General features: G+C 33.5%; 4 protein-coding genes across 7 annotated transcripts; 1 reads left to right on the plus strand and 3 right to left on the minus strand.

The window, feature by feature from the left end:
- Positions 1-4912: 4912 nt before the first annotated feature.
- LOC138317433 (palmitoyltransferase ZDHHC23-like) lies at positions 4913-30568 on the plus strand. 4 transcript variants are annotated; one of them, XM_069259101.1, is made up of 7 exons: positions 4913-5044; positions 6108-6172; positions 18431-18576; positions 20016-20671; positions 23691-23802; positions 26653-26829; positions 27405-30568. In XM_069259101.1, the coding sequence occupies exons 3-7, from the start codon at positions 18446-18448 to the stop codon at positions 27655-27657; spliced, it is 1329 nt and encodes a 442-aa protein (XP_069115202.1). In that variant the 5' UTR covers positions 4913-5044; positions 6108-6172; positions 18431-18445; the 3' UTR covers positions 27658-30568. The 4 variants fall into 4 exon arrangements, with proteins under 4 accessions (XP_069115202.1, XP_069115201.1, XP_069115200.1 ...); XM_069259100.1 differs by having other exon boundaries at positions 4914-5044; positions 6108-6287; XM_069259099.1 differs by lacking the exons at positions 4913-5044; positions 6108-6172 and adding an exon at positions 12853-13325.
- Positions 30569-37042: 6474 nt separating this feature from the next.
- On the minus strand, positions 37043-70605 carry LOC138317434 (uncharacterized). The gene is made up of 30 exons (XM_069259103.1): positions 70526-70605; positions 67862-67978; positions 67017-67116; positions 65520-65612; positions 64951-64997; positions 64291-64417; positions 63660-63752; positions 63339-63376; positions 61801-61927; positions 61015-61107; positions 60666-60703; positions 59493-59619; positions 58046-58138; positions 57703-57740; positions 54003-54129; positions 52897-52989; positions 52288-52325; positions 51114-51133; positions 50358-50379; positions 49279-49378; positions 47984-48076; positions 45131-45183; positions 43121-43250; positions 42573-42665; positions 41280-41317; positions 40982-41001; positions 40281-40302; positions 39786-39850; positions 38124-38276; positions 37043-37442 (listed from the first exon to the last, which is right to left on the minus strand). The coding sequence occupies exons 1-30, from the start codon at positions 70597-70599 to the stop codon at positions 37180-37182; spliced, it is 2535 nt and encodes an 844-aa protein (XP_069115204.1). The 5' UTR covers positions 70600-70605; the 3' UTR covers positions 37043-37179.
- Positions 70606-74053: 3448 nt separating this feature from the next.
- Positions 74054-104697, minus strand: LOC138317182 (uncharacterized). Its single transcript, XM_069258735.1, has 24 exons — positions 103549-104697; positions 91696-91729; positions 91214-91351; positions 89750-89836; positions 89341-89495; positions 88496-88574; positions 87596-87688; positions 87193-87294; positions 86795-86934; positions 86467-86578; positions 85137-85252; positions 84401-84437; positions 83960-84043; positions 83724-83863; positions 83288-83405; positions 82907-83022; positions 82182-82218; positions 81830-81913; positions 81594-81733; positions 81158-81275; positions 80777-80892; positions 80507-80543; positions 76498-77522; positions 74054-76002 (listed from the first exon to the last, which is right to left on the minus strand). The coding sequence occupies exons 1-24, from the start codon at positions 103628-103630 to the stop codon at positions 75065-75067; spliced, it is 4128 nt and encodes a 1375-aa protein (XP_069114836.1). The 5' UTR covers positions 103631-104697; the 3' UTR covers positions 74054-75064.
- A 2131-nt stretch (positions 104698-106828) lies between these two features.
- Positions 106829-116000, minus strand: LOC138317435 (heme peroxidase 2-like). The gene is made up of 12 exons (XM_069259104.1): positions 115878-116000; positions 115004-115362; positions 114319-114442; positions 113641-113861; positions 112783-112956; positions 111947-111989; positions 111596-111702; positions 110119-110214; positions 109672-109758; positions 108708-109404; positions 108169-108438; positions 106829-107826 (listed from the first exon to the last, which is right to left on the minus strand). Exons 1-12 carry the CDS (start codon positions 115898-115900, stop codon positions 107418-107420), a joined length of 2610 nt encoding a protein of 869 aa, XP_069115205.1. The 5' UTR covers positions 115901-116000; the 3' UTR covers positions 106829-107417.
- Between the last annotated feature and the right edge of the window lie 3648 nt (positions 116001-119648).

Below are 119648 nucleotides of genomic sequence, written 5' to 3' on the forward strand. Positions count from 1 at the left end.
GAATCCTGGCGGCGTTGCAAAGCATTGGAAAATAGGAAGCAAAATCAGTCCCATAGATGTTAAAAGTCTGCATTCAGAAAGTTAACATTTTTTTATTGTTGTCAACCGAGTGAGGAACCTGTAAGCAGGCAAAAATTTAGTATCGGCATAAATATATCATGTTGCTGCTCGTGAGCATCAACACTGTTCCAAAGGAACCAATCGCTAAAAAATGTAGGTCCCACTTATGCATATGCCTGATAATATATCCAATACGTCCTACCCCATGTAGACTTCATAATTGTTGATTAGATTCTGAAATTTGTCACAATTATTTTAATTCTAGAAACTCGGCATAATTTGACAATATCCTATTCTGACACTTCTTTTACAAACCTGCCGTGAATTACGGTGATAACAATAATGTATGATCCCATTTATGCCTGCGCGAAAGGTAGTCCCCGAGGCTAGGACTGCAGTTTTTGCACATGGTTCTACGTGGACTTACATACTGTGTTTCCGTCAACCCACACGGGGAATGATAATCTAAAATTACCTTAAACATTGTTCAGAGTGGGGGCCAAGGGGGGGGGGGCCACTGGGGCCTTCTTTTTGCATCCCCTTTCAAAAGATTATGTTTTCCCCAGCCCAAATGTATCCACAGCTAACAACACCTGTATACATTTAGTACGTGGTTCATTCCCACTCTAGCCAACATGTTATGTTTGCTACATAAACTGTACCTGAGAAGTTATACCTGTGTAAAAGTTGGCTGATAGTCTGTATCAAATCGTATAAACCTTGGCCCTACCCCAGGAGGTCCCATTTATAGCAGGCATGTACGCAGGTGGCAGCCGTCTCTAACAAACATTTACATTGGTACGTCATCACACAAATGACGTACAGTTATACAAACAATGCTAGTCAATAGGGATATGTATTTTAACTGGTAGTGGCATTTAATTAATTTTGAATAATGAATCTTTTTATATTAAAATTAAAAATAAGCCATAATACCAAATGTAATAAGTATCTAAAACATTTATATTATGATTATAGGAATATCATATTTCATCCAATATCTTTTCATGGATTTGATTTATTTTCGTACACCTGGCTTTTTACATATATCAAGAAACTTGATTAACATGACTCTGTAATATAAACTACCGTAATACACAGATGTTGAATCAGTACCCTAATCTAAATTAATTTTGATTATGAAGATATACGATGTATTATTGGTATATTCAAGGTTGTTGAACAGACATGCTTGATTTACGCCCGGGAAACTGTGTACATCATTTTACCCCAGCTCTGCAACATGCATGAACATGCAATTTAATAAGAATGGTATATATGTGTCTTAACAAGATTTCCCATTGAAAACAGTTCTAAACATCACAATGGCAATACGAAGATTTTTTTTATTTATTTAAATGTCACAACAATTTTTTTTACAACAAGGTAAAAAAACATCCATGATAAATAATGATTTACCAATTGTAGAGTAAAAATGCCCCAGACCAGATCTACTTAACGAAGTCCTTAATAAATATATTTCTATATATTTAAAAAAGTAACAAATTATCCAGTTAAAAAACGGAACATTTTCGTGACGGGTTTAAGAGCACAAGCTTTCACATAATCTAAAAATCGTAAAATTTGGGATCCAGTTCTCTATCGTATGTCGGTAAGGAGATACAAAATTTTAATAGCATGATAGTATATTATCTAGGTGGGATTCTTAAAAGCATGTACTAGTAAATATTATTTATTAAAGCAAAATCAAAACATAATCTTCGTACGGTACATGTTTATATAATGTGGACGCTGCTAACGCGTGAAATTGTAGGTTCGTATTCCTGCATCAGGAAATTGTGATTTTAAGAAGAAGAATCAAGGTTTATTGAAGTCTTTGGTAAATAGAAAAGATTGCTTCGTTGTATAGAGAAAGTTCTCAAATCTGAATAAAAGTCCACACTCTATCAGAACAATGAGTCGCAATCTTCGATAGAGCTCTGAATGGCTCAAAGTACATTTTCCTCTCCTGTAATAGGTATAACAGGATGAGAATACCGTCCCATCTCTACCGTTAATTTATCAAGTTCCCACAACGGAAATTTGGGCTAGAGGTTTGGGCGATGTTTAACAGTTCATTATTAACGTCTATCATATGTTCCCAGAGCAAGGACTATCTTTATACGTTCGGTAGGGCCTAAGTTTAATTATCACATATACAAAGATACTGCCCCCATTCTCATAAAGCCGTGCAAACACAAAAGCATACGATTCTCGCCCTCCTGGCCATCTATCGAATGGGTCGAACTTCATGAGGGTACCTTGTGCTAGCTGGATTAATACTGTGGCTTAACCTTAAATGTTTTGACAATTTATAATTTCTTGGACCATGACGCAATATACGGTCAAGATAACGTTGCGGGGTTTGAGATCAATAAACATATTGTGTATACCGGTAATAAAGAAATAGAAAACAAAATGGAATTGAGAACATGTAGGTAGATTTAGCCAACAATAAGTGTCCGTTTTGAAGACGATTTAATTCAAATTTTCTGCATAATCTTTAAAGGACATTCAGTTTTTAATTAAGAGGATTTGTTAATTGAGAGCTATTTGTTTAACGTACAATACTATGTTTAGAAACGTAAAATAGCAAAGAAACGTATTATAAAAGTGTATGTATTTTAATTCAAGACGATCTACACAGGTATGCGCTAGACAACGGATGTGATAGGCACCAAATCTTTTATTTAAAAAGCGGTGGAATTACCAATAATATGATCGAATTTACTGATAGCTTATTATAAACGGAAAAGTGTCCCACAAAAGCACAATAGGACAGGTGTTTAGCTGCAACTCAAAGTTGTTTTTACCTTGGCTTGTGAAAATGCCTTGTATTGTACTAGTTCATGTAAATGCAATATATATATATAGGTATAGTGGGTAATTTAATGCATAGTCTTACCCGCGACAACATTGACTTTTGAAAACGTAATATAGACTATTTTAAGATAAGAAATGGAAACTACTGATAATAAAAAATTAATAGATAACAACTAAACCTTTTGCTGAGTCGAAAATGTTTTATTCATGGTATACTAAAAACCATATCGTATTATATAGTTATATGACCATACTGTAATATTAAATTGTAGAAGATGTCATTAAAAAATAAAATTGAAAGAACGTGATTCTTCCCCCACAGCTTTTAAACGAATTTTCAACCCACGGTTATATATATTAATAAATGATTATGGCCAAAAGGATGGAAATTCGTTGTACAAAGCAGAGTCCTTTTGCACTCTAACTTCCTCAGCTCGGACTAACAGCTACAATGTGTACAATGTACGTACACGCAGGCTACAGCTGCATGGCCGGGATATGCAGGATCACAATTTTTAATTTTGTAATCAAAGATATAAAAACTTTTCTGAATTAACAAAATCAACGTCGAACTCTGCTGTATGGCGCCTTGCTGCATATACACAGTGCCCTATGAAAGGATGGCCTTTGAATTCCACTTTCATGACCAGATGTCGACATCTTTTAGTTTAGATGTCGACATCAATAACTGACAAGTCGGTGTCACACCCGAGCATAAACACGATTAATCGCCGAGTTACCGACTTTCTACATAATTATCTTGGAATCATTATGTGGGCAGGTTCATGTGGTAAGTCGACATATTCTTCTGTTTATGTCGACATCTTCCGATATGATGTCGACTTAATGCCTTAATTATGTCGACATCATTAAGTCGTAAGTCGGCAACTCGATGGCAGAAATATGCCACCAATATGGTCTATGGTACAAGCACTGACTTCAGTTTTCTATATTCAAAGATAGTGGCTATTTCATATGATTTGCGCATGAGTAACAGGAAGGCGACAAGTCGACAACTCGACAACACGACAAGTCGACAACACGACAACTCGACAACACGACAAGTCGACATTTTACCGCGACAACACGATATTCTGTACGCGCTAATTAGCGTGTTTGAAATGTCGACTTGTCGTGTTGTCGACTTGTCGTGTTGTCGTGTTGTCGACATGTCGCGGTTCGAAAACGCGACAAGTCGACATTTTAACTGTTAAATCTCGGGTTGTCGCAGTTTGAGACCGCGACAACTCGACAAGGCGACAACACGACAAGGCGACAACACAACAACACGAGATGGCCGTAATCAGCCACCATAATGTATACGAGTTTGCATATTGTAACTGTATGCGTACATATACAAGTATGTATGTATGTGCATTATCTTGCTTATTATATAATGAAGTTAATTTAGGTCGACTTAGGGTAACTCAACTTTGACTAGATAGTTATGTCGACAAGTCGAGTTATAACATGACTTGTTGAGATATTTATGTCGGTAAGAGGAGTTTTAACACGACAAGTCCACATATTCATATTGGAAAGTCGAGTTACACTATCGCGACTGACTATCGTGGATCTCGTCGTAATAAGGTAAGTCAATTTTCCAGGATGTAAGTCGACTTTCCGTGATAATTAAGTCGACTTGCCGACATAATATCTCAACAACTCATGATATAACTCGACAGGTCGACTTAATTATCTCGGCAAAGTTACGTTACATAACTCGACCTAAAATAACACGATGGCAGAAATATGCCACCATATATGTGCATTATCTTGCTTATTATATAATGAACTAAATTGTTTATAGTAAGAACTATAAACAACTTGGATTTGATATCGAGAGGAATGATTGTGGTTGATTTCAATGTGTTTTCCTTCCCATCATTCCTAACATGACTCTATTGTAGTAGGAATCCGGTCAATGAAAATTGGGGGAAAAAACACATTTAAATACCAGACACAAATAGATAAGATCAAGTATTGTGTATACAGTCAACTGTCGTACAGTAGCTACAGCATGTGTGTATATAGAATATCCGGTGCATATTTAAGTGCACACATACAAGATTTCAATAGATGGCACGAATAGCTATCGACTGTCACATGATTATTTGGACATTCAAATAACTCTGTTTACATGCAACGTTCGAGGTTGTTGGTACGTATATATTGCATTTCGTGAACATTAACATACCTTACATGTATAATTCAATTAATACAATGTTTGTCTGTAATATGTAAACAATGATCTAGTGTGTTTTGAAATTAGTACCTTGTTGGCTTTGAATGCTGTGATGAAAGAAGATATGCACGAATCTGTTAGTCCGCTATAATTGTCAGTATGTGAAAATCATAAGTAGAAATATCTCTAGGAGAGGATGCGCGTTTGTGTACGAAGAAAATACTTTGGCATTCCTCGAAAGATTCACCATTAGTTACTGATTTGTCATATTTTGATAAAAAAAATATTAATTCATATACATTTTCTTCAAACATTGTTGTTTTAAAACAAATTGGATTATAGATTTGACTACAGTGTAGCTATATGTGTTCGAATAAGTAGATCAGAAAAAGGGAAGGTGGACTGTGCGTGAATGGTCAAGCGCGCGCATGTAACTTATAATTATTTAACATTACATTAAACAGATCTTAAAAACAGCAACAACAACTCAAGTTTATAATATAGGTGTGTCATTATACTATGATGTGTCTTAAGGAAACGTTATACTAGTAATCGTTTTTGAATGTTGAAAAAGGGTGAGAAAAGGGTAACTTATATTTGTTTTATCAGAAACATATGGTTTCACAGAGTTTTGTTTTGGTAGTGGGTGCTCCAACGTTAACCCCACCTAGTACCGTCATGTATGGCCCATTTTTGTAATTTTAAGCTGTTTTTAAGCGGATTATCATAACCAGAGAACTACAAATGTACATGTACATTAGGTCTCTGACATATTTTGTATTATATAGTAGTATTGAGTTCGAGTTTAACTCCCCTCCCTCCAAAAATATGTTACATTTTTTTCGGTTTTAAAGCTCTGTTATAGAAGATATACGATGCAATTTAAATTAATTGCTACATTGTATGTCCAATCATTTTCTGTGTATATGTTGTACAAGTTGTAATTAAAACGTACATCTTTGCATATGATTGTCAGTGTTTGGAAAGTAAAACATATCAAAAATTTATATGAATTAAGTATATTTTATATTTATTTCAGCAGTGACATTAATCCGAGTGCATACTGTACATCTATATATAAATCGAAAGGCGTGGATAATCAATGTAAGTTGTCGTTCGTATATTGGAACTCTTCAATAGATTAGCTCGTGGTGACGCACACCTGTTTGCAATTTACCTGTGATCGTGACAGTTTAGCCATATCCGCTCAGTTTGTCAGGTAAGGTACATTATATACTGTATTACTAAAGGTTCTTCTTTGTTTCACAGTCGATTATCTCATTTATAAGCGGGGAAATAGGCAGATAAGTTAATTAAGGTATGGACAGGTAAATGTTTACTCTACGTGACACGTACCATGTTGACGTACATCATGTACATGACATTGAGTCCACTGTATATAAGGCTCCACTTTCACTTGCTCCTGTGCATGACATATGCATGCGACAGTTTATGAAACAAACGATCATATTAAAGCAATATTAAGATTCAAATAGATACAATTTATAACAACTTTAAAGATTAATTAATTCAATTTTCCATGGATACACGAGTGCATCATCATGTACATGTATTTTTACATTATATAACATTGTTTTACAACTATTTCGCCAAGATTGACCTTAAATACGCATTTTTCAAACACTAGTTTTTTAAATGAAGATATGCATGTGATGTTTTCATTACAAAAAATATTTATCGTGCATATTTATGACACTTATGAATAAATTGACCATTATATATGCATGCATATCTCGTTCTCGAACACCAGATACACATTATTTGTATTATATTTAGGTATTGTTTCTCATTGCTTAATTGTAAGCACACAAACTCTGAAAATGCAAGCTGGTCTGACGAAATTAACATACAATATATTGAATGATATTACTTTTTACAAGCCTGTTTAGTTATCAGTAAGAGTTATCTTTCTTAGCATATCCATTAATTGTAAGCACACAAACTCTGAAATACAATATATTGAATGATATTACTTTTTACAAGCCTGTTTAGTTATCAGTAAGAGTTATCTTTCTTAGCATATCCAATCTGCTTCTTACTAACCCTCCCATATCTGCATTTTAGCTTGTTAGTTATAGCCTTAAAATATCAGGAATTACTTGCCAAAGTTATAACTATTAATTGCAGTTGGGTGTAGTTGCATAAAGTATATCTCTGTCTAAAGAGGCTTAGTTATAATTATATGTTTGTAAAAATGTTCTTCCACGCCCTGCATATACCTATTTTCTCTTGCGAACTTTTTGTGTTTTGAATTTTGCGGCATATCTATCTTTATCGCACCTCGGACAGAAACGTCCCCAAATGATTCGCGGAGAGCCGTCACGTGGTGACCACCTATCACTTTATAGGGGGTCAGTAAATTTTATTATGGTGCAATATTGCGGCTCTCGCCCTCGCTTCAAAATTTAAACACATTATCTTCCACTAAATATACCACTTCATTACTGTAAAACTATATATTAATGGTTAATTTTTGTGTAAAAATAACTTTAATCGTTTTAATACTACAAAGTACATGAAATACATTTTTTAAATACGAGTTGCTTCCCCTACGCCAGTTTGAAAGTTGATGACGCGGCGAAAGCCAAACGTAACAATTCGAGGATTTTCTAGACTGTGATTATAAACAAATGAAGGTGTTCGTACTTACAGATCAATCTTCACTCTACAATCAATTTATCGGCATAACTTTTAAGTGATTATCTCAGCGAAAATGTACAGATGATCAAGGAGATTGTGCTTAAAATGTTAGATGGATGTTTGTGTCACTCTTGTTTGTGATACTTTCAATATACAGACAGTCTGGTGTCGTATTGAGGTAGGCCTACTGTAGGAATGTCGAAATTATTGTTGATTTATGAATTATTCATTATTCTTCTGCAGGTTCCTTATACAGTATATTTGAAAATTCTTGAAAGAAATACACAGATAAATATGTAGCCTAGGCCAAATATTTTAAAAGCGGCGATTGTTTGTTATCATTCGCACCAGTATGATTTAAGTTTGATTTCAGATTCATGACCAAACAGATATAGGAAACAAAGAATTAATGAATCAAATAAATGGTCCTCAATGCGATAAATTCGTTATATAGTCAGTTACTGACCCCCTATAAAGGCATAGAGGGTCAGTAGGGAGGCTCGGGCTACGCCCCCGCCCCCTATAAATCTTACTGACCCTCTATGCCTTTATAGGGGTCAGTAACTGACTACATATATGTATATAACTAATAATTGTATACTTTTTATTTACAAATGTCAATGGGCAGATAAAGTGCCAGAAAAAAAAGGTTGACCTTCAGCCTTGACCTAGCCTTATTCAATATACATTAAAAAATAATGTATTAAATTCATAAAGCGTCAAAGCCTCATAATATTTTTCAAAGCCTCTCTAACCACTTGAGAGTCTGAGCTTTTATCATTCTAGTGTGAATGAATAACTAGTTTTAAAGCTCATATTGATCAGGTAATATGTCTTACAATGATGTGACAGCAAAAAAAGTGAGTCTATTGAGATCGGCAGATACACGTAATGAAATGATGTGTGCAAGACTTCAATATTGGGTACAATTAATCGTGGCTCACTGCAGTAAAAAAACTTCTTGATCTGCCTTCGTAACAGACAATGAGTTACAATTGAATTCAATCTAATAAGCAGACAATGCCATATGCGGAAAAGAACAAGTTTTATAAAAAATAAATAATATCTAACAAAAAGAAAAGTCTAAACAGAGACCTAGCTAATTCAAATATAAGGGTATGAGGGAGATTTCAATGATTGAGCATGTGTAAATTATGTAACCTGTCAACACATGGATTACATAATTCACACATGCCTATCAATTTACCCTTTCATAACCTTAACAAAATTAAAAGTTATTCTTTACATATTGATCCATTAAAAGGGAGTTTTAGCTCGCCTGGCCCAAAGGGCCTGTAAGCTTGTGTCATGGCGCGGCTTTCGCCGTCCTTCGATCCGTCTGCGTCAACATTTCCTTTAACTCGCTACTTATATACACTATATAGTCATAGAGCTCTACATGAATTGTAACCAAATTTGGCCAGAAACATTTTATCCTTGAGGGAAGGGAAACAGAGTATGTATAAATTTTGACTCTGAAACCCACCCCCCCCCCCCCCCCCCCAGGGTGCAGGAGGGGTGGGGCCAAATTGATGAAACAGAAGTAAATCCTTTAAATAGCTATTAGTCATAGAGTTTTGCATGGATTGCAACCAAATTTGGCCAGAAACATCCTCTTGGGTAGGGTAACAGAGTTTGTCTCTGGTGGCCATGACTGATAAGCATTATTTTTTGTTTACATATACCGGGGTTTAGGACATCATGATATAGCATATGATTAGGTCAAGTCGGAGTCCCTTGTGAGTTATATGGGGTGTTGAACAGGAGGGGCAATTTTCAGTTTTGTTGGAACCAAATGATATTTTTGAATGATTTTTTATGAATCATAATGCATTTATATGCTGAGAGCAAAACATTTTGGAAAATATAACTTAGTGTAAAAAATAGGTCACAGTGACCTAATTTTGTTAAATGTCTATTATTAAGAAATAAAGTTCATCTGCTGTTTAAATATTCCCCATATACCACAGCTTGTCTGCTATCTTGACTCTTTGTGAAAGCGCAACATTATAATGTAATTGGCACTAAACCATGGTACTGTTTATTACAGTTTGAATTTTTTTTAAACCAATCTAATTACAACATGGTTTACAATAAGCCCCTTTAATGTGAATTAATTAATTGAATCCTTTTTTTGCTATTCCATATGAAGTACTAATTGCTTGACCAGAACGTTATAGATCTATAGCCTGGGAGGTACTAATGTAGAACAATCGTCCAATCTGAACCAGTAATTAGCAGGACCGCCGAGTCAAGCTGCAATGTCTCCAGTATACATGTTGTATTGTACTATTACAACCAGGAAGTGGCTCCGTCCTGTCACATATGTGTACCGGTATATTGGAAAAATGACGATACAATGTACAATCAGATAACTATACTTCACAGAGAGGCCATTAGTTGTACTTGTGTATTTTGTGCATGGTGATCTGTGTTGACATTTTGTGGTTTGTGTTTTATATTACAAACAATTAACCCCATGTATCATTCCATGTTATCAGAACAGTGACAAATTTTACAATGAATTAAACAAAATTGAGCAATATATGGGGTGATGTAGACGATTTGAAAATAAATTCTAGGTACAGTGTAATTTATTTGAACCTATATAATCTAACCCTTTTGAAGGGTGATATTGTGGTCGAACATGGATTTATGATATAGTATAATCTGAGAGTCTAGATCCTTAACTCTAATACAACAGTTTGTATTTCAATAGCAGTTAACTTTATAGATTATAAATGCTTTGAAATTAAATACCACAACCCTGTCCTGCCTCGTCCTGCTATGATATATATTATACAAGGTGGGGGCATTTGTCTTACTGCATGATGTTTACAACAAGTAGTTTATTTAATTCAGCATGCACACATACATGGTAAGTACAATTAAATACTATGAAATATATTAAAAAGAAATAATATACTGTAATTCCTTATAGAACTATGAAGAAATGTATAAGTTGCATAGTAACCATATAGATAAGTCTTAAATATAAAAAAAAAAATGGTTAATATTCATTTTGTTGTCAAATAATACATAAAGAAAACAAGCTATTACGGGACTAAACAGAGTAACAGCTTTCAGAAAAAGAAGATAAAAAGATCACATTTATGCCATCGAAATATGCAAATAACTTAATAGGGATAAAAAGTGTATAATTATTATTTACATATAACATAATTACAAGATAATAACATAAAAATTAAATATTGTTAGATATTATGAGTGCATTCATTCAGACTTAATTCGCTGAAATACAGTCAGGTACAGTATGTGAAGCTGAACTTTGTTACACATTATACCTTTTAACTCCATCAGTAAAAGTTAATCAAGAATAATCAGATAGACCAAATTACTGTATTTTATCAGTGATGTTGTGATGAAAAGCTATAATTTATAATCTGCTGTCATTTCTGTGTTATATATTGTATAACATGCATGAGGTCATCGACTCCTCTAAATATATATATTATACTATTTCATTGGTTAATACACGGTGTCATGGTGACGTTCTTAGAACAGTGTTTTCTTGTAATTAACAAACTCATTTGAGATTATTTTTGACATTTGTTAAAGACACGACATACTTAGTATCTAATATGAAAATTAAGGACTTTTGTTTTGGCCATTATTTATTCTACGCGGGCGATATAGCACCATATGGACCTTGGTAACAAAGGTCCATAATTGATATAATTTCTGGCTTGCAATACTTTAACTTGGAAAACAGATGTCAATAATTATTCTAAGTCCACAGACTAAGAGAGTTTTTCATCAAAGTTCAGTTTTCTTCGGAAATCCGCAAAAAATTTCTACTGAATTTCAACTACTTTGGAAAATTTCTGCAAACTCTGAAAAATGATGTCCAGAATTTTTCCAATCATTGCACAACTTTTTTTCCAGCATAATCCAGATTTCCACATAATTCTACAGAATTCTGTGGAAAAGAGTGGAAAATTAATTACTGGTAAGCGATAACATTTCTGCAGAAATTCTATAGCTGGGATATAGGAACATACATATGTACTGTATATAAATCATGTCTGTGATAATATTTACGACTGTTACTATAAAATATTGAGGTTTTTTTAGATGGTCTAGATATAAGTGTGAGGTTCTAATATCAATTTGTTTTTAATTGTGACCAAGAATGTAAACTTTGATCAATGAATATATTTATCTATTATGGACTGGTAGAGAGGGCATGATTGCCTCATAGTATTGTTGAGGGATAGTGCCATATAGCTAAATGAAATCTGCCAAAGTCACTATTTTAAAAAATGTATTTTATTTTAACTCTTTTCCATTTCATTAAGGTGGTGCCAAGATAAACAGATGACTGCTAATTATAAGGTCCTTGGCAGCCTCTTAAATATATGTATTAATTCCTATTATAGATCAATCTTTTAACATTAAAAACATTTCTGGATATATATATATAGGATCTTAGGCTTGCAAAAATAAAAACTTCTTAGACCTGTTTCATAAAATCTCAAGAAAATTATCACATAAATATATAATTACAAGAAACCTAAATTTCAAAGAAGTCGACGGAGGCCGCCATTTGTCCTGCTTGCCTCGAAATCCTGATGTCAAGTAATTTTTTCTGACATCATTTTATTGCTTCTGAATTTTCAGCCTATGAAAATTGCTCCAGGTCATTCCGTCTTTGCATATTATAGAGTTAGCTCCCTTGCGGGTAGATATTGATTGTTACGTCATTATTTTGTGAGCGCAATTTACGTCATTTTCTCCGAAAAGCTCGAAAACTCTTGACATCACAATCAATACCTACCCACAAGGGCAGATAACTCTGTATTATGCAAATCCGGAAATACACTAGTAACATATGCAAAAATATTACATGGGGGAAATCACTAGAAATCAGACAGTTAGATTATGTGATAAACTAATATAAGCCACAAAAACCTTGATTAGCAATAAATGTATAGTGCACAACAAAAATTAAGGTCACTCAGATAATAAATTTACTTCCATTTCCTTATATAATATGGAGTAATATTACATAGATATATAATTCAATATAATGCATGTGTTAAGATATATGAGATAGATTTTAAAGATAGCTTTACATTCTAACAACAATAATGTATTGTAGACTGTTTCATGTAATGTAGACAAAGGATAACTAATTCTTTAATTAAAAAATAGATAACTATGAATAGCTCCTTCGATTCTTTTGTCTACGTTTAGAATGCAACCACACTTTTAAAGGCTTTGGTCATACAGATCAAAGAGTTGAATGTGCATACATACACAATTGTGCATTAACATGTCACTTTGATAAATGTTTTAAATGTGTAAATGTGAACGGTTACTATTACAAAAAAAAAAAAAGACCAGAGATCTCGGTTGATATCCATAGTTTGTGCACGTATGTTAAAATTTTGTTTATTCAAATTCGGTCGTACATAAAGATTGCCTATAGTCTGCAAAAGGATACTCAATAATTATTCCCATTCGGGCATGTGTATTCCTGCATAAGCGTTTATGTTAATTTTCCTGAAACAACTCCAATTAAGAGTTATAATTGATTATGTACAGATTTCACAGAAACTTGTCTGCATATTTGGTAAGTACATGTTTAATGATATGGATGAGGTGTTTTTGTTGGACAATTTTTAGGTATAATTCTAATTTAGTGGTTGAAGTCTAATTATGTAACTGAATATAGCTACAGTGTAGAAATTTTGTTTTATTAAAAACACCTGAAATATGCAAATGATTTAAATTTGTTAGGTCATTAACACGTACGACACTTCATGTACACGTTTCAGACTGTGACGTTGCCAATAAATGACAACAAATACGGTTCATTTCAAAAATGATTGTTTCTTCATATGACACAGACCTTATAGAATCATTTGTTATTTGTAAATAAATCTTCTCTTTTGGGACTTCATGGACATATTTTCCTTCCAAATATTTGATACATAAATTACACTGATAGAAGTATTTTTCAGCATTTTCAGCTCCAAAAAGAATTTGCAAAAACTACACTGGTGCGTACTTTATATATACAAGTTTTTACTGTACGTGTAGATTGAAGTATCAGTATTCACTCATTTGAAGAGATTAATAAGTAATATAAATATATGTATGCCTAAAATATCATTATTTTTAAAATTTCAGTATCATTGCCATATCACCTTTTTTTGTCACATCTTCATCGTCATATAGGACAAATTATTTTAACTAATTAGCAGGAGATATTGATTGTAAAATGTCCCTTGATATATCAGTATTGTGCAAGATAATAAGATGGTTTAGATGATTTTATGGCATATATTTCGTAACAGTGAAGTTTACTGTGATTTTTTTTATATAAAGCACACATTTTGTTAACCTTACGATTGAAAATCATCCTTATAGATAATTTAAATGCTGGAAAACAACTATTAAAACATTAATGACAGGTTTGTCACAGATTGTAGCCAGTACATATATTATTTAAACTATCATTTCTTAGTCTTGATGACAAACCTCGGACGAGTCGAATACCCTGTATTCCTCGAACCATTTACCTGGTCTCTTGCAGTTTGATAACTTGTTGTGTCATAACCAGATTTATTTGTATAGTATGGTTGCAAGAAACTACCACACTGGGTTATATGCCACCTACATGCGCATTCTGTCGATTTCCAGGAAAAAGTTGCGGCATATAATATAGAATATACAGCATATGTATATGACAGAGGTAGCATTCACTTTTAGGTCATCTGAGATAAAGTCTCAAGTGACCTTTACCTTTTTAATGGACGACGGTCGTCGTCTGTCGCGTCGTCTGTCGACGGGACCGTCGTCCGTCGTATGTCCGTAAACCATTAACATTTTTGACTTCTTCTCCAAAACTGCTGAAGCAATTTCAGTGACATTTTGCACAAACCTTCGAAGGCATAAGGCCAAGAAAAAGTGTGAATTTGTGAATTATATGATCCCCACCCCCCAGGGGGCTGTGGGAGGGGCCAAAATTGAGTAAAATTTCAATAATCTTCTTCTCTATTCATAGATGTGGTGGAATCAAATACTTTTCATATACAAATTAAGGTCTTAAGGTCCTTTACAAAATTGTGAATTATATGACCTTGGGGTCTCTCTTTTCCCTGTGGAGAGGGGGTTAAGTTTACTATATAGTTTATATATGGAAAACACATTTTTGAGCATTGTTTGGTCATTTGTAATAGGAAATGAGTCAAGTGTCAGAATTATCAGTATGAGATTGTCATTGAATCATATGAACACATTTTCCATGACTGACCCCCACGGGCATTAAGGGCGGGGTCAAAAGGGGTCAAGTAGGCTCAAACTTCAACAATCTTCTGAAATCCTGGAAATGGTAGAATCATTTTCATAGATTGAAAGGTCTTAAGGTCCTTTACAAAAATTGTGAATAAAATGACCCTGGGTCCTTTACAAAGATTGTGAAATATATGACCCCAGGGGAGGGGTCAAGTTTACTATAGTTTTTATATGGAAAACACATTTATGAGCATTTTTTTATAAAATTATTAGTCTGAAATATAGCATTTTAATATCATATACATATCGGTCCTGGCCGACACCCTGGGGCCAAAGGGGGTCAAATAGGCTAAAATTTCAGAAATCTTCTTCTAAAATTCTGGAAATGGTAGAATCAAATACCCTTTATAGATGGAAAGGTCTTCAGGTGTTTTATAAAAATTGTGAATATATGACCCTGGGGTTTCACGTTTCCCCCTGGGGATCAGTGGTCAAGTTTACTTTAGTTTATATATGAAAAACACATTATTTAAGAACATTATTTGCTCCATTTTCATAGGAAATGAGTTAAACCTGATTAGAATATTATAAGTCTGAGATATAGCATTTTAACATCCATATTGGTCCTTGGTGACCCCATGGGTCAAAATGACTTAAAATTTCAAAAACTATTCTTCTGAGACCCACAGATCCTTCTGAGTTTACAGGTTGGATGGAAGCATATATACTCTTCATAGATTAAAAGTCAAATTGATAAAATCACTTACCTAATTCAAGGGCCAGTATATTAGTGTTTATATGTCTTTGTTTCATTCTAAATGAACTCAGGTGACAGTTAAGGCCATTATGTCAAAATCACAGTCATATATTAACAGAGTTATATCTATGATTAAAATCTGTTTATCTTATTTTTCGTAACATTACCTGTATGTACATGTCGTAAGTCTTCCCCAATTATATGCTTAAGTTTAAATGCCAGTATACTTGAATATGGCACTTACATGGGTAATGCATTCCCATTGTTTTCTACCTACGTTTTGATAGGTGTATATATTTTTCTACAGTGTCTGCCTGATCGATTCACTGGTTTGAGATCATTTTTGAATAAATTAGTACCTGCAGTACGTCAGTGTGTGTATGTGTGTGTGTATTGAACCTTGTCTGTCTATGCCTCGGTTACCAGCTGGGTAGACATGTAATATTCTATAAGCCGACCAGAGTTATATTTTAGTTGCTGTGATCGTCGGATGTTCTGAGTGGATGTTTCACAATGTTGAGGTCTATTGTAGCCTCCAAGCAATATGGGGAAGTGGCAGAGAATAATAATACACAGGTTTGATATATATATATATATATATATGTAATGTTTTTTTGTGATGGACTTTGTTTCACTACTATGTGTGTAGGTCTAGATCACATGGGTGAAAAATGATCCAGTTGACATGTGGAGTGAGATATGATAAAATTTTCAGAAACTCCACTTTTAGTCTTAATTTAATTGACACATAGACTTGACATGGTATGTTTTCACAAAATGTATTTATAAGGTTTGTGAAACCATTGATATCTTTAAACCTTATATTAATGCTATATGATGACTATGGTACGACCTCATATATATATACATGTTCAAGGCTTAGAGTATAGAAACATGAATTGGTAGGAGCGTTATTGTTGTGGGTTTTTTTCTGAACTTAGTCATTATTCTATATAATTCACATATCAGAGACATACAATTTATATGTGAATATATATCTACCCAGAAAGAAAGACGAACAAGATTTATACCGGTATGTCACTTGTGTAAAACATCAGTACAAAAATTTAAAGCAAATATTTTGATTTTATACAAAGTGGTTCTTTTGACAGCTAGAGTGAATGTTTACAGATATGTATTAAATGTACTCAGACTTCGTTTCCAAGCACCATGTTACCTGTATACAATCACAGAGGATATGCACATATGATTATATCTGAATTAAAGTGTGTAATTTATAAGCTTTAATTATACATATACTCTCATACATTGTACATAAAATACTGTATTTATGGTCATTATGAGAGATGGGGGGGGGGGGTATTTTTCCTTCTTATAAATTTCAATGAAGTTTAATTATAATGATAAAAATATTTATTTTAGCCTTAACATTGGACAACAGTTTTATTATCATATAATGTACAATTTCATCATGAACATGTGTACATTTTTTATGATTATATTGGGCTCTGTATAGATTTTGACAAGTTAGGACCTACCCAGGTATCTATTATTTACAGTATTTTTCATGGTCCCTCAAGTGTGTACATTGACTCTATTCATACCACGGTTCGAGACATTTAAACTTCGATCAGTGAACATGTGTGTCACCTTGAGGTTATTGTGACAAAGTGTAACCAGTCAGGTTATTTCTCATGTAAATAAAGTAATTAGCACAATGAAAGGTTTCATCATCAGAAATATGACACATGTAATTTTAACTGAAAAATCACTGGTGATTTGAACATAAATTTGTTTTAGATATTGATAAATGTATGTCTTATCAGGTTTTTTTCTGTTGACTGGCCAATGAAATTCTGTCAGATAATTAATATAATTTGTGCTTGCAGTTTTATACACATAATTTAGTATATAATGTTTGGTGGTAACTATATATATAGCGCTCGATCTTCCAACGATCAATGTCCCCTTTCTCCGTTTGATGTCATAGGCCTTGAAATGATATAAATGGGCCTTCTGATTGTGACAGCCTTTAAGATTACTCTATACAAACATGTCTTGGTAATTTTACAATGTTTATATCCTAAGATTATAGAAATTGTTAAATGATCTATAATCACAATAGCATACATCAGCTTCTATCTGAATTTACATTACTGACACATTAATATCAACAAGAACGTATAATATTTTTCATTATACAATGTACCTGAAATTTGACAGGCTGTAACATTAAGCTGGTTATAAATTCCCATTTATTTCAAATTATTTCAAACACAAAGCAAGAAAATATTCATAAACTTGATCCTTAGCTAGGTTAGTGAAAATGTCCTCCTAAATTATACTGTCATTTGTAACAATTAATTATAAGTTACTCCCCTAGAAATGTGAACAGTCACTATCTAAATCAATTTTCTTTTGAGAGTGATTTATTTTCGCGAAGTTTTGGATCAAGGTAAAATCACGAATTTATAACTATTTAAGGCAATTCTTGCACAATTTAATTAAAAGATATCTTCATTTAATTTTAATCCACGAAACTGAATTTCAGCAAAAATGTTAAAAACGGTAATCATGAAATTTAATTAGTAGCCGTGTAAGAAAGTTGATTTACAATATCCATCTCCCAGAAATGAGACAGATCTAAAACTATCCAACTTAGCATGTAAATTTTCCTGATTGCATGATTCTAATTTCTTTTTGGTTTTGTATTGTTTTAGAGATATGGAAGAGTTATGCGCCCTTCTTCAAAAGTGACCAGCACAGAGCCTCTTTGCTGCTGTGAGTACGAGAATATTAAAGGAGAGAAAAGTCATATTCTCGCCTGCTGCTGTGACTGTGAGGCTCTCGACGAAGCTTTTGACAGGTTTGTCTTTATTTCTATCTATCCCTTACGTTATAAGCCCTAAGGCAAATAATGAGTAGACAATGTATTTCTATATGTTTTTTTTACATGAATTATGATCTAAGAACAGCTAATGAACTGCTAATTATGTAGTAAACTGTGAAGGCTTTAAAAGACTGCGATAAAACTGTTTTCTACTTCGACATATTTTGTGTTCAAATGTTTTGGTTGAATTTATAAGGATGAATTCTGAAATTTTGAAAATTGAACAATAATATTTGATACAGACAATAAATTTCTAGCTTGCAGCTATTAATATAATATGCCTTTAATTTGCAGTGAGATGGTTTTACAAAGTCAGTATCAATTTCAAACAATATTCATATAAAGGGCATAAGACTCCTCTTATTCCAACTGAATTATCCTGAGTGCAATAATACATCCAATTTGTCTGTGAAGCTGTACCTCTTGCAATTCAAATGCCAGGGTATACATGAATATAAATATTTATAACCAGTTTTAGTGTGATAAATACAAGCAATGGGATTTTTATGTATCATGTGATATTCAGGTATGTATAGGTTTCAAGATCATTCCATGTCTTAAGTTTTATTCAAATATATAATATTAAATTTTACTATTTGAGAAATGTTCAAATGTCAATCTGCACAAATGAAACAGCGTGGGAATGAGATTCTAATATGAAGTATGTATTATATACAGGATATCTTCCTCCACCAGGGTTTACAGTGTGATAAAAATGTTCTACCAGCTCAGGTAGAACCCTTAATTCTCACCTAGATATATAATGCATTGTACTCACTATTATTAACCGAGTCATGGGATTCACATGATATGACTTAAACACTTACTGTACCACGGGTAATATGTTACATGCTGTCATTTTACATCCCTTTAACAGCGTTTGATTTGTCACCCGAACAACATTCCACAATGCAAATAATGTTACATGTAATCATTCCCCAAGAAACGCCTTTGCAGGGGATATTTAATTGGGCTCCGGTCCGTCCGTCTTTTCCGATTCTTTTCCGGGCTATAACTCAAAAACTGTTCAACACAGGTCCATTGCACTTCCTGAATACGTCAGATACTCAATGCCCTAGTTTTGCCTTTGCTGTTGCGGACGTTCAATTTTTGGAATTTTTTCTGTTACCATGGAAACTCAAAAATACCAAATAACAGCTTTCGTTTTATTACCTGCTGTTATTATTTTATTTGCCGTTTTACAATACTCGCATACATTTTAAATTATACTTGAATAATTCATACTTTGACCTTGATGTATTTGGGTTTTTATACCAACTGCGAGGTGCGGGGGATAATGCCACGTTTTGCGACTCCTTGTTTTTTAACAGCTTTGATCACTTTGAGTTGAATTAAAACATCTCTTTACTACAAGTATAGTTGTAGATTAAGAACATAGTATGCTTATTTTACAGGTGCATAACATGTCAGAGAATCCCTCCAAGGATGCAAGCTAGAATTCTCAACACAATCGGAGATCGGTGTCGAATTCCAGGAATTTTCGGACATGGGGCCACAAAGATTCGTTGTGATATACTTGTACCCTTAGTGACTGTACCAATATGTATCCTCTTAGCAACAGCTGGACCAGTTATGACTGTGATGTCATTGATATTTATGCCATTTTTCATGCTATTTTTTTACCGATCATGGCGTAGAAATACGGAGAAGACTCGAACACCGTTCTTCTTCGTCTGGGGTTTAGTCTCTGTGATATTAATGTTTGTAACGTTTCAAGCTTTCATCGTTGCCTTTCGTGAAATTTTATTGTGGGAAAATATCATATTAACGTCGTGTTTCTTTTGTATGTTGTATCATATGATGAAAGCGAAGCTAAATTCTAATTCATTACGTCGCTCATATACTACATACAAACCGCGTCGAAGGGAAGATATTTATAACTCAAATAAAACACACATCAATAATTCTATGGAAAGGAAAGAAGATTCTAAGGATTATACACAAGATGATATAGAAAAAAACATCAGAGGAGGGATGTCTTTGGAACAAATGACAGCCACTTCATTACCTGAAAGTGAAGTCACTTGGATTGACTCTAGGCCAATCAGAGGTAAGAATTTTTTATTTGCTGAAAAATTTCACAACTTTTGTTTTATGTTCAACTTTTTAAAGCTGCATGACACAAAAAGCATGTCAGCTCTGCCGTCAAGATTTATAAAGACAAATCACAGATCACTGGTGTGTAGCTGTAATGGCCTTCATCACCTTATACAAGTTTGACTATTCATGATAGTTGGTCTGCTGTCTTGGACTATGGCTAATTGCACTGTTAATATCGTTATATAATCTAGGTCACTGTTTTTGAGACACCGCATCCAAAGTGATACCAGATATTGTTGTTTGCGCTTCATTAGAAAGAAAATGTTTGTATTATCTTATCTAATTTATATGAATGGCACTTGTATTCACTCATTAGATCATTTGACTTGAATGGTTAGGATTATCAATTCAATCTAGTCATCATATGCTTCTCCCATCGTTGTGTACAAGCATGCATAAACAAATAATTGAAGCAACTTCGCATTAAGCAAAAACCTGTGTGTGTATGATACATTTGACCAGTAGGTACGATGTAATTTTGAGATGGGCTAACAGGTTTGTTCAAATGAATAACCATAACTTTGATTCAAGGTCACTGTGATTAAGTCTTAAAACAACTTCTTCTCGTTAGTAAAAAGCTTAAGGATCTGGATATCGGTCTGTTAAGCATTAATCCAGTGTAACGCCGTTAACTTCAGTCACAATTGCAGTGGTCAAACGAGAAACTTTTTTCAAACTTGTGATTCCTGATCAAGTAAGATTTTAGTCCAGAGACTTGATGTTGGGTCTGTATCAAGCATGGAGGAAAGACAATTAAGTGTAAGATGACTCAAACAGATTACCGTGACCTTCTGAACTTGACCTTCTGATGGATTTGGTAGTATAGCATGGTAGGATGTAGGACAACAAAGTTCATAATTGAATAAACTTTAGGACTATAGGATAAAATCATTAAGCAACTTATTTTCATTTTCATTAAGTTGAAACCCGAAATCTAAATTGTGAGCCAGAGGTGGAGGGCTTGTGGTAGTATGTCAGGATAAATCAGATGACACAACGACACAAATAATTGACCTTGACCTTCTGCTTGATTTGAATCAGATGATTATAACTTCTTGTTCTTCAACATGACTTCATTAAGTCACCGATTTTATTTTAGTTAATATTATTATTACCTTGTTTCATATGGATGTTTGATCTCTAGTTTACATGTCTACAAATATGTATATATCCAGGATAAGACAAATAGTAATTTGATATATCTAAGAAATTTTATTTTTGAAAGAAATAGCTCATCATAACAATTAATTAAAAAAAGAACAACGAGGAACACTTTGAGGATTGTTGATATTCCACAGATCATGGATCTTATCTAAAACTGTTACAGACATCTTTACTATAAGACTCTTTCTTATGTGGATATGAAGGATAGGGATATTCTACCCGAGTGTCACAAGATGTTATAAATCCCGAGGCTTGCCGAGGGTTTAGCAACATATTGTGATCCCGAGGGTAGAATATCCCTATCCTTCATATCCACGTATGGAAGAGTATTTTTCTCTTATACTTCCTCATTAATTGTCATTTAACTACTACGACTTTCCGCCATTTTGAAATGAATTCGAAAAAAAATCTGAATGCAATTATTGCGTAGTATTTTCAACGCAAATTCTATTGATTGTATCTTTTAAAGTAAATACTGCATATAGTTTATGCAAAAAAATGTTAAAATTGCACCAAGGAAGTAGAAATTTTGTTGATACTGTAACCTCACGAGGATTTATCGCATGGGTAGCCATGCAATACCGCCTCGGGTGGCATGAGTATATTACAGTGGACCAGCCAGTATTAAACGTATGGGTATGAGAGAAATATCTATGTCTATCTATACTTTTAGTAATTTTAGCATGCATGTATGTGCTGTGATAAGTACTAACAGTAGGTTACAATTGGTCATTATGAGTTTAGCCAGTTTCCTTAATCGGCTAGCTATATTGTTACTTTAAGATTAGACACCGCTCACATTCCATAGATGCATTAATTACAATATAATCACTTTGTTAAGAAAGGTGATATTAATAGTGTTGGTGACTTCGTATTAGACCCAGTCAGGTTTAGATATAACTTATTCATTACCTAACAGATCAAGGAACTGGTGGAGTGGGAGTCCATTTCCTGGTGAACGTTTTGATTGGTCATATTTAGGAACTAATTTACATGTTCCAAGATACATGAACTTTGAATGTTCAACCTTAAAGATGCTCCACTGCTGACAAATGGTATTTTTTCTCTATCAAAAACAGGAGCAGACGATTTAGTATTTTTCTTCAGTTGCAAAACTTACTTACTTTACACCACTGCCACCATTGAAAAGTTTGAGCTTCTAATTTTACTTCAAGATATGATATTAAAAATAATTAATTGCATCCCCAAAAAAAATTGTGTCACAATGTCCTATATGGAATGAAGTACAGTGATTGCACATACACCAAAGGCAAAATAAAGTATTTTTATTATATTATTTATTTTGTTTTAATATTAGACATATATATACACGATCATTTATGCTCTGTTGGTGGTGGAGCTTTTTAAAGTTACCAGACTTCTCTCCTGATGGAATTAAGTACGTAACGTGACTCCTCTCGCGATGACATTAACAAATTACCTGCTTAAGTTTTTCTTCATTTGGGAAAATACAGCAAAATTTCTATAGGGGAAGTGGTCTTAATTCTGCCCCAAATGTACCTAAAAATCACTGATATATTTTATCTGAAAGTGAAGCACAGACATCAGAACATGACCCTTGAGTTAGGTAACAGGATGTTACAATATTCTCAATAATGTAGAGGAATGACTGAGAGTACGGATATAAATATTTTCATCAAATTATCTTAGATTCACAGGTATTTTTTTAATAAAGGTTGGGGTATGCTGTTATGATGTTGCATATTACCTGGACCAAACTAAAATATCTTCTTCTATGGGTAAGAGTGACTTTGTTATCATGCATGCCTTTTGTATTTAATCAGACGGGAAATTGATAACCTGGTGTGAAGACTGTGGAATTAAAAAGCCGCCGCGTTCTGGCCATTGTACAGTGTGTAAAGCCTGCTTTGATGTGCGTGATCATCACTGTGTATGGTGAGTTATCTGCCCTTAATGTATAGAATTAGACATCACTGTGTAAAGTGAGTTATCTGCCCTTGTTATCTAGAACTAGACATCACTGTGTATGGTGAGTTATCTGCCCTTGTTATCTAGAACTAGACATCACTGTGTTTGGTGAGTTATCTGCCCTTGATGTGTAGAATTAGACATCACTGTGTATGGTGAGTTGTTTGCCCTTAATGTTTAGAATTAGACATCACTGTGTATGGTGAGTTATCTGCCCTTGTTATCTAGAACTAGACATCACTGTGTATGGTGAGTTATCTGCACTTGTTATCTAGAACTAGACATCACTGTGTTTGGTGAGTTATCTGCCCTTGATGACTAGAATTAGACATCACTGTGTATGGTGAGTTATCTGCCCTTAATGTATAGAATTAGACATCACTGTGTATGGTGAGTTATCTGCCCTTGATGACTAGAATTAGACATCACTGTGTATGGTGAGTTATCTGCCCTTGTTATCTAGAATTAGACATCACTGTGTTTGGTGAGTTATCTGGCATTGTTATCTAGAATTAGACATCACTGTGTATGGTGAGTTATCTGCTCTTGTTATCTTGAATTAGACATCACTGTGTATAGTGAGTTATCTGCCCTTGATGACTAGAACTAGACATCACAGTGTATGGTGAGTTATCTGCCCTTGATGTATAGAATTAGACATCACTGTGTATGGTGAGTTATTTGCCCTTGTTATCTAGAACTAGACATCACTGTGTATGGTGAGTTATCTGCACTTGTTATCTAGAACTAGACATCACTGTGTTTGGTGAGTTATCTGCCCTTGATGACTAGAATAAGACATCACTGTGTATGGTGAGTTATCTGCCCTTAATGTATAGAATTAGACATCACTGTGTATGGTGAGTTATCTGCCCTTGATGACTAGAATTAGACATCACTGTGTATGGTGAGTTATCTGCCCTTGTTATCTAGAATTAGACATCACTGTGTTTGGTGAGTTATCTGACATTGTTATCTAGAATTAGACATCACTGTGTATGGTGAGTTATCTGCTCTTGTTATCTAGAATTAGACATCACTGTGTATAGTGAGTTATCTGCCCTTGATGACTAGAACTAGACATCACTGTATGGTGAGTTATCTGCCCTTGATATATAGAATTAGACATCACTGTGTATGGCGAGTTATCTGCCCTTGATGTATAGAATTAGACATCACTGTGTTTGGTGAGATATCTGCCCTTGTTATCTAGAATTAGACATCACTGTGTATGGTGAGTTATCTGCCCTTGTTATCTAGAATTAGACATCACTGTGTATGGTGAGTTATCTGTCCTTGTTATCTAGAATTAGACTTCACTGTGTATGGTGAGTTATCTGTCCTTAATGTATAGAATTAGACATCACAGTGTATGGTGAGTTATCTGCCCTTGATGACTAGAAATAGACATCACTGTGTATGGTGAGTTATCTGCCCTTGACGTATAGAATTAGACATCACTGTGTATTGCGAGTTATCTGCCCTTGATGTGTAGAATTAGACATCACTGTGTATGGCGAGTTATCTGCCCTTGATGTATATAATTAGACATCACTGTTTATGGCGAGTTATCTGCCCTTGATGACTAGAATTAGACATCACTATGTTTGGTGACTAATCTGCCCTTAATATCTATATATAGAACTAGACATCACTGTGTATGGTGATTTATCTGTCCTTAATGTATAGAATTAGACATCACAGTATATGGTGAGTTATCTGCCCTTGATGACTAGAACTAGACATCACTGTGTTTGGTGAGTTATCTGCCCTTGATGAATAGAATTAGTCATCACTGTGTATGGTGAGTTATTCACCCTTGTTGTCTAGATTCACAAGTGATTGTGCATGGTGAGTTAACTGTAGGCTTCAGTATCGTAATCACGCAGCTCTGTGTGTAAATATAGCTATGAAATATATACACGATGCTTTATTCACAATTATTTGATTTTATTTTTAATTGATCCCTTAATATTATGGTGCAGCATCTGTCATCTGGTGTCCGTCGTACGTCAACTTTTCACCAAAATCCCTACTTACAGTCATGAATGGCTTCCTTTGTATAAACAATTGGTCTGGTCCCCCAGGGTCCTCAGGGGCGGGGCCCATTTAGGGGAAATATAGCAAATTCTTTAAAATTCTTCTTCTTCTGTAGGAATGAAAGAATTTGGTTCTAATTTAGTGCGAAGCTTCTTTGGAGTAAACGGGAACTAATTTTTTTTAAAACTATATATGGGTCTGTTATTTTAGCTTGACCAAAGCCTGCAGGACCTGCAAAGATTTTATTAAAGTAAAATAAATTTTTCAATAAAAATTCCAGGATATTATCTTAAAGAATTTCACCTCCATATAATGTGAAGAGCATCAGTGTAAAGTTTTTTATAGTGGTACCTGTATATTGACCTTGAAAACAAATGTTTCGCTGCATTAGTTCTAAGAGATAACTTTCAAATTGTATGCAGTAAAACACATTTATAACAAACAAAACTTACAAGGAATTCATGTTCAGAACATAGGCATTTTCTTTCTCTGTTAGCATCACTATAATATATTTGTTTTATGTTTATAACAAACTATGCTTATAATGAAGTGATTTTGTTTGCCCCTAGAATTCGGTATAACCATGTTTTACTGTAATTTGAGTCTGAATTTAACTTTATATATGATTTACTCACACATTAGAATTGAAACTTTACAATTTCATATCCTCAGCTGTTAGCTCATCGATTCTGCTTATAAGATCTAAATGTGTATAGAAATTGTTGTCTGAATTCACAATATATGATCTATAACCGCCATTTTGTTTTGTACATACAGGATAGATTGTTGTATAACTGCAAATAACCACAGACATTTTATGACGGCCATGACGTTATTTGTGTTTTGTGGTTTCTATGGCGTCCACCTCACCTTGACGACGGTCTGTACACCACAGTTGTACTACGGCTGGTTCCTGTTGCCAAATGACTGCCGATTTTTATATGTTGATTTCCAGTGAGTTTTCAAGCATCCATACATATATATATAGCTGTTGTAATCTTTATTCAATATAACTTTAATTACGATTATTTTTTACCTTATTATTCTGTATTCAACCCAATAAGGGCCCAGCTGGGCACTTAAAAAATTGAAGCAAATAAGGGACTTCAAATTTGGACTAGCCATTTATGAAATTTACTTTTAAGTAAGGCATAAATTAATTTTCAAAAGATATCAGTAAGGAAACCAACACAGTTTTAATACTTTCAGTTTGCATTTATTTCAAAGTAAGTGGTATTGATAAGCCTAAAGAGGGGAATGGTCGCGAAATATAGGGGTGGGGCGCTTATTGGGTCAAATATGATATAATAATAAATGCTCTGTGAAATGCAATAAACTTTCATTGGTGACTAAATTGATTAAAAATTAATGAAGGAAAAATAAGCAACGAAAATAATTTATGATATAGCTTAAATTGAGATTAGATGATCTGTTTGAATCGTTTCATTAATTGCAGCACTCATCTCGTCGCAGAACCATGTAAAGTAAGTTTTGATTACCAATTATCTCTCCATATTTTGTCCTTCCAGGACGGCGGTGAGCTTTGTCAGTGGTTTGTACTGTCTGATGGCGGCTTGTGTAATGTCCTGTAACCTGCTGTACCAGATCATTCTCATCTCACAGAATATCACCTCTCAGGAAATGAGCATGGCCAACAAACGTAAACTGACACGATGTTACGGACTCAGGGCTTGTGCAAATATTCACAACCGAGGTTTCTTCAGGAACATTATACTGTTTCTCACCACAAAGAGAAATCAAGATGGTATGATTAAAGTCTAGAAAGTTAAAAATGTTAATGTATGGTTATATAGATTTGTACTGATAGGAGTTTTTAAATTAAGAGTTCAAATGTTGTGTGAATGCTATGTACAGTGACGACAGGAAAGTTTACCGTGTAAATATCCGTTGTTCTTTAAACTTTTATATAGTAATTTGTAGATGTTACTCACAATTACTCTACTTTAGGTGGATGAATGTTCATTATACTTTATTCATTTTATATAGATTCCAAGAAAAATATCCGCTCATCAATATTTTACACTATCTGTTTATCGTCAGTGTATGTCCCTGTATAGGGACATGAATATCAAGTGAATCTGCTTGGTCACACACCTGGGTCGCGAGTTTGAATCCCATATAGGGCAGCAATGCAAAGTACTGTCTGTTGGTCGGTGTTTTTTCTTTGGGTACTCCGGATTTTCTCCAACATCAAATTTAGTATGTACACAAATGACCCTGGCTGTCAATAGGACCTAAAACTAAACAAACCGAACAGACCAAGTTTTGGTATATCCGACTGATTTACATTTGTCTCTAAGATCAAATGTCACATTATACATTAGTGTAGATGGAGGTTTTCCTAATGAAGTAGACATTAAGACCAAAATCTTATATAGATTGTTTTTTATGTTTTTTATCCCCCTGGTGGGGGTAGGGGAGGGACTTTGATTCTATGTATATATGTACTAGATCGTGTTTTGAATTGTCTTGATTGGGACAGTTGATTATATAATTACCTGTCTGTATGTTGTGTATACCCATACACCTATGTTGTCTGCTCATTTGATATGCCCTGTCCCAGGATTCTATGTAAATAATCTTGACTTTATGATAACCAAGATGAATAATATATTTTCTACTATATCTATTGACTAAAATTGTTAACTTTATTGTTTACAAATCAGGTAAGGATGTGAAATCCTGTCTATATTTATATGATTTATACATATCACAACTCATTCCAGATTATAGACTATTTTAGTTATAATATGTTATAATAAATGCCTTTGATAATTGCACTAGTTGAGACCATATGAATACAGTTTGAGGTACAGTTGGACCATTGTATCTTAAGATGATAAGGGCCTGGCACGCATGATAGTATCCATGTCAAGTGAGTTTGGATTACCAGGTAATTGTTTTAAAGTTTTAAGGCTGGTAATTCACAGAAATACTTAAATATACCTGAGGATCGTTGCACTGAACATGTCATTATTTTATGTGCAAAACTTTATAATTTTCACTTAAAATATGACGTTAGACTCTAAAACACTTGATTTCACAGTCAATAATTATCCACAAGGGGGACAACTCTGTAATATGCAATTACAGAATGATTATTTGCCAATTTTTGCCTGGGAGTAATTTACATTATCCATGTAGCTGCAGGTGCTGATGAAGGACAAAGTTTGCTTCTGTTCTAACAGAATTAAAGTAAATTCGAAAGCTTTACTTTGAGAGTAAAACTTTGGACCTTGAGTTTATACTAGTCTAATAGCGAGTCTATCAAACATTGACAAAATATTCCCTGGCATATATGGTATGTAATATTTATAACGTAGTGTACATGTGGTGCTTTAAATTATTTGTAAGTACTACATGTTTTTCGATCTCTGTAATGTATAATTTATGTAACTTGCCTTTTTCTGAAATCTTATATCGATTCATAATTAATATTTTATATAAATTTTCAAATTTAACGTATTAAATTATAACTGAAATCTAGGAACGTTATATCTTGCCATATCAAAGGACTAAATTAAAAAAGAGATAGACAATCTTAAATTAACTCTTTCATTATCTTACATATTAAATATTCTTATCCCACCATTATGATTTTTATTGACACACACTTATGATCAGAAAATCTTTGATGATGTAGTGTTTAATTATTGTACTGTCTGATGGCGGCTTGTGTTAATAATTGATCAGCATTTGATTTTCTGTCTCATTATGGTGAAAAATTAATCGGCAATAAAAAAACTTAAATATGTACCTACCCAGTGATCAATTTTAATAGACCACAATGACACCATTTGTATGTTCAGTATCGTCATTTATTAATTAAAAAAATTTAAATGAATACATTTTAGACATACTAAATTATCATAAGGACATTTCGATGGCTTCCTATATACCCTAAAAATGCTTGGCACCTCACATTTTATATTTTCTTGTCTGAATTACTAAATTCAACACAATAAGTGCACTTAATATTTTAGATATTGAGTAAGTGCTTTTAAAAATAGCACAAAATTTAGACTACACCTTCATGAAATTACTATTCAAAGTAATATAAGTCTGGATTTATTAGTTATTGATACACCGGCCTTGAAAAAGAGGGAGCTGTACTCTCCCATTTATTTATATTTTCTCTTATTATGGGGAAGAGAGAACGATTGGCAAATTTTCTATTATATTTGATATACATTTATCTGAAGTAAGATATTTAAATACATATGTATAACAATTGTTTTTTCCCTTAACTTTGCATTTCTATATTTTCTACATTTCAATAGGATTACTTTAGTAATCATTGATTTCTTTAAAGGCATATTGGTACATACATATATCTTTAAAATTTTTGATGATGTTTTGTTACCATTTTGTTATAATTTTAAAATTACATCTGGTACATAACTTCAGATGTCTTGAAGACTCTTTTCTTAGAATTATATTGATTGTACATGTATTACATAATATTGAAATGAATAGTCATTAGATGTTTCTATTTGTATTTTCTATATATCATTCATATATCATACACTGTTTTGTGATTGAATTTTGTGTTGTGGTACATGTAGTGTATTTGTATTATGAACATTATTTTGTACACATTGTTTTGTTAAAAATATGTTCAGTATGCAACTGTCAATTTTGAATCTAGCAACAAGAAAAATGCATTTTTTTTTTATATTTCTTTGGTTGTGAACACTGTACCTATAAATGTGATTCTTAATATCCCAGGAGTAAATTTATCTTGGGGTTTTGTCTGTATTTTAACTGCTGTTTCACTATTACCATGTTGATTGAATTATTTAATCAAGAATGCATTGTAATTGAAATGCAGTTGAAGAAAAAATAAAGAAATGCCCGTAAGAACTACATGTATAAATACATGTACAATGTATCTCCATCAGTATGTTTGTTAAATTAAGGCAGCACATTACAAGACAGATATAATTATCACTAAATCCCTAGATGTTCTTTTTTTGAGCACAAACACGAAATTTATCTTCTATTTATTGGCTTCTTTAAAGATGCTCCACTGCCGACAGAGCATAAATGGTATTCATCATTTGAACAATGATTGGTGTTTAATCATGTATATATGCAAATGTCTAATAAACACAAACAATAATATAATAAACACAAACAATAATATAAAATAATTTATTTTGCCTTTGGTGCATGCACAATCAATACTTCATTCCATATAGGATACAGTGCCACAGAATTTTTTCAGGATACAAATAATTATTTTTGATATTTTTAACTTGAAGTAAAATCAGATTTTCAAACCTTTCAATGGTGGCAATGGTGTAAAGAAAGTAACTTTTGAAGAAAAATACCAAATCGTCTGCTCTTGTTTTTAATAGTGAAAAAATACCATTTGTCAGCGGTGGAGCATCTTTAATGGGTACAGTGAAATTAAATTGTGGTGAAATCATAAGTAATAGAAAGATACCCAAAGTCAGAACAAAAAAAAAAAAAAATAATCTAGTGGAGAAAATTGGCAGCAGGGAATTTATATCCAATATAGGCTTTTATATTTTGAAATATTTTTGTTATAATATTGTTACATGTATAATATACATAAAGTTGTATTGTTCAAAACAGTACATTCTTGATAACTATTTTGAAATAACTTTATTTGGAAACATGCAAATTTATTTATGTTGTAGGAATTGCATTAGACAGACCAGCAGCAAGATATGCTGTAGTACAATAGCAAAAATAACCAAAACATCAGATTTTGATTAAAATGGCGGTTTTAAAATGACATGAATTTTTTTTAAAGATGATTCAAATCAAAATTTACCATCGATTATACAAAGAAACCGACTTTACATTGCCCATGACAGTCTACTGTACAAATAGTTATCATAGATTATCATACCGTATTCGACCCAATAAGTGCCACTCCCCTTTTTAGTCTTCAATTTTTACTTATTTTGAATTAAATGCAGACTGAAAATGTGAAAACATGGTTGGTTAACTTACTGATTTCTTTTGAAAATTGATTTATGGCTTACTTTGTAGAATAGTTTCATGAAAAGCAAGTCCAAATTTGTTTCTATTAAGTGCCCCTGATATGGTCCAATTTTTTAAGCGCTTATTGGGTGGAATACGATATTTCACACTAAGTGTGAACAACAACATGAAAACCTATGAGTAAAATAAGAATCAAGAAACAGTTGTAAATAATAATGCTTTTTTGTAATTAAACATTTAATCATTGTATTTACATGTGAAATAACCTACTTTTTCAGAAATGTTAATGGTTTTTTTAAATTTTAATATTGTGAAATGAAACCACTGCAAAAATTTTTTGGCATAAGAACAATTAAAATCCAACTGCCTTGAGGAAATTTTTTTATTTTATACAAGATACAACTACATGTATACATGCATGTTTTTTGTAACTTAACAGTTTTTTTAAACTAAAATTTCCTGTCAAAAGAGAACTATAAATCTTCATGCATTAAAAATGTTTTTAATTAATTTTATGTATTTTGTCAACAGTGATTTATTCCATTGTCTGTGTAGTTTTGTTTATATATATACAATGAGTCCCTATTTTTACAATGTTTATATTATAATATATGACTACTGTACATGTGCTGTTACATTCCACAAAATATTACATTATCCATCTGATTACAATCATTTGCTCATGTCCGTTTTTTCAGTCGATTGCTAACTTCCAAGCAATTAATTAATGACTAATTAGGTTTTCATATTATTTTTTTTATCAAATACATGTTAAATTTACAAACTAAAACACACTGTGTGATACTTTCCATTCAGAGTTCCCTGCATTGTATGGGACAGCTATAATTCAGCACATTACTAGGTGTAATTTTAACTTTTATCAATGTAAAAAAGTAAACAACTAGTTAGTTAATGTCTTGCTACATTATGGGGAATAATTTCATTTACCATTTATGTAAAATACTTTACCATTCCGCTGATTATTTTCGCCGACCAAAATGTTTGCAATTTGATCCAAAATCGAGAAGATCATATGTTAGTGCTGGGCCTCGAAATCGCGAAAATATCAAGCTATACGGTTCTTATTTGTATCTGTGCCTTTGAACATTTTAACAGCACTTAGTTTTACACTGTAATCATGTTTCACTGATTTCGATTTAAATTACCGGTAATCTAAAATAAGCTCATTACTTTATTAATAACTGAATTATAAAATGTACAGCAAAAACGACCTCAAAAATTGTATATTTATGCTAAATGAGCTTTTCGCTTAATTTGAAATTTCAGTATGAATTTTTAAAGCTCTTTCCCCATATTTGAAATTAACAACACAAATAAGCCCTACAAGAAAGTCTTATGCTCATTTTAAATAAATCAGTTAGATTAAAAGTGTAAATCTAGTGAATTTCAATAAGCCTTATTCTACCTATCAATTTCGTTTTAAGTTGAGCGAGAACAACTAAAAATATCAGCTGAGAACAATTAAAGTTATAGCCCTCCGATTCAGTTCGGTATGAATAAGTTGTTCTCACATTGTTTGCAGTGCAAATGAGTTGTCTTCCTTAGATTGAACAATTTATAGTCCCCTCCCCCCCTCTTAGTTTGTTATTAAGTACAAATAACTGTTTTCTTCAAGTGAAGATTTCTAGACAGTGAATTACAGTCGAACTTGGTTGATACGAACTCGGATAATACGACAACCCGGCTTAATACGAAGTACTTGGCCGGTCCCGGCCAAATTCCCTCTTTATCTATGTTAAAAAAACTCGGAAAATTCGAATTCGGAAAACTCGAAAAACTCGCTTGATACGAAGTATATGTTTGGTCCGAATGACAAAAATCCTACATAAAATGTTCGTATAATACGAAGTGAGATTTTTTTGTGAGTAAAAGATTGCCGAAAATGCCGATTTAAAAAAACGACAATTAAAAAAGCCGTTTTCAACTACGTAAACACGGAGATAACTGTTAAATGTTTAGCAATATCGTTAATTCTTTGTATCAACAATAATCAGTGATCATCAAATTTAAAATTGGGCCACATGTACGCTGCACTTACGTAAACATTATCCCGACTGGTACAGCGATATGATACAAAACATGTGGTCCCGGCCGCCTGTCACTAGTGTGATCACTCAAGCAGAACTAAGCTCTACCACCTGGCACCGTGTTAAAATCACAACCTGGAGCCGGTACACGCTTACTGTTTTTACAGGTGTATACGTTAGTTAATTATCGTGTCAGAGTCGGAAAATATGAAAGATTGGTTTATATTGAAATCTCAATAATTTTGAAAATATTCCCCATTCCCCAAGGACTTCAATATAAGCGGTTTCCACTGTACATATAAGATTTTGACACCGTCCTTGCTTACGACGTGAGACTAGTACATGTGTGTATACTTAGTGAAGAGATTGACAGTTTGACTTGAGAACTCGCTTAATTCGAACACTCGGATAACTCGAAGTTTTTCCGTGGTCCCTTCGAGTTCGTATTAACCGAGTTTGACTGTATTATCTCTCAAATAAGTCCCGCCATTTAATGTATACATAGTAAAGGTAAATATAAACCCTAATTCGTAAAATATTTTTCAATTCAAATAAGTTCTGTATCAGGTTGCACAAAACAGATCAGTCTTCATTTTGAAATTACGATGAGAAATCCTGTTTGCACTGTAGTTGTGTTTGTTAAACTGTGAATTATTCATTCCAGAATGTGATAGTGTTTCAATGATCAAATGACATGATCTTAAAACGTGCAATTATGGTTAATTTATTCCAATTATGTTGTCTTTTTATTTTTTTTAATAACCAATTTTCTGTAATTAATCTAACAAATTTCTATATGTAATGTAAAAGGTCATTGCATGTACCATTATCAATTTTTTGAGAATTTTAACTTAATTAATCTATAATTATTATTGCCAATTATTTTCTTTAATCAGTTATCTCCCTTGAGACTTATAATGTAAGGTACTGGAGCATCTATGTGGTAATGAAATAAGATTCCAATTACCCAAATTCACTTACAATTTAGATTATAAGGTGGTGAGAGACCTTAGAACAACTGTTAATGTAGCCTTCATTTATACAATTGATCAAGAGTTTATTTATTTGTGCACATATTGTTATAAAACATCTGCATCCGTTATTACTTAACATCTAGATATCCGGTGGTGATGGAAAGTTAGGTCTGCATTTTCTAGTTATGTGTTAACAATGTGCCTTTACAATTACCATTAGGTATTGATTAAAGAATAACAGAAATTTCCACAGTACTGTTTTCTAATCCGTTACAAAATAGTTTTCATCTGCTCACCATTACAAAAAATATACCCAGTACTCCATCTAGGTTTATCCACAATAAAATTTATCATTTTTGTGGGTCTTCACGAAAGTGGTCACTACCGTTGGAAAGGTTGATAACTTTCATCTGTGCTTCAACTCCTGCAATTGGTATGTAATTATATATGATTTTCATTTGTATTTACCTGACACTTGAAATCTTATCCATCATTTCTCTCTTTACTTCTGTGCTGATTAATTTATTTAATTTTCAATGTTATAGCAATAACATTAGAGGTGCCTTGTGAAGACTTTCGTCCAATTTTATATTTTCTAGTTATAGTTATGACAGTAGATATCTATATACATGTTAATTAGTGATAATGCTTTGATGTGTTCACAGTTCTAGATCAATGAAGCTCACATGATTTGCAAATAATATCAATAATATCATATAACTGTTGAAAATTAAAGTATCTCTATATATTCTTGTTTGTTCTGTCATATATTAAAGTTTACCATCAGCCGGCTGGCTCCAGGATCAGGAAAAAAAATACAGTGGCATATGATAGACAAAATGAAACATTTCAGACAAGATTGATAATCTTTCGTTTGAAGCCATCGATATGTTAATATGTTTCTCCATCTAAAGTACCTGTTGACACGACAAGTCCTAAAGTGAATATTTGGGCAAAGGAAGGCTAAAGTCGGTAAAAATGGTTTGGATATATCCATTGTAATTTCTTATACAAAAACACTCTCTATGCCAAGATATTAATTTATATTACAGGAATCCTAAAACGTCCTTCTGGCTGGCTTGGCTATATCCCTGATTACATTTCTACGCAGCCTCACTTTCACAGAGTTTGGTGAATTTATTCTTAGATCTGCTAAATTTATACAGGATTTTTCAAATTGTTTCAATGGTCAAAACTGGACGACGTAATCAGAACTTGACTGTCAGTTTGATATGTAAGGACTTTTGGAAAGTCAAATTGCAATGAATGCTTTTAAACTGGTTTTCTTTGCCTGACTATTTATTCACTTTTAGCTGAAATTCCTTAATCTTGGAAAAACAATACCTATACAATTTAAGGTACATACATATTTCTGTGAGAAAGTGGTATTAAAAGTTTGTGAGGTTCTTGAGCAGTAGGAATGAATTTGTTTCAAAGAACAACACTTACTATATATCACAAAACTATCATATTCTTTATTACATAGAAATATGATAAACAGAATATACATTTGCTACATCAGCCTCATCCACATGCACTCAAGACCTTTAATGTGAAGAGAAAAAAAAATCAAAGATAATTGTTGCAGTATTGAGATCTGTGCCACATTGTCACACATTTTCTATGTCAATCTTACTATCACATAACATTTCCACAAACACATACACTCCTGATATAAAAGCATAGCCGTCTTTTATCCAACATTTCCTCTGGTTATAATTCAACAAATATAAATGTTTGTGAGTAAATTTCCTTTCACAGAGTTAAAAAATATTTAGGAAGGCAAAATCAAAAGAAATTCCACTTGATTTTTGCCTCAAGGAATTTATTGATCATGCAAGGGAGATAACTTTTGGTCTTGAAAAAAAGTATCTAAATGTACATTTGGTAACCTTGATCCATTTTGTATAGGTAGGCAAAGACCTCTTAGGGAGCAATTTCAACAGAATGAGGGAAACTTTTGATAAGATTATCGGGGATATTATAGATATTTTTACCCCTCTCTTGTACCATTCATGAATAGTGAATCTAAATGTTATTGAGAGAAGTCATAAATTTTGTTGTTCAGGTGTTAATTGCCGACAATATTTTTCATCAAAAAAAAAAAAAAAAAAAAACGAAAATAGAAATCTAACATTTGAATTTTGAAAATTTAACAGAGTTTTGCCTACAGATAAAACTTATGATGAAATCAGACAGCTTTTACTGAACAGTATTTGATATACATTCAGGTATGACATACATCAACATAGAGATTTATTTTAGGGATTGAATTTGGATATAGATCAGACATCCTGAGATGGTCGTGGGGCCATCTTACTAAGGTCTCCCAACTCTTCTTCCATCAAATGTTGGTTTTGAGTAAAGTAGTTACGATACCATTCTATATGCTCATGTTTCTCTTTGACACTCATGTGAGGATTTTTCGACAGCCCCGCTACCACAAGTTCCATGAAATGTCTAATTGGCCCCTTCTTTGGGAAGTCTTCAATGAGGGGTTCAAGAAACACATGTTCATCAAAGGTAACATTCTCTTCTTCTGTACGATCTAAATAAAAGATGAAAATGAAAACATCACTGTCTGAGCAGTAACTTCCCAGTAACCTATTTACCATCCTCCATACTCCATGGGTTACTATCACTTATACTATATCCACCCCTGAACTATCTCATGGGTTACTATCACTTATACTATATCCACCCCTGAACTATCTCATAGTAAAACTGGAGGCAACAGAACAGGAAACTTAGTCCTTTGATGTACATCAAACAAACTGTATAACGGTACTTCCTGGTTGACTGTGTGGCTCTGAAGTTGGGCGTCGCTAGATCTCTCTGTAGTCCTCAAAGGAATTTTTTGCAGATCTGTGTTTGGTTCAGATTTTTTCTATTAAGTTGCCTTCATTTTTACTATGAAATAGTCCAGGGGTGGATATAATGTTAGAGATAATATACCCCTGGTGTGTTGAGGACGCCTATTTACTTATCAAGATTTGCTCTTACACTTAGCTATATATAAGTTGGATACCGCTAAGAACAAAACGGTACGATACCATACCAGTACTGATGAAACGATACCAGTATTTTAATGATACTGATACTATTAGAGAAATATACTTGTTGCCAAACATACTACATATTGATTTCATTTGATTTAACATTGTTAATGTACAAGATATTGTGCAGACTTTATCATGCGTTTCAGCCTGAGAATAATGTCTAGAAATACCTTGGTCATTATCAATGGGAAACTTCCACATTTTGCCTTCTTCTGTGAGTCCAATCATCCTGTCAAATTCATTAACAAAGTAGGCTCTTTTTCTTTCCATTTTGTCTGCCGCTGCTAGTCTGTCCCACACTGGACAATCAATTCGTTCAGACTCTGAAAAACAAAGATTTTACTTCAAACTACAAGTCAATGAATTTTCCATTTATAAGATTTATTTTTATTTATACAGTGTGGGTTTCTGAAAGGTCATTGATAAGTGGATTGCACCTATTACCGCCAGTAAACACACACATCTTTTAGGTCTAATCACTATGCAAGCCATTATCTCACAGAATCCTTGGTGTTTCTGATTACTCTAATAAAGACTTGTTTGTTATTCACTAGTAAGTGGCTACAGACTCCAGTTGAATACTTTTTGTATCCATTTTAGATTCCTTCACTAAACCTTCACAGACCAGCACCTTTAGAATGCCACACCTTTCTGCCTCTCCCCATTTTTATAACACAGTAAAACACGTTTATATTGAACACACTTACAGCAAATTAATGATCATAATATAGTAATTTGCATTCTGCGTCAAGATTCCAATAAGATGGGGGCCGTGGTGGTGGAGTGGTTAAGATGTAAATGTTTATAACAAATTATGCTTATAACAAAGTGAGTTTGTTGGTCCTCAGAAATTTTTTATAATTTTGTTTTCCAGTGCATCTGTTGGTATTAATACAGTCTGCCACTTAAAGCACTAGTCTGATGCCCATGACTAGTAATTTTACAGCCGGACCAGTGCCAATTGTAATGTACTAGTCTGATTGGACTAGTGGCTCCCTACACAATTAAAATCCGTAAATACTATATATTTACAAGAGCAGTGGTCAATTGCATTTTCAACATATTTTGTGTGCAATCTGTAACCGATTATTTCAGTCCAGATGCATCATTTTGTGAGAATTTGCCAGACTGTAATTTGGGTCCAAAATTCAAACTGCATATTTAATTTGGACTAGTGATTAAAAGGTCGGATTATTAAAATTTGGGGTTTTACTAGTTCACATGACAAGCAGCAAAAGAAATTAACGTCATATACTGTTAATACTAGTGGTGTTCCGATTGACCGAGTTCATCGAGTATCGTTGGTTTGGGGTGTTTGACCAATTAATCGAGTAAGATATGTGTAATCGAGGTACGTAGGATCATCCAACATCATGATAAACGAAAGTGTGTAATTAGCCAATCAGTAAAACATGCAAGATATGTCATAGAACACTTGTCGTAATCAATCGCTTGTCTGTGTTGTCACTCATTTCAAATATTAATCGTCTAAATAAATTGAAGAGCACATACGCATACGCAGTAATATAAACATTCAGAGGAGTATGCTTATATTTGTGCAAACATATTATAAACCACCTGAGAACATGGCAACATGTGTAGAAGAAAGTTTGTATGATTTTCCTGGAAAACGTACACGGTCTTCAGTGCGACCAAAGACAAATATAATTGATTTTAATCGATCATCGATTGGTTACACAAAACTGATGATCGATCATGAAATTGCGACTGATTCCCATCACTAGTTAATACCCAATCGTCTGTATATGTGTTGACATGGGGTACCCTACCAATTAACTGTACAACCAAAGTCCAATGAGATAAAGACCTACCTTTCTGTAAGTCAGACTCCTCAAATATCCCCAGTCTCTCTGTCTCACCAGAAAATACCTTCTGCCTGAACAATACAAACAAAATCAAAAATTATTGAAATATAGTATCTGTTGGAAGTGGATATGTGGAATTCATTGTATTGAAGAAATTTAATTATTTTGATACGTTAATTGATTTTGCTAACTTGAGCTTGCAGAACTAAATTTTGGTAATATGTCAAGGAGGTGAGACCAAATTTACTGATCAGAAGATACTATTACACATCACTTGCAGATTTATGTCAATATTATATGTGCCATATTTCAGTAGAGTTACCATTACATATACTGTAACATTGCCTACATTATTTGACAAGATTGAAAGAATTTGCCAGATATTTCTTAAAAGGCTTTTCCATCAACAAAATCTTTGGAAAAGATTGACTTTAACATATAACCATTACTTTAAAACTTTAGAAATCTATATTTGTTCGAAAAGAAAACGTGAAGTCTTACAATTCAGCGCCTGAGGGTTTATCTGTGGAGAAAACAGAGGATACATATCAAGTATTACAAAATGTAAAATCTTTAACTTAGCATATCATATACACACAATTTGTTTTTCACTTTTTATTGAGCTCTTACCTTACTTCATTAAGTATTACTACTAACCAAGACATTCAGATGTTTTCTTTGTTGATTGAACAACATTTTGCATGGCTTATACAGAAAAAAACATTTCTTTGATGAATCCCTTGGGTTTAATGAAATTACTTTGTTATAAACATATTTTCTTTGTTGATTGAACAACATTTTGCATGGCATATACAGAAAAAAAAAACCCAACATGTCTTTGATGATGAATCCCTTGGGTCTAATGAAATTTCTTTGTTATAAACATAGTTTGGTATACACACGGAATAAACAATTTGTATACAGAACCTTGATGTGGCATGAAAAATATTAATACCAGGAAGAACAATACTGTAAAATTATAACCTGTCAAAACCAACCATTGTCTAATGTGGACACCTGTGGATTCTGACAAAATTGTATGGCATTTTCCTTCTTAATTTATAGTTATTACTACTTGTTTATACAAGTTACACTGTATTTCAACATGTTTTCTGTATCTACAGAACGTTTTTGTGCCTCGATCATTATTGAAAAAAGAGATCCACATCAGCTATATACCAGTCTTGCCTAAAAATACTTACAAACAGGCTTGTCCCATTTACTGTAAAAAAATATAATATTTTATTATCATTTTTTTCCGTTGATGTTCAGAAATTAAGTATTGAGGAATTTTTAATTAATATAGAATAACTGGACATCTATTCTGATCGTTAAGATCATGGCTTGCATTAATATATGCAAAGTAACCAGCTGGTTGTTTTGACTACATTTTGATTCCTGAACAATTTCTGAATAATAAAACTATAGTTACTGTATAAAATTAAAGCTTATTGCTAATTGGAACATTTTTCTGTTTCACACTAATATAACTGTACTTACTTTGAGTCCTGCTGAATATTCTGAATATCTTTCTTTACCTTAAAAAAGCAAACAAAAAACAATGAAATGAAGTACAATATGTACAAAATTTGACATAAAAATCTTGGTATGTAGCAAGGATTTATAAGTGAGAAGGATTCGTCACTGTCTCTTTACACTACTAAACACCACACGAGACGCCTATGAACTGGGAAATAAAAACCGTTTTTCTCAACAAAAGCTTGTCTTATCGAGTCAAACGAAACACCAATGTAAAAATTATTAAATTTCATAACGTTTACTACTTGCTTTAAGGACGAAAAATTTAGAATATGTCTTAAATTTTCTTTAAAAAAATATGACATCTCATGAAATGACGGCCCCGCTACAGAAAGCAAGACGGTAACCCTCACACCCACAAGCTACATCAAAGACTGTGCCAGCGGATATCAGAAGAAAATCAGTCACTGCCCAACGTCACAGTTAGTGCACAAACACAAAAGCTTCTGCCTTGTACTACCCCAAAACCCAGTGTGACTTATCCTTCTCATATACGTCCTTGAATGTAGTTAGCGACTCACTTGCTCTTAAGAAACATGGTTAATCAATCAAGGATGTGACAAGTGTTGCATAATCAAATTTAGGGGTTTCATTTGGGAAAAATATTAGAAAACATTTTAAAGACATTATAATCAATTTTTATTTGTTTTCATACTAATTCCGATTTTCTGATTCTTTTTCTTCATATACAATGAAGAAAAAATTCGTGAATGGCGCGAAAACCTGACTGTATCATACATTGCGTATTGATTTATAAAAAATAATGGAATCATTAATAAGCACCCTGTTTGTTAAAATTATTTAAAGATGCTCCACCGCTGACAGAGCATAAATGATATTTATCGTTTGAACAATAATTGGTGTTTAATCGTGTATATATATGCCTAATTAACACAAAAAATAATATGAAATAATTTATTTTGCCTTTGGGGCATGCACAATCAGTACTTCATTTCATATAGGAATTTTTTCGGGATACAATAAATTATTTTTCATATTTTTAACTTGATGTAAAATTAGAAGCTCAAACTTTTCAATGGTGGTAATGGTGTAAAGTAAGTAGCATTTGTAACTGAAGAAAAATACTAAATCGTCTGCTCCTGTTTTTGATAGTGAAAAAATACGATTTGTCAGCGGTGGAGAATCTTTAATCTCCTTGGGTGTTATGGTAATTATGGCGAAAATGGTTGCTGTCTAACTGTGTAGCCATTAACAACATGCAACCCTCAGAAACTCCCTCATCCTTGTACCCACCACTTCTATGGCTTTTTCTAACACACTTTCCTCATCAGCTGTGATCTCCAATGTGTAATCATCAACTATCGATGCAGTAAAATAAGCTCCAACCTGCAATAATCCAAGAACACAGTCATTAACTATAAATTTAAATTCAAAGAATGATGTCTTATGATTCAACTCATTAATAACAAAGACTTATTATATTTCCAAATTTCATTAAAACACCACGGGCAGTTATTAGGATACAATAGCTACATAAAACAAAATAATAAGACGATTTGTGACACTGTATAGGTATTAGATTTTCTGGGAATTTTTTTTTTTTAAATCAATACTTATTTGTGGAAAGAAAATTTTCTAGCATTTGCCAATTTCAAGCAGGAATAGATACATGCAATACTGAAGATATAATTTCACATATCATTTATTCCATTTTATTTGCAGGTATCTGATTTTGCAGAAATAAACTTGACCACAAATATAGTAATTTAATCCCTTAAGAAGAAAGACAATGGCATTGTATATACTATAGTGTATCCTCAGACATGTTAACTGTTGTTTACCTTTTCTCTAAGGCCAACAATATTTTTTCCTTTACTCCCGATCAATTGTCCAAAAAATGTGTCTGTTCTACTGCTCACTGTAATATTTCTTTTGTAGGCTTTATTTAGCTCCTCTTTCTCTTTTGGTATGCTGAAGAGAAAATTGAAAAAAAAACCCTGATATAACACCAAGCTGTCAAAAGTGTGGAAATCACTGGTTATTACACTCTCCCCTAAATTAAGCCACTGGGGGTGGGGGTGGGGGGGGGGGGGTGGGGGGTGGGGGCTGGTGTCAGAGCCAAAATTCATACAACAGAAATTACTCTAGTCTCTATGATTAGTAAGGATTTACAATTTGCTTAAAACTTTTTTTTTTCTCCTGACAATATAATTAATCTATACAACAAAACCCAATAGAAGACACTTGATATGAGGGTATGAAGGATTATAAGGCTCTTTCATATGTTGATATGAAGGATAGGGATACTCTACCCGAGGGTCACAAATGTAGTAGTAAACCCGAGGCTTGCCAAGGGTTTTGCAACATTTTGTGATCCGGAGGGTAGAATATCGCTATCCTTCATATCCAGTTATGAAAGAGTATTTTTTCTTTCAAACTTCGACGTTTTATTGCAATTTTACAACTATAATATCCTGCAATTTTGAAATAAATGCGAAGAAATCCATGACTAAAATCAATTTTCCATACATGAAAAATTATGTGATATTTTCAACACAAATTCTGTTGTTTGCATCGTTTATAGTAAAACCAGTCAAGTTTGTGAAAAAAATGTTAAAATTTTACTGGGGGAATAGAAATTTTGTTGACGCTGTGACGTCACGAGGCTTTATTGCATGGGTAGCCATGCAATACAGCCTCAGGCGACATGGGTGTATTGCCCTAGACTAGCAAGTATTACACCCATAGGTATGAAAGAAAAGGGACATTCCTCTGGAGGTGATACTAAAATTTAAGCTAAAACCGGAGGCTCTGACAAGGTTTTTACCTCATTTTATGATTTAGTGACTCACAGAAGAAACATCCCTATCCTTCATACCCATCATCTGAAGAATTATTCTTCTATTATCACTTTTAAAATTACATTATTTTTTCTTTCCCAAGGTTTTAGTCATTGAGGATGCCATTATGAAAGACATCACAATGCATCAAATGTCATGCAAATGTTGTGATCTTCTTGTCCAACGTGTTCAAAGGGCGATTAGCTTAATGGTTTGATTAGTGAAACTTTCATTTTTTCATATGCTCAAAGATTGCATCATCACTAAAACAAGTAAGTAGACAAGAAATAGAGTTCCTGAGAAACCTTTTTTAAAGTTAGTATTACAAGAAATTATTTTATCTTGATTTGAAAATTGTCAATAAACAATTATTGAGCTAATCAGCCTTTGAACAACTTGACCCAGGTATTAATGTGTAATAGGCACTTATAATTATGCATATATTGATTACAGCTGACATGCCTATATATATGCCACAGGAAGATATACAAGAAAATAAAGAGAGTATGGTGGACAATAAATCATATGGACAATATCAAATGGCAAATGACTCAGCTTTGCCATTTATAATCTTTTTAACCCAGTTTATAATCCTTTCCAATCATCATCCCTTAAAGATGCTCCATCGTTGACAAACGGTATTTTTTCACTATCTAAAACAGCAGCAGACGATTTAGTATTTTTTTTCCAGTTACAAAAGTTACTTACTTTACACCATTACCGCTGTTGAAAAGTTTGAGCTTCTAATTTTACTTCAAGATAAAAATATAAAAAAAATAACTAATTGCATCCCGCAAAAATTATGTGGCACTATATCCTATATGGAATGAAGTACTGATTGCGCATGACCCAAAGGCAAAATAAATTATTTTATATTATTTTTTGTGTTAATTAGACTTATGTATATAAGATTAAACACTGATTATTGTTCAAATGATGAATATCATTTATGCCCTGTCAGCGGTGGAGCATCTTTAATGAAAAAGATTGAATATATCTGATTTTACTTACAATGATCTCTCTGGTTTTACTCCTTGAATTACCATTTGAATGTCTGATTTAACCTAAAATACACAATTGACAAATCCTTTGATCAACATTAAAATCTCATGCAAAACATGGCTTTGGAAAGATTAAAAAGACAACAAATGGTAATCTAAAAAGACAACAAATGGTAATCTCTAATAAATCTAGAAAAAGAAGGGCTGGGAAACTCCTAAACACTCAGTCATAGTACCGTCCCTAGTAATGTACTAACTCCCCAGCTAGTACCACACTGCTCTGTTTTCTCCCAAAATCATAGCCAGTTGTTATTTATGTACTACAATGTAACATGTATTCCAAATTTCATATAATTTAGTTACTATCCAATATTTCCCCAAAGTCACCCCTAGTTTAAGCAGTCTGTCCTGATTCCATAGCTTCCTACCAAATCTCCCCCCAAACATACACCCAGAATTGTTTTACAATGTACTCTACCAATTCTACAGCGATATACACAATATCTCCCCCAAAGCTCTTCCTCTATAATACTGTACCAATTTTTACAGCTACCTATCCTATCACTCCCCAAGGTACTTCTTATTATGATAATGTATCAATTCCACAGATATATACCCAATCTCTCCCAAACATATACCTGTAATAATATATCCATTCCACAGATACATACCCAATCTCTCCCCAAATAATACCTGTAATAATGTATCAATTCTACATATATATACCCAATCTCTCCAATTCTACATATATATACCCAATCTCTCCAAATAATACCTGTAATAATGTATCAATTCCACAGATATATACCCAATCTCTCCCAAAACATATACCTGTAATAATGTATCAATTCCACAGATATATACCCAATCTCTCCCCAAACATATACCTGTAATAATATATCAATTCCACAGATAAATACTAAATCTCTCCCCAAATAATACATGTAATAATGTATCAATTCCACAGATATATACCCAATCTCTCCCCAAACATATACCTGTAATAATGTATCAATTCCACAGATATATACCCAATCTCTCCCCAAACATATACATGTAATAATGTATCAATTCCACAGCTATATACCCAATCTCTCCCCAAACATATACCTGTAATAATGTATCAATTCCACAGATACACACCCAATATCTCCCAAAACATATACCTGTAATAATGTATCAATTCCACAGCTATATACCCAATCTCTCCCCAAACATACACCTGTAATAATGTATCAATTCTACAGATATATACACAATCTCTCCCCAAACATATACCTGTAATAATGTATCAATTCCACAGATAAATACTCAATCTCTCCCCAAATAATACCTGTAATAATGTACTAATTCCACAGATATATACCCAATATCTCCCCAAACATATACCTGTAATAATGTATCAATTCAACAGATATATACCCAATCTCTCCCCAAACATATATCTGTAATAATGTATCAATTCCACAGATATATACCCAATCTCTCCCCAAACATATATCTGTAATAATATATCAATCCCGCGGATATATACCCAATCTCTCCCCAAACATATACCTGTAATAATGTATCGATTCCACAGATATATACCCAATCTCTCCCCAAACATATACCTGTAATAATGTATCAATTCCACAGCTATATACCCAATCTCTCCCCAAACATATATCTGTAATAATGTATCAATCCCACAGATATATACCCAATCTCTCCCCAAACATATATCTGTAATAATGTATCAATCCCACAGATATATACCCAATCTCTCCCCAAACATATACCTGTAATAATGTATCAATTCCACAGATATATACCCAATCTCTCCCCAAACATATACCTGTAATAATGTATCAATTCCACAGATATATACCCAATCTCTCCCCAAACATATATCTGTAATAATGTATCAATTCCACAGATATATACCCAATATCTCCCCAAACATATACCTGTAATAATGTATCAATTCCACAGATATATACCCAATCTCTCCCCAAACATATATCTGTAATAATGTATCAATTCCACAGATATATACCCAATCTCTCCCCAAACATATACCTGTAATAATGTATCAATTCCACAGATACATAACCAGTCACTCTCCAAGCATATATCTGTAATAATGTATCAATTCCACAGATATATACCCAATCTCTCCCCAAACATATATCTGTAATAATGTATCAATTCCACAGATATATACCCAATCTCTCCCCAAACATATACCTGTAATAATGTATCAATTCCACAGATATATACCCAATCTCTCCCCAAACATATACCTGTAATAATGTATCAATTCCACAGATACATACCCAGTCACTCTCCAAGCATATATCTGTAATAATGTATCAATTCCACAGATATATACCCAATCTCTCCCCAAACATATACCTGTAATAATGTATCAATTCCACAGATACATACCCAGTCACTCTCCAAGCATATATCTGTAATAATGTATCAATCCCACAGATATATACCCAATATCTCCCCAAACATATACCTGTAATAATGTATCAATTCCACAGATATATACCCAATCTCTCCCCAAACATATATCTGTAATAATGTATCAATTCCACAGATATATACCCAATCTCTCCCCAAACATATACCTGTAATAATGTATCAATCCCACAGATATATACCCAATCTCTCCCCAAACATATACCTGTAATAATGTATCAATTCCACAGATACATACCCAGTCACTCTCCAAGCATATATCTGTAATAATGTATCAATTCCACAGATACATACCCAATCTCTCCCCAAACATATATCTGTAATAATGTATCAATTCCACAGAAATATACCCAACCACTCCCCAAAGCTATCCCTAGTTGTAATACTGTACCAATTCAACAGCTGATGCTAATTTATCCTCGTCTGTTACTAAAACATTTATGAAGCCAGGATTCTTGTTTTCTACTACTGTTGGACATCCAATCTGCAACACAGACATTTTCTTGTGGAATAAATTAATACAAACAAATAATAGCTATCTTGGTGCATGTATTTAACAATAATAGACTTCAGTCTGCGACTTTAAGCACTAATCCGATGCCCACGACTAGTAATTTTACGGCTGGATTAGTGCCAATTGTAATGAACTAGTCCGATTGGACTAATGGCTCGATCCACACCCAATTAAAATCGGTAAATACTATATTTACGATGGTTAATTGCATTTTTCAACACATTTTGAGTGCATTCTGTATGCGATTATTTCAGTCCGGATGCATCATTTTGCAAGAATTTGCGTTCAAAAATCGTAAACTGATCATGACTGAAGGGCTGCAGCAAAACGGCAGTATATTTGATTTGATTTTAATAGTCGGACTAGTAAAATTTTGAGGTTTGCTAGTCCAAATGACTAGCAGCAAAAAAAAATTAAAGTCACAGACTGAGATTTAACATTCTTTATAGTTTTTAACAGGTGAGCTAAAAAAATTGTCTAAGTATGTTTCAGTAACAGGTAGCCACCAGCACAAAAGCTATTAATTATTGCTGTAAAAACCTCAGAATCATCCATGGCTGGTTGATAGGTTTATTATATTAAAGATGCTCCACCGTCGACAGAGCAAAAATGGCATTCATCATTAGAACAATAGTTGGTGTTTAATCTTGTATATGTATGTCTAATTAACAAAAAAAATAATACAAGATAATTTATTTTGCCTTTGATGCATGAGCAATCAGTACTTCATTTCATATAGGATATAGTGCCACAGATTTTTTCCGGGATGCAATTAATTATTTTCATATTTTTAACTTTAAGTAAAATTAGAAGCTCAAACTTTTCAATGGTGGTAGTGGTGTAAAGTAAGTAACTTTTGTAACTGAAGAAAAATATGAAATTGTCTGCTCCTGTTTTTGATAGTGAAAAAATACCATTTGTCAGCGGTGGAGCATCTTTAAGGTCCTTATTAATAGTCAGGGTCATGTAAGGATGGCCTCCCATGTATGTGGTGTGTAGCGTGTATGATATGCGTGGTGAGGGTTTTGGAAAGCTGTGGTATACTTCTGTTGTGTCTTCTTGTATAGTGGAACTCTTGGCCTTTTTATAGTGCTGTATAACTGAAGTCAGCCGTTGAACACACCAAGCAGCACACCCCATCCGGTCATCCATGGTATGCAGGACACACTTACCAGTTCTTCTAGTTGACGAATTCTTTCTCCTCCTTTACCGATGATAAAGGGAACAATCATCTTTGGATCTATATCTCCTATGGGCACACTTTCGGCAGACCTAAAAATTTCAACTTATCGATTAGGTTAACTTTTCTTTGTGGATTCATTTAAAGCTTTCATTATGAAATTTTGTATGCAACCCTATACAGTAAAACCCCTATAACCTGAAAAGCAGGGGACCAGATCGAAAGTTCGAGGAATACAGGGTAGTCGACTCATCCAAGGTTGGTCACAATTGATTATCGATTGTCTCGTATGAAACTATGACTTAATATCAGGCCTGTAGTTATATGCTGACATAAATAGCTACCAAGTTCATTAATATGAATGACCTTGACCTTCATTCAAGATTACATGGGCCAAAATACCTAAAATCTTCAAGTGACTTCTTCTGAAGTTCTGGAAGGCCTACAGAACTAATATCAGACCAGGTAGCACACTGATACACTTGACTACTAAGTTTGATAATATGATTGACTTTGATTTATATTCAAAGTCACAGGGCCCAAAAAACCCAAAATCTTCAAATGACTTCTTGTGAAGATCTGGAGGGCCTAAAAACATAATATTACGCTTGTTACGATGCTGACATAAATGGCTACCAAGTTTCTTAATATGAATGACCTTGACCTTCATTCAAGGGCCAAAAATCCTTAAATCTTTAAACTACTTTTATCAAGTTCTGAAAGGCCTATAGATCTGAAATTGGACCAGTAACATAATGTGATGTACGAAAATTAGATGTTTTGACAGTTACTTACTGAGTTATTTCCCTATATAAAGATTTCAAGAAAACAAAATTGCAATTTTGGTCGTAACATGTCAACATGATAGTTTCATTCAGTAGCATAAGCTTGTGCATCCACAAAGAAAAGTTAGGGATGACAGAGGATGACACAATAGGTCAATGATGCAAAAAGGACAATTTTGTGGCCAAATTTTCACATCTGATAATGGGTGAAGAAAGAAAAGGAAAATTGGGTATTTTATTATATGTATTATGTAGTTCATAATTCATCTAATAAGCAACAACTTACCATTGCATAGTCTTGGTAGTAACTGTAAAGGAATACCAGTTCAAAATTAGAAAATAATACCGTCTGAAATATGACATTACATCCAAATTATGTAATTTTAAATTTCTTTAATGTTCTGATTATAGCATCAATTAAGTTAGTGTACCACTGCCAGAGTTATGCAGTTACACTTCAGGGCAACGAGATTTCTAATCTCATGGCTACTTTTAATGTTTAGAGTGACCTCCCTTGAAATAAAAACATATAATATTCTAGCAAGTTTTTATTTTAAATAGTGATAGGATTGCCTTCTGCCTTCGTGTTCCGCTTCGTGTTTGCTAATGCTAATTGCTAATTGTAAAATGCTCTTTGTTTCGTTATAATTATTTTCTTGCATAGATATTTTAGAAATCCTACTATTTTTCACAATTTTTTTTTCAAACTTCAGTTTTTCAGTTTTTGAAAAATTCATAACTTTCAAATAGCATGGTTAGCTTGTTTTTTTACTACTTGTATGCATGCTCAGGGGCAAATATCTATACCAAATTTATTGGTACACTTAACCTTAACTTCAGATTCAGAATTTATCAACAAGAGACATAATTAAATCATACAATATTAAAAACCTCAGTCGTCTTGATACTGATCTCCTCTTATAGAATGTATTTTTTTTTTTTTTGAAAAACGAATAAATCTAATACTTTATATGGATCTGACTCCAACAAATGAAGATCAACGACAGAAGTTATGTAATGAATATTTCTTTAGAATACTTACAAGCTTTCCTTTCCAAATTTCTGTTAAAGAAAAAAAAACCCAGAACAATTACAGCTGTATTAAATTACACAAATTTAACATGATAACAAATACGAAAGGTGAATAGTTGAGCACTAACTACGTTTGTTGGCCTTCCAAAAGTCCTTACATATCAAAACGATGGTCAAGTTCTTCTTACGTTGTTCAGTTTTGACCATTGAAATTATGGAAAAACCCCATGTAAATTTAGCACAGTTCAAAAAATAAATTCTGAAAGAGATCGAGGCTGTGTGGGAATGTCAACATGCACGGACATAGCCAGCCAGGAGGACGTTTAAGGATTTCTATGATACAAATTAATTTCTAAGCATGCAAAGCAATTTTAATGGGAAGTCTTATTTTTCTATTTCATAAGAAATTATACTGGATATATCAACACCATTTTTACCGACTAAGCCTTCCTTTGTCCGACTATTCACTTTAAGTCAAAATCAAGTGGCGGGCTAGGTCTAAACTTAAGACTGTTTCTAGGTAATTTTCTGAATAAAGGATCAGAGGTTAGAGCCAAAATTTATACAAACTCTGTACCCCTTTTTCCAAGGATGTTTCTGGCCAAATTTGGTTACATTCCATGCAGAACTCTATGACAAGCAGCGATTTAAAGGCAATGTTGACGGAAGGACGAAGGACGCCACGCCATGACACAAGATCACTGGCCCTTCCGGCCAGGTGAGATAACTTTATTTCATTAATGTGTTTTTCCTTTATAAACTAAAGAAAACTTTACCCCCTCCACAGGCAGAAGCCACAGGCAGAAGATTTTTGAAATCTTAGTCAACTTTAGCACTTTTGGCCCCTCCCACAGCCCCCTGGGGGATGGGGACCATATATATCACACTTTTGATTGGCCTTATGCTTAAAAAAGTTTTCGCAAAATTTCATTGAAATTGCTTCAGCAGTTTTGGAGAAGAAGTTGAAAATTTAAATGCTTTAATTATCATCACACAACAAACGACGTCAGACAAAAGGCGATTAGACTTCGTCTCAGGTGACCTATAAAATTAAAGTTTTATTTCTGAAAAAAAAACCCATCAATCTCCTGCATCAAGAGATAGAACTATTACAATATCACACATTTAAATATAATTAATGACTACCATTTAAGCTAATGAAGTTTCAACTTAATAATACTTACAGCAAACTGTCTTGTATGTCTCTGATTTCATTGTTAACCTAAAATTAAGAAAATTTCTATAATAATAGTATATACTATACATATGTAAATGTTTCAAGATACCAAATGTTGCATACATATCTAAATGAAAACAGGAGGCCCACAGGGCCTGTATCACTCAAATACTTGGTTATGCCAAGTAATGTTCAGAGTGCAGTTCTTTTCTCCAGGATTTTAAAGATAATTTCCCTATTGCTAGAGGAGTCAGAGTTAATATTTCTGGAAATTCTGTTTCTCTTTGCCAAAAGATGTTTCTGGCCAAATGTGGTTTCAATCCACGCAAAAACATTATGGCTAGTAGTGACTTGAAGGATTTACCTCTGCCTATTGAGTGCAACCCTTCCTATCCCGGGTAGGTCAAAGAGTTTACAAAAGATTTCTATAAACTTTGTTCCTGTTCCCCAAATATGGTTTAAACCTTGGTTACAATCCATGCAGAACTCTATGACTTTTTTTACTGCATTTACTCTGTATTGGAACAGACTAGTGAATGACGATAACATCATTCTCTAAAATGTTATCAACACACTATTTTTCACTATTTTCTCTTAACATTGTCTAAATACTTACCACTTCCACTGCTTTCTGTAAAACACTTTCATCATCGGCTGATATCTCTAACGTGTTCTCATCAATTGTTGTGACGGTGAAATTAGCTTCAACCTGAAACAAATAAAGAAACATTATAAATTTTACCGAGTAAACTCAAAAATGTTATCTTTAAAGATGCTCCCACCGCTGACAAATGAATTTTTTCACTATCAAAAACAGAAGGAGACGATTTAGTATTTTTCTTCAGTTACAAAAGTTACTTTTTACACAATTACCACCGTTAAAATGTTTGAGCTTCTACATGTAATTTAGATTAAAGTTAAAAGTATGAAAAAATAATTAATTGCATCCAAAAAAATTCTGTGGCAACTATTCCTATATAGAATAGCATGTCCGATTCTTTTTGTCTCCCATACATTAGTAATGATCCAAAAAGATGAAATTCCAGTTTGTTTCAATGCTTTTCATTTTGTTAACATATATGCACCATTATGAAGGAACGTTTGTTATGGCAACAAATTGATGACAGTCATCTATCAATGCACGCCGCGTCAATTACACAGCATGTGTATTGATGAGTCACGTAATTGTCTAGTGCGTGTGAGCTTATCTTTACACGCCTCTCTGTGTAAGAAAGAGTTATCTTTTCCAATAGCAAAACCACCCACTGGATAATTCCCTGTTGAAGGATATGGAAGGATAATAGAATATTTCACCATCTTGAGGTGAGACAAGCAGGGGATATCTCAACTCCAAAGGATTTTTTATAATGATTTAACAAAGCACGATCGGCTTTACCAAGTGTTTGACAGCTTAAGTAAAATAATCCCGAGCCGGTTGAGATCTCATCCCCAAGATGAGTGAACTTATTTTTTTCTTTTGCACTTATGTATCACATGACATCATTGTCAAGCGAGATAGAAAAATCTAACACCGGTGAAATGTGGGAGATCCTCCTCCGGGGTAAGAAGAAGAGTTATCTTTTCCCTAGCAACCAAGTTATACCAATGCCAAGTATGGGAGAATATAAGACTGCTCAAATTGTGGAATGGGATGAAAAAGAGCAATACAAACAGACTATTCACTCCTCTCACAGTAAATAGCAGGGCAGATTTAAATCTTACCTTTTCTCTAAGCTGTGCAATGTTTTTTCCTTGTGCTCCAATTAAACGTCCAAACACCTTATCTTTTCCTGAGACCACAGATATTCTTGCACTGTTTGACCCCGATTTCACACCCTGTTCTTCTTTGCTATTAAAACAGAAGTTTTTTTTAAATCTAGATTTGTTTACAATTTTGTGATAGTCAAATAAGATATTTACTGTAAACCGACTTTTTTTCTTGACTTCTAAATTTTACAATTAATGTTTCAAAGAAATTTTGCAGAGGTTAAATTAAGTTTGCAAAATTCTTTTTTTTTTTTTTCAAAATTCAAAAAACCAACTAGAATTGTGTCAGTATGACATAAAAAGCCGCTGCAACAACAAATTTTGGTTTTGGTGGCTTCATCTTAAACACAATCTATCCTACAGATCTGATGTTACCTACAAACCATGTGTGTTGGATACCCTGCTAAAGCATGTGCCTTATTTTCAGAAAGTGTACTATACAACAAATCTACTGCCAGCGACCAAAACAAGGTCATCGACTGAAGCCATATACCGACCAGGAGACACGCTAATAATACAGAAAAAATGTATTACCAAAACCTCATTTATATTTGTGAACTATAAAAATATCAAGTAATTATTATAATAATATGAACAGGTTGGCCACATGCTATCGCATGTCACCATAATGGTGTATTAATCCCAGGGTCAATATACCATGATTCAAAATACCATGCTACACCAGAAGTCAGCAGATGCACGCATCAACCAATGATGGGTCCTACACTCACCTATCTTAATAAAGCCTCTTGGCACAGCCATTACAGACATTAGCGGCTTTAAAAAAGTTCGCAGATTTCAAATTTGAATGGAAATACCTTAAGAATCAAATTGTGTAAGTATTGGGGAAGACATTAATTCGCCGAAGTAAAATTTCTCAAATTTACTTTGTTGCTAAATTCGTAAATATAAATCACAAGTGAAAGAAAGTTGGTTTAACCATCAATTTTCTGCATAAAAATATAGAACTATATGATAGTATACATTGAAGATATTAAAGTGAATAGTCGGGCAAAGAAAACCAGTCTAAATGCGTTCATTGTGCCTTCCAAAAGTTCTCACATATCAATACGACGGCCAAGTTCTGTTTAGTTTCCCAGTTTCTGACCATTAAAGTAAAGAAAAGTTGAAAGCATTGAAAGCGAGGCTGCGTGGGAATGTAACCACGGACATAGTGAGCCGGGAGGACATTTTAGAATTTCCATACTTTAAATTAATTTCTTCGTACGAAGACAGATTTTGACGAGAGATTTTATTTTTCCATTTCATAAGAAGTTATACTGGATACATTCACACCATTTTTATCGACTTTAACCATCCTTGCCCTACTGTTCACTTTAAATAATGCCCTATCACTATAAATTATATCATTGATGAGTTTTCAAATCCAATGTGTATGTAAAATCCAGTCATTGGTTAGGGAGTATCTGACAGTACTTACCGCAAGGATTCTTTTATGTCTCTGATTTCATGGTTAATTCTAAAATTAAGGAAATTTATCCAAGTCATATACAAAATGTACTATAATGATATCTACATACAATTGAAAATTGAAAGACTTCAAATTGAACAGGGGAATCATCGAGAGCAAATTCTTGAAAGGTAAAGAGTCTTGATGAGCTGCAATATGTAAAAGTTTATAAACATTACATAAATTATGTTGTGCGGCGTCTAAGATTAACAATTTTCTTTACATATCACACCTGCTACTTCCTTAAACATTTCCTTACACATCTATACAAATAGTGTTCTCGTAAAATACCATCTTTACTACATTCTCGAACATTCCATATACATAACCCCCCACTTCCACTGCTTTCTGTAAAACACTTACATCATCGCTTGATAACCTCTATCGGTATCCTCATCAACGATTGTGACCAGAGAATAACCTTTCATCTGAAACAATAAAACAACATTTATTACAATCTTCACATAGCAACATTTAACCTACAATTATAGTTTTTTAAGCAAAGATGTGCCAAGTCCTTCTTGTAAATTATCTTTTTTTTCAAACACACTAATTCCTGCAATTGTTATTCTTAAGCATTGTTGAGCGGAAATCTGTCCAATATATTTCAATGAAAACCATTTAAATTGTCAGTGAAAACTATGATAATGCATGTTACCCCGTAATTTGTAAATCGAAACTGCAGTTGAATTTAACCGTTCTTCAGTTGAATTTTAAAGTTCTTCAGTTGAAGTTTACAGTTCTTCAGTTGAATTTTACAGTTAACTCAAAATCGTAACTAAAAAATCCCATTTGAGTAAATGTAATATGTGTTGGTCCTGAACAATTCCAGATTCATTAATTATTCTAGCGACCCAACAGATTTAACATGGTTAATAATACCGGTGACTGTAATTACTGATAATTTAGTCTAACAGTACATTTAAAAATTGTATATATATCAGAAACAAACCAGTTTTAATAAAATTGAAAAATATGACAAATTAACAGAGTCAAAAACGCCCCCTAAAAGGCCTAGGCCCCAAATTGGGAATTGTATTATCACGTTCATCATCCATACACATTAGTAGAAAATAAAATCATACAAACATTTATGATGACTTAAGCTTTAAAATTGATGAAACAGAAACTTGCTCAAAAACTTTGACGTGAAATGGGACGCCAACGCTGGAACCCGACGCCGGGTGACAAACATTACGCTCCCCAAATTCTAAGTCTTTGAATAGGAGAGCTAAAAATGTATAACCAAAACCTCATTTATATTTGTGAACTATAAAAATATCAAGTAAATTATTATAATAATATGAACAGGTTGGCCACATGGCAATCGCTTGTCACCATAATGGTGTCTATAAACCCAGGGTCAATATATCCATGATTCAAAATACCATGCTACACCATAAGTCAGGGAGATGCGCACGCATCAACCAGAGATGGGGTCCTACACTCACCTATCTTAATAAAGCCTCAGTGACACAGCCATTACAGACATTAGCGGCTTTAAAAAAGTTCGCAGATTCAAATTTGAAAATGGGAAATACCTTAAGAATCAAATTGTGTAAGTATTGGGGATGACATGTAATTCGCCGAAGTAAAATTTCTCAAATTAACTTTGTTGCTAAATTCGTAAAATATAATCACAAGTGAAAGAAAGTTGGTTTAACCATCAATTTTCTGCATAAAAATATAGAACTATATGATTAGTATACATTGAAGATATTAAAGTGAATAGAGTCGGGCAAAAGAAAACCAGTCTAAATGCGTTCATTGGCCCTTCCAAAAGTTCTCACATATCAATACGACAGAGCACAAGTTCTGTTTAGTTTCCCAGTTCTGACCATTAAAGTAAAGAAAAGTTGAAAGACATTGAAATGCGAGGCTGCGGTGGGAAGTAACCACGGACATAGTGCAGCCGGGAGGGACATTTTAGAAATTTCCATACTTTGAAATTAATTTCTTCGTACGAAGACAGATTTTGACGAGAGATCTTTATTTTTTCCATTTCATAAGTAGTAGAAAGTTATACTGGATACTTCACACCATTTTTATCGACTTTAACCATCCTTGCCCTACTGTTCACTTTAAATAATGCCTATCACTATAAATTATATCATTGATGAGTTTTCAAATCCAATGTGTATGTAAAATCCAGTCATTGGTTAGGGAGTATCTGACAGTACTTACCGCAAGGATTCTTTTATGTCTCTGATTTCATGGTTAATCTAAAATTAAGGAAATTTTCCAAGCATATACAAATGTACTATATGATATCTACATACAATTGAAATTGAAAGACTTCAAATTGAACAGGGGAATCATCGAAGCCAAATCTTAAAGGTAAAGAGTCTTGATGAGCTGCAATATGTAAAAGTTTTAAACATTACATAAATTATGTTGCGGCTCTAAGATTAACATTTTCTTTACATATCACACCTGCTACTTCCTTAAACATTCCTTACACATCTATACAAATAGTGTTCTCTAAAATACTATCTTTACTACATTCTCGAACATTCCATATACATACCACTTCCACTGCTTTCTGTAAAACACTTTCATCATCAGCTGATACCTCTATTGTATCCTCATCAACTATTGTGACAGAGAAATAACCTTTCATCTGAAACAATAAACACATTATACAATCTTCACATAGCAACATTTAACCTACAATTATAGTTTTTAAGCAAAGATGTGCCAAGTCCTTCTTGTAAATTATCTTTTTTCAAACACACTAATTCCTGCAATTGTTATTCTTAAGCATTGTTGAGCGGAAATCTGTCCAATATATTTCAATGAAAACCATTTAAATTGTCAGTGAAAACTATGATAATGCATGTTACCCGTAATTTGTAAATCGAAACTGCAGTTGAATTTAACCGTTCTTCAGTTGAATTTTAAAGTTCTTCAGTTGAAGTTTACAGTTCTTCAGTTGAATTTTACAGTTAACTCAAAATCGTAACTAAAAAATCCCATTTGAGTAAATGTAATATGTGTTGGTCCTGAACAATTCCAGATTCATTAATTATTCTAGCGACCCAACAGATTTAACATGGTACCGGTGACTGTAATTACTGATAATTTAGTCTAACAGTACATTTAAAAATTGTATATATATCAGAAACAAACCAGTTTTAATAGAAATTGGAGTAGTTGATATGTCACAGAATGTTAAAATTTGTTCGCTGTTGACCATAACAGTGCAGCATCTTGTGTGTGATAGTACTATACATGTAAACTGTATTCAGTAAATAACTACAAATATTGTATATAATTATTTTGATATTGATTTACAAAAACAGTGTAAATACATGGATAACCAAATTAAAAAAAACACAGATGTTTATTTCAGACAATTAAGCTGCGGAAGTCTGATTTATCAATACAAACTGTAGAAATGTTTGACTCATAATAACAAAGTGGAATAATGGCACAACATGAAACAAGGGCCCAATGGGACCCGAATCACTCGCCTACTAGCATGGTGCATACTTAAAGACAGAAGAGAGTCAATAAGAATTTCTAGTAATGACCTAGGTAACATTGGGTGTCTAGGCCTCTTGGTTCTTGACCAAGTTCTTAGATTTTAGCCTATTTAACCCCTGTGACCTTGAATGAAGGTCAAAGTCATTTATTTGAACAAACTTGGTAGCAATTCATCCCAGCATGCTACAGGCCCAATATCATGTACAATACAATCAATAAATTTTAATTAAAGTCAGATATTTCTTACAAATAACATTAGTTCTTGTGAGCTACTATCTTGGTTATTTATTCATTTCAAGAAATTTGATAGCCATCTATCCCAACATGTCACAAGTAGTTGAATGTTTAAATGGAAAAGTTGATACTGGACGGACGAACGGTTGAGCTAAAAATTATGATTATCTCTGATAGAATGTGACAAACAAGAGCAATACAAACAGACTATTCACTCCTCCCACAGTAAATAGCAGGGCAGATTTTAATCTTACCTTTTCTCTAAGCTGTGCAATGTTTTTTCCTTGTGCTCCAATTAAACGTCCAAACACCTTATCTTTTCCTGCGACTACAGATATTCTTGCACTGTTTGACCCAGATTTCACACCCTGTTCTTCTTTGCTATTAAAACAGAAGTTTTTTTAAATCTAGATTTGTTTACAATTTTGTGACAGTCAAATTAGATATTTAGTGTAAACCAACTTTTTTTTCGTGACTTCTAAATTTTGCGATTAATGTTTCAAGTGTACTGTACAACAAATCTATTGCCAGCGACCAAAAGAAGGTCATCGTTTGAAACCATATACCGACCAAGGAACAACGCTAATAATACAGAAAAATGCATCACGAAAACCGAGCCCCCCATTTCTATTTGTGAACTACAAAAATACCAAGTAATGATTATAATGATATGAACAGGTTGGTGACATGGCTATCACTTGTTTATATGGTGAACTGTCAATACCGGAAGTCAGCAGATGCGTACTCAACAACCGGAGATGGATCCAACATGCACCTATCTTCATAAAAGCGCTTGACACAGCTGTTACAGACATTAGCGGCTTTAAAAAAGTTTGGGGATTCAAATTTGAATGGAAATACCTTTAGAATCAAATTGTGTAAGTATTGCGGAAGACATCAATTCACAGAGATAAAATTTCTCAAATTGACTTGGTTGCAAAATTCGCAAAAATAAATATCACAAGTGAAAGAAAGTTGGTTTAACCATTGATTTTTTGCATAAAGATACAGAACTATATGATAGTATGCATTCCAGATATTAAATAATGTCTATCATCTATAAATTATAAAATATCAAATTTTAAATTAAATTAAAGAATCATAATTTAACAAAGCATGACAATTTATTGACTCATGCCCTATCCGGGCCTCGAACTCACGATCTACGGCACCCAATCGCCTAGCCAAACATACCTGTGCCTTCTACCACTACGCCACATACACATCTCATAAAAAAGGATGTTTCTATGACGAAGTGATAGTCGGTTCGATATGCTGACATGATCACTGTGGAAATTGTCATATTAATTCTTTGGTTCAACAACACATTGTGCATATGATACATTATTTATTTAATTAATGAGGTTTCAAGTCCAATGTGTATGTAAAATCCGGTCATTTGTTAGGAAGTAAGTGAAAGTACTTACCGCAAGGATTCTTTTATGTCTCTGATTTCATGGTTAATCTGAAATTAAGGAAATTTTGCAAGCATATACAAATGTACTATTATGATATATCTACATACAATTGAAAGGCGAGACTTCAAATTGAACAGAGGAATTATGCATCCAAGCCAAATCTTAAAGGTAAAGAGTCTTGATGAGCTGCAATATGTAAAAGTTTTAAACATTACATAAATTATGTTGCGGCTCTAAGATTAACATTTTCTTTACATATCACACCTGCTACTTTCTTTAACATTCCTTACACATCTATACATACCATGTTCTCTAAAATGCTATCTTTACTACATTCTCAAACATTCCATATACATACCAATTCCACTGCTTTCTGTAAAACACTTTCATCATCAGCTGATACCTCTATTGTATCCCCATCAACAATTGTGACAGAGAAATAACCTTTCATCTGAAACAATAAACACATTATACAATCTTCACATAGCGACATTTAACCATAAATGGGCCCGAATCACTCGCCTACTACCTAGCATGGTGCATACTTAAAGACATAAGAGAGTCACTAAGAATTTCAAGTAATGACCCAGGTAACATCAGGTGTCTAGGCCTCTTGGTTCTTGAAGAAGTTGTTTAAAGATTTTAGCCTATTGAACCCCTGTGACCTTGAAAATGTCAATGTCATTCATGTGAACAAACTTGGTAGCCCTTTATCACAGCATGCCATAGGCCCAATATCACGTCTCTTCGCTTCTTGGTTGTTAACAAGAAGTCATTTTAAGATTCAAGCCTATTTGACCCATATGACCTTCAATGAACGCCAAGGTCATTCATTTCAACAAATTTAATAGCCATCCATCCCAGCATGTCAAAGTAGTTGTTTATGGAAGAGATTTATATAAGTTTAGCCGGTTATCTAATCCATTTATATGTATTTGCATATAATAAAATTTGTTGAAATGAAAGTAGTTGTTTAAATGGAAATGTTGATACTGGAGAGACATTGCATAAACTCTATTGCCCTTTAGGCAGGTGAGCTAAAAATTATGGTTATTTCTGATGGAATGTGACAAATTTACAAGAGCCATACAAACAGACTATTCACTCCTCTCACAGTAAATAGCAGGGCAGATTTTAATCTTACCTTTTCTCTAAGCTGTGCAATGTTTTTCCCTTGTGCTCCAATTAAACGTCCAAACACCTTATCTTTTCCTGAGACTACAGGTATTCTTACACTCTTTGACCCAGATTTCACACCCTGTTCTTCTTTGCTATTAAATCAGACATATTTTATCATGTGTCAATCACTTCAAAAAAGGAACATCTTCTTTGAAGTCATATTCAAATGTACGATTTCCCCTAAATTTTACATTGGATGCATTGATTTGGTATGAGTCGTAAATGCATTTTGAAAAGGTTATTCAGTTTCTCTAATACCCTTAACAGCAATTTTTGCGTATAGAAAATAAATCAAGAAACCCACGAGCCTTTTAATGTTTATTTGAGAAATGTATTAGATGAGATTGTATGAATAGAACATTACCATATACATATCATAAGTAAACAATAAGCTAGTTTTCATAAAGGGTTTGCTTACTAGGTGATTTTTTAAAAGTTATATTTCATGCTAATTTCACTGTGACAATATGTCGCTTAAACATTTGATATTTGAACATGGACATGTAACTTGATGATCAGCTTCCCAAAAGCATATGTGGGCCTTTAAGAGAGCCAAAATCTAAGGATTGCAACTATTCCTGGTTTTGATTAAAGTGCCTTAAATAACTGCCATGTTCAGTACCTTCCGAGTTTTGTAGGAATTCCGAATCACATCATGTGACTTACGTCGACATGACCTGCACGTGGTGAGCCAGGTAACTAACATAGGCGCACATGTGTTTGTTTACATTTTCCTTCTGGCTAATATGAGCAATTCATGCTGGTATATGTCCACAGAGTGAGTATTTGAAACATCTAATTCACACATTGCCGTAAAATATTGTATGTATTAAATATTGTAATGTGCGAGCATTATTTTTTATGTAGATCCAGTCTGCTGAGGTCAACCACATGTTCTGTTTATGAAAAATTGTTGACATTTTCTCTTGGTTTCACAAATTTCATGTTACTTCGAGATTGTTGTGACAAAGTTCAGAAAAATTTGGAATGATTTGGCATCTTTCGAGCCTATTTTTCATGTGTAAATTTTAAAAAGATTTTTTACTTTTTAGAAATACAAGAATATACTTCCAGTGCTGCATGTACCTTTATAAAAAGTTGTAAAATTAGAAAGTTTAAACTCAGACAGACTGAGAAAAATGTGTATAACACTTAAACAGTTTTCACAGGTCATGTCGAACGTCAGCCACGTGATATGATTCGTAATCCGACAAAAACCCGAAGTCACTGAACATGGCTGTGATTGAAGGCGCTTTATTCAAAACCAGGAATATATGATCCCTAGATTTCGGCTCTCTTATAGGCCGACATATGCTTTCGGGGAGCTAAATCATCAAGTTACATGTCAATGTTTAAATATCAAATGTTTAAGTTACATATCGTTACAGTGAAATTAGCAGCAATATAACTTTAAAGAACTTTCTTGATCTAACTGTAGTACTTTCAGTTGTTGCATCAATGAATAAAGGAAGAGAATCTATATTAAAATATTTTATTACTTACTTTAAGTCTGTCCGAATGGTTTGAATTTTTTCATTGACCTAAAACAACAAAAAAATGTTGATTTTATTATTTATCTTTAAGTACCAAAAAACCTATTATACATTATGGCTGGTTAATTTTGCAGGAATTATATAATTTCAAAATTCATGACATATTGCTACGATTGCGAAAATTTGATCCGTGAAATAACGAGAAATGATTGAATGATATAATCCAATAAATATAATCCATAACGCGAAAATTTAAATTGCAAAAAATTTGATTTTTGTTTTATTAAAGATGTAATCACGAAAATTTTGATAAGCGATAATAACCACATACCACTTCGACTGCTTTCTTTAAAACACTTTCATCGTCGGCTGCTATCTCTAACACGTTCCCACCAACTACAGAGGCTGTAAATGGAGCTCCAACCTGAAACAATAAAACCACATAGATGTATAAACACTTCACTAAAGCATTAATAATATATATACCACTGGGAAAATATAATGTTTAATGTGAATTTAATATTTTTCAAACACAAAGTTTTTATCAACAAGAATTTTTCAGTAGAAATGTTCTCATCAACATTATTCCGTATTTGCATATTACAGAGTTATCTGCCCTTGCGGGTAGGTATTGATTTTGACGTCATGAGTTTGCGAGCATAACGTCATACTTTTTCGGACGAAACGACGTGAATTGCGCTCACAAAATAATGATGTAACAATTGATATCTACCCGCAAGGGAGCTAACTCTGTAATATGCAAAGACAGAATACTGGATTAGCTAATCTACACTTTATTAAACATCAGTATAATGCCTTTTGACTATACAGAATGATTATGCGGAAACATAATCTCTTATTGCTAATTTATACAACAATCTGCTGAAATACCTGTATCCATAATCAATCATTCTAAGCTAGGGTTTACAACCATGCCTATTTAAAATATCATTTTATGCTACCTGTCCTCGGAGTTGCTCAATGTTTTTTCCTTTGGCTCCAAATAAACGCCCCAAAACCTTTTCTTCTCCAGGCAGTATGGTGATTTTTACAACATTCGCCTTTTTTTTCTGTAGCTGTTCTTGTCTTCTAAATGAATAAATAAAATATAATTTGAAACAAACATTTTCTAATTAATATAGTAATGCAGTACTTAAACCACAATTATTCACTCAAATTAATAAATTATAAACATTTCTTCATTTTGTAATTGACAGATACTTGTATGATGAGATATGTATATGGAATCTGGGTTCATGCACAAATTAGTTTAAAATTTAAGCAGTTTAAAAAAGCCTTGATGATATTCCCATATGTGTCTATAGGTATATTCAATGGCATACAGTCTGTAACTTTTTGACAATGGGGTGTACTGTATTTGTCGTAATTAGCACCCAGCGCCTTTAAATAATTGTACCAAAGGGAAGCGCTTATTAGAGAATCATGTACTTATGACGCTTATGTGGGGAGAGGACCTAATTACAGCAAATACAGTATTTATGTAATGGATTGAATAAATATATATAGTACATTTGTTGTATGTACGTAATACATTATTTTAATTATTCATCAAATTTACACAATTTTTGTAAGATGACATTTCTTTAATAACTTTTACTTACGATTTATAGTCTAATCTTTGCTGGAACTTTTGAATGTCTGATTTTACCTGCAATAATTATCACACAAAAAGTGTTTTGTAAGATTCAATGTTTGTTGCAACTACAAAACAGATAAATGTAATTGAAAGTACTTAAATTTTTAGAATATGATATGTTGATATCATCCAATATGATGTTGTTATACTATTTCAGCAAATGTTAAATATCCCTAGTTGTAATACTGTTCCAATTCAACAGCATCTATTACCCAATCTCTCCCCAAATATACCCAGAATTGTAATGCTATACTGTGCCGATTCTACACCTATCTATACTCAATCTCTCCCCAAACATATACCCTGAATTGTAATACTGCCTATCTATACCCAATCTCTTCCCAAACATATACCCTGAATTGTAATACTGTACCAATTCCACAACTATCTATACTCAATCTCTCCCCAAACATATACCCTGAATTGTAATACTGTACCAATTCCACAACTATCTGTACCCAATCTCTCCCCAAACATATACCCTTCTGTACCCAATCTCTCCCCAAACATATACCCTGAATTGTAATACTGTACCAATTCCACAGCTTTTGATAATTTGTCCTCCTGTGTCACAATCACCTCTAGGAAGCCTGGTTTAATATTTTGTATTTTTGTAGAGCATCCAACCTTCAATATAGAGAGATACAAACATGGATAAAAATCATCACTCTCATCAATAGATAAAAACTTTGATTTCGCTAGTTAGATGACCTAAAATTCAAGTGAAATATAGGCCAGATTGGCCTGTAGCACTCATCTTAAGTAACAAACCAAACTAGAACTGTCATCAGATTGGATGACTAATGAAATATGTAAAATCTGTCAATTTTTGTTTTGTTTAACTTAATCACAATTAATTTCACTTAAAAAGAGAACACTGATATAAAGAAATTTCCAAATTATGCAGCCTCTCCCAGATTTTTCCAAACAAACTTAAAGTCAATTTTAATACTTTTACTTCAGTTACATAATAAATTTTGACTGAAGTTGGTGATTTTTGATTTGAGAAATCAGGGGCTGTTTAGAAAGAATATTAATTTTCTTGTATTTGAACCCTATTTCAAAACAAATAATATAGTATTGATATCTTGAAATTACTTGTAAAAATCTATATCCCTTTTCCAAATTAAATCACTATAACATATTATAGACTTGCATACTGTTAAAGTGAATAGTCGGGCAAAGAAAACCAGTCTAAATGCGTTCATTGGCCTTCCAATAAGTTCTCACATCATTTTTAAACGGTCACTTTGTGTGAGGACTTAGGTTCGACAGTTCTGGACCAGAGAGTAAAATAGTTTGAAAGCATTGAAAAAACACAAATAACACAAGTACAAAAGTTTCTCTACAATTTAGACTTCATTGAATGTTAATATACAAATACGTTCTGCTTCTGATTTTAATAACATGTCTGAAAATAAAGACTGCCGGGACGTTCTACTTTGATACTCGAACAAAACCTTTGTCTTGCAGAAATGACACAATTTGATAGTTTTAGATTGGCTGCTTTCACGCAAAGTTCACGACGTCTGAAAATGACTTTATATTAAGGAAGTTTGTTTTCTATTCAGAATAAAAAAATAAGTTTTGCTAAAATATACGTATGCGATATCTCATACTGAAAGTCAAAAAAAATTCGAAAAGTTGAAAGTCTCATGTGAAAGTGAGGCCTTTTGGAGGCGCATGGAAATGTAACCACAGACGTTAGTGAGCCGGGAGGACGTTTTAGAATTCCCATACTTTAAATTAATTTTTTCGTACGCAGACAGATTTTGACGAGAGATTTTATTTTTCTATTTCATAAGAAATAATACTGGATACATTCACACCATTTTCACCAACTTTAGCCATCCTTGCCCGACTGTTCACTTTAATGTTAGTACTGCATACTGCATATGAATTTTCAAGGATTCTATACGTATTATAAGCTGCAGACAATCTGTCAGTGATGGTTATCTGGAATTGTAAAATCATAGAAAATGTTTTGTTTTTGAAAACTCTACTAACAGATCTGCGAGATAGGCCACCTACCTTTTTCTGTGTTTGTCGAATCCGGATTCCTCCTTTACCAATTACATAGGAAACTATTTCATTCTGAACTAAATCTCCAATCGGCACACTTTCTGTGAATCTTAGAATATGAAAAAAGAAATTTCAATGTCTGATAATGTGACGGGATAATGTGTCATGAAATTTCAAAGTGTTATGACAACAATGTATCGGAAACTGGGTTGTTACTAAAATGAATTGGTTTCACTAGTTATCTATAAATAGGTTCCATGTGTGATGTGCGTAACTGCCATGCGCTGTGTAAAAGAAACCATGTACAGGAAATATTCTACCATTGTAAGAAACCATGTACAGGAAATACTCTACCATTGTAAGAAACCATGTACAGGAAATACTCTACCATTGTAAGAAACCATGTACAGGAAATACTCTACCATTGTAAGAAACCATGTACAGGAAATACTCTACCATTGTAAGTAACCATGTACAGGAAATACTCTACCATTGTAAGAAACCATGTACAGGAAATACTCTACCATTGTAAGAAACCATGTACAGGAAATACTCTACCATTCAAAGTGTTTACAGTATTTCCATTCATTGTCACATTTCTGGTTTTATTAAAAAAACTAAATAAATCTAATTCATAGTACTGATTGTTCTCTGAAAGATTTCAGCAATTATTATGGAATCCAGACTAAGTATGGCAAATTTGTGGCAATGATGTACAGCTGTAACGTTACTAAAATAGAGCTAAAGCTTATATGTCAGTTATCTGGTTACGGTTCGGTTAATCTGATCCGGTTAACTGGTTGATTTTTTTCTAACCGTTCCAGCGCTAATATGAATATAAGTATGGTACTTACTTTTTGATGCGTTCAGGATTCTTTCTCGAATCTTCTTCATCACTGACACAAAAGCATTTACTGGACGTTGATAATGTACGCAAAGAGCCATTGTAAGAGACATTGATTCTCTGTACGCTTGAAAAAAATAAAATGAAAATAGGATTAAAGAGACCATTGAATAAGTTGTAATTGAGAATGGTTTCTAAATTGCATTATGTCAATTACATCTGAGCAGAGCATTCTAATTGAGTGATGGATGGTAGTACATAATAACAATATCATTGTCTCCTTTACACAATCATGATATATCGCGATGTGATACATGAAAATTAACAGCTCTAATTATTACACATTTATGGGACGAGTCGTCCAAACCCATCTATAGTGTCAGGCAATGCTGTGGTGCAGGTAGCTACTGTTGTAGCAGAAAAGATATCACCTTCTGACTACAACAGTAGCTAGGGTGCAGGTAGCCCGAGATACTCTGGCCCTGATCACACCAGACATATATACACATAATCATTATGACAGATAGATGTCTGGTGTAGGGCAAGAGCGCACTACTACATGAAAAGGTGGAACTCGCGAACACTGTTTGGTATCAGGCCAGGTAATCTCCTATTCAGACTGACAAGAAGCATCACTTTATTACCTTGGTCTTTTAAAAAAATCAGAGACATATATACATAGAGATTGGAAACTCCTTCTTTGTCTTTGTTGACAGGTAGAGGGACCTCCGGTTAATAGGCATTTTCCCTTGGCTAACTACTTTTAAGTGCATTCTTTGAAACATGATATTTTTTTTTGCATCAATACAAAGTTTAAACATTATATCATGGTTTGATGTGACCAGTTTTTCCAATTGATGTTATTTAATATGATATTTGAAAGCATGAAAATCGACAATTTTACCTGGTTTTTCGAAAATCAGACATTAAAAACCGGAAGTACCTTTTGTTTTATTATTGTATATATTAAAATATTATTTCCTCTATACAAAATCGTACTCAAACCATCTGAAAATTACTTAACTTTTTATAACATTTCAAAGTTATTCTGCTATATTTAACTATTCAAAAGTTTATCTAAAAAACCCTAAGCACCCCCTAAGCACATAGAGGTACATCTGCCGATTGTAAAAATGGCGCAGTTGCCAATCTGAAAAAACTACTCAAAGCCTTCCATTTTATCATGGCCCCCATGCAGGCACAAAGTGCTAAGCACTTCTAAGATAACACAAACATGAAAATATAAGAAAAAACTCAATCATCAAAATCAAATCCCACACACTGACAGCTTCAGTTTGCGGCCACCATTTTTTTTATACATATGGGGAGTGGAATCATGGGTAATCACCTTGGATATGATGCCTCTGAAGTAAGCTCATTATATAATCAAGCGTTTCAAACGCTCTTATGGCCTGACAAACGTATAATCTTCATCAGGACAATGCTCAATGCTAACCCTTATTTGCAAATGTTCAAGTGATTTAATGTTCAAGTGATTTAGACCACCTTCCAATATAATCAGCTGACCGAAAACAGAATATATTTTACCTTAATAAAATATCTCCTTTCTCTAATGGGAGTTTCCTTCCCAAAGGAAGTTTTTGAGACAAGGATAGAGTGGGAATATATGAATAAAAAATAAACAGAAAATTTGGCTCCGTTATTTCCATAATATCACTTTTTAACATTGTACTAGCGCTGTATAATCAATGGTTACTGAAACATCTTGCTGCAACCATTAAGGCCTTGCCTTCAGTCATATTATTTTATCAATACAGTAGTTTCTTCGCTGCAGCTTTAAATTTTCCTCTACACCATCGCTATTTTCCCATAGTATGAAAATCGCCTCTAATCTTGATGTCTATACATGTATTTAGGTAGATAATTAATTATTCATTTGTAATTGAAACAACCAAGGTAAATGACGCTTTCTCGTCAGGCTGAATTGGAGATGACCTGGTCTAATAGCAATTGGTGTTACAGGCGAGTTCCACCTTTTTATGTAGTAGTGCGCTTTGGCCCTTCACCAGTCACCAGACATCTCAGGCCGTTTTTGTTTATTCGGAAACAACCAGCTCAACCGTTGGTTAAAGTAATTATTTCAAGTGTAAAACCTGACGGACCTGCAGTTTTTGATATAGGGCTGTGAAAACTATATAAAATCACCAGGTCCGTCTTAAGTTAATAAACAAACAACTAGGTCTAACCAGTCAAACCGTATAATCGAAAACGGCCTAAGTCTGGTGTCAGGGTCTGAGTATCTTGGGCTAGGGTGCAGGATAGCAACTGTTGTAGCGGAAAAGATATCACCTAATTCTGACTGATCTTTTCCGCAACAACAACAGCTAGGGTGCAGGAGAGACCACTTTTCACCACATTAATCTGTTGATAAGATAAAAAGTCCCATTACTTGTTACTTGTCATAAGTCATTTATAGCGACATATATAACTTTTATTCTTTGCATTTACTCTACAGTAATACTAACAGACTAAAACAAACACCAAACGCAAAAGATACACATTTTCGGCGTCATTTCATAACGATAGGCCTCTGACCTTCCTAATGAACAGGAGCGGACAGTGCTCTCTATCAATATGTATTGCTTCTCGAGCTGAAATTAAGAAACAGAAGTAAATATAACCACGTCCTTGTTGTTTCCAGTGATGAACCTACCTGACAATATAAGAACACGCCGGTGGACGGCGATATGTTAGGAACTGACATGCCAGTCGTCTGAAGGCTGACATCTTGTTTTAGGCCCGCAGTAAATTGACCCCCCAAAAAATAATAATAAAAAAAAATATCTGAATTTTATGTTTAAAAATCATAAAACTACATTTATTTCATAAAAAATGTTTAATTCGACAGCTATACGTAATAATATGGTATTTCTAATTTTAATTCAAACCGAAGCCTTTCCTACGGCGACAAACAGGATATCGATCGAACAGCTCAATGTTGACCGAACAGACAGGATCGTCATGCATGTTTGATATTTTGGTCTTCAAGCTCATCATCAAACAATGGTTACCTTATTTGATGACCGCTTTGGTCAATCGATTGATGTATCTTTTATTTTCAGGAAAATGTCAGATTTCTCTAACTTAGTAGGACCTAATGCTATGGAAATTAGGGTAGGTAAGATTTTGATAGATTTATTTAGATCGTTGGATCCCAGCACGATCCCTTCTCTCGTACATGTACAAATGTATCTTCATTGATGTTGACGCCTAGATGGTCTGGGTTCCGTGTGTTATTTGTTGCTCCGAGAATATTTTATTGGTTTCCATTTATTCACAGCTCCAGTAGTCCAGTAAAGAGATGCTGTACGTTACCCAAAAATGATTGCAACAGAATTTGTTTTTGTTTTTTTTTCATACAGATCTTACATTGTTTTATAGAAGAAATAAAATCGACACAAATAAAACTTTAGGAAAGTGTTTTTCTTGATCCCCTAAAAATCATAGAAATGGCGATATTTCCTTAATTGGCCAACTTTGAAGCCAAATATAAACTTAAATGGTTATCATGAGATACAAATGTAGATCTACTAGAAAATTACTTTATGACAAGATTATAAGGACAGTACAGATTGCCAAAAACATAAGTTGATATCAACACAGGGGAAAAGTACGACAACATTAAAATCGCATAATTATATCCTTGCTACAGTCAAACATGCTTTTGTTGGATTTTTAAGATAAGAAATGGTTATTAGCAACATACCATTCATACTAATTTTGGCGAAATCTTGTTTATTATATAGTCTTTAAAAGTAAAACATTTTACTTTCACTAGCTGGGATAACATTTGTTGCTCAAAATTGGTCTGTTGGCCTTTTTGAAGGATGTTTTGAAGACCAAATTGAATTTGTCTTTTTAATCAAGAATTAATCAGTTAATACCGTCTCAAGTGTTTAAATAGTTATTAATTCGATCACTTTCTTCGTAGGCTATTCTTACCTAAATGAGACAACTATAATTTGTTATATGACTGTGAGTTTTGCCGTTTTCTGATTGGTCTAGACCGCTCGGTCAGGTCTTGACAAAATGCAATTTGTCAACCTGAATCCGATGAACACCTGTTCAGAGGTTGACATTACAAATCCGGTAACCTGGCTATAAATAGACACAGGGAATTCCCTGTCTCTTCCACAATTTTGACCAATCAAAATAGAGCATTGCCGATCATCGGTCAATAGCCAAATACAACATGGCAGACAACAGTGAGGTAGGATTAGGAAAGATGTTTTAACACATTTTAAATGTAGCTATATGTTCGAAAGTTATATTGTGAAGAAGTACAGCAGAAATACTAAAAGTACCTACTGAGGATACATGGATGAAGATTTTATTGTTTTTTTTTTGTTTGTTTAGATCTAGCCTATATAGACATTGCGATGTCCTTGCCTAAAAATGTTCCAAGTGGCAAAATCTGTATCATTGTAACGTTAACGTTTCATATAACAAAACAATTATTGACTTTTTCGGCCTCGGGGAATATCACCTTTCTCAGGTTTAACAATTTCTCGTAATGACCTACAAAAAGTCAATATTTGTATAGGCCCTAATATTGCAAGAGCCGACAGAAGTATAGTTCCTTTTTATCACTAACAACCAGGGCAATAAGTTACTATAGTACTACCCTCTGTTTACATACAATGTACATGTAAGTGATATTTTGCATTACGTGGATTAAAAGTTCGCGTACGGATTATTCTGTATTTGCATATTGCAGAGTTATCTGCCCTTGGGGTTGGTAATTTGATTGTAACGTCATGTGTATGCGAGCGTAACGTCATACTTTTCGAAGAAAAAGACGTGAATTGCGCTCCCAAAATGATGACGTAACAATCGATACCTAAGATATTTTGTCACCTACATGTTATTACTACCCCATGCTTACTAGTGTTTATAGTAGATACAGGGAGTGTAAAATTGTTGAGCGCATTTAGCTTTAAAAAGAAAACAACACTGTGTCAAAAGTTATAAATGAAATTATATTAACGTCGTGTCTATACATTGTATCTTGTCGCTTAGGAGGTTTAAAACAAATTCATCAATAAAATATTGCATAGAAATACAACAATAAAACTTTTTCATTTGTGAAAAAAAAAATATATAAAAAAAATATCGGTGTCCTTTAGCAATGAACTGAAGTATATTCAGTTAGAATGATAAGATATTTCGTACAGAAATAATTCAATGTAATCTATTACATGATTATGAAATTGTATAAATGGCCATGAAACAAGAAACAAAGAGAATCAAAGTATGATAAAATAAAATAATAATAAAAAACCCAGACATATTTACCTAACATATCACAGATAATAAATTTTAATATCACAGAATGATTGTTGTATTTTACCCGTGAGTCGCAGTTTCATGATAAGTATAGTTGAATATTTCTTGTGGTAATTCATAAATTGACGTATGGCGAATCCAGAATTGCAGTGGACATTCATTCTTATATACCAGAGTTACTTCTACGCCGTGGTGATATGCTAAACAAACATTGGCATAAAAATATTAAAAAAAAACATATTTTGCAATAGAAATAATTGAGATATTTTCTCTTTTTTTTTTTCTCCTGGATTCGTTACGTTAATTTACTACAATTTGAACCAAACTAGAATTGTGTATCTTTGAGTTAGTCAAGTTATGTATACGCCTTTTTCTCTTGATTGTACTTAGTATGGTACAGTTTGATCATTCATAAGACAAAATCTGCTATATAAAACATTTAAAGATAGAACAGATATCTATCTCAATCAGTATATGTGTGTCAGGTTTTTCTAGAAACTAATCTGAGCTATAAAAGCAATGAGACAAAGTATGGCATAATTAGTGAAATGTTTAAAGTTATATGGTCTATAACTTTCGCTCTTTTTGTCATAGTGAAAACTGTTTAAGTGTTATACATATTTTCTCCGTCTGCCTGAGTTTTAAACTTTCTAATTTTACCCTATCTTTTTATAAAGTTGCAGCACTGGAATATTTTACGGTAATGTGTAAATTGGATGTTTCAAATACTCTATATGTGGACATATATACCAGCATGATTTGCTCATATAAGCCAGAAGGAAAACGTAAACAAACACATGTGCGCTTACGCTAGTTATCTGGCTCACCACGTGCAGGTCGTGTCGAACGTCAGTCACGTGATACGATTCGGAATCCGAAGTCACTGAACATGGCGGTGATTGAAGGCGCTTTATTCAAAACCAGGAATATATGATTCCTAGATTTCGGCTCTCTTATAGGCCGACATATGCTTTTGGGGAGCTAAATCATCAAGTTACATTTCAATGTTTAAATATCAAATGTTTAAGTTACATATCGTTAAAGTAAAATTAGCAGCAATACAACTTTAATACAAATAATTTGATTATTAACATGCATAGTACTTTTAAAAAAGTATCGTTTAATGCGTTAAAACTGGCGATAGACGAGACAACTCCGAGAAAAAAAAACAATCCAGGAGAACAGTTTTGTTAAAAATATATTTGTTGAACAAATAAACAAATAATCATGTTATTGAGATCACCATCATCACAACAACACATTAAAACGTTATGTAATACTAGTAATGTAAGTAAAGTAGATGTATTCAGACAAACAATGTCTCGTCATAGTGGAGAATAAGATTATTCATGGGTAAGCATAAATTTTTTATCCTGCAACCAGCATTGGTGTTGCCATGATACGCCTAGCAATTAGATACGTGTTGTATTCGGCACAGACGGAAAACAAATGTATTTTATGTAAGTACGTGCGCCGATTCGACTGACCTACTTCCGAGGCGAAATATTGTTTGAAAAAAACCCGGACATATTTGAAACAATGTTGCAATCTTTCAGCTTAAATGTGCGTGTTTTGAATGAATGTTGCAGGATAAAAAATATACGTGGTCACTGTGTTTAAACATAGCTGTATTGTTGACTCGAGTCTTTCTTACCCTGGCCAAAACATTCTATTTAAGACTCTATTATAGCTTGTACAATATATATGATACTAACATTTTTTTTCCATTTAAGGTCTCCGTGATAAACATAGTAATTTACTCAATAAGAAGAAAATAATTACGAATATTGAATCAATGGTATACATCTAAATCATGAATCATTTGAAACGCCACAGCAATGTTGCGATGACTATATACGGACCAACGCTTCCCTGACTTCATATAAATGTTTGATGTTAACGTTATCTAATAAGCCCCGAAAAACAGACAAATACAATACATCAATGAACCAAGGAGCAAAGACAGGGATGGCATACACGAATAAACAGATCCATTGTTCCAACCCGCCGCAATAGACGATTGTTCGACAGCGATATCCTCAGCACTGCGTCTTGTGTTTGCGGTTAACGACGGCGTGGTGTTCACAACAGAGTGTACAGTCGTTGTTGACTTTACTGACGTTGGTGGATCCAATACAGTTGTAGTGGAGGTTGCTGAATTTTGGATAGAAGTTGTTGTGTCTTGATTTGAAGTTATTATCGAAGTCGTTTGGATAGTAGATTTATTGGTGATTGAAAAAGTTGAAGATTCTGTCATTGAAGATATAGATGTTGTTGATTTAGAAATCGATGTTGTGTCTGCATTTGTGTTCGTTGCCGTATTTTGTGGTACACTGCTAGTTGCTGTTACGATTGAACTCGATGCTGTGTCTCTACCCGTTGGTTCATTTGTATTTATGATAGGCGAATTCGTTGTTGTGGAAACTGTTTGACTATCGGGTGATGTTGCTGAAGAACTCAATGTTGTGTCTCTACTCGTTTGCGCATTCGTATGTATATTAGGCGCACCCGTTGCTGTGGAAACTGATCGACTATTGGAAGATGTTGCTGTTGTACTCGATGTTGTGGCTCTTTGCGTTGGTACATTTGTGTCTATATTAGGCGAATCCGTTGCTGTGGAATGTGGTCGACTACTGGAAGATGCTGTTGTAGGTCTTGATGTCGTGACTATACGCGTTGGCTCATTTGTGTCTATGTTAGGCGCATCCGTTGCTTGGGAGACTGTTCGACTATCGGAAGATGTTACTGTTGAACTCGATGTTGTGGCACTTTGCGTTGGTTCATTTGTGTCTTTATTAGGCGAATCCGTTGCTGTGGAAACTGGTCGACTATTGGTTGATGTTGCTGATGTAACTCAATGTTGTGTCTCTAAGCGTTGGCTCATTCATATGTATATTAGTTGAATCCGCTACTGTTGAAACTGGTCGACTATCGGGTGATGTTGCTGTAAAACTCAATGTTGTGTCTCTAAGCGTTGGCTCATTTGTATGTATATTAGGTAAATCCGTTGCTGTGGAAACTGGTTGACTATTGGTTGATGTTGCTGTAGAACTCAATGTTGTGTCTCTATCCGTTGGCTCATTCGATATATATATTAGGTAAATCCGTTGCTGTGGAAACTGGTCGATTATCAGGTGACGTTGCTGTAGAACTCATTTGTGTCTCTACTCATTCGAATGCATACTAGGTGAATCCGTTGCTGTGGAAACTGGTTGACTATTGGTTGATGTTGCTGTAGAACTCAATGTTGTGTCTCTATCCGTTGGCTCATTCGTATATATATTAGGTAAATCCGTTGCTGTGGAAACTGTCGATTATCAGGTGACGTTGCTGTAGAACTCAATGTTGTGTCTCTATCCGTTGGCTCATTCGGCGAATCCGTTGCTGTGGAAACTGGTCGACTATTGGTTGATGTTGCTGTGTAAGTCAATGTTGTGTCTCTTTGCGTTGGCTCATTCGTATGTGTATAAGTTGAATCCGTTACTGTGGAAACTGGTCGACTATCGGGTGATGTTGCTATAGAACTCAATGTTGTGTCCCTACGCGTTGGCTCATTCGTATATATATTAGGTAAATCCGTTGCTGTGGAAACTGGTCGACTATCAGGTGACGTTGCTGTAGAACTCAATTTTGTGTCTCTATTTGTTGGCTCATTCGAATGCATATTAGGTGAATCCGTTGCTTGGGAAACTGTTCGACTATCGGAAGATGTTTCTGTTGAACTCGATGTTTTGGCTCTTTGCGTTGTTACATTTGTGTCTATATTAGGCGAATCCGTTGCAGTGGAAACTGGTCGACTATTGGTTGATGTTGCTGTGTAAGTCAATGTTGTGTCTCTTTGCGTTGGCTCATTCGTATGTGTATAAGTTGAATCCGTTACTGTGGAAACTGGTCGACTATCGGGTGATGTTGCTATAGAACTCAATGTTGTGTCACTACGCGTTGGCTCATTCGTATATATATTAGGCGAATCCGTTGCTGTGGAAACTGGTCGACTATCAGGTGACGTTGCTGTAGAACTCAATTTTGTGTCTTTATTTGTTGGCTCACTCGAATGCATATTAGGTGAATCCGTTGCTGCGGAAACTGGTGGACTATCGGGAGATGTTGTTGGAGAACTCGAAGTTGTGTCTCTATTCGTTGGTTCCGATGATATAGTCAGTTCTAAGCGACTCTGTGATGTTGTTGCTATTGTACTTTCTGTTATTGGTTCCGTTATTGAGGGTGATGTTCGACTATCAGGCGATGACACAGGAACGCTCGGTGCTGTAGGGTATGTTACAGTATGTTGGTCAGGATATAGACGTGACGTAACTTGTCTTGTAGTTGGTGTTAGGTCAATATGATCTGTAGGTAGTGAAGGGCTGTAAATTGAAAATAAATCATAATTATATTAAGATACGAAAACAGTTTTGTTCGTGAAAATAACACATATAACTATGAATGCCGATTGGGGTCATTTTGATAAAAGAAAACAACTTTGGCATTATTTGTGAAACTATGGCGTTTTTACGAGAAGCTTTGGCGTTAATATGTGAAACGTTGGCATTATTACGCGAAACTTACGCGTTATATCGCGAAAATTGCTATATACATTGTTTGATCCCTCGGAAGCCACGTTATGATTTTGAAAGCCTCATTTATTATGGACAAGCAAGAACTTTGTCATCTATACCCATGACGTTGTCCAGAATGCAGATGTTCACTGAAAACAAATCTTGAAATATCGTTTAAATCAGAAAACTGTTACTTTCATGTTAATTGTAATCGCTTTAGATACCGCTTTATTGATGATTTGCTTTTAATAGCTTTCAGGCGCGTAGCTACATTAGACTCTCGTGCATCCACATCATTTTCACGTCCAATTTAGGATAAAATCTGATTACGTAACGTAAAATAACCCCCATGTGTATCTATACTTCCCAATAGATCCATTGATGTATAATTCATTTTATTTAAATGTTGCATGCGATTGTTGAAAATTCAAATATATTAATTTTTTAGCAATAGAAGCATCTTATAGGATGTATTTTTAGATATATCATCTGAATATTAGTGTTGTGACGTCGCATCGGTATTTGGCTTTTGAACACAACTGTCCAAAAACGTTGAGTTCATCAGGGTAGCGTCCTATGGTCACCATTTCTCTTGATAGTAACACGCACCTCAAATAATCCTACAGACATTTTCATGAGAATTTCTTATCTAATATATAAATTAGAGGCCCTTGATTCAGTTAATATGCATATGAATTTATGACCTCCGATTAGGTAAATCAGGGTGGTATAACACCATAAATAAAATTATATTGGCCTCAACAAATGCACACGTGTTTACAACATTGATAATATAATTAACCGTTTGATTTAAAATTTGTGGATTATTTCCTTATTGCTACAAAATGTGTGCTAACCATGGTACATATATGTACGTATTATGTATGTTTCGCGTAATAACGCGATAGTTTCACGCCAAAGTCTAGGGTAAAAGAACGCGATATTTTCGCTCAATAACGCGAAATGTTATACAAATAACGAATTAAAAAATCTTCTTCTCCAATAGCAGATGTGGTAGAATCAAATACTTTTCATAGATTAAAAGGTCTGAATGTCTCCTATGCAAATGGTGAAGGGGTCAGGGGGTCGGTGCTTAAAGATCAAATTGATAAATAAAGAGCCTGCTTGGCTAACATGAATTGTTTATATGTCTTTCCATATCCGAACTCAGGTGACCGTTAAGGTCCATGGGCCTCTTGTTATTACGTTGTTTTCTGTAACAATTGCTCTTCACAATTGTGATTATTTTATCTTTTTTTCTGAGGAATGTTTGTGTGGTAATTACGCATATTTTTATCTCCTTGCCTCCAAAAATTAATTCGGAAAGGAAGAATGTTGTCTTGAAAAGACATTGATATGTATGTATCACATTCGATAAACAATACACATATCATGGAACATTTTGCTTAGAGTTTTATTTATAAGGCGGATTTACTTAAAACGATTAATGTTTTTCCTGTAAAGAAATATTCTAATATGACACATTTTGATGATAATTTGGAAAACAATTTTACAAAAAATCTTTGCAAGAAGATGCATTACAACATATTAAAGGGACAATTCCGTCGAAGAGAACATTAACATTTGTACATATATCGGAAAAAGAGTTCTAATGGAAATTAGATCAGTCGGTTTTACTGTGATATGCCTAAAAAGCCCATGGTGGTGTCATGTGTGTAGATGTTCAAAATCGCTTGCTGTCCGTCATTACACATTGTTGTCAAACTTCTTGTATGCCGAACCCTGTCCCTTGCTCGTAGAGTAATGAAACTGTTGTCTAAAACTGCTCAAATCGCTCTGACAGTAGTATGTTTGCCTTATTAGATGAATTGTCTTGTCTAAAAATCATTTTATCTCCTTCTCAGTGTTTATGTAGTTTATTTGTTTAACGTGCGTGGCTTTGGCTCGGATATGAGTACTGTAAATAACAGCGTCCATATTGTACCTGCTTAATCGTATTGATCAACGATTTGATATTTCAACGATATTAATTAAAATACTTAACAATGTGGTGGAATTTGACAATGTTTTACGTTATATGTTTCATAAGAAATGTAGTACAATAAATTTATGCTATATTTTGCTTCTTGGTTATGTAAAAGAATTAGCCTGAGTGAATTGTCACAGAGATCAAAATGTTCAGTAGGCCACCCTCTTTGAAAAAATGATGGTGAAATTTTTTTCGACCATATGGTGGAGTCAAGGGTCAAAGGTCAAATGTTTTATAAAATGAAAAAACTGGCGGGAGTAATTTTATATTTTGACTTTGAGAGCGCCGAACTTGATTTTTCTTCTTCAATACATGCCATATTTTTTATTTATTCACAAAAGACTTTTTTTGTTATTTCATAATGGGACATTTTTGAAAAATGTCAGATGGAGTTAAGGGCAAAGATTATACCAGGTAGTTTCTTTCATACCCAAATGAAATTAAAAGATAGTGACATCAATAGTTACATATATTACGGCAAAATATACGGGTAATATTTTGAGTCTACAACCTTAAAATGTCTGCATCTCGGTTACTGATCAACCATATTCAAACAGTTTGCCAACGATCATTATACGGTGCATGAACTTTTTTTTTTTTTTTCATTTTTTTTTTTTTTTTCATTTTTGAAGATATTTTACATGGGTACAAAAAGCATTTACATATGATATTCAATATTCATTTATAAACTTTGAATTTCTCTAATATTGCGCTACTAGATATATTGCACTCTCAAGGTGTTTATTGAAAAGACAAAGTTTACTCTCTGTGTAAATATATATATATCGGTGCATGAACTTACCTATCTTTCGGCATCGAGGAAGTTGTATGCAATGAATCTGCAACAAGTATCAAGATAAAGGATTCATTTAAGGATATGGAAGCTGTCTTTTTGACAGTAAAAACATTCAAATACAAAAAGTAAATGGCAAATAAAAAGAAAAATCAAAATACAATATCCTGGGAATTAATTGACGAAGTCAAATACCTTTATATGAAGAAAATGGTCAAAAGCAAACAGATAAGGTACATATGTAGTTAGAAATATATTGGTTTTGCTAATACTACGTACCATTCCATAGAGGTCTATCTTCATCATCAAATGTACTATTACATGTTGTTAAATCACTCAAAACTTGTATCGCTTTCCTGTCACAAGCTGCACATTGTATCCAGTACTCCAAACCACTGCAAAATTATAGTAGTTCTGATTAGATGAAAAATAATAACAAACCGTAGATGCTAAGCACATCGCATCAGAGTTTATTATATCACATTGCAACGTGTTATCGCACTTATTGAATAAGAAATGATATGCAAATAAAGAACTTTGTATAGATGCAATTTCACAAATAGCTCATAACAACATATTAAATATAAATAATTCTGTGTGAAATACAATCCCAAATCATCGCGATATAATATCACTTTGATATTGAATTTGTAATATTACCTGCAAATCCTGTTGGCCATATCGTGTACCGTTGATTCATCAAAATGGAAGTTAATATCAACAGAGCACTGAGTCTGTGCGTTTGAAATACAGGCGACGAAAACTGACAAATATTCAGCTTCAAAAAGACATAAGATTGATGAATAAAGCTCATGTAATCGCTGTTAACAAAATGACAAAACTTTCTCAAGTTGTTTTTCAGTTACAGTAATTCACATTGTTCGTGGTCTTTTTATCATTAACCATGACATTTATTTAACAGTTATAAAAAGTACCGACCCCCAAAGATATATAAATACAACATAAAACATGAAGATCAAAGACACGTTATTGTCATGCGCATCGATTTCGTAATGATACAGATATCAAAAATGTGATATGTTCACGTGTTTGCGTTAGAATGTAAGACAGGATATTAAGTAAGGACATTTATTACCTATATATTGCTGATTCATTACGCCGTAAACATTCTCCAGGTCCTTGAAAACGACCAAGACCAAATGGTCGTATTTGGTGTATTCTGAACGGGTTTTACTTCTTAGACAGTCGATATATTGTTGGGCATTCATTAGCAGCCTGTAAAAGACAGGTACCAACGTGAACATACTGCTATAACGAGTTCTTTTCAAAATCATAGTTCTGTCGGCAATGATATCAGATTAAATTACTCACTTGAAAATAGACTCTAAGATATGTGATGATGCTTGAGGATTGTTCAGGTCAATATCATCTAGTCCAAAGCAAAATGGCGAAGGGCTGTCAATTAAGGAAATATAAACAATTCATTTCTGATTAATTCAAAGAATGTATTTTGATTTACTCGTATCAAAGTTGAATAAGACAATCAATGCTGATTTTAATCTTAACTGAATATTACTGTAAATTAATTGAATATATATATCCTACCTTATATATGCTGTTTCAAGTACAGAGTATGAAGCATATTGACTGTCTATAATATTGCATTCAGTTTTCTGATAAAGATCATTCTCGAATATACTCAAGATTATAGGGTTGAACAAACCTATGTTCAGGCATTAAGGGCGTTGTCGGCAACGAATCTGCAACACACATGACGTCGAAGAGATAAAGAATGCAGTTAATTATTTTAAAAAGGTTTTAAAAAGACAAGAATTTCCTTATATAATACATTTTTTTAAATACCAATTCAATGTTTGTGTAGAAATCGAATTGGCAATGAAAATATCATGGTATAAAGATCTTCTAAATATCCATTGCAGATAAATAGTGCTTTTTGAAATAGCCTTCTCTGCATGATTGTTGACATCGGATAGATAAACTAAGTGCAAAGCGGTTATGTTATATTCAGAAAAAAACCATTGTTAGTGCAAGGTTTTTACGTCCATGCAGCAGGAAAACACCGAACAAGACACTTATTATGGTGTACTAAAGAGTAACAAGACATCGTCAGTTAAATCAGAATATAGCCCAATAAGGTGTCATGTATTCTTCTTCAAACTGCATTATCCAACTGTTCAAAGAAGCAACGGGTTTGCGTTCAGGAAATCATGGAAATTAGACAAGAATATGGACAGGAAATACAACACGTGAAACTCTATCTTGAGGATACAGGGATTACTTTAACTAAAACATCTGGAAATTATCATTGCTTTGTTTTATCTCGAAATTACATTATTATCGTTAGCTTTCTTTGTCAGAAAATAGATTATGTGTTTGCTGGTGAACAGTATCTGGAGTTAATTAAAGTTATAGGTCAATACTACGTACTATTCCACAGAGGTCTATCTTCATCATCAAATGTACTATTACATGTTGTTAAATCACTCAAAACTTGTATCGCTTTCCTGTCACAAGCTGCACATTGTATCCAGTACTCCAAACCACTGCAAAATTATAGTAGTTCTGATTAGATGAAAAATACTAACAAACCTTAGATGTTAAACACATCGCATCAGAGTTTATTATATCACATTGCAACGTGTTATCGCACTAATTGAATAAGAAATGATATATAAATACAGAACTTTATGTAGATGCAATTTCACGAATAGCTCATAACAACATATTAAATATAAATAATTCTGTGTGAAATACAATGCCAAATCATCGCGACATAATATCACTTTGATATTGAAGTTGTAATATTACCTGCAAATCCTGTTGGCCATATCGTGTACCGTTGATTCATCGAAATGGAAGTTAATATCAACAGAGCACTGAGTCTGTGCGTTTGAAATACAGGCAACGAAAACTGGCAAATATTCAGCTTGAAAAAGACATAAGATCGAGAGTAAAGCTCATGTAATTGTTGTTAACAAAATGACAAAACTCTCAAGATGTTTTTAGTATACAGTAATTCACATTGTTCGTGGTCTTTTTATCATTAACCATTGCATTTATTTAACAGTTATATTAAAAGTACCGACCCCTTTAAAAATATATAAATACCACATAAAACATGAAGATCAAAGACACATTATTGCCATACGCATCGATTTCGTAATGATACAGATATCAAAAATGTGATATGTTCACGTGTTTGGGTTAGAACGTAAGACAGGATATAAGTAAGGACATTTATTACCTATATTTTGCTGATTCATTACACCGTAAACATTCTCCAGGTCCTTGAAAACGACCAAGACCAAATGGTCGTATTTGGTGTATTCTGAACGGGTTTTACTTCTTAGACAGTCGATATATTGTTGGGCATTCATTAGCAGCCTGTAAAAGACAGGTACCAAAGTGAACATACTGCTATAACGAGTTCTTTTCAAAATCATAGTTCTGTCGGCAATGATATCAGATTAAATTACTCACTTGAAAATAGACTCTAAGATATGTGATGATGCTTGAGGATTGTTCAGGTCAATATCATCTAGTCCAAAGCAAAATGGCGAAGGGCTGTCAATTAGAAAATATAAACAATTCATATCTGATTAAATCAAAGGATGTATTTTGATTAACTTATATCAAAGTTGAATAAGACGATCAGTGCTGATTTTAATCTTAAATGAATATTAATGTAAATTAATTGAATATATGTATATATCCTACCTAGAGCAGATTTGATTTCGTTAATTTTTTTCTATCTATATTCCATACAAGAGAATATTCAACATTTATTTAATATATCCTACTGTATATATGCAAGATTCAATTTTGCCGAGTATGAAGCATATTGACTGTCTATAATATTGCATTCAGTTTTCTGATAAAGATCATTCTCGAATATACTCAAGATTATAGGGTTGAACAAACCTATGTTCAGGCATTAAGGGCGTTGTCGGCAACGAATCTGCAACACACATGACGTCGAAAAGATAAAGAATGCTGTTAATTATTTCTAAAAAGGTTTGAAAAAACGTGACAAAAATTTCCATATAAATCACATTTTCACATCTAAATACCAATTCAAAGTCTTGTGTAGAAATCGAATTGGCAATAAAAAATATCATGGTATACAGATCTTCTAAATAGTCCATTGCAGATAAATAGTGCTTTTTGAAATAGCCTTCTCTGCATGATTGTTGACATCGGATAAATAAACTAGGAGCAAAGCGGTTATGTCATATTCAGAAAGAACCTTTGTTATTGCAAGAATTTAACGTCCACGCAGCAGGAAAACACCGAACAAGACACTTATTATGGTGTACTAAAGAGTAACAAGACATCGTCAGTAAAATCAGAATATAGCCCAATAAGGTGTCATGTATTCTTCTTCAAACTGCATTATCCAACTGTTCAAAGAAGCAACGGGTTTGCGTTCAGGAAATCATGGAAATAAGACATGAATATGGACAGGAAATAACACACGTGAAACTCTATCTTGAGGATACAGGGATTACTTTCATTAAAACATCTGAATATTATCATTGCTTCGTTTTTATCTCGAAGTTAGCTAATTGTCGTCAGTTTTTTTGTCAGGTAAGAGATTATGTGTTTGCAGGTGAACGGTATCTTGAGTTAATTTAAGTTATAGGTCAATACTACGTACCATGCCATTGAAGTCCACCTTCACCATCATATGTTATATTGCATGTTGTTAGATTCGATACCACTTGCACAGCATTCTGATCACAAGCAGCACAGCTTATCCACTCTTGCAATGTTCTGAAAAAAATATTGTTGTCAAGTAAAAATATTCAATCAGCTTTAACTGTTGCATTTGTAATTCGATATTTGTGTCATCGGTCTTGTAACAAGTGTCCCGGCTTCCTTAATTTTGTCCAGACTAATCGTTCCAATGTATTCCATCTTTTTATATTGTAAAGCTATATCCCATTTGGTTTGGTATTGATTGTGTCATTATTTTGTGGGCGAAATTCACATCGTTTTATTCTGAAATGTGTAACCTTACTTTGCAAACACATGACGTCACAATCAATACCTACCCGAAAGATCAGATAACTTTGTGATAAAACAATTCTGAATACGAGATTCATCTATTGGGGAAAGGTATACAATAATTAATTGCCATCATTAGACTATAGGGTGGTGCATTTCGTGCCTGATATTGATATTTTGAGGTCTTCGGCCGAAAAATCCTACATAATATCTGGATAATTACCTTAGAGAAAGAGAATGCAGCTGACAAGCTACATGAAAGCTTCCGTCAAAACTCTCTATACCAAGCAAACCACCTGGCTATATACCCACATTTAATAATATGCCATGAACAGCACGTGCTTAAACTATACAGGTGAGCGTGCTAGGTATCAAAAATAACAACCAATCAAAATGTACATAAGTATGAACCGGAAACGGGATTCCCAACCGAGGAATCCTCATAACAAATGGAGTCTCGATCACAACACATGGTTTGTCACGCAGGACATAACAAAAACATCGAGTGTAAATACGAATAAATCCAATACTTTTACAAAACGACGGATTGGACATACATCACATGCATAACGTATTTAATGTTTATATAACTATTGCAAACTAAATATTAACTACCGAGAACAAAAGAGTGTATGTACCTTTATCATAAAATCTATCTGTATTCTGGATATTTTTTCTGTTTTAGGTTTCACATAGCGCTCTTACCTTGTTCATCATTAACTGTTAAAAGGTAAAGTTTGATGATTTTAGGGTTTGCCTTTCTTCAATTTCTCTATGAGTAGAAAGGAAACATATCCTCAAGAAAGAGTTGTTTTTCCAGGAAACGAACTATCAGTGTGTATTACAAATTCGTCATATCAGTAAGTGATGCTAAGACAATTAATTGCGTATACTAAAAAGTGAATTGACGATTTGGAAGCATAAAATGTATATTAATAATTTTGTTATCTCTCATTAGTATTTACATTAAATAATACAACCTGCATATGCCATTGGTAATTTCTTCGACGGTAAGATGACAAATATCTATCTCCACCGAAATCTTGCATCTGGTCGCCGCCTTACTCGTGCATCCAGCCACTCTGTTCAGATCTACAGTGAAACATAATTAGATTGCGAATTACTAGTATTGACAGTAAAAGTAAAACATATTGCAACAACATCATTAAAAATCAATTTTTTATACGTTCGCGTTGACTAAAATTAAAAAGAGCAAAATGAAGAAATCAAATTAACCTTAATTGTTTCCTATCAATAAAAAATATTAAAAAAATGGAAAATAAATTTATCGAAAATGCCGTATCGTACCGTCATACGATTGAGGTAATAAGTATTCCATTCCATTTGGATCTATAAACATGGTTCTAAACAATATATCAAACATGCTGTATTCTTGGTAAGTAGCATCCTTCAGGCAAGTAACATAATGATGTTGATATAGGCTAATCCTGAAAGTCAGATAAGATTTTCAAAATGTGTAAAAAATATACAATTAAATAAGATAGAATATATCGATGATACATGCATGCAAATAAAACAGCATGATTTCTGTTATTAAGTAACATTGTATTTACATTACATTTTAATCGGTTACATTGTTGTATTTATTATTTATACAATAGATATAGTACTTATGCTAAAATATAAACGAAATGAGTTACATTGCTTCTCAATTTATATTGATAAATGACTTTTTAAATCCTTACCCATCGATAACGTTTATGGCCTGAGTGAGAAAGGATGACGGTAGGACCATTCTTGGAATGCCGTCGTCCACACCAAAGCATGAAAGGGCTGCACTTTTCAAGCTTTAACGATTAAAAGTAATTACATCAGAGTAAGCGATCTTATAATTACATCTGGCAGGCATCGATATCTAACAGTCTAATATTGGCATGTAACAATTAATAAAGAGTGTGATGAGCGGTTATGATTTAAAAAAAAACCATACGTCTGTATCGTATAATTTATTTTTGAAAAAATGTTAAATATCTGCATTGCTGAACCACTCCATCACGGAATTTGTATTTTTAATGTTTTCCGAAATATATTGGGAACCTGTAAAAACGACATGAAGTTTGCAAATAAAATTGTAAGTCTTAAACACACCTCTGGGTGACTATTGTCTCTCCAACCTTGTCGATAACCGATTTCATTGAGCAATCAGACGTCGATATAGCATTGCTACAGTCCACAATGGACCTGGAATAAATCATATTACGCTCTCTACTTATATATATAGGTATTCGAAATATGCGTGAACGAGGCGTCGACAATAGAGGTATTGAACCAAATCAGCAAAACAACAGAATAATGACAGCAGGTCAGTTCATTCCTAAGATTAAAGGACAGTTTATTTAAAAAAAAAAATCTATATCTATATTTACTTATCCAGTGGTTGCTATGAGGACTATATCTTTTACATAGATAGTAATATCAGCCTTCATACGCTAACGTGCATCATTTAAAATATATGTACAAAAATGCAGTTTACACACCAGTAAACAATAAAAAAAAAATAATTCCTTTAGTAAAACCGCATGTGTTAAGAAAACTGCAACTGGAAATTAATTCTCCATATATGAAAAGAATGATATTTTAATGCAAATATGATAGAATTTATAAAAATTTACATGGGTCTGTGAAGATTATTTTTCTCCCATACGTGTACTTCATTTTTTCATTGCGTCAAACTTGATGATGTCCCCGGCTATAGTATCCGCATATATTCGATGATGTCACGTATAACGTATTTGTTTTCCCTACTCCGGTAAAGGACAGGATAACATTGTCAAGTATGGGAGGAAATTCTTTTTCCATACTTTACGGGGTCATCCCAAGGTTGGTAGGAAAATATAACTCTGTCTTTTACCGTGGTAGGAAAAATATGATTTTGCCATTATATGGACGAAAATAAGAGCCTACAGGTATGAATTAGTGCACGATGCAGGGAATAACCTTGTCATCGAAAACAAAAAATCTAGTTTTAATGATGAACCTAGCCCATACCTCTGAAAGCCGACAATATCTGTATAGGGAAAACGGTGGCATACTCCTTCGCTTACACCATTTGCAAGACACGAAATATCTGAAATGAACAAAAAATACCTTATTTTTAAAATTGCACTTGGAAGTAATTTCCCGCTAAAATGACGTTAGTGGGGAGTGTAATAGAAACAACAGTCCAGCACAAACGTTCTCAAGTATCACGTGGTACGTGATTAAGTCCCAATGGCTAAGACATTTCATAATTCATTAAAATGTATGTTTGGAAATTTTGATAAGGCTTAATGTAATTTATTGCGCATATTGTGTTCGGTATGTATGTTGGAAACAAGACAAATGGTCATCGTGTATATTCGTCATAACACAAAAGTCTTCATTTTTTGTGAAAAAAAATCTTAATAAGTAATTAAATTGCTTATCTAATAATTATCTCACTCCATAACAGTATAGAACCGCGCTAGAAATGTATCAAAACAGGCACAAATTGCAAACATCACTGCCTGACTTCATACCACATTTGTTATAATAATATGTGTTGATCGTCTGATGATTTCTTAATACATCAGCGCCTGCATTAGTGCACCACAACATAAAGATGTAGAGTGAGGCAGTCGGGGATTTTCACAATTGATATGTTGATATTCATTCCAGTACAATACCTTATGAAATCGCATGTAATGATGACATCATTTAACGTGTGGTAAAATAATCACAATTCTTACGTCAAACTTGAAAGATACTTACGTGTAACAATGACGTCATTAAGCAATTAATGAAGTAATTTTAAAAACACATCTAAAACATAAGACAGTTTAGAAACTTCAAACAAATAGTAATCTGCCACATACCTATGAAGTAGGCATCCTCATAGCAGAAGTCGTAAACCACGGACCTTACAGCAGTCATATTGACATAATATCCCGCATGTTGTAACAGGACGAATGCCCGTCTGATGTCCGCATCACTCTGCATGCACTCGAATATCGAATCTATGACGTAATCACTAGTGAGAAAGAAAAGTTGTTTATATGGTGTCCAGTTGTTTACTAGTATATACAACGTCTTCGGTGGTATACATGTCATTGCATGAGATAATGTGTAATTTAGAGTTTAACAAAACATCCCTAAATATACATGTACATAAATTTATACATGGTTGTAGCCTTGGAGAGTGGTAAATAGAGGATTTAACATGAGTGGATGAATTTAAATTATTCGGAAGACGTAATGGTCGAAAGTTTGGAATATTCAACTTACTAGCAACCAAAGAAGAATGTATTGTAGACAGCTGTGTAGAAGTCATCGTATTTCCTGTTCACACAGCGAGTGACGGAAGCCAAGGCACTGTTGTCAACATAAAGAAGAGGAAGATGTAATTGAGTATTACTGTAAAAATCTTTCTTTCGCGGCTATTAAATTTTGCGATTTCAATTTCAAAACAGGTTCGCGAAGCTCAATTCTCGCGTATTTAAAAATTGAATGATAATTCTGTTTGTTTGTTTTTATTAATTAACGTCCTATTAACAGCTAAGTTCATGTAAGGACGGCCTCCCATGTATGCGGTGTTTGGCGTGTATGTTCTTGGAGGTGCGTGTTTTGGGAGACTGTGGTATATTCATATTGTGTCTTCTTGTATAGCGGAACTGTTGCCCATTTTATAGTGCTATATCACTGAAGCATGCCGCCGAAGACACCAAGCAACACACCCCACCCGGTCATATTACTGACAACGGCGAATCAGTCGTCCCACTCCATAGATGCTGAGCGCTTACCAGGAGCAGAAACTACCACTTTTATAGACTTTGGTGGACAGAACCCAGAGCCTTCCTCACAGGGGCGAACGCTCAACTCGGGGCCAAAAGTGAGGCAGTGCCAAGGGAGGCATTAGGAAAGTTAAAGTCGGTTTGGAAGAAGAGAAAAGATAAGATCCTAAATTTAGTCGCCTTTTACGATCATCTAACGCCCTACCTGCAGAGCCAGAATGATAATACCTATCAATATATATACATGTATTGACACGCGGAAACGATTTTTTGCGAGTTTATTTAGATAACAAAATTCGCGAAAGTAAAACGCACGCGAATAAGAGTTGGTTTACAGTATTTAATAATTAATTTTCTTTTTGTTTCTGGCTTTCTGATTGGCCTATTAATTTTTTTCATTGAAGTCACTATTTTTTTAATTTCATCGGGTTATGAAATAAATTTGGTTTGCTACGCGGATTCACAGTTTGCAAACAAATTTTCTTTCATACCCCGATGAAATTAAATAAATGAAATCAACTTTTTAAATTGTAGTAAATGATGACGAAAAACATTTTATAAAGCTGATGAAGTTGGTATTAAGAAACATTATAATTATAAAACATTGAATTTATGAAACGATAGACTAACACCACATGTAAACTAAGCTGAACTAATAATACATGGAACAAAATTAATAAACCCGTCTCTTTTGAGACATAATAAACATATGTATAGTACATTTGTCAAAAAAATAAGTTTATCATTCAAACATTGTCATTCAAAACCAAACTGCCCTAGCTGATATACATATGTTAAAACAAATACCGTGGAAAAAATGTACCGTGTTTGGATCTTGTGTACATTTTCTAATAATCCCAATTGTAACAACAGTTAGTAAAAACACCCTACAATGAGGTATCCAGAGGGTGCAAGACAATCATGTAAAGATAGACATATAATACCGTATACAACTTACCGGGCTTGAATGTCGTCTGGACATTGATACTGCGTCTCGTGGCCATTCTCTGTATTATCGGGATATGTGGCCTGATACTGCTTGACCGTCGTGGTATATCCATCCGGGACATCGGTGTTCTGTGTGCCAAAGTTGCCCCTATAAAATTTTAGATATCGATTTGTAAAATGCTTAGAATCAATTTCTGTTACATACATTTACACGTTTATTTTAAACGAGATGCAAAACTACTATTATAATAATGAATTCTGAAATTATTACAGTGAGATCCGAAGCTAGCATAGATCGATCCGACACTACCATTACTTAACCGCGTTCTTCGGGAACAGGTACTAGGAATCGGCTCTATCAACAGAGATCGAAATCGACTCGTTAGATATACAAAGGAGTGTTTAAGCTTTGCAAGAGAAGAAAACTTGTGAAATAAAACTACTCCGCTAGTTGTTATTGTTTCACTGAACATAGTGACAGGCCTCACTTACCCGCCGTCTTGGTAGTCAAATCCATGGCTGCAACCTGCAAACATAAATATCGCATTAAACTGTCTTAGGAAGTACGATTTTTCCCCTTTTGAATCACACATCAGTTTATTAAGTAATTCAGCTGTTTTTTTACAACAGCTAGGACGTTTCATTTCAACGAAATTATTTCCCTTAGCGGTAATTCCCATACAGTAAAACGCGGTAAAAACGAACCTCTGGGGTCCAAAAAATACTTCGATATAAGCATAGTTCGTTATACAGATATTGCAGATATATTATTCGTTATATAATTCGTTGTAAGCGAGTTCGTCATAACTGTGTTTAATTATAATATGTTATTAATTATTAAGCTAAAGTAACTTGATCAACATAATATACATCTTCTATACTATACATACTAAAAATAATACGAGCAGCAGGAAATTGGAAATGAAATTATCACTATTCCTGTAATCCAGTTAATAATTGTTGAATGACCGGGCCCAGTTGTTCAATGTGATAATATTTTTCTAGATATAATTTCTATATCTTTGATTGAACATTAATAATCTTCGGTGTCACATATTTCAATTATTATCTTATTGGAACTAATCAGAATGCACAGCTGAATAATTAATATTACATTCCCCTATGTACATATCGTTACATTAATCTTGTAAGTGATTGGACAACGTTTAGCACTGTACTCAAATAAGCGCATGATCTGATTTAAGCGCAAAAGGCGCTAATATAAGAGTAGCACCACAAGCACGTACAGTAGGTGGATGTTTATGATAAGAAAAAAAAAGAAAAAAAAACAAAAAAAAAAACACCAAGAATAACGACATTCAGTGTTGACTTAAAGACTTGCAGTATCGATTGCTGCTGGTATCACGTCAGAAATATTAACTCAATCTACCAAATATGTTAGGGAAATTAGAAGATTCCATCCTATTATGAATCAACGCTATCATCAATATGGTACACACCATGACAACTAATTAAATTTTGTACGACCTCCATGTCAGTGGTAGAAATTTTAAAACATATAAAATCAAACATGAGCTACCTACACTATATATAGGCCAATACCCTTCAGGTAAACACTCTAGTGTAATTATTGTCATCATACGAGTCTAATTATAAATAATTAAGGTGTTAACACTCGACCTTGGCATTATGGTTTAACCATGGGTTTGCTAATTTAACTATAATTGTTCGGTTGGTTTTGTGTTGGGCGATACAGAATCACTAGACCCATTGTTATAACATTTATTTAAATATTATGTGTGACAGAAATACCGCCACAGCCTATAATCTCGGCCATTCCACCTCATTAGAAACTCCTTAGAGTACATTATAACCCAATAGAAGAGAGTAGGGTATATTGTATGACACCCTCAAGGTAACGCGACACCTGTAAACCTTTTTTTCCTGATACATAGGTGTATAATTAATGCTGCCATAATAACTTCAAAGATTCGATCATAAACACCACTTCTGTATAAACCAGCTTTAAAGAATAAACACTGAAGCAATTATCCTCATTAATATTACAGTATGATTTTGAACATATCTTTAAGGTACATAGGCCATAAATGGGCGGATAATGTAAGCTTGTTTTCTTCAGTAATCTATTGAATACAATAAGTTTTGATGAATTTAGCTATAAAAATAATTAAACGGCATGAACAAATTATTTATGATGCTTTATAAACATTTGCAACAACAAAGATTTACGCATTTTTGTTATGTTTTTGTTTTTCATTATTATTTATGAAAAACAATCTGAAATAATCACTTTATAATCATTAATTAAATTAGCTCTATTTAAGACAGTCTATAACTTTGTAGGTTATTGATGATAATGTTTCTGACCAAGTCTGTGATGTCCCCAAAATTAAAATATAAGGTGTTCAAGCATTATTACATGTATGCAAACAGAAGAAAACATCAATTGCATTAAATGTTTCTGTTTTATTATGATACCAAAACTCAAGGAAAAAGTCAGCAAATACACACAAGTAATTGTATATGTCCTGTCAAATAAGAAGCACAATCACAATTAAAGAGCCTTTGAACTGTAATATTTGTAATTTGATATTAGTCCTTTTCGATGGCCGAGATCTAAGGGTGTGAATGGTCTTGGAGTAAGAGAAAGTCAAGATGCCACGAGAACACCCACACGATGATCGGGCAGGTAACCCCTGACCTTTTCACGTCCGTACCGGGGATCGAAACACTGGGCGGCTAGGTGAAGGCGATACATGTACGTGGCTTAACCACTAAATCACCTAACCAACCTGAATGTTTGTAGTTCTACTTTGGTGATTGACATATACAATATAAATCTTAAATTTTGTAATAGTCACAAGTAAATGAACATCTTTTGCAAAACATAACACACATTGTTAATTAGAATCGCTCACAAGGAGTTAATGGGCACTAATAATCGAGTCAGCGGAGAGGTAAAATGCGTATTTGACGTCAACGAACAACTTACAATGTCTCCATGTATTGTTAATGTCTATTTTTGAAATCTAATTAGGCCAGGTCTGAACAAATGCGACAAGTATGACAAAATGGAATTACCACAACGATGACTGAGTATTTAAGCAGCTGTATACAATTTACCTATAAATTAAAGTGTGTATAATTACATACTGTTATAGTTGTGACATGTATTCTTGTTGACATTGACATGAAAATAAACAGAGCATTTAATCGTACCACCAAAGATAAAAATGTCTTTTGGACTGATGTTTCTGAAAGCTTGGTATAATTTAATGAAGTAAATTTGTATTTTCATTGAATTTCTCACCACATATTAACAACAAAATTCTGTTTTCTTTGTAAAGTACTTATAATCCTCTATGTGTGTTTGCTTGTAGAAAGGGAGACAATTACTCATAAATTTTTGGGAAATGTGTACATGCTTTTTTAACTGATTTTAATGTCTATGTCAATGTGATTGGTTAGATCTCAAAAGAAACATATATACGGAAAAAGGATCAAACAGAAGTTTTTTTTTTTTTTTTTTTTTTTTTTGTTCATATTACCACAACGATGCTTATTATTTACTGAGTATTTTAAGCAGCTGTATACAATTTACCTATAAATGCAGATCTCAAAAGTTTGTTTTACATCACGTTGTAATTACATACTTTGTAAAATAAAAAATAAAAAAAAAAATATGTCTATTAAATAGCAAAACATATCACACATTGATTTTCATGTCAGTAGTAAATTGGTTAAATACATAATTTTCTTTTTGCTTTTTAATATTTTTTCAATTTTATTAATATTTTGATTCAGTATATCTCGAATTAGGTATCTTCTGGTGTTTTTTTTTTTTTTTTTTTTTTTTTTTTTAATGACTTACCGATTAAGTCGTACTTTTGCAAGATTTATTTTCTGTTATGAAATAACACATGATGGATGTTGTAATACTCTTGACAACACAGTTTGTTAAAGATGCTCCACCGCCGACTAGAGCATAAATGATATTCGTCATTTGAACAATAATTGGTGTTTAATCGTGTATATAATAGTCTAATTAACACAAAAAATTATATAAAATAATTTATTTTGCCTTTGGTACATGCGCAATCAGTACTTCATTCCATATAGGATATAGTGACACTGATTTTTTTCGGGATGCAATTAATTATTTTTCATATTTTTAACTTGAAGTAAAATTAGAAGCTCAAACTTTTCAATGGTGGTAATGGTGTAAAGTAAGTAACTTTTGTAACTGAAGAAAAATACTAAATCGTCTGCTCCTGTTTTTGATTGTGAAAAAATACCATTTGTCAGCGGTGGAGCATCTTTAATATAATATGAATAAATGTATTTTGTAGATTAGTTGTTTGTCTAGTTTCAATTAAATCGGTCTTTATTAAGATACCAAACCACTACTACATGTATGCAGATATTTTTCAACTACAATTGCATTACGATAGCTTTACTTTATCTTTACACTCTTTCTTTACCTCCGTGCATTGCAATCAATTATTTTTTCGTTTTTTTAATACTTCAGATTTGTTACTCATGGTTTTCAATTGTGGTTTCTGTTACTCATTAACATTTATCCTTATCACGATATATAGAAATCTACATCTCGCCATAAAGGGGAGCATATAAGGTGACTTATAGCAATTATCAGTGATCAATATTTACTTTCTGTTTCCCATTTCAATATAATCGTTATAAGAATATTGTATAGTGAGGAGTATACAAGATATCTTCAACAAAAAAAACAAAACAAAAAATTAAAAATACAAAATCGTCTTTACAAAAATGCATGTATCCCCTATATATTTTCCTAATCATATGTTCTATAATATAGCGATCACTTTATTTTGGACAGAACTGGTTTAAATTTAGCATGTCTTTGTAAATGTACAAGGTTCATCGGCAAAACATATCGAAGTGATTAATTTTAAAAAAAAATATGATAACTCTCTTGGAAATAAATACGAACAATAATAGCACGATATTCAATCATAGCAGATATATCATTATTTAGTAGAATGACAGTAGACCCATTGCATTATTGAAATGAACAATAGAAGGACCGAAACGCACCTTGTGTAATACATTGATTTATAAGTAATTTATTTAACCATTTAATAGATTTGTTTAAAATATGTGTTTGCGACAGGGTGATGTTTTCAGTCTGATTTATTACATATACATAGATATAGACCATGTCCCATTTGTATAATGGTGCATACTGTACTCAACGGTACAAAATGGTACTGTGAACCCAGAGGAGTAACGACTGTACCGACTAAACAAGATGTTGTTCCAACTGTATAGGAATGGTACTGTTTACCAATTGTAGATAATATGATTGAAGGCAATGCCTTAAAAGGCGCAGCAAGATGTTTCAGCAACTATTAATTATGGAAATAACGGAGCCGAATTTTCTGTTTATTTTTTATTCATATATTCACACTCTGTCCTTGTTCCGAAACCCCCATTCGAGAAGGAAATCCACAGCTCAACTCGATTTGCGCTCTTCTAAGAAGAGAAGAGCTACAATCTAGTGAACGGAAGTTATATTCTGGAAGTAATTTTTAATGATTTTCCTAACAGATATTCCGTTTTGGGTCAGATGATTATATTGGAAGGTGGTCTATCACTTGAACGCTTGCAAATAAATAGCAATAGCACTAAGCTTCTGCTGGATGAAGATTACGTTCGTCGGGTCATAAAAGCTAAAAGCGTTTGAACCGCTTGATTATATATTGAGCTGACTTCAAAGTATCGCATTCACGCTGATGGGATTTTTTTTACAGTGGGTAAAAAAATGGCGGCCGCAAAATGAAGCTGTCAGTGTGTAGGATTGAATTTTGAAGATTGTGTTTTTTCTTATATTTTCCTGTATCTGTTACCTTAGAAGTGCTTCGCTCTTCGTGCCCTTCGCCTTTATTATAAATGTTATCTATTACACGTGTATTATAAACTCTACTGTATGCATTGTGATTGGCATATACAGAATGAATGGTATTCATACGCGTGGGAAATGACCTTCATTCTTTTTTTCACTACGAATTATACTATGAAACCAAAACCTAACGTTGAACAGTGCACAAAAAACGTTCAAAATATAGAGATTCAGCACATTTTACAACATTTTAAGCTACGTCAAATACGCAAGAGAAAACTAATTAATTTTTCAAGAACAATTATGAAATATGGAACAATCAGCAGAGACATGAACAGACATCATAGTCATACGTAGAATAATAAAATGGTACGTAACATCAGTATCAACCCAAACCTTCTCGTCTCAGTTTGAAAATAACATTCGCTGAAAATATTGCTCTGCTCCATATATCCACAGCTACAAATGTAAGTATAAATCTGTGTGTAACACTGCACCAAATCGTTATATGGTGTGATATTTTCCAGCAAGATGTTTTCATATTTTTGTTTGTCGCTAGCAAATAATAAAGTTTACCCAATCAACAATCTATTATTTACTTATAAGTTATTTGGGACCACATATATTCAATCTGTTCTAATCAACAACAACCAACAAAAATCAATTGTTAATCTTTCGGATTTAGAGCATCCCGGTTAGTGACGTCCTATCAAGATGGCCCCACCATCTCGAATTTCACCAAAAAAAATGGAAAGAAGAATAGTACATAACACTCTAATATTTTTCAACTATAGTAGACAAATAGTTGGTAGCAAAATGACCACAACCAATAGACACGAATTATGACATATCTGGACCAATTAATCCAATTTGTGCTAGTGATTTGTAAACGGTAAGTAATTGAAAAAAAATGATTATTTTTATGCTCAAAAAGGCGTGATTTTTCAGCAAATTTTTCATTCATAGCTTCTTGGCTTGACGCAGCAGAAATGTTCCCAACAACAAATTAATGACTCCGTAATCAGATATTTAAACTCCTATCAATCAGTAAAAACAAATACAACAACAAAAATATTTGATAGATAAATGCAAAAAAAGAATTATTGTTAAACCCTCAATTTTGTAGATTAGCAGCGTCTAAAAAATAACACAACACCTACCGATAGCGTAACAAATGTAACCTAAGGCTCACCTGTGTTTCCGTTAATATGCCATTAACAGTTCCCAAAGCGTTGTGTCTTTGAAAATGAGCACATTCATTGTTTTTTTTCCCCTATGCAAAGCATAAGCAAATGTCATATGGTTACTACATTGTCACCAATTTGGTCGTTCTATGAGTTCTCAATGATAACCATTATCATTGTGCGTGCTATTCTCGGCCTCAGTGACATATCGCAGCGTGAAGAGACTCGGAATATGCTGGTAGCTTGGTACAAGTAGTCCGAATTCTAGACGTACTCCGAGATATCAGTATCCAATTCGTCTCGAAAGACAGATCGACTCGTCTTGCGATGTGCGATGAGGTCAGGTGACACTGCATTACCAGTGTTGTTCTAAGACTTTTATAGCCCATGCGATTGACACGAGTTCATTATCAGGAAAAACAATGTTCAGGATTGGGGTATCACTTTCTCAGGTTCTCACATATCGTACGTATATGCTTGTTTCAGACTTTCCAGGCATAATGGAACTTTACACCAGATGCACCATACTTCCAATGGATTGGAAATTGTTCTCTGTAGCACATAACTCACCCTAATTCGTATGTAGTATCATATCATCCAATGGACCGCTCGTGCAAAACATAAATGGCACCAGGTGATATCATCGAGGTCATTTAATGAGTGCATAAAAGGTGTTATGTTTTTCATTGGCTTGGACTTTTCCACAACTCCCTTGATGGTGCTAGGTTGTGTCACATCTGGTTGTTATAGCGTCCACAGAGACCAATTGAAGGAATCCATCCAGTAAAAAAGTGTCTGCTAATGTGCTTTACGAGACTTGGCATAAGATAAAAACTTCACTGCAGTACTCATTGTATGACGCCTCATATAATCCCACCTGAGTGTGGCAACTACAGATCACCTGAGTTAAAAAGAAATTCCATTGAGGAAATTGTGCTTCATACGAATTAGGGAAGTACCATCTCAACCTCTCCGCAGAATGTTGATCTATGGTTGGTACTTTCCTTACATGCCGGGGAAGTCTGGAACTTCCTATACAATATGTGAATCTAGGTGATAACTAGTTGGTAAACAGGAAATGAGGCTCCCCACATCCCTGAAGCCCGATGTTTTCTGATATTAACTCTGACATGCATGGACAGTTGACAAGTTAGAACCAAGATGGTAACCCGGTAAGTGTAATGTCACATCAGGTCACCCGAGGTCGATAGACGGACACTCTTGCGAGAAAGCAACGCACAACGAAAATGATTAAGCAATAAGAACTATGAAGACAAATATTGGACAACTTGTAGTAACCATCTATATTTCCTTGCGTTACTACACAGGGAAAAATAAACAATGGATGTGCTCAATCAAAAAAGACACAATATGTTTTCGGAAATGTATCATGGTATTTACAGGAACTTTAATTTGATACCCTATAGCTAATTTGTTAGCGTTTTGCTCTGTAATAATTCATTTGGAGAGGCTACTAGTCCTATACAAATTTCGAACATGAAAATGGATTTATTTTGAAGTCCCACACTTTCGTAGAGCATATTCAGTCCAGAACTTTTTAAATTTCAAAATTTTGTAATATATAAATCCTCAATCGATGCCATTGATATATTCAAGGAAATTCCCAAGTACATCCAGTGAGAACGTGACTAGTGTATGAGCGTTTGGGAAAAAATTGGCCGCATTCTCCGTTCATTTTATGTTGTACAACACATTATGGGTATAACAATATTCGTCTTGTGCCATTCATCATGATATATCTTGTTGTTAGTTTGTTGCAATTTTATAACTGGAGTTCGATAAGAGGTCAAATAACTGATTGATGAAGAATAATTTGTATGTTGTGAAACCAATTTGCTGTCTTCAAGAGGCGGAAGATATGAGTATAAAATAGACTTAAAATTACCATTTTTGATGCTTAAAATTAATTATTTTTCACTTTCCTTGCGTTCCTAATCACACATAACATATAATTGGCCTTAGTGGTGCCTGGTGTTACAAATGTATTTGTTGATTCTATTAGTTGGTCAGTTTGATGCAGTCCTCATTTTGTCGTACTTCAGTTAGAAATAAAATGTCAATGTTAAGACGTATTTTTCATGTGTTTCAGCGAAATATCCAGGATGGTGCCATCTTGATGACGTGCATAAACACCGGAATAGTTATACTGATGTTAACATTGGTTTTGGTTGTTTTTTGTTGGCTTAAAACTGATTGACCATACGTAGTCCAAAAAACTTTTTAGCATGAATAAGTAGATTGCGTGCTTGGAATACATTTTTGCTGCTGTCAAACGCCAAAAGTAACGAAATATATTGCTGAGAAAATTCACATTTTTTTGAGCATTTTATAAAATCCGTTTTTCTCATCATTTCCTGCGTTCACGTAAGAGAATCATCGAATATAAATTAGAATTTTTTTGTTCCGGATATGTTATTTTGTTGTTCTATTTGTGGTCATTTTGTTATACCTTTCTTTTTGTCTGTCTTCGCGTTCGACAAACCATGCTTAATGTTATGACTATTTTTAATATTATTTAAGTGATAATTCTCGAGTTGGGCGGCCCATCTTGATTGACGGTCAATAACCGCGAAGTTCATCCTTCTAGACTTGATGCAATGTTAACTTTTCGGATATTATGTGATCAGTGGACCATAAGGGTTAAGAAAAATATTGCGATTTCGGAGGTTTGGTGGGGGTGGTTGAAGAGTGCATGTGAGGACCCTCCTATGCCCGTTGCCCATACTAATAAACTTACTTATATACGATCCAAAATCGGACAGTCTGTAGTATCCGCCTCCTCCCGATTGACTCATAAAACACTCAGTTTGTCGTCTATTTCATGAGATGGAGGACAAGAGAACATTATTACTGCTTAAAAGCAACACAATTCGTACATCTCCTTCCTCACAACTTAGGCAGACTCCGAATGTCACGTTAGACTAGAGAGATTTTCCTTGGCGATATTGTAAAACCCAGAATGAAAAGGGCAAAAGTACGGAATTGGTAGAAATCTAGACTATATGGGGACTATTTTATGTGTTTATCTGTTTTGTTATTTTTTCATTATGTTCATCTGCTGTGTGTTTGTTATCGCTATTATAAACATAAACATCATTAAATGAGGAGGGCGCATACACTAGTGCTACATGTACTCATATACATTGTATGTTTCAATATTTTTCTATCCATGAGGAACAAAGAAATCTGTGTGATAATCTTGCCACGAATACATTTAAAAAGGAATATTATATTATTGAATTTACCTGTAAATTAACGATTTGTCATTGTGACCCTGTCAGAATACCGACACCACTTCGTCATTGAAATGCCCTTTTGAGGACGTGGATAAAGTCTCAGGCCAAACAAAAAAATGTCTGTTTAGGGTTACATTGGCGAAAAAAAAAGATGATAAATATATAAAAATTTGTCACGTTTATGTAATTTGTTTGATGCAAACATGTAATATAATGGTGATGTCAATAAAATCTAACTTTGATTTAATACCGTGGACTGTCAACCAATTACAGGGGTTTGTAGTAGTAATAGCAAGTAATTGCTTTACTGTAAGTTGTCCGCATTGCTAATAGGTACATACTACGTAGGAAGAAATCAAAGTTACCGAAATTACCTCCATGTTGTGAGTATCAATAAACACGAAGGTTAATTTATAAATGTTTGTAACTTACTGATGTGTTTTCTGTTACAATAGATAGATCTTAATCTTCGATATAAATGGAAAGATAATATTATGTACATGTTTTAGACTATTAACTATTCTAAATGTACCGTTAAAACTAAAACCGTCAAGAAATGCATGAACGGGAATTCCTATTTTCAATATGTATTTGGATAGTATACTAGCATGTAAAATATATGAACAAACAAAATCGCATAAATTTGACACGGTAATTACCTTCCTGTTTTTTTGTAATCAGCAAAATTTATCAATTGCAAAGGGGAATTCGAAAGATGAAACGTAGCCAGGAATACAACACAGACAAAATTGTGTTCTTGAATCGTAATACTCGATATAATGTGTATTCACATAATTGGAAATTGAAAGTGTCTCTACGTTTGTCATTTTTCCAGTATAATTCTTATGCAGCGACAAGTTTATTCAGGAATTTTAGACGTGACTGTTACCCTAAAAATCAGTTAAATGACGATGCTATATAGAGTGGATGTAATAAAAGATGATTTAATCATTAAACATTCTGATACTACATAATAGTAAACGGGATAGCTTTGTGACAGTTATGTAATACAAGTATAATTATTACATTTAAGGTGAATTCAATGTGACCGATACACTTGCTGTCGAAATTACTGGAACTTTAGCGAGTCTGTTACAACATTCCGTCTATGACGCCTGATAGCATATTTCTCTGGGTATGCCCATTTTTTCCAATATGTTTTGTGGGTCCAAAACCCGTTCTGGTGACGTAGACTATCCCAATTGCATCATCACGTACAGAATATGCATGTATGTAGTTTATAACTACCATTCTTCTTTATTTACTACATCGCGTACACATATTATAATCATAAACCACATTGTCTCATTCAAACAATAATAATTATAAAAAGCTAATCTAATAACGGATTAAAAAATGATAATAAAACAGTATCCGCGTGTTAAAAATGATTTCGTTTTATTTAAAAAACGTAAAGTTGCATAATTTAGTTAATAACTTCAAAAAAAGTAGTCGGTTTAATAAATTATTCATAAAGATCCGTTTCAGTTTATTGGCCTTCATCTTCTGCATAAAATGATCGATTCATAATATCTGTTTTAATAAAGATTCGTATTGAATTATTGTTTGAAAATTATGTAATGGTGACGAAAGCGGTTTAATTCCTACTTTAATGAGCGACACCATTTTTACTCTTAACATATAGCATGTAGATTATCTGAATACAATAACGGTTTATAAACAATATTCTTTTGATAGGAGAATTTACTTAAATTCATAAATTGTCCTTTAGTTCATTTATAAATTTGTAAATGTATTTCTGATACTCACTACAACTTCATGATCTTAATTATATTCAAACATAGAAATTATCATCTAACTGGGATTTATCAATATTTTATTCGAATGTGTGGTCTAAGAGCAAATTCAAATTTAATGTACACAAAAATTGTACATATATCAGGGTGTTTTTTGTCAATTGTTGTAGCAATGTAATTTAAAACAAAATCAGTATTAAGAAAAATATAAAAAGTAAGATCGATGAGAAATGGTATTTTTCTTTGGGAAATAAAACAAGACAATACAGCCAGGCAACACTTACCTAATTTCCCCAACAGTACCAGCGACACACATACAAGATAAAAACGTGCAAGTGTCAACATCTTCTGGATGACCAAAAACATCGGCTTTCGCGTCCGGTCCCGCCGGAGCGTTAATTATCTGTGACGAAACCACTAACCACTTCGATTGCACATTTAAAAGCATATATCGCAACAACATGCTATTTTTAACATGAAATCTGAATCTTATTTTCGCATTATAGTGGAGCTCAACAAACAATGAAGAACAATTCTAATATATTGGATTAGTTTGAAGTGATGTTATTTAAATAATGATTATTCATTGTTAAAACGAGCTGCGTAATTGTTAATGCGTGTTTGGCTGTGAGAGAAAAAAAGGTATGTTTGTTCATTTTAAAATACAAGTATTATTTCATTCTTCTTTTTGAAAATTTGTCGGTGTGAAAACTAACTGCTAGCCCTACAAATTAACGATTAACAAAGTAATTTCTATTCATACAAGAAAAATAGAATTTAAATTCTTTACCCAATGAAGTGTCGATAGTGAAACACAAAATGTGATTGGCGTCACTTACAATGACATTGACCTACAAAAAATCTAGACAAGCCAATTAAAAACAAACTTTGTCATATTAGAATATATCTAAATAATTGAGAGCTACTGTATATAAAGCCTTTTGAAGTTGATACTCTGAGCTTTCATGAATTCACTGTGAACACATGTTTTCTTCTGTTTTTTTACATGTATCTTTATCAGCTATGCAAATACCATAAACAGCTATGATATCATCGTTAGCAGGCATACATACTTTTCATTTTACTGAATTTAAACTATGTCATGACACTATGTCGGTATCCGATTATCATTCTTACAATTATGTATTATGATTAAGACGATATCACAAGATATAGCAATTCCGATAGTATACTTATTCTCGACTATACGTCGGGAAATGATTACTCGTCGCAGTTTTTCTCTTTAGATACTCGGAGTTTCCCCTAATCTTACTACTGTATATTGTAGTATTGAAATAAGTCTTACAGTTTATAATGTACATTTAGAATTGGATGGTTTAGATATCTAGTTAGGGAAAATATGTTTATATTAAGCATTAAAATAGCAAAACGGTATCAATATTAATTCGGCGCTAGTGTAAAATATAGACAAGCAGTAAATAAGTGTAAATCTGAAGTATGAATAATTAGATGTATCAAAATGTCAATAAAGAATTATTCTTTATATATTTTGGGTTATTAAGTCAATGAAAAAAACATGTAACTATAACCAAATAGAAATGCTACATGTATCAAGCATATTTATACATTTTGTAATAATGTAACATTAAATTCGATTGTTATAATTATATATAAAAATTGAATGCTGATTGACAGAGTTAAAATAAATATGATAAATTATTACATTTTACATCTTTAAGGAGTTACCTCCCCCTATCTTTATAAACCTTACCGTGTATATATGCTTCATGTTTTGTTTTGATTGTTTGTACCACCAATATCAAGTGAAGATTAAGATAGGAGAGGACTGATGTCTAATCCTGTTGACATTTTAATATATTTTTGTCAATAAAATATTTGAAAATTAAAAATTAAAAAAACCCAGTAAAGGCGCATTGATATACGGTATTATCCACCAATTCAGTTTGGCCAAAGCCGCTTTTGAAATTTCCCGCGAAAACGTTCTGTATGTATGACATCATAATAATCGACGTACAATTATTTCGGTTTATGGAAAAATAGCCTCAAAGATCTAACCAATAGAAACGAGTTTAACAAATTAAATTGAATCATTACCGTGTAATATTAAATTAATTTCTTTATTTGATGTCCCTGTTTTGTTTGATAAAATCCCAAAAATCTCTGAACAAGGCCTTTAATGAGACCTGTTACGAATCGCAGGCCCACAACTTATTCAAAATCTTAATACACATATACCTGTATTACCTTATCATCAGATAGGTTTGGTCATGACGAAGTATTTCCTTTAGTATAGATAAGATGATAAACTTCATGTTTTTCTCAAATAGGTTAGCACATTATCTCTGGATTATCTAGATTATAGCGTAATGTCATCCAATAATTGCGTAATGCCATCCAATAATTGCATCTGTTATTTGACATTTGAAGGTTTTTGCAGTATTTAAACCTAATCTATGTATCAAGAATATAATGTCATTGTGATATAAAATGTTTTTAAGGCTTGTCAAACGTCAGCATCTTTGTATGTGTCAATCACCGCAAGAACCGATGGAATTTAAAATTATTGGTATGTGGCTGATATTGAAACCTATTGAGGACACATGAGCACATGTACCTGTATTCGTTAAAACCCCATTTTAGGTAACCTCGGCTTGAACAGATCTAAAACGAAAGTTCTGAATAGCGTGGCCATATCACGTAAAATTACCACTAATCCATCAATCGATGAACGATTTAACCTGACCTTATCTACGAATTTTCCAACTTGATTTCTCGATAGCGGAATGAAGTTGTATTAAGAATCAAACCGTGTATACTTATCTTTGAAATTACTGACGATGGAAATCTTCACTCAATTAACCCTTACATTTATTAATGTAGGTATTATCGATTTTCTCTGGCCCCTCCGTGAAAGCTCGATGCACCATACGTCACAAAAACTTAATTTTGTCAGTCTCAAGGATCGTAAACGCTTTGTAATTATTATTGTCGTGAAAACTGCTGTTGAAAATCACTTAGCGTTTTATTTTATTATCCAATATCACACATATTCATCGCGTGCTTCACCATTTTGTGTGTGTAGTTTGTTACAGTAGTTATCATTCGCCCCTGGCACGTGCGAGTATCTTATTTGACTGTCGTACTCGAGGTATAGGTGTTGTGTGCATTGAAGGTTGCGTATAAATGGTCGGTTTACTGCATAAATTACATAAAGACATACACCAGCAACTGAGTTTAAAAGTGTATCTCACTTTCTCTCTGAATATTTGATGCATGACCTATATATCGTTTTTAATAAAGAATATGTAATATTTGTCTTAGATGATTGACATTTGTCATGACCTCTATAGCGTTAAAAGCGTTTAAATTACTTAGATATGTTTTTATTCTCCCTAATTTCAAATTTTTAGACAAATCACAAACTATTCAGTTCTTGAGCACTTTTGTTCTTTTGAGAGGGAAACGATAAGATACCGATGCAAGTGTTCTACCTTTTATAGCTTGCTATCTCTCACAAAAATCACTATCGGGATTTGTTCAGGTATATCAGATATAAAAAGATTGATTAATACAAAAACTAAGTCATGAATTAACAATTCATTTATTAGATATTAAGAAAGAAAAATATGTCAAAAAATATATATAAGGCTTGCTATAATAATAACACACAGGCGTACACAAAAAATTAATAATTTAACAGTAGTATAAAATGTTAATGAGATAGCACAGACAAGACAACGACAAGTAATACATTTGAACAAACATGACTCTTATACAATACTATCTGGTATTTCTGTACCTCCGAAGCAACATTTGAAAACGTAATATTGCAGTTTCCCCAATCTAAATGAAGCATAAAAAGCAAAACTCAAAGACCATTAAAATAAGGCATCATGGTTTATCACATAACTAGAACATATTGCACTAACTTTACCAGGGTAATACTTTTCCTGTAAGTGCATTATATAACCTTGGCGTTTATCATAGCACCAGAAACAAGAAAATACGTTTCGTCATAATGATATAAAAGACAAACTACTAATTCCAACAAAAAAGAAAGTTCACCATGATAAAACCTAACACAATCATTTACATCATACATATCTCCGATCGATGAATGGTATCTTATTGACCAGTAACTACATACATGTAAATGCAAATTGCGATATCTTTACTTCAGAGGATGGGGAAGTCGTGGGATTTCTGGAACATGTTGTAGAGGGAATCTAGGGTTTGGGAATGGAATCGGTCCAATGGGTCCAATGGGTCCAATGGGTCCAATTGGTCCTATAGGTCCAATGGGTCCAATAGATCCAATAGGTCTCGGCCCTCCAACACAGTTATTTCCCGTTAGATCAAATATTCCTCCGCCTGTTCCACCCCCTACCTGTACTTCTTTTTGAGATCCGGAACAATCCTGGCCACAGGAGTTCGGAACAGGATTGTTACATTTTCGGGTTCTTCGTTTGACCGGTACACACCCTTGACTTACTGACCACGGTGACCAGGCGCTCCACTGACCATTAACGGGGACACAGAAATTCGGTTTGGGGAGAGAGGCACAAGCTACAGCCGGATTGCTGCAAACAATGTAAAAAATGATGTTATACTATTTCACGCTGGTTAAAATATTATTTTTGATATGTTCATGCAAGTTAAACAAAACTATCTGACAATTTACGAGTGCTGTATTAAATGTATCATTCCCTTACTGTAATTACCTTAGATGTATTCGAGTCGCTATACACATATACCTGAACTTAGTTGTCGTGATCAAGTATTCTTAGTTAATAACAAACACACACACAATAATCGTCTTTTTTAACTATCCCTATCATTATTTCTATTTCTGTCTGCGATTACCAATCAGTACATCAAGCTGTGGATGAATACTAAGATTGAAATGTCATTTTTGGACTTACTTCGAAGACTCCTTTCTAAATACATTCTGCGGAATCGATGTTACGCCCGTTGTATCACACAAGATCCTGGCCATGGAAGTTTTTCTAATTTCATCTAATATCTCGATGGGGAATTTTACGTTCGTGTTGCTTTCGTAGAAAAATCTGTCGCCTTTCTTGAGCGCTTGGAACTGTATTCCAATTAGACATGCAAACGTTGTTCCTATATTGCTTCCAGGGATGATATCTTCAGACACACCTCCAGTAAACAGGTCGATATCGAACACAGTACTGAAAAACAATGGTATATAATGTCTTCATTTTACAAGAAATATGTGTACTGTATAGTATAAAAACATACCGCTTTACAATTTGATTCTTATTTTGTTTTTGTGATAAAAAGGACTTAATACGAGTAATATTTTGATAGTGATTGACGCTGAAGTGGGTATTTTAGAATATCATCAAACTTTTGGTGGAGGATTGGCATGACGTAACATTTGCGTTTGAGTTCTCGGAGTTTACAACAGTTCAACAGAGTATATGTACATAAAACTTACTCATAAACTCTCCTGAGAAGGTTCTTCACGGTGTCAGAATGCAGATTCAATCCATTGAAGTCCTGAGCCAGACCTAAATTACATGCAACTCTCCAAGTATTATAATCAAATAACCCATGGTCACGCCCCCTTTGGATATTTGTTGCTGCCAGATCTTGTCCATTTTTACCCTGAGTCTGAAACAGACGTCTAGTTACTTCATGTGTGAGATGTCTATCAGTTTTATGTGAAGGCGATGTGTACAATCCTGTCATGATGGAGTTCACGCCTCCATTGTAGGCGAGTTCGGGTTTGAGGAAGGTAGTATGTAGTTGATGATGCAGTACAGTGCCTGAGGACTTCTTTTCCTTGATGTCGTCGCCTATCAGACTGTGTCCGAATCTGAAAGCGGCAGCGGAAAAGGCATTTCTGATCATTGGTTTAACCGCGTTGTTGTAACCAGTGTAATATTGTCCCGCTGCTCGTGGCTTCAGATCAAACTGGTTCATAATGTTATCTCCCAGAATCTCCTGAAGCCATTCCTTGTATGTGATGTGCTGCAGCTGGGCTGTGACGATCTTCTTCGTTTCCTGGAAGACCGTTTCATCATTCATCGCTGGATTGGCACCCTTGATCACCCCAGCTATGTTGTTATGGTGTCTCATCCAAACAGTGTGCAGAGAAACCAATGCAGGTTGTTGGTTCACGCGAACATCACCTTCAAATGGAAAACCTACTTCGTTAATTCTGGAAACTTAAATGTGTAAGCACAGATCGATTAATACTATTTTTACTTCAATAAAACGAAACTCAGAGTATCGGAAGAAAAGACAAGCAATAAAGTCCTAAATCGTGACCAAAAAGTGAATTTGAATGAACATATTAAGCAGAACAGTCCCGAAAAGGACTAAAAACTAGCAGATAGCGAACATGGTTTTGTTTTGAATACCATTTTAGCGAGATAGCGTTGGTTCATATAAGTTACCTGCAAGAACACATTTATTTGGGGAAGAACATACAGCTCCATTGTTCAGTGGTAACATGTCGTTGTTTCCTTGTGATTTTAGGAAGACTGTAGATAAAAAAACATTTGCATAAAATACATTGATTTTTTTTTATTAATAGCAATCACATTATTCAAAGATTTTATCCACAAATTAAGTCAATCAACTCACATTCCCTTAGTTCAAATTGACATATCTGCCATGCGTTACTTGTTATATGTTTGATATACGAATGAAATAATTGTTACGGACGAATTATAATTCTAGGTAACGGAAAAACATTTCACATATTTCTGCAATAAAATGATGCAATGATTACAATACATTGCATGCATGATTGCATTACTTTATCCATATGAGGATCTATATATATATCATATAATCATATGCGCGTACGGATCTTGTGATAAGTAAACGTGTTTACTTACTTCCGTCCCGGAGAAGGTCCAGCGTTCTTTGGTCAGAGCCATATATGGCAGATGCGTCCAAGAAGTGAGTAACCTGGTTAAGTTGCTGTCGAACACCTGTTAGTAAATCATTAAAAACTATCCGTCATGTCTAATAATGCTTTTATACCATTGTTGTATTAAAATAGATATTTAAGCATTGAACGTCTTTCATTTGGCATTATATAGCCATTATGAATGCAAACTGGACAGAAGCAAATTCCATGAAACGCGCTAACGCTTCATGTTGAATTTGCCTCTGTTTAACTGGCATTCATTTTGGCTATGAATGCCATTTGAAAGTCGTTCAATGCTTTTATTTACATTTGGTTACAATTTTATGATGAAATCCCAAGGAATTTTGCATCTATAATGAAGAGTCATTTGTTATCGTCATGGATAGAACAGCAATTTGAACAGCCGTCATCCGTGATCGCTGGCACGACAATTGTCACAATGATAATGACGTGATAATAAGCGTTTGATGTTTATTGTCTATATATTTACATTTTCGTTTTCACTTTCCTATGTAACCTTACTAACCGGGCAAACGTTTACACTTGCGTAAACGCAGAGGGCTGCTGCGCAAGACCACAAACCAAAACACTGACTTACGCCCTTATGTGAATGCGTATCCGGTTAGGCTAAAATATATGCCATTACAAGGGTTCGATATCAACATCAGTTTGAATGCAATGGGAAGCATTGTGTTAATAAAAACCCATGAAAACATATGGAATAAATGGATTAAAAACGATAAAGTTATTGTGGAACTATATCTTATTTACTCCCGGAACTTGACACATGTTCCCGCCAAATTGGAGCCAGCTCTTTCGCGATTCCATCATTTACTCAGCTATTCCATCAATCGTTTAACGTTGAAAAAACGAAGGTTTATTTCACATGAACACTAAATTTAAATGAAATGGTCGGTCGAAATGTAAATATAAGAAATTATTTTTAATTTTTTGTTGTTTGCTGGTGTGTAAACTGCATTTTTTGTACATAAATTTCAAAACGACGCGCTGACGAGCGTCATTTAAAATATATGTACAAAAAATGCAGTTTACACACCAGTTAACAACAAAAAATAAAAATAATTCCTTAAACGACTGTCAACTGCCTTTGGTAAGGTTATATCGCTGGACTGCAGTGAAAATGTAAATATATGATAATATCTTGTTGAATTAAAGTTAATAAACCTTTAAAACCACTCAAAGATATTTCCTTTTGAGGAGAGTAACTCCGTATGTCTCGATATTTCGATATTGTCAATCAATTATTGGATTTGTCAAAAAAGTCCTACCAACTCGATAGTTATACCGACAATGTCGAACGTGGTAATAAGCATCTTATTCAGAAAAGATATTTAACTACAAAACAACAATACCGGGTAAATCTACACCTTTTAAAATAAATCGAAACCAAACACATCAACCTCATATTGGCTTATGCATACCTAGTCGACAATCAATGGTTGGTGCCGGAAGTGCTCGTACGAAATTTAAGCAACGTCTATCAAAGAATTCATCGTTGGCAGCCACAGGGATTGGGAAGCAATTTCTCCTGTAAATATAAATGTAAGTGTGGTTTTTTTATAGCCCATCAAACTCTATCAAACCATGAATGCTCAGCATAGTTACATGTCTTTCAATTGTATTGCTTTTAACTATTCATCTAAATTTATTTTAAAATTGTGCGGGCAATGTTTAAGCCATAGCTTGATTAATAGCATCTTAAAGGTGCTTTACCTTTTTAACGACGAATACAGTCAATTGTGAATTATTAAATATGAAATGAATTTACTTACCTAGTTGGGAATCGACAGCAATCTATGTTTCTACCAGCATACCCTAAGACAAAGAAAAAATAAATTCCTATAGCAAAGCAGAAGAACTATAGAAAACATGATACACAATACATGACGTTTATCTTTTTACGTTCAACACTAGGTTTTGTCTTTTTTTATAATATCAATATATTTAACAGTTGCTCCTCCGCCTACAGAGCATAAATAATTTTCATCATTTGAACAATAATTGGTGTTTAATCGTGTATATATATGTCTAATTAACACAAAAAATAATACAAAATAATTTTTGGCGTTGGTGCATGAGCAATCAGTACTTAATTCCATGTAGGATATAGTGCCACGGAATTTTTTCGGGATGCAATTAATTATTTTTCATATTTTAACTCGAAAAAATTAGAAGCTCAAACTTTTCAATGGTGGTAATGATGTAAAGTAAGTAACTTTTGTAACTGAAGAAAAATACTAAATCGTCTGCTCCTGTTTTTGCTAGTGAAAAAACTATATGTCAGCGGTGGAGCATCTTTAACAGTTGTCTTAGAACAACGATGACACAGTAGTATTTTTCAAAGCAGCGTTTAATCTCTTTTTCTTTGTTTTAAATGGAAGTATACATTCATAGGTGTATTCTGTATTTTCATAATACAAAGTTATCTGTCCTTGCGGGTAGGTATTGATTGTGACGTATGTGTTTGGGAGCGCAACGTCATACTTTTAGGAGAAAACGATGTGAATTGCGCTCACAAAATAATGACGTTACAATCGATACATACTCGCAAGGGAGCTAACTCTGTAATATGCAAAGACGGAATAGGTATGCAACAGAGCAGACTTACCTTTAGCCAGAGCATTTCTCTGTATGTCATGACTGACGAATTGTCCAAATTCCATTGAGAGGTGACTTAGCGTTCTGGCCCGTGGGCCTAAATTGGTATGAACTTGAACACTTATATTACGTGCGGAGGGAAGTGGGTTCTGGAACAGCCCCTTGGTTCTAGGCGAACCTACTCCTATCAATGAAAATCAAATATCAGTATTAATATAAAATATAAAGCCATATTTATTATACAAAATAACAATACTAACCTGATACTAAAAAGTATTATCATTTTGGTTATAAGATATATTAAATAAAGAATCAATTTATTAGAATATATATAAAGTCAATATATATTAACAAATATTTGGACTACACATGTGTCTATACCGTCTTCGCCCATCCTTTACACCCCTTTGTTATTGGAATGTGATAAATACAGACTACTATTCGATTTCAGGTTTAATCTGATTTTTTTTTTTTGAAAGAGAGAGTGAATGATAATAGTATGTAATATAATAAGTAAAGGGAAAGAACTCTTCCTGGTCTGAGTATTTTGTCGTTGATGATACGTATATATGGTTTGAACAGCCGTAGTGTTTATAAAACATATATACATCGTATATATATGTGTTTCGTATTTCCATAACACTTAACAGTCTCCACAGTAGTTGATGACTGATAGATCTAATTCAAGTTAAAAAATCGAAAACATATTTCCCTATAACTTGTACGTAATACTTAAAAAAAATATCGCAAAAAACTAACCAGAATAAAAATATGATTTAATGAATTAGTCAGGGTTTTAAACACTCAATAGAGTCTTGTAAGGATAACATATTTGGTCAACGAATCAATATTTTGAAGGAAACCTTACCATCATCATATGCCGGTGGGAGAAATCGTTCAAATGACGTGAAAGCCCTACCCCACAGTGGATTATTCAAGTTATTACATGACCCGTCAATCATTCTGTATTGTGAGTTTGAATCACATCTAGGGGTTGAGAAAGGACATCTGCGCTTGGCTGGGACGAGAAAGTTTGTCCCAACTTTACTGAGTACTTGTCGGATTTGCGGTGCGCTCTGGACATTCATTCTGAAAACAGAGTAACATGACACATATGGCATTTGTATTCATTGGACTAAACCTGCAATAATTTTAATAACCTACAGCGTTGGGTCAATCACAACATATGCTATAAAAGGCCGCTCTGGCTCGTGGTCAAGGTGTTGAAAATATAGACCCCAACCCTTCACGTCTAGAATACGTATTCGAATCCCACTCAGGGCATTTGCCAGGTACGTACTGACCAGCAAAGTTTTGTTTTCCCATTTCAATTTATGGCTATTCATCGTATTGATGTTTAGCAGCTCTATAAATTATACATATTTTCAACTCAAAAGATTTATTAAGTTTCTAGAAACCACTTATGTTTTATACTTTGTCCGATTTATTGCAAAAAACCCGAGACAGAAGCAAATGCTATGTCAGATACAACAAGGTTCGCTAATACTAAATCCTAAAACCAATGTCTGTGTGATATCAGTCTTACCTGGCTGCTGTATCCCTGGCCGTTTCCACCATTAAGTCAGCAAAATTAGCAAGTTCAATCGCCATAGAGTCGGTCTTCAAATGTGGACCAAAACCTCCTGTTGGACCGTCCACTTTATCAAACGCTGTAAATAAATGAAAAGCAAGATATAAAGTTATTTTTTTTATAAATACAACTATGTTTTGTAATGAACCTTGTTTAAGTATCCATAACATCGGATTGCTGTTTTGTAAAACTATTTTTCGCGCTTCCTGAAAATTTCAATGATAATTTGCTTATCGTACTTTGCATAAAGAAGATAAGTAGAACATATTTCATCGAAAAGTATTCTGATTTTTCATGGTCTTATAATATACACTGTATATATATTTTTTTATTCAGTGTCTATATAATGAAACTAACTTATACTTATGTATCTTAATATAGAAATACTTTTCATTTTATTTGTAAATATATACATTTTGTTATCTAGAAGATAACTGATATAGGCATTGTATGTTATCCATATCTAAATTTATTGTTGAAATGCAATTTTGTTAAAATCGAAGTTCATAGTCTCATAACTCAAATTTGAAAAAAAAAAGTTTTATTCGAAGCGTGAGATAAGTACTAAATGAAACAGCAGTGAAATACAATACAGATCGTTGGCAGCAATTATTGAATGCAGATGGCATACAATTATTACCTCCAAGTTTATTTTCGGCGATGTTTTGTGTCGCAAGTTTGCTGATTGCCTCGCTGACGGATGACTGGACAGCTGCTGAGAGACTTGTAGCGACACCTTGGACGCTTGGTAACATCTTCTTGATGCTAGGAAATGCTTCTCGGGCAAGCGGTAAATTTGCCTGAACACCTTGGATTCTTGGCAGAATATCTGGAATAGCCGGGGAACTTTTCGCTGCCACAGATTTGAACTGTGTTGCCACCTTGGCTGCAGATGGCAGTTCGATCGTCCCAGTAAGAAAGGATTCTGTGTTCAGTCCTGCTAATGCGGCATACGCTGACGAGGTCATCAGCAGGAGAGCTATGGAGATGTGTAACATTCTGTAATTAAAAAAAAAGTTTATAATTATCCAACGTTAAATGGTTATTATCAAGTCACAAAGATCAATAAATAATTACTATCGATATGCATTGTAACTTTGAATGTTTGTCTATTGAAATGTACAACTATTGATTAAAATGTTTATTAACGGTTTCTTCAAGTGATTCATGATCCCCATAACATTCTCACATTTCTTTCAAAGTCTGCCTGATGCAATTGTTCTGTAATTATTTACTGAAGTAAACACTGATAAACATTGAACTAAGAACAAAAATCAATACAAGAGAAAACAACATGACATTGTTTTAATTTCATCTGAATATACTATTCATTACTAAAATCTAGGCATTTATTGCATTGAAGTAAACCTCACATTAGAAAGAAAATTAATTTGATCCTAAAACATAATCTTATTGATTTAACATGTAATGGCAAATATTAATATGAGTTTGTTTGCAAATACAAAACATATAAAATCATCCAGAAATACCAACCACATTTTACAGACACTTACCTTAACAGAATCATTTGAAGCATGATGTCTAACAGCAGTAGACAAAACTAACTTCGTTCGGATCACAGCACCTTATATATAATATAAGTGACGTCACGTGTTTTGTTTATAATTTGGTAATTCCCAGAAAATTATATTTGGATATTTGGATACACATGTAAACACAATAGACATATTGTTTAAAGTTGTGTGTCTGTGATTTGCATTCCACGCAATTTGAAATTAAAATGTATATCAGAGAAAAAAAAAACATCAAAAAATTAAATCTTTTCTGTGCGTGCTATATAGCCAATCTGCATCTTTGTTCTCTAAAAAAACAATATGCATATTTGTTTAGATATGTGGAAACCCCTTCGGCACCTCATGGATTCATTAACATATATGTCACTTTCAACGCTAGAATGACATCAGTTACGTCAGAACTTACCTGTTTTCTAAGAAAGACTCAGGAAATAGTTTACCAATAATTTCACTTGCATTGCTAAAAATATAGATATATTTTAATAATAATTATCAGGATTCCGCATGTTTACAGCACATTGAAAGATTCTGAAATATAGAAGATAAAATATAAATTCAACTACATGTATTTTAAAATATCATAAAGAAGAGCTAGTGTTGTCTTTCCGTATAACAACGTATACGTGCAGTTCGGCAACCGCAAATTCCTCCTACATTCCTTCACACAAGGCTTTAATTCAAGACCGGGTTTAAGTTAAATTTCTCGTCACTTTTCAGTATTTTTGCATTGAGCTTGTTCAAATCAAGATTATTGATATACATTTTGATAACTTTTAGAGACTTCCAGTCTAGAGTGTGTTCCATAGATAGTGAGTTAGAGGGTAGGATTTGGCATGAAATTGTGATCCTTCATCATTGGTGTTTCTGAGATATTATCTTAATTTACTAAAATACACAATGTATCTTTGTTTTGTTGATCCGACTATTTAGATTTGAATATTCTGTCAGATTGTACTGTGTGATGCTCTAGTGCAGTGTGTGATCTCCATTCTCCGACCGGCATACTGATATATCAGACTTGGGTCACCTACCAAAGGTGATAGCTGTTTACGGTCAGGACACACTCACACAGACTCACACATATAAAGACAAAGCTTAATAAGCAATAACACGTTTTTATAAAACAAGTAATAAATTTCTCTGTACAGCCAAGCCTATCGGTAGGCAACATAACAACGAGGACCTGTATTTACGTCATTTGCCGCTATAAAAGTTAAGATTAAAGCAGAGAGTAAGGTTAGGTGTCGACTCCTAAAGCCAGTCAAGCGTATCATATATTGTATGGCTAATGATGGTTACTGATCAACAATATTGTATTTATATGTCATGTATCACATTAGTATCATAAATATTAAAAAGAATAAGAAAAAGAGCTGTAAGACAATGCTGCGTAAGAAGAACGTGATTGATTTCTTACATTTGTAAAACTCATAAAAATACTCGACAGTAAAGAACCTATCAAGTAGAACTCATTCCTAAATAATTCGATATTATACTAAAATCTTTCAAGTGTAATGCACTATTATCACATTATCCGCCTGATATCCAGTAACCACACTTATGTGTTATATATGCATGTTTCACTCGTATGATGTAACCTCGAGTATATTATGTAACGTCGAGTGTATTACGTAACCTCGAGTGTATGATGTAACCTCGAGTGCATGATGTAACCTCGAATATATAATGTAACCTCGAGTGTATGATGTAACCTCGAGTATATGCTGTAACCTCGAGTGTATGATTTAACCTCGAGTGTATGATGTAACCTCGAGTATATGATGTAACCTCGAGTGTATAATGTAACCTCGAGTGTATGATGTAACCCCGAGTGTATGATGTAACCTCGAATGTAAGATGTAACCTCGAGTGTATGATGTAACCTCGAGTATATGATGTAACCTCGAGTGTATGATGTAACCTCGAGTGTATGAATTAACCTGAAGTGTTTTCAGTGACTGGAAATTCATTGTGACGTCATGACTTGACGTCAGTAAACAATTATGTGACGTTAGGATTCGATGACGTCGTAACAAAACAAATGGCGGCCTCCGCTGGACCTTTGTAGCACAATTTGACGACTTCAACATGGAGGTTGTTGTAGTGGTGTGCCTAACAAAGCTACATTAGTATATGAAACTCATCTCGAGGTTTAAATGTTTGCTTACCAAGGCCCACAAAATATAGGAAAACATTTTTGACTGTTTTAATACAAAATTCCGCTTACGTATTAATGTTTCAGACAAAACAATTAAATCTGATTTATTGAATACTTAGAGAAACCAAATTGCAAAGTCATCATGGTGATAACAGAAGATAGTGAATCATAACCACAACCAAATGTGACTTTATCCCGTGTAAGGTAACATAACTAAAATTATAAACTTGTTGGTTGTAAACTTTCATAGCTGCATATTTAATGTTGGTTTCTACTAATGATTATAGAATACATTGTACATTGAAATATAGATGTATTTTGAGTAAAACAACTTCACTTACATATCGTATGTCATATGCTGACTAAGAAATCAAACAGTTTCATCTAAACTTTTATTAAAACACATGCATGCAAAGGGAAAATTTGTAAATATTGATAGTTTTAAAGATTGGAATTTCCAGTACAATATACACAGAAACATATCAATCTTTGATTTGCGAAAAAAGGATTATACTATATGCAGGTATATTTCACCTAGAAAATAGCTTTAAGATATTATTTCATACTTTTAGTAAAAATCCATATTGCCATCATACTTTACATACATCTTGTTAAATCGATAATTTAGTCTAAGGGGTATTGTAATTTGTGCTTATAATGGTAACACACTAGTTCTTTGGAATTTAAAGTAGATAGTATCACCATGGCTGCCAGGTAAAAATCAACCTCTGGTCGGTTTGTGCTAACAAAAAGTTCCCTCACCGCTCTATACTATACGATTAGTTCACGTGTTGATATGAAGGATATAGATGTTTTACCCGAGGGTCATAAAATGTTCGTAGAAATACTCGAGACTTGTGATCAAAAAACCTGCAGTAAAGCGGTTTTCGTCTAGAACTACTCAAATCGATATAATTCACCGTAAGATGCATGTGTCTAAACATGAACTAGCTGTTATAAAATATACAATCATCGAACAAGCGCACACCTCACGGTCACATACTGACAAGAGGCAAATCAGTTGCACCACTTACTTCATACTAAACAATTAACAGGAGCAAACTGTCCCATCCCAAGTGTGTTTATTTATTGCATTGGAACGTATGTAGTGTACACTTTTTAGTGCTTGTTTATTCGTATGACTATACGGACTAATAACAATATTTTTTTATTTTTACGTATGTAGAAAAGTAGTTTTAATTATATTAGCTTTAGTGTTATTTGAGAAATTTAGCTTCAGTGAATAGTACGTTCAAGTTGAGTTGTGACAAAGGAAATATGTAATTCATAGAATGGTTATCTCCCTTGTATCAACTGTAAATGTTTCAGTTTCTGTTTATATTTTGTCTATATTTAAATAAAAAAAGACTGGTAATTACTGCAAACCACAAACTGTCGTTATTTAATACAACAGAGGTAATGTTAAATTAAAAAGTGTGGGAATTATAGATATCCAGGTAAAAAAAATCTGTTCTGCTACGTAAATTAGAATGCCTGGTGTCATATATCTCCATATAAATGTATTATTAGGTATAACTAATTATTTCAGCTTGGGTTTCTAGCATGTATGAATCTAATTAACTGACAATGAC

This window comes from Argopecten irradians, chromosome 3 (genome assembly GCF_041381155.1).
Source record: "Argopecten irradians isolate NY chromosome 3, Ai_NY, whole genome shotgun sequence".
NCBI lineage: Eukaryota > Metazoa > Mollusca > Bivalvia > Pectinida > Pectinidae > Argopecten > Argopecten irradians.

Coding starts and splice junctions, on each gene's coding strand:
- LOC138317433 (XM_069259098.1), top strand. CDS start 16,263: ATGTTGAGGTCTATTGTAGCCTCCAAGCAATATGGGGAAGTGGCAGAG. Junction 20,672..23,690: donor TGACTCTAGGCCAATCAGAG/GTAAGAATTTTT, acceptor GTATTTAATCAG/ACGGGAAATTGATAACCTGG. Junction 26,830..27,404: donor TTTTTATATGTTGATTTCCA/GTGAGTTTTCAA, acceptor TTGTCCTTCCAG/GACGGCGGTGAGCTTTGTCA.
- LOC138317434 (XM_069259103.1), bottom strand. CDS start 70,599: ATGTCAGCCTTCAGACGACTGGCATGTCAGTTCCTAACATATCGCCGT. Junction 63,753..64,290: donor TTGAGCAACTCCGAGGACAG/GTAGCATAAAAT, acceptor TTATTGTTTCAG/GTTGGAGCTCCATTTACAGC. Junction 57,741..58,045: donor TACAGAAAGCAGTGGAAGTG/GTATGTATATGG, acceptor CCTTAATTTTAG/ATTAACCATGAAATCAGAGA.
- LOC138317182 (XM_069258735.1), bottom strand. CDS start 103,630: ATGTTTTTGGTCATCCAGAAGATGTTGACACTTGCACGTTTTTATCTT. Junction 86,935..87,192: donor GCCATAAACGTTATCGATGG/GTAAGGATTTAA, acceptor TCTGACTTTCAG/GATTAGCCTATATCAACATC. Junction 81,734..81,829: donor ATCTTAGAGTCTATTTTCAA/GTGAGTAATTTA, acceptor TGTCTTTTACAG/GCTGCTAATGAATGCCCAAC.
- LOC138317435 (XM_069259104.1), bottom strand. CDS start 115,900: ATGCTTCAAATGATTCTGTTAAG. Junction 114,443..115,003: donor CGCCGAAAATAAACTTGGAG/GTAATAATTGTA, acceptor ATTTATTTACAG/CGTTTGATAAAGTGGACGGT. Junction 110,215..111,595: donor AACCATTGATTGTCGACTAG/GTATGCATAAGC, acceptor ATTTACTAACAG/GTGTTCGACAGCAACTTAAC.